Source organism: Equus caballus, chromosome 1 (assembly GCF_041296265.1).
Source record: "Equus caballus isolate H_3958 breed thoroughbred chromosome 1, TB-T2T, whole genome shotgun sequence".
Taxonomy (NCBI): domain Eukaryota; kingdom Metazoa; phylum Chordata; class Mammalia; order Perissodactyla; family Equidae; genus Equus; species Equus caballus.
The window spans coordinates 114,597,401-114,741,579 of record NC_091684.1 but is presented as its reverse complement, the minus strand read 5'-3'; positions in this window follow the sequence as shown (position 1 = coordinate 114,741,579).

Genomic DNA, 144,179 nt, shown 5'->3' with positions numbered 1-144,179 from the left:
ACTCAAGTCATACTAAGAAGCCTAAACTGATGTGTTGATGGAATCTAAACTCTGAAGGCCAGAGGTATTAAAGGTATAACTACAGTAGGAAACGCATGTCCTTTGCAGTTCTTTTTTCTTTCTGTATTTTCTTTCCAATGATGCAAATTAGCAGATAAGGGAAATAGCTCTCTGTGCTGCTATGTGGGCATTTAGAAATAGAGCAGGTATTGTTATTAGCTAGTGAGTTTTTGAGCAAATAATTAAGACGTAAAGCAGACAGACCCAAGCAAAAGCCACTCAAAGCAGAGAGCCATTGCAACTGGAGGTGACGGGGTGAGGGGGCTGAAGTCTTGATTCCTAAACATGTCCTCTTTTCATCATAACACAATCACAACTAAAAACTGTCAGTAGTTTTTATTCATTAGTCACAACTAAAAACTATCAAATCATAACCAAAGTTACCCCTACAGGAAAATGGAAAATAGGAGAAGAGCCACAAATGGAAATTACTGTCCAGCTTTGTAGGAAGTAGTGAGCGCAGCTCAAAGGAAGTGAAAGCTAGGATAAGGGGAATGGAAGATAAGTACTGCAAGAGGAATGCTGAATTTGAATTTTATATCCAGTAAGAAAAACTCAGGTCTGAATATCTACCCTTTGATCTTACCATGGTTGAACTTTCGGCAAGGCAGCCCACTCACTTATCCACCCTTCCCTCATCTTCTTTAGCCACCTCATTCCTCCCACACTCCTTCTGCTGGAGGACACCCAGTGAAAGGCCTCTCTTACACAAGCAGCAGTTACTCACCCATTAAAGTAAGGAATGCCAACATTGTATTATCTATTGAGTGAATTATTAAGCAAGGCTGGAAGGGAAATTAATGAAGCAATGGAAAACTTGAAACTTAGAGCAATAATTTCCTTCCTCCATGACAAGGGGGAACAGGATGTTAGGAGGTTGGCAAATCAAGTGTGTCCACACTTTGATCCTTTATCTTGTAGGTTCCTTTACATTTTGAGTCCTAGAATAGTGGCACATGGTAGTTTCTACAAGGAGAAATTTACCGCCAATGACATTAAATGTTGGGTATAATATCTAACAGCTAGAATTTCAGAATTAATCATTTCTTCTCATATATATAAAACAAATGGTGCCAAATATTTATCTATTATTAGTAACTTTTTAACCTTTTAATGTTTAAACTAAATGCCCATTTAAATGAGTTAATGAAAGCTTCAAAAATTTCTTACTCTTTCTTTATTGTCTGCTTATGTTTGAAAGTTATTCATTACCAAAATAAGCATGAAATACCATAGGCATCCTATTTTTTGAAACAATTACAGTGATGACATTTCTGATTATTCTTTCATAAGAAGAAAACTCAAGGCTGTGCTAGTGTAAAAGATGTGACCTTTTTTTTTCTAAGAAGGATTAAAAATGATGCGAGTTTCCTTGTGGAAGAAGATTCTCTTTGCCACCAGGCTGGTATTAATTTCCTGTTCAAAAGGGGCTATATTGTCAATGTGACACTTTAATCAGCCACCAATGTGACTGGGAAACGCCGACTACACAATCAATGTCAATGTGTTTCATGTAGTCTCAATACTGCTTAGTCATTTTGCTTCAGAAGTGTGTGAGGAGGGTCAATACATTTCATTAGTTTGTTTCATCTAAAGGCGAGTACAACATGAGAACTTTGATTATATTATAAGAATCGCCTTAATGTGACACCGGTTCCTTGATTGTGCAATACAGACATTCAAGTGCTGGAGGGCAACCAAATTATCCTTCACCAAATCATTTATCTAGCCACCACCAGCAAAATGTGCTCCAAATGAAAGAAGAAAAGAGGAATCCAACTCAATTTATGGAGTAGAAATGAGATTATGCTGTCACAAATGCATTATAAAACAGAATCATGCAGATTAACTTTGAAGGATGCTAATGAAAAGTGACAATTCTTTTTCACTGTCTAATAGTGGCAGTAAAAATATTTATGATTCTAAAATTTAATAGTTATTTTAATTGTATTGCCACATAATTAACGGTATTTTTTCCTCAATGGACTTTTTAGCTTCATGATTATCAAATAAATATGAAGTGACTGCATTAGTCGCTTCTAATCCTTTCCTTTAGAAATCTTCAAAGGCACTTTAATCTGACAACTCTTCTTATTTTTTCCTCTGACCTCTTACTAAGATGGAGAAGTTACCACCTGTTTCCTTATGAAATGGATCTTATAGAACATCTATCCATTTTGACTTTTATTATGTGACTTGATACAAAGTTTGTTGTGTTTTGCTTTGTTTCATTTCTTTAAGTACCTGTACCATTTGAGAGAATAGTACAAAGTCAAGGTCTGAGGAACTATAAATAAAGCACATTTTTTTAAGTCAATTTCCAAATACAGATTTCCTTTCTGCTCAGATTCTACGCTGTTAGTGCACACATCTGTCATGCTCATTTCCCATCTACACACCATTCACACACAGATAAAATCATTCACAGTAAATACCAAGACTCCTCCTCTTGTTTCTGACCCGCACTCTTTCCAGTCTTGGTTGAGGCTAGCTACTGTTCCTTGAAGGAATCCAGAAGCCTCTGCACTTTGTTCTGCACTGATTTCTATTGCTCAGGCTTGAATCTTTCTTTCTTCCAAAGATTTCGCTTGAGGTTTGCCTTGTCACCTCTTCCTGCTTTATACCATTATGCTGGACATCACCTAACTAAAACTTCTGGTCCAAACTACAGGTTAGTATCTTTTCTAGGCATGTCTGGTGTCCAGGAGACAGAATTCAGATATACTTTTACTGAAATCATGTTTTTCTTATCACTTTCATTTCCTTTCTTGAGAACAAAAATCTCATATAAAATATATTGTATTCCCTCTTTATATAGATCAAGCGATGTAACTGACCTTTCACCAGTCCTGTTCCTCCAAAATACTGAAATAAAATCCATAGATGAACATTATATTGTACTTACTAATGTATCAACATCACAAAATACAATTTAAAAATTATGTCATTAAGGTCTTTTTAATTTGCTAATCACTTTCATTTGATAAATGAAATCAGCATTTTTTGCCAGAAATGAAGATTATGTAAAAATGAGATTCTACGTAACAATCTTTATTCTCTCTCACAATTTACTTATGAATTTTAAAATCTGTTATTAAAAGTCATTTATCGTATTTCTAACAACTATTATTCACAGTCTAAAAATAGTTTCCTAGTAGTTATAATCCAGAATAACCAAACAAAATGATTTTTAGCACAGATTCTGGCAAAGATGTGGGCTAGTCAACAAAGAATGAACTAGAACATTGATACAAAAAGATACGATCTGTATTATATAGCTAGAAAAGAGGGTATCTACGTATTCTCGTATGCTCAGTGCCTAGCAGGATGTTAGAATCTCTGCCAGGTTGCATGTCTTTAATGGCTAGTGACAAAATATCTAACCAAAAGTCATGTCAGATAAAGGTTGGTTTTTTCCACATAGCAAGAAATCTGGAGATGTGGCCTGGGTGTGGGATTGTGACTCAAATGTAACTTTTTCCCTTTTTTCATATACCCATCCTCATCATGCTGTCCACGGTCTAATCATATTAAGAATTCAAGGTGACTCCAAGCATTTCATCCTCTCATTGCTGTATTCCAAAGAAAGAAGTTCAACATGGGGCTCCATCATGTACATCATGCCTTCTGTAGGGAAAGAAACCCTTCCCAGAACACCCCCAGCAGACATTCATTTACAGGGACTGGCTCACATAACTGACGCTCAATCCAAAGGAAGCTAGAGGGGAGTAGCTAGACTTTTCTGCTTCTATCATGAGACAAAGGCAACAAAGGAGGATGGTCTTTGGGTAGATAATTCATAGTGTAATCAACAGCATGAAAGCTATTATTCAGTAAAACTTGAATCTAAGAATAAAAAACATAATTATTAGCTTATTATGAAATATTGGGGAAAATTCTTTATATATACAAATCGAACATAATAAATATAACCATAATTTAAGAATGGTAGAATTTAAGGCAAATAGATAAACTGGATAAGTAAGAGCAGCTTAAAATAGTGCAATTATCTTATACAGTGGAATGCTATGCCAACTTTTAAAAGAATGGATAAAGCTGTTTATTCTTATAAGGAACTATCTCCAAAATATGTTTTAATGGTTAAATGCACACACATGAATACATACAAAATACATATTACTGAAAATTGTGAAACGTTTGTCAGCATTAAAATGCACACACACACACACACACATACAGATATACCCACATACAAATTTATGCTTGCAAGTGAATTGAAAGTCTCTATAAAGTTACCAAAGAAACTTGCAACAGTGCTTGAATCTAGATGCCTGAGAACAACTGAATGCCTACTGGATAAGAAGAGAAAGAGACATTTTCCAGTAAACATCTTTAGTCTTTTGAATTTTATTCCACGTTGGCTATAATACATATTAAAATAGATTGTTTTCCTCATAATATATAGGTATGTATATATATATGTGTGTCTACATAAAATACACTTTATAAATAATAAAATTATAAATAAATAAAATATTTATCTATTTATCTTAAAAGTGACAGTGAGGAAAAGAGAAGACATTTATGGTACCAATAATGAAGAGATGATGAAGATTTCCTACCGCGCAAGTTCAGAGCAGGGAAAACCCGACACCATGGCTACGTCTAAGCAATGGAAATACAGTGTTGCCCCATATATATAACTTGATAGAGAGTAACAGGTCTAAAGTAGATCAATGAGAAATTTCCTTCTTGATGTCTTCAGGGGGAAGGTGACTCTTATTTCTGTATATCAGTCCAATGTACTCAATATCTGCCTAGGTGGTAGAGAAAACATCAAAAGATCTCTTCCTATGCAGTGTTACCTTATCCATCTCAACAGCTACACGATGATGATGAAGAAAAAAAGTCATTGTTAGTGAAGCAGTATTCCTCAACCTTGGAATTCTGTAATTCCAAGTCCTTGTAAATAAGTCCTTGGCATTAAAGGATAATCATAAATTTAAATTGAGAGAGTAAAAATTTGAGCTATTGAACTATACCACAAGGAAAGGAATATTCTTTATTTGTAATTGATTTTTAACTTTTCAGGGAAGTAAAATATAACTGTGAAATAGCCAATCACATTTATGGTTAAAATTCTGGCTTAGAGTTCTTCTTTCTTGCCCTCTCCCTTCTTTGTTTTTAATGATTAAAGTAGAAAGGAATTTGAAACAAGTTAATCTTGAAATTAATCATGGACAATGATTTTTGGTGACTTCTAGGTCTTTCTATTTCCAAAAGTTAACCTAGTTATAAACATGCCATATTCTGATATTACTGTCATTAGAGACAATAACTCAGCAAACACATCTCAAATTCCTAGCAACCCAGTCATAAGATCACTCCCAACTTTCACCATCAAGAAAACTTCCAAGGCATATTCCATTTGAAGATCCCTGCCAAAAAATCTGAGCTCTTTCAAAGTTGTAGCTGTCCTTTCATCAAAGAATCTTGGAATTTTGACAGTTTAAACAAAAAGTGTTATACATCCTCTTTTCCCATTGGGATACACTTCCAAAACCTCAGAATCTGATATCATAAAATATCTTCCGGGACCTCATTCCATTTTATTTCACACACGTCATATGTTTAAATGTATATGCATGTTTTCCATGTGGCACATGTTTCACTGTAATGAAAATATATTTAATAGTAGCAATAAAATAGAATGAAATGAGAATGTAGAATGGCCACATTATTTTATTTTCTAATTGCTGCTTGAATGTCTGATTTTTCAGTTGCATGCCTCGCTCATCCACATACTCCAACTCTCAACTTGCTATTGTTAATACAATTTATTTTCCATTTAGCTGCTCAATAGTCAACAGTATCTTGAATCTTGAGAAAAAATTCTTACACTTTCTGTGACTTTGCAAAAGTAATTTAATTGACTCAGGACTTGACCTCCAAACTCAAGTAGTGAGGTTAAATGGAAGCAAAGTACAAAACATCTGAAGTACACTTACAAACCCCCACAGAGGCCAGGGTTCCTGGTGCCCATATTCTGCCATGGGCCAAGTTTGGGGTGGGTTTCTTACGGCTTGATGAATGTGAAGGATTGTTGAGTTCACTGAGCAAGTCAATGAACACAATGTGCTTGTTACACTAGGCTCTTCCATCTAAGTCAATGGGTTTGTGTCTCCAACTAAGGAGAGTATGTGAACCTTCTTCTTGGAAAGACTTGAAAGATAAGTTACATTTCCTAAGGAAAAGCAAGTTCATTATTTATTCATAACTTAAGATGAACTAGAGCAATTAATATGCTCCTCTGGTCAGAATTGGGAGCAAAAAGAATTAGTTGAAGGGGTAAAAAAACCACCTTTTTCGCACTTAGTGTCTCAGGGAACAAGGTGATCTTTAATAAATTAAGCATTTTGATCTCTAAATATTATTTTCTAACTCAAGCATTTAAAAGTAACTTTTGCACGACAAGCACCAAGGATGTTCTTGATATTTATACCAGATTGGTGAGAAAATGAGGCTCGTTGTAGGGTTTGTATAATTCCTTTTATAAAAGAGCCTGTACAGCACTTGATATACTTAGAATGCTAGATGAATTAAATGGATTAAGATGAAGGTTGCTGCTGAGCATGAGAGCGAATGGGCTTCAATGCAGATTCCTTAATTAATTTAATTTTAAGAGTCAATAGCAGGCCGAGCACACTCTGAATAGGTGCTTTATACGATAAACTCTCTCAGACCCATCACAGGAAAGTGGAATCATCTTCACGAAGATATTTTGAGCTCTGGAAAGGAAAGGCACTGTGAAAATTCAAGGTCAGGTTTTATTATAGTTGTTATTATTGTAAAAACCCAATCAGCCAGAATAGGTTAGCTTAATTGAATTTTCAATTTCACCAAGAGTCATCCAAAACGCCTTCTTGTTTTAACACCTGTGTTTTAAACCTGCCGTACGTATATTAACCCACTCTCCTGCAACAGACGATGCAGACAAAAAGCAAAGTTTTTAAAATGACTCATCACTTTATAAAAACTTTATTTTTGATTCTCAGTGAAATGGCATTAAGTAGAGGAAAGGAAATAAGAATTGAAGACAAGTGCTTTTCCCACCTCTGTCACTAGCTTGCTCTGTACCTTGAGCATTTTCCATCTTATGACCCAGTTCTCTTCTCTCTGTAACTGAGAGAGTAACACCTATCCTGCCCACGTTCCAGAGCTGTCAAGAGGTGTGCATATGCAAAGGAATGTGCATCCACTTTGGTTAACATATAGCATTATAGAAATATTAAAAATGCAGTGGGTAGAGAAAGCAGACTGAACTAAATATATCTTAACCCTAGATTCTTCCCCAAGGGGTTTTGTGTTGGATTCATTTTCAGTAGTTCTTTGCTACAACATTAAGTTTTTAATAAGTTGCATCTGTTACTTAAAAAATAATTTGAAAATTGTACCTTCCCATAATCAAGAATCTAACTTAGCTTCCGTTTTTTTGAAAGTTTTTCTTGGCTGCCATGGAGTGAGTCCCTTTATGTCCTAGATATCATGCTACACACGTCATCTGTAACCTCACCACCATGGAGGAAATAGTAAGAATCTTGAAAATTATTGAGAATTAATGAAAACATAGTTACTGAGATACAATTGACATATAACGTTGAGTAAATTTAAAGTGTATGATGTGTTGACTTGACACATATATCGCAATATGATAACACAGTAGCTTAACTAATACCTCTATCACTTCACAAAATTATCATTTCTCTTTTGTGCTGAGAACATTTAAGATCTACTCTCTTAGCAAATTGAAAGTATAAAACACAGTATTCTTCATTATAGTCATTATGCTGTGCATCGGACCCCCAGAACTTCTTCTTCTACTTGAAGTTTGTACCCTTTAACAGCATCTTACCGGTTCCCCCACCTCACCTCCTAGCCCATGGTAATCACCATCTACTGTCTGTTTCTATGAGATCAGCTTTTTTAGATTCCACATATAAGTGACATCATGCAGCATTTATCTTTCTCTGTCTGACTTATCTCACATGACATAATGCCTTCAAGGTCCATCCACGTTGTCGCAACTGGCAAAATTCCCTTCTTTCTCATGGCTGAATAATATTCCATGTATGTACATACCACATCTTCCTTATCCATTCATCTGCTGATGAGCACTTAGGTTTTCCATGTTTTAGCTTTTGTAAATAATGCTGCAATAAACATAATTTCCTGGCTCCTATGAATAACAGAACTTTCTCCTGGTTCTTTGCCTATAAAGGGAGAGCAGTGTGAACCTTTTTAAAGGTTTTATGCACATCCCTTTACCCTTCCAACAACTGTCCTATACTTTTAATTTTGTTATTAGAATAAACAATAAGTAAAAATGGAGTTTAATTTAAAAAATAAAAATAAACTGTAATTGAGAGTTCTGCTCATGATCAGATACTATGTCAATTGCTGAAGACGAAAACGGACCTCGTATCACTAGCTGACTTTCTCAATAGGGAGAAATATGACTGAAAAGCTAAACACAATACAATGAAATAACAGCTATGGCAAATTTATGAAAGCTGTACTAGCAGGACATATGTGAGTAAGTGATCAAGTTAGCCTGCAGTAATTGAGAATGTTGTCACAAAGAAGAATATATTTGGAGGATGAAGTAACATTTGGCAGTTGGAGAAAGGAGGAACACAACTATGACCTATTTCAGGCAGATGAAAGTATGAAGATGTGAATGTCTTTTTCATGGGAATGACTGAGTTCTCTGTTATTGGAGTTGTGAGGGTGGGAAGCCATGAATGATGAAAACAAGTTGATGCCATATTGTGAAGGACCTTCTATGCCGTTCTCAGGAGGCTGGCTTAATATGATGAGGGCAATGGGAAAATATCCAAGATTTTAAGTAGGCTAATGATGTCATCTATTTTAGAAATTTACGTAGTACTATGGAATTGATGGTAAAGGTAGAGAGATTGGGAAAAAGAGTCTATTTTGATACAAAGGAAAGGAAGGTCTAAATTAAAGCAGTTTTGAGATCTTTTAGAGTATAATAAATAGTACATGGTGACCCCTTTGCTCTAGGAGATGAGAGACAGGGAGAAATTCAGGTGCCATAGGATAATGGCTTAAGTGAGTGACATAACGACACTAGTGATAATGAAGGCAAATGTGGGGAAGAAAATGTTTCTTTGGGACATAGTGTAATGCCGTAGAACATCAATGTGCAGATGTCCAGGAAGCAACTAGAAAATGGGTCTACAGCTCAGAAGTGATGGATGATGTAGGTTTGTTCATTTCAGCAGAAGAAGCTGATTAAATTAATGAATATATTGAAATAACTTCCAAAACATTTTTCTTTAGCCTATGGAATCAGTGACTTCTCTAACATAATAACACCTACTTTCTTTCTCATTCTCTCATAAAAATTTGTATCATGATACTAGAGACTTTCTTTGCAGATATGAACTATTATTAGTATGACAATAAAAATGCAACGTATAAATCAAGTTAGGGATGTTATTAATAACTATTCTAGGGAAATAGATGTAGACTGGAACTCTCCTGGGCACACTGGAACATATGATCACGTTATTACCCATCAATTCTTTATGACGCTTGATCACTTAGGTGATCACATGCATGCTATCATCTTGCATTGCAGACATTCACTTTTGCCCATCTATATACACTGATTTTTTTACAGAGAAATTTTTCTCTTGTTTCTTTTTCATAGTAAAGATCTCTGGTTTCCATCCCAGAAATCTAAGATTTGGATTAGTGCTTTGTAAGTTGTACCCTACATCTTGCAACTGGTAACTGTTCATTAATCTGAATTTGATTTTTATCAAGAAATTGTTCATTAATTAATATTGAAAGTTAATTTATATATTAAAAACATACATAATATAATATACGAAGTTAATTCAATTTAAGATTATCTTCATATATTAGGATTGTTGAGGACAATTACTACTTTAAAATGAAACTGAATGTTAGAACATGTAGGAAAGGGCTTCTAACTTAAAAACTCATGGCTGGACCTCCACTTTCTAGCTCATGGCATAGAAGGAGCTTAGAAGTTGACGCTCCTTTCAAACAACAAGTAAAAAGCTGAAAAAACTGAAAAATTAACAGTTCATCTTAGGTCCATCAGAGAAGTGAGGTCATAGGACAAACCACTGCCCCACAAATTGTAGAGACAGACAGGCAGATACAGAAAATCATGACTTACCAGAGCAGAAACCCATAAGCAGAACGTCTGTGGCAATGGTGTAAGAAAACCTAAACTGTAATTGATGACTTGTTGGAGGTTCATTGTGGACAAGTCTGAGACTTAAAAACTCCAGGGGGCCCAGCCATAGGGAACCCTCACACTTTTATGAATCTTACCTCCAAGAGTTCTAACAGGTTCTCACAGTGAATATCAGAGAAAATTTCCCTTGTGCTTCCAGCAGAGGGAGGAGAAAAGGAACCACTTTGAAATACACCAGAGAATTCTGTTCTTCTTAATAATGCCTGCCCTCAGAAGAAACTATTTTACCAAAGCCCAACCAATATTTGAAACAAGAATGAATGAAAATTTTCCCAAATTAATGTCAAGCACTAAACCACAGACCAAGGAAACTCATAAAACACTAAGCAGATACAAGCCAAAAAAAATTACACTTAAGCATATTATATTTTACCTACACAAAATCAAAGATAAAGAAAAAAGCTTGAAAGAAGCCAGGGGCTGGGGGCTGAAAAAAACATGTTACATATTAAGGAGCAAAGATAAGAACTGCATCCAAATTCCAAACTATATCCACGCAAACAAGAAAAGAGTGGAGAGAAATATTTAAAGTGTTGAGAAGACAAAACCACCAATCTGGAATTCTGTATTCTTCAATATTACCCTTTAAAAGTGAAGGAGAGATAAAGACATTTTCAGACAAACGAAAATTGAGGGATTTTTTTGACAGTAGAACTGTGTTGCAAGAAGTGTTAAAAGAAGTTCCCCAGAGAGAAGGAAAATTATAAAGGTCAGAAACTTGGATCTATATAAAGAAAGGAAGAGTGTTAGGGAATGAATAAGAGAAGGTAAAATTAAAACTTTCATTTTTCTTATTTTTAAATGATCTAACAGATAACACTTTTTTCAAAAAGGAAATAGCAACAATATATTTGATTACATATGCATGCATATATATATATATACTTACATACAAGTGAAGTGAATGAGAGCAATGACATAAGGGACAGGAGGGAAGAATTAGGAATATTTTGGGGGGCCAGCCCCATGGCTGAGTGGTTAAAGTTCTGCATGCTCTGCTTTGGTTGCCCAGGGTCACAGGTTTGGATCGTAGGCGTGGACCTACTCCACTCATCAGCCAGGCTGTGGAGGAATCCCATGCAAAGTGGAGGAAGACTGAGCACAGATGTTAGCTCAGGGCTAATCTTCCTCAGCAAAAATAATAATAATAATATGTATATATATTTGTGTAAATATGTGTATATATATATATACACATATATAGTCAACAGCTTAAGAAAGGTTGGAAAATTGAATTGTTTAAAATGCTCTATTAAAAATAAAGATAAAGGCAATAAAAAATAAAGGCAAAAAAAGGTGTGAGAAACAAAAACAGGAAAAAGAACAAGAGCCCAAAAAAATTACACTTAAGCATATTATATTTTACCTACACAAAATCAAAGATAAAGAAAAAAGCTTGAAAGAAGCCAGGGGCTGGGGGCTGGAAAAAAACATGTTACATATTAAGGAGCAAAGATAAGAACTGCATCCAAATTCCAAACTATATCCACGCAAACAAGAAAAGAGTGGAGAGAAATATTTAAAGTGTTGAGAAGACAAAACCACCAATCTGGAATTCTGTATTCTTCAATATTACCCTTCAAAAGTGAAGGAGAGATAAAGACATTTTCAGACAAACGAAAATAATAAATTTGGCAGATATTAATCCAACTATATCAATAATCATTTTAAATGGCAATGGTCTAAATACACCAATTAAAAGACATAGATTATCAGAGTGGATCAAAAATCAAAACTCAACTATGTGTTGTCTATAAGAAACCCGCCTTAAATACAGAAATATGTATAGATTAAAAGTACAGAGAAAGAGAAAGATATACCATAGTAACACTAATCAAATAAGGTGGGAGTAGCTATATTAATTTCAGACAGTGTAGAGTTCAGAGCAAATAAAGTTATCAGGGATAAAGAGGTGCATTACAAAATCATAAAGATGTCAATACTTCAAAAAAAACTTAATAACCCTTAATGTGTATGTGCCTAACAACAGAACATATGTGAAAATATGTGAGGCAAAAACTGCAAGGGGAAATAGATGAATTCGCTTTCATGGTTGGGGACTTTAACACCCCTCTATCAGAAATGGACAGATCCACCAGGCAGGAAATCAACAAAGACATAGTTGAATTCAATTGTATCATCAATAAATTGGCTATAATTGACATCAATAGACTATCTCATCCAACAGCAGGAGACTATATATTCTTTTTAAGCTTACATGGAACATTCACCAAGATAGACCACATTCTGGGCCATAAAACACACGTTAACTAGTTCAAAAGAATAGAGATCATAGAATGTCTGCTCTCAACCACAAAGGAATCAAACTAGAAGTCAAAAACAGAAAGATAGTTGGAAAAGTCCAAAATATTTGGAGAGTAAACAACACACCTCTAAATAACACATAGATCAAAAAGAAATCATGAGATAAATTTAAAATATTTTGGACAAAATGAAAATGAAAATACAACTTATTGAAATTTCTGGGATGCTTTGAAAGCAGTGCTTAGAGTGAAATTTATAGCATTGAATACATTCATTAGAAAAGAAGAATGGTGTAAGAGCAATAATCAAAGCTTCCACCTTAGGAAACTGAAAACAAAGAGTAAATTAAATCCAAAGTAAGCAGAAAAAAGAAATAATGATAATTAGAATAGAGATCAAGATAATTGAAAAGATGAAATTAATTGAGAAAACCAACAAAACCAAAATCTGATTCTTTGAAATAGTAACATCAATAGGCCTCTAGCCAGACTAAGAAAAAAAGAGATGTGCCACAAATTACTAATATTAGAAATAAAACAGGAGTCATCAATACAGTTCCATGAACATTAAGAACATAACAGAGGAGTACTATGAACACAAATTTGATAACCTAGATGAAATGGACCAACTCCTTGAAAGGCATAATCTACCAAAACTCACTGAAGGAGAAACAGATAGTCCGAATAGGCTTCTATCTATTAAATAAATTGAATCAATAATTAATAACCTTCCAAAAGAAAAAGCACTAGACCCAGATGTGTTCACTAGTAAATTCTACCAAACATTTAAGGAAGAAGTTATACCAATTGTCTACAATCTCTTCCAGAAGACAAATGCAGAGGGACTTCTCTCTTCACTCGTTCTATAAGGACATTATGATCTTAATACCAAAATCACACAAAGACGTGATAAGAAAAGAAAATGATAGACAATATCCTTCATGAACATAGATGTTAAAATCCTCAACAACATTTTGCAAATCAAATCCAACAATGTATAAAAAGAAGTAAACTCCACAACCAAGTGGGATTTATCCAAGTTATGCAAAATCAGTCCAATATTCAAAAATCAATTAATGTAAACCATCTTATCGACAGGCTAAAGAACAAAAATTACATGAACATAACAATAGACACCAAAAAAAAGGGACAAAATCCAACACCCGTTCATTATAAAAACTCTCAGCAAGCTAAGAATAGACAAAAGCTTCCTTAACTTGGTAAAAAACATGTACAAAAAACCTGTAGTTAATATCACACTTAGTTGTAAGAAACTTGAACCTTTCCTGTTAAGATTAGGAAAAACACAAGGGTGTCCCCTCCCATCACTGCTTTTAAACATCCTACTGGAAGTCCTATCTAATGCAATAAGACAAGAAAAGTAAATAAAATGTATACAGTTTGGAAAGGAAGAAATAAAACTGTCTTTGTTAGCAAATGACATGATTGTGTAGATAAGTTCAAAGAATCAACAAAAAAATGCCTGGAGCTAATAAGTGATTATAACATGGTTGCAGGATTCAAAGTTATTACACAAATTAAATTGCCTTTTTATTTATACGCAATGAACAAGTAGAATTTAAAATGAAAACACAATACCATTTACATTAGCATCCCCCAAAATGAAACACTTAGGTATGGATCAAACAAAATATGTACAAGATCTGTCTAAGAAAAAACACAAAACTTTGATGAACAAAATCAAAGAACTAAACAAATGGAGAGAGAGTCCATGTTTCTGGATAATAAGATTTAATATTGTCAACATCAGTTCTTTCCAATTTGATCTACAGATTCAATATCAATGTGATCCTAATAAAAATCCCAGCAAATATTTTTGTGGATATTGACAAACTGATTCTAAAGTTTATATGGCGAGATGAAAGATCCAGAATAGCCATATCAATATTGAAGGAAAAGAAAAAAGTTGGAGGACTGACTAAGCCCAACTTTAAGACTTACTACAAAACTATGGTGATCAAAACAGTGTGGTATTGGCAAACAAATAGACAAATAGATCAATGGAATAGAATAGAGAGCCTAGAAATAGACCCATGTATAGTCAACAGATCATTGACAAAGGAACAAAGAAATACAACGAAGTATAAATAATTTTTCAATAAATGATGCCAGAACGACTGGATATCCACTTGTAAAAAAGTGACACAGCTCTTACTCTTTCACAAAAATTAACTCAAAATGGATCATAGACCTAAAGATATTTAGAAGATAACATAGGAGAAGATTTAGGTGACTTTGGGTATGGCAATGACATCTTAGATACAACGCCAAAAGCATGAGCTACGAAAGAAAGAATTCGTTAGCTAAAGTTCATTAAAATTAAAAACTTCTCTCCTATAAATGTCTTTCCTATCGTGCTCAACATCGTAGACCTTAAAAATTCTCATCACAAGAAAAAAACCTAAAACTTTGCAACTATGTATGATGACAGATATTAACTAGACTTATCGTGGTGATCATTTTGCAATATACTCAAACATTGAATCATTATGTTGTACACCTTAAACTAGTAATAATGTCATATGTCAATTATACCTAAATAAAAAAGAAAAGAAAAAAATTAATAAAATATTGTACAACGAAATGAGAAAAAAAAAAAGGAAATCTGAGTCTGCCTAAAAATAATTTAACTAATTACATCATGTAAGTACAAGTTTCAAAGGAGTATTCTCTTTTCAAAAAAACACTTCTGCCGTACAAAAGACAATGTCAAGAGAATGAGAAGATGATAGTCAACAAAAAATATTTGCAAAAAACACATCTGATAAAGGACTATTATCCAAAATATTCAAAGAACTTTTAAAAAAAACTCACCCATAAGAAAATGAACAACCAATTAAAGAATAAACAAAAGACCTGAACAGACACCTCACCAAAGAAGATATACAGATGGCATATAAGCATACACAAAAATGTTTAACATCACATGTCGTTAGGAAATTAAAAATTAAAACAACAATGAGCTACTACTACGTACATATTATAATGACCAAAATCCATAATACTGACAACTTCAAGTACTGGCAAGTGTGTGGAGCACAGGAACTCTCATTCATTATTGGTGGGCATGCAAAATAGTCTAGCTACTTTGGAAGACAGTTTGGTAGTTTCTTACAAAACTAAAAATATTCTTACCATGCACATGTGATACCAGCAATCACAATCTTTGGTATGTACCCAAATAAACTGAAAACTTATGTCCACACAAAAACCTGCACTTGGAATTGCATTCGTAATTGCCAAAACTTGGAAGCAACCAGGATGCCCTTCCAGAGGTGAATAGATAAATAATCTGAGGTACACCCAGACAATTGAATGTTATTCAGTACTAAAAAAAATGAGTTGCTGAGTTATGAAAAGACATAGAGGAAACTCAAATGCATATTAGTGAATGAAAGGAGCCAAGCTGAAGAGACTACATACTGTATGATCCCACTATATGACATTCTAGAAAACGTGAAGCTATTGAGACAGTAAAAAGATTACTAGTTGCTAGAGGTTACAGACGGGGGGATGAATAAGCAGGGCACAGAGAGTTTTTAGGGCAGTGAAACTATTCTGTATGATGCTACATGGTGAGTACATTGGTCAAAACCCACAGAATGTATAACACCAAGAGTGAAGCATGATGTAAACTATGGACTTTGGTTGATGTGTCAAAGTAGATTAATCTATTGTAAAAAGTGTACCACTGGATTTTGGGATGTCAATAGTGGGCGACACTGTGCCTGTAGGGGGACAGGGGCTATATGGGAATTCTGTACCTTCCTCTCAGTTTTACTTTGAACATAATAATTCTCTACAAAATAAAGTTTGTTAATTAAAAAAGAACAAAAGAAAAATTTCACAACTGCTGCTTTGTCTATGTTATCATAAGCATCATTTTACTTTAGCAAATGCCAATAACAAAGTCCAAATACAGAGAAAGAACCTTTATGCACAGCTTCTAACATCTTGCCTCTGAGCTAAGACCCTACTAGGAATGACACTAAAAAAACGGATTGATACCTAGGCATTTCCAAATTCTTCAACTTAGCACCTTTCTCCAATTATAGGCCTCCAAGACAATCTTCCCAAAGAAAGAGTATAAATAGTCAACATGAGTTCAACAGACTATAACATGTGTGTCCCAAATTGCTGGATTTAGGTCATTATATTTTTCCAGGCAGCTAATTTTCCTCTTTGAAGTGCTCACAGAAGGTCACAAGCAGTTTAAGCATCAAAGCTTTATGAATTAAACAGTTTCATCCTGAACAGAGGAAGTCAGCTTGCCTGCAGAAAGACTATTGTGAAGACGCCTGGCTAACCTTCAACTAAGACACATTTCACAATAGGGAGATCAATAGCCCACAGCCACCCAGCACAGACTGCAAGACTGAATGCAACTGACCCTCTCCAAACAAAATGCTCACATCTCTAACTCAGTAATTCTGACGATTCTATTTCTTTTCTGCTAACTGATTAATTGGCAGGAAAACATGGTGATGGAGGAAATCAAGATAAATGTGCTTCATAAGCCTTGGGCAATTTTCTCAAATGACTAAACAGATACGCTGTAAAATGTTATCAAATCTGTTACATGTATTCTTTTCCACAGAATTGGTTGACCACAGCACATTCTCTTCCTCCTGGGTAATAAATATGGATCCTCACAGGGCAGAATGCCTCCAATGTGAGCCGTATTTTTGCTTGTTCTTGGGTCTAGAGTATCTTGCAGTCTTCATTAAACACAGGTGGTTATGCCCATACTATGAAAAATACAGACTGAGATCCAATGTTTTCAGTATTTTAATTGGTTAAATGTCTATATCTTCTGCCAACTAGAGATATTTAATGAAGGAGGAAAATTAAAACTATTTAAAGTGGATTAAGTATCCTTACATGAATATTAATCTCCTTGTGTTCTACACTTACCTTGGCGTCCACCATAAAGCCATTTCCTAGTGTCTTGCTGGTCCTAGCATCTGAGGATCTCCTCCAGCTCTTCAGACTGTCACTCTGTCATTTATTTTTCCATAAAATTCTTTCTTCTTGAATCAACATTTCTTCTTAGTCATGTCTTGGAGACTTATCCCAGAAGACATGCTAGTGGATGAAAACGCCATGGGTTTTGGATGGAGATGGAAATGGTTTCTGTCTTGGCTGCGTACTTTCTTGGTAATCAGTCTCAGGTAAGTCTCTGGCACTCAAGAATCTCAGTTTTCTTGTCTAATTGTGGTATTGTGGGCATTAAATTATGTGAAGAACATGAAATTGCTCAATAAATGTTCTTTATCATTGTCTGCTTTAACCCTTGTCAGATGCTTTAATCCACTTCTCAAAATCTCTAGCAAATGTTCCTGCAATTACAACTCGATTACCTCCACTTCTGAGTCAGTCCTAAAGACAAGTTATTAAAAATGATCTTCTTTTACAGAACTAAAATGTGCCTCTTTTCAGCTTCTGCCACTTATTTCCACATTTTCTCTTTGAAGGTACACAAGGGAAAAAAATCTAAGAAATATTTTTTCCATTTAGTGGCATTTCATAAGTTTTTAAAAAATACTTCAGTATTTTTTAAAATTTTATAATGGTTTTAAATTTATAGAAAAGTTGCAGTGATTCCATATACCCCACACTCAGTTTCTCCTATTGCAGACATCTATTGCTGACATCTTATATTACTATGTTACATTTGTCACAACTAATGAAATAGTATTGATACATTATTATTAACTAACGCCCATACTTTATTCAGATTATGTTAGATTTTTCCTAATGATCTTTTTCTATTCCAGTATCCCATCCAGAATACTATATTACATTTAGACGTCCTGACTTCTGAGCCTCTGGGTTGTGACAGTTTCTAAAACATTCCTTGTTTTGGATGACTTTAATAGTTTTGAGGAGTACTGATCAAATATTTTGCAGAAACCTCCCCAACTGGGGTTTGTCTGATGATTTTCTCATGGTTAGAGTCGGGGTAGGCGTTTTGGGGAGGACTACAGAGGCAGAGACATTTTCATCACACCATATCAAGAGCACCTGTTATCACCATGACTTTGACTGTTAATGTTCACCTTGGTCACCCGTCTGAGTTTTGCCAGGTTTCTCACTGTAAGCTTACTTTATTCTCTCTTTCCATACTTTGTTCTTTGGAAGGAAGTCAGTATGCACAGCCCACAGTTAAGGGATGGGGAGTTATACCCAACTTCCTTGAGGAGAGAAAAATCTACATAAATTATTTGCAATTTTTGCATGGGACGTTTGTCTCTTCTCCTCCATTTACGTATTTATTTGATCATATAAATGGCCGTGTCTCCCCTTGTTTTGATTCTGACCTCAATATATTTGGCAGCTATTTCTCTTACTCTGTGACTCCTGGGAACTCTTTCCTAGTTTCATTGACCATGAATAATTCTATGTTTTTGTTCTTTTTAGTTGGGTTCAGAGAAGAATGTGAAATATAAACACTTTTACTTCAACATTCTTAATCATATACCCCTTCAAATAATTATATTTTAATTCATTGTATGGACATCTCTTAATTTAGAAAATCTCTTATTGATGAGCTCTTTAGTTAGATTCCAGGATTTTTCTACTATAAACCTGAAAAGAATGTCTTTGTGATCTCCTTTTATGAAGATAAATTCCTAGATGTGGACGAGTATACATATTTTAAAATTTGGTTGTTCAGAATAGAATCGTACTAATTTATCTACCCATCAGTGAGGGAAAATGTCAATTACTTCACACTTCACCCACTACAGTGTGAAAGTATTACAGGAATTATTATAGACTATATTATATGATACTCTTTTCATTAGCATTTGTATTATTATTGTTAATAATAATGTTGGGCATTCTTTTTGCATGTCTATTGGCTGTTTGTATTTTTTCTCATGTGATCTATCTGTTCAGGTCCTTTGCTCATTTTGCTGTTGGATTATTTGTCCTTCTGTATACATTTACAGGAGATATTTATAGATTATTACCTATCGTAATAAATATTCCAAAATTTTGGTCTATGTGATAGCACTTTGTGATTTTTCATTACAAAAGCATTTTTATTTTTTATGGTCAAACTTTACAACAGAACTTGTGAGTTTCACCATAGTTAGGAAGTCTTTCCTCATGTTAGGATAGAACAATATTTTACAAATTTCTTTCATAAATGTAAGTATTTACCTTATCTGGGATTTATTTTGGTACAATCTATGGTGATTTTTCTATTTATTCTTCTTTCACTTCCCACTAGTAATGGCCTCATTTCTTTAGTATTTTCTAGTATAAATTCCAAGCTGAGAGATTTGTCCGAAAATTTCTTTTTGTCATCGATCACTAAGCAACCTTGCCTTTCACAGAATGGAACCACATTTATAAATCAAGACATGCAAGAGAACTTTAGAATAACAGAAAATACAATTCACACTGAAAATAGGTCATGAATTTTTTTGCATTAAAATATTATATCACCATATTTTTATCATAAAAACAATAGCAAAATAAATATTAAGAATCTTAGAAGAGACTTATCTTTAAGCAAATCAGTAAAAGAAAAATCATTGTCTACCTTTATGAAATGTGGTTCCTTAGTCAAGCAACATAAACTAGTGTTAGTTATTTCAGGCAGATAAAGCAAGGAAAAATTTTGAAAGGAAATTGAACAGTCACAGAATTAAAGGCAAACGAATATGGTTTAGGAAGAACAGAATAGAAAGCAGCAAGAGTGGTCTCTAACAGGAGTCGACGAAGGCTGCCAGGGGTTGGCTCTGCCTCAGCCACATCCTGGACATGGCACATTTCACATTTTGGCAAGATACTTCAGTTGATCCAGCGTGGGTCACATGCCCACTCCTACACAAATCTCTACCAGGAAAGATACTTTTCTGTGATTGATCCAGTCTATCTAGATTAAGTGCCCACTGCTCTGATTAGAATGCTTACTTGAGTACCTGATCATCATCTCCAGGCCCACTTTGGAAAGGAAGAGTCTAAGGTTTGAAAAGAAAAGTGGTTCTGTCACCAGAAGGGGAAAGGATATCAGACAAAGGAGAGTGATATATGCTTTTTAAATTCCACTTCCTTTTGTGCCTAGCACATGCACATGCATGCACATATACACATACTTTGTATCATTCAGAATGGGTTTAAATTGTGTCACAATAGTAAATAAATTGAAAATTGTAATGGCCTAAAATAACAATGAGTTATTTCTCACTCATACCATCAGTACATCACATGTTTACATGTTGGTTGGGGCATTACTTCACGTTATCCTCATCAGGAAATTGCTTGATGTAGCAACCACCATTCGGAGCATAGCCAATAGCCATGATGGAAGGAGAGAGCACAAAATTACTCACCAGCTATTTAAATTTTATCCAGAAGTGACACATCTCACTTTTGCTAACATTTCTATGGCCAAAGTAAGTCACATGACCATAGCAAGTTTCAAGAGGGTTGGAAGTACAATCCTATAAGTCATGCAGGAGCACAGAGGATTTTTATGACATTGAAACTATTCTGTATGATACTCTCTTGGTGGATACAAGTAATCATACATTTGTCAAAACTCACAGAATGCACAACACCAAGAGTGACTCCTAAAATAAACAATGGACTTTGAGTGATAATGACGTGTCCATGTAAGCTCATTGAATACAACAAATATACCACCCTGGTTGGTGGGAGATGCTGATAGCAGAGGAGGTTGTGGAGTGGAGGAGGGGGCATAGGACGTTTATGGGAACTCTTTGTAATTTCTGCTCAATTTTTCTGTGAGCCTAAAACTGCTCTGAAAAATAAAGTCTGTTGAAAAGGACAAACCAATGTAAGAATACAGCCTCAGGATCAGTCAGGCAATAAAAATGATCTAAAATCAGTGTCAAAAATCCCAGAAGGAGAGGGGAAGGAGTACAGAGCTAAAAAATATTAGAGGGAGTAACAACTTCTAAAAGTTGATGAAAGACAAAAATGTACCAACTCAAGAAACCAAGTGAAACCCAAGCAGAATAAATCTGAAGAAATATATGCCAATACAGATTCTAATTAAATTTCTGAAACTTAAAAATAAATATACACCTAAAAGAAGTATACTTAAAAACAAGCAAAGAAATATCCTTAAAAGTAAATGGAGAAAAATAAACGTTATCTATAAGAGAACAAAGATTCAAATGACAGCAGATTTCTCATCCGAAGATGGAGAGACAAGAATAACGTAGCACAACATTTTTTAAGTTTAAAATGAACAGGATTAGCAATTCAAAATTCCATATCTAGAAATAATGCTTTTCAGGAACAAAGCCGAGATAAAGACATTCGCAGATTGAAGATGAAGGAAAATGAAGCAAATTTGTCACCAGCAGATTTGTTCTGAAAGAATAATTTTTATGGCAGAAACAAAATGATAGCAGAGGGAACATCAGAAATTAAGAAAGATCAATGCAAAGATCACTATATATAAAAGGAAAGACTAAGGATATATACATATCCTTTCCATTGATCTTTCTTAATATATGTATTCTTCATACATAAAGGATACAATCTAAAAGTTATAAATTATTCATCTTCTCTTGAATATCTTTAATTTTGTTTGAGGGTTGAAACAAAAGCATTAACATTGTCTACTGTGTTTTTAAAATATATGTAGAAGTAAAATTTAAGATGCTTAGATAGTGAAGGAATCGAAAGTTTTCTATATTCCCTCTGAAGTGTTGAAATGCTCTTAGAAGTCAACTGTGATAAGTTAAGTAGTATATTGTAATCCCTAGAGTACATATATAAATATAAAATAATAAGTAATAAGTAATACATATATTATAAAGTACAGAGAAATCAAAATGGAACACTAAAATATGTTCAAGAAACACACAGGAAGTGTAAGAAGGAAGAATAGAGAAAGGAAAACAGAGGTAAATAAATAGAAAACAAATAATAAAATGACAGATTTAAATCCTAACATAATAATGACTATGTTAAATGTAAATAATCTTTTTATATCAATTGAAAGACAGAAATAGAACTCTTCAAAAAATCGTCCAAATATATGGAGTCTACAATGAATTCACTTCCAATATAAATAAAAAGTAAGTTAAAAGTAAAAAAACGGAGGACAGCTGCCCCATGGCATAGTTGTTAAGTCCAGTGTACTCCGCTCTGGCGGCGAAGGTTTGTGGGTTCGGATCTTCGGCGTGGACCTATATCACTTGTCAAGCCATGCTGTGGTGGCAACCCACATACAAAATAGAGCAAGGCTAGAAACAGATGTTAGCTCAGAACAAATATTTCTCACCAGAGAAAAAAAGGGAAAAAGATGGACAAAGATATACCATACAAACTCTAATTTAGAAAGGCCAGGAATAGCAATATTAATATCAGATAAAGTACACTTTATATCAAAGAAAACCACAAGGAAAAGAGGATTATTACATAATGATAAAAGGGTCAATTTACCAAGAAGAAGCAATAATTCTAAATATGTAATTATCAAAAGCAGTGCTTCCACATACATGAAGCAACCAGTGACAGAACTAAAGGAATAATAGACAAACTTACTAGACAGAAAAACAGCAAGGATCTAGAGGAACTGAATAACATCATATATCAAAAAATCTAATTGATACTTTTAGTATACTACTCTCAACAACAGCTGAATACATGTTATTTTCATGTCTACATGAAATATTCATCAAGATAGACCATATCTGGCCCATAAAAAAACCTTATTATATTAAAAAGAACTAAAACCATACAAAGTGTGTTTTCTAACTATAATGGAATTAAACTAAAAATTAAGTAAAGAAAACGAAAATCAGAAAATCTCCAAACTTATGGTAATTAACACACTTCTAAGTAATCCATGGGCTAAAGAGAAAGTCTTGAGGATAATTATGGAAAAAGAAATTAAACATTAAACATACATGGGAGCAAATTGCATAGAAATACACACACACTTACACAAATGAGTGTCTGTAAATACTCTGAAAATAGAATACGGTCTGTAGTCTAGTCAACAACATTGTACTGACATAAATTTCCCACGTTGATACTGTGCCAGGAATACATGTTGCAGAAGATATCACCAATGAAGGAAGATGGAGACAGTGTTCAGGGGTCTCTATGCATTATTTTTGCAACTTACTGTGAGCCTATAATTATTTCATATAAAAAGTTAAAAGTATACGCATACACACACAGAGGATGTAAATGAAATACTGCATACCAAAATCCATGGGATGCAGTGAAAACTGTGCTCTGAGGGAAATTTTTAGTAGAAACTGCTTGTGTTATAACAAAAGAAATTCTCATGCCAAAAATTTAAGCTTCCACCTCAAGCAGCTAAAAAATGATAAAAATAAATCTGAAGCAAGTAGAAAGAAAGAAAGAAACTTGTTGCAGAAATCAATGGAATTGAAAATAGGAAAACAATAGAGAAAATAAATCAAATCAAAAGCTGAAACTTTATAAATATCAATAAAATATCTATATTGTTGTACCAATAATGACCAAGGAGAAATAGAGAGAATACATGAATCACAAATATCAGGAATGATAGATGGGTTATCATTACAAACCTGACATTAGCAGGCTAATAAGAGAATATAACAAACACTTTTATGCACATAAATGCATATACACAATAACTTGCATAAAATGGCAGATTCCTGGAAAACTACAAATTATTAAATTCACTCAAAATGAGAGAGAGAAGCTAAATACTCCTACGACTAATAAAGAAATTGAATTTGCTATTAGGAACCTTCCAAGTGAGAAATTTTCTGGTCTAGATGATTTCACTAGGCAAATATTTAAAGAAATTAACAGGAATTCTACACAACGTCTTCCAGAAAGAAGAGACAATTCATTTTATGGGACCAGCATTGCCTTGCTATGTAATCCAGACAAAGACAGTACTAAATAAATGAATAAACAAACACACAAACTAATATCCCATGTGACTATAGATACAAAATCCAAAAGAAAATCTAGACAAATTGAATCTAACAATATATAAAAACAATAATATATGGCAACCAAGAAGTCTTTGTTTCAGGAGCACAAGGCTGTTCAGCATTTGAAAATCAATCAATGTGTTTGACCATATTAACAATTTAAAGAAGACCAATCATACAATCATCTTAATTGATGACAGAAAGCATTGGATAAAAATCAACCACCATACCTGATAAAAAGACTCACATATTATGAATAGAGGGGAAACGTCCTCAACTTCACAAAGAGATCTAAAAAATCTACAGTTCATATTGTACTTGGTGAAAAATTGATTGCTCTCCCCCAAAGATCAAAAACAAGGCAAGGATGTCCACTCTCACTATTCCCATTCAACATGGTACTGGGAATCCTAGCAAGTGCAATAAGGCAAGAAAGGAATAAAAAGGAACAAAATCAGAGACATGCAGATGAGAATGGAAGAAATGCAACTGGTCTTTTCTTACAGATGAAATGATTTTCCTGTAGAAAGTCACAAGGAATCTTCCAAAAAAACCCATCTAGAATCAATAAGTAAGTTCAGCAAGGTTATAGGATACAAGATCAAACACAATAATCAATTTTATTTCTATATGCTAACAATGAATATGTAGACACAAAAATAGAAAAACAGCATACCATTTACAATAGTTCCAAAAATAATGGAATCCTTGATATAAATCCAACAAAACATAAATAGCATCTATAGGCTGAAAGCTACAAATGCTGACGACAGAAATAGAGGGAAATCTAAATAAATTGAGAGACATATTGTATTCACAGTTTTGAAGATTCAATATAATATAATATCAATTCTCCTCAAATCGGTTTATTGCAATTCCTATCTAAATTACAGCATGAATTTTTTTGTAGATAGTATGAAGCTGATTCTAAAATATATATGAAAGACAATGGAATTAGATAAAAGAACTCTGAAATAAAAGGGATACCTATGTTTAAGGCTTTCTATATAGTGACAGTAATCAAGAAAGCGTATTAGTGGAAGGAGAGACACATAGATCAATGAATGGAAAATAATAGAGAGCTAGAAATAGGTCCTCATAAAGACAGCCTTCTGGTTTTTTTTTAAAGTTGCCAAAACAATTCAGTGTGGAAAAGATAGTGTTTTCAACATATGGTGTTGGAGAAAATGGACATCTATTGGCAAAAAAATTAACCTTGACCTATACTTCACATCATATACAACAGCATATTCAAAATGTATCATAGATCTAAATTTAAAACTATAAAACTTTTAGAAGAAAACATAAAAGAAAATCTTTGTGACTTAGGGGCAGGTGACAGATTCTTAGGCATGATGTCAAAAACAGAATCCTTAAAAGTATGAAATTCTTAGATGGGACTGCACTGAAATTAAAAAATTTTCTTGTACAAAAGACATTCTTAAGGGAATGAGAAGATAAGCCATATACTGGGAGACAATATTTGCAATACCTGACAAACCACTTGTTTCCAGAATAAATAACTCTCTGAGCTCAGTAGCGAGAAATCAATTCAATTATAAAATGAGTAAAAAGGCTTAAACAGATACTTCACGACCCAGATGTAAGGATAACAAATAAGCACATGATGTCAATATTAATAGTTATTAGGGAAATGCAAATTAAAGCCATGATAAGGTGCCACAACACATATATTGGAATGGTTAAAATAACATACCGACAATACTATGTGCTGACAAGGATGCAGAGCAAACAGATCTCTCATGCATTGCTAGTGGGAAGTTAGAATTGTACAGCCACTGTGGAAAACTGTTTGATAGTTTCTTATAAAGTTAAACATACACTTACCACATGACCCAGCAATTGCCTGGGTATTTACTCTGAAGAACTGAAAACATATTCACACAAAAATATGCACATGAGTATTCCTAACAGCTTTATTTGTAATAGCTCCCAACTGGAAATGACTCAGATGTCCTTCACTGGGAATAGTAGACTGAATAATGAGCACTAAAGATATCAGGTACTAATCTTTGGAACTTGTAAATGTTATTTTATTTGGAAAACTGGGTCTCATGTGTAAGTGATTAAGGATCTTAACATGGGAAATTTTACTGGATTATCCAGGTGGGTCCTAAATGCATTCACATGTACCCTTATAAGAAGGAGCTAGAGGCAGGTTTGACACACAGATGGAAGAAGAAAGGGTGATATGAAGACAAAGGAGAAGACTGAAGACACAAGTCAACAATGCCAGCAGCCACCAGAAGCTGGAAGGGGCAAAAACCAGAGATCCCCTTGGAGTACAAGAGGAAGTGTGGCCCTGTCACACTCTGCCCAGTGATACTGATTTTGCACTTCCAGACTCTTGAACTATAAGATAATAAATTTCTGTTTCTTAAGCCTCCAAGTTTGTGGTAATCTGTTATAGGAGGAAACCAATACACTGAGTGAATTAACAAACAGAGTGCTGCATCTATTCAGTGGAATATTACTTGGCAATAAAAAGGAACAAGCAGTTGAATTGTGCAGTAAATTGGATAGACCTTGAGGGCGTTATGCTAGTGAAAGACATTAATCTCAGAAGGCTACACACTGTATGATTCCATTTCTTTGACTTTGTGTAAATGATAAAATCATAGCGATAGAAAAGACAACAGTTGTTGCCAGGGCTATAAGGTTGTGTGAAGTGTGTCAATACGAAGTTTTAGCATGAGGGATTTTTTTGGCAGGTTATGTAACAGTTCTTTACCCTGATTTTAGTGGTGGTTACACAAACCTATACATATGACAGAATTTCCTAGGGATATACATTAAGAAAAATACATTAAAAACTGATGAAAAGAAATAACTGATAAGCTAGACTTCATTAAAATTGAAAACTTCTGCTCTGGGAAAGACAATGTCAAGAGAATGAGAAGACAAGTCATAGACTGGGAGAAAAGTTTACAAAAGATGCAGCTGATAAAAGACTCTTCTCCAAAATATACAAAGAACTCTTAAAACTCAATAATAAGACAACAAACAATTGTATTAAAAACAATTGGCCAAACGCCTTAACAGATAACTCATCAAAGCAGATACATAGATGGGAAACATGTATATGAAAAGACGCTCCACATCATATGTCATTAGGGAAATGAGAATTAAAATGAGATACCACTAGACTCTTATTAGAATGGTCAAAATCTTTAACACTGACACCAAATGCTAGTGAAGACATGAAGCAACAGGCACTCTCATTCGCTTTTGATGGAAATGCAAAATAGTACAGCCACTCTGGAAGACAGTTTGGAGGTTCCTTACAAAACTAAACATAGTCGTACGTTATGATCCAGCCATAGTACTCCTTGGTGTTTACCCAAAGGAGTTGGAAACGTGTCCACACAAAAACTTGCACACAGATGTTTATAGCAGCTTTATTTATAATTGCCAAAACTTGGAAACAACCAAGATGTTCTTCAGTAGATTAATGGATAAATAAATTGTGTGTCTGGCCGCACGCCCAGTTGTGTGAGCAGTGCATGATAGGTTGCAGAGAGGCCGAAGAAAACACCCGGAGACAATGTACGAGACATAAAAGTTTACTGGGTCTTACTTACAGGGAATGTCCAGGAGTGGCTGGCAGGATGGAGGTGTGCGCCTGCGCCTGCTACCATGAACAGGGAGGGGGTTGCTTATAAATGCAGGGAACAGAGGCTATATGCTTGCCAAGAGGGACTGTCCTTGCATGGCCAGCATTGCAAGGATCAGTAGCTCACGTGGAAGGGCTCCATGTTCCCTCAGAAATGTGATGTTATTTTAAAGAAACAGTTACAATACCAGATGGTTGGTGTCCTGCCAGAAAGGGCCAGGAGGACACATGGTTAAGATAGGGCACGTAGGCTAGTGTCCCTACATTTGGTATCTCCAGACAATGGAATAGTATTCAGTGCTAAAAAGAAACGAACTACCAAGCCATGAAAAGACATGGGGGAACCTTAAACGCATATTACTAAGTGAAAGAAGCCACTCTGAAAGGGCCACATACTATATGATTCCAACTATATAACATTCTGGAAAAGCCAGAACTATGGAGACAGTAAAAAGATGAGGTTGTCAGGAGTTAAGACAGGGGAAAGATGAATAGGATGGGCACAGGATTTTTAGGGCTGTGTAAATACTCTGTATGATACTATTAAGATGGAGACGTGTCACAAACCCATAGAATATACACCACCAAGAGTGAACCCTAATATAAGCTATGGACTTTGCGTGATTGTGATGTTTCAATGGACGTTTAACAATTGTAAAGAATGTACTACTCTGGTGGGGATGTTGATAGTAGGGGAGGCTACGCACGTGTGCAGGCATAGAGTATGTGGGAAATCTCTGTACCTTCCCCACAATTTTGCTGTGAATCTAAACTGCTCTAAAAAAATAAAGTCTTAATTACAAAAAAACCTGATGAAATCCAAATAAGTTATTTAGTTAATTTCTGCTTTTGATAATTGTGCTATTGTGTAGGATGCTATCTCTGAGGGAAGCTGAGTGATGGATACATGGGAATCCTCTGTACTATTTTTGCATCTGCAATGTGAGACTAAAATTATCTAAAAATAAAAAGTTAAAAAACAAACCAACAATTATAGTTCATCTTTATGAGGGTTTTCTATATGCAGACATTATGCTAAGTCTATTAGCTCACTTAATCTTTACAACCTAAAGAGATAAAACTATTGTCTTTCCCATTCCGAGTCGATTGAGGCACAGCGGTTAAGTAACATTCTCATATTTACAGATTTGGAGGTGGTAGAAGCTGGTCTGAAACTCAGGCAGTCTGCTTCAGAGCCCAAGCTCATACTCACCACTCCATAACGCCCCTTGGCTAGGACAGTCATTGTGGCCACATCTGCAATGGCAAAAGCAACAGCAGCCACTAGAAACAATCTGTGTGTCCATCAATCAGAGACAAATAAATTAGCAAACACGTGAAATAAAATACTACCTAGTTAAAAAACAAACAAGACCATAAGATATGGAAGGTATTCTAAGAAATATTATGAAGTGAAATAAAGCAAGAGGTACAACTGTCTTTATAATATGCAGTGATTTGCGTGGAGGAAAAGACAAAAAAGAGAACGAAACAACAGAAAACATCCATATATATGGATGGATGGGGTGTGTGTGTGTGCATGTGCATGGCACGCTTGCACGTAGAAGTGTTTTGTATATAAGAAATTGTTGATGCTGGTTAAAAATGGTAATTTCTGAGGAATAGAACAGAGCATGTGGAGTGAGAAGGACTTAGAACAGACTTTGCTAATTAGGACATGGTATCCATTTCCCTTCATTCCTTTTACTTAGAAAACCCTAGATTCTATCCGGGCACATAGTTACTCACCTAAAGCACCATTTGAAGCTAGAAGTGGCCATATGAAAAGGTCAGGGCAATGAGAGGTGAGTGGAAGTGATTTTTGAGGCTCTGGGTCATTTTCTTGAAGATGCACTGTTTCGCAGGACTTCTCCATTTCCCATAGGCTGGAGAGTGGATGTGGCAGGCCCGCAAGCTTTGACCTTGACCACCAGGACAGCCCTGGAGAGGAGATGCAGAGAAATAAGACAGATCTTTTGAACTAGAGCAGCTACCCCTTCACCCATGCACTGCTGACCCAGAGACTATCTGGAGAGAGAAAAATAAACTTCTATCTCATTTAAGCCAGTCTATAGTTGGATCTTTTTGAGTAATGGCTTGGCCTGCACCACAATTAGTATAGAGATCAATTTTTTTTAATTCTCTGTGTTTACTCATTCACCATATGTATTAACAGAGTTTAGATTTCAGTAACAAAGACATTAAATAAAATAAATATAAAATTGCAACTTTGTTGAGAGCTCTGAAAAGATGAACAGGGTACAAGGAGAGTCAATAATAGTTTTAACCAGTCTTAGCAGTCAGGGAAGGTTGCACAGAGAAAGCGTTGGTTAATCTGATATTTGAGGAATAGGAAGGAACTTCCTGGACAAAAGAAAGAAGGAGCAGTATTCCAGGCAGTACAGCATGTACAAAGGTCCTGGGGCCAAGAAAGCCAGTGTAAATGGGGGAACTAGTTGATACTGGAGAAGGAGAAAGGTAAATAGAGGAAGACCATGCAGGGTCTTAGAAATCATGTTAAGAAATTTTACTTTTATCCAAGAGAGGCTCTTGAAGGGTTTTAAATGATCAGATTTGCATTTTAAAAATATCTTGTTTGCATTGTGGAAAATGGATTGGCAGCAGCAAAAGTAAGTGCAGAGAGAGAAAAGAGAGATATTTGCATGACTAGCCAAGTATAAATGGGCCACAGTCTCTGGTGAAGATGGAAAAAACAGTGTGGATTTGGAGTGGCCTCAGCGATCCACCAGAAGTGGGAAATCAGGGAAACAATATTATCGATCATGGCTCCTAATTGTGTGGCTTGGGCAACCCATTGGGGGACACAAGAGAGAAGTAGTTTCAGCAGGGACTTGATGGCGAAGATCAGAAATTTAGTTTTCAACATATTAATTTTAAGTTCCTTTGAGCCTTGTTTAGTACTGATTGGACTTTGTGATAGTTCTTATGTTATATTCATATAATGAAGACTCGAGTCACAATAACTGTCTTGTCCTCTTAACGTTGCACAGTGCAAACCTGCTCTCCTATTCTGCATTGAAATGCCTCGAAGGCATAAATATTCCAGAATTCTTTAAGTATTTTCAAATTATTTAATTGACAAAATGATACCTAAACCTGAAAAGATACTGTAAACATATTTGGTATTTGATTAAACAAGAATTTAAATAAATAATTTGGTATTTGAATAATGTTATTGGATAGAAGGAGTAGGAGAGAGTACCACAGATAAGAGTTTGAGTCTGTTTTCCAGCCTCCAAAAGAGTTTAAACATGAGGAAATGAGGAGGGGTAAATAAATACTTAAATAATACAAGAAAATCAACAAGAAGCTGGCTAGCGGAGTCAGGCGGAGCAGCCCGAAGGCGTGGGATCGAAATGGATAGGCTCAGAAATCGGGGCACTGGTGCTAGGGGCAGTGCTGGTTCAAAACCCTGTCCAAGATGGACCAACTCAAGATAGGAACATTCACACCAACGCTCAGATCCAAGTTCGTCGTAGAAGACTGTCTAATTAATCAATTTATCTGCAAAGCACAGAGGGCTAGGAATGTTTTGCACATAACTGGCAACACATAAATGTATGTAAAATTAATTAATTAGTATTTTCCTAGTTAAGAATACATAAACATGTATGTATGCACTGTGGACATGTTGATATTGTCAAGAGCAGCATCTTCAAAAGCAAATTATGTGTATTTGAAATAGTCACCAAAATAATATGCTGTAAATTTGTCTATCAATCCATCTATCTTTTACTTCTTGTTCTTTAATTTATTTAGTTATATATGAAACATCAATTTGTTTTATTCTCCAATTTTGTGGCACAGGAATTAATGTAAAGAAACCCCAACATATTCTTTAAAACACATAAAAAACACAGCCAAGCACACACTGCTGCACCTAGCTTTTTATCTGATGTGAGTAATAGCTTTAGAGGGTTGCAGCCCTCACTCTGTGCCTCCCTGAATTTGTAGCCTTGCTGGCTAAACAATGCTTTGAACTCCCTTTATACTGACCTTCGGGATGAGGGTTCCTTCTGGAAGGTGACGATCAGAAATCCTACTGTGATAATGTCACTCCTCAGGTTGTTGAAAATCACCATAAAATGTGCTTGTAGTAAGACATCGTAACAGCAAGACACATGCCCTGGAGTGGCCCACAAGCCTAAATGGTAGATTCTGGAAAGCATCCCACGTGGAGTGTGTGAGGAGCAGAATGTTTGCACTTACATACAGCGACGCACGGCTTCCTATGCGATGAGGAGTTTCTGTTCTTTCAAATACTATAGCACTGAATGTGTTATTCCCTAAGTATTCTCACACTTGTATGCACAGAAAGTGCTGGAAAGGTTAAAAAAAGCAAAACAAAGGAAGTCATACATTATTGTTGAACATCTCTGTAACACAGAGTGAAACAAGAGTATTTTTTTCAAGTAAATCCTATGAACTAAAGCACAAATTTATGAAATAGAATCAATGAGGGATCAAGGGAGGCAGATAAGCATTCTAAATATTTTCATGGATAAAAGGCTACAATTGACCCCAAATAGAAAAATAAGAGTCAGTTAAGTGATATAAGTAAAAGACTCTATGGATCTATCTTATTTGGGTATTTGTTTTGTAGTAGAGAAAGACGCAAATATCACACCATTTCAATCACCTTCTTATGCTGATGTAGGGAATATAAAACTCTATTCATTAGTACCATAAATGCTAAAACATGGCGTGTGTGTGTACACATCTCTGACTCTTCTTTGTTGTTTTCACCTTATCCTCTTGCATTATTTATATATATATATATATATATGTATATATTCCCAAAGTGGTAAATGCCATAAGGGATGCCTAGCCATGTGAACTCGAGGAGTTATAAATTATTGTTGACAGGGAAGGAGTCAAGGAAGACATTTGACCTGAGCCGTGACAGACAGGTGGAATTTGCTCACATGGAGACCAAGGAAAGGGCACATCAGCCATGAGCACAAGGGGGAAGCCCAGGATGTTCACAGGAAACAGAGGAATGCAATTTGGCTGGAGCACAGGACCTGGAAGGAGCAGCGAGCTGGGGCTGGAAGTTCACATCATGATTACTGCATTCACTACCAAAAAGGTTTTGAAATTTCAGAAGCCTCAGAATGGCCCAGTCAGAGCAGTTTTCCAGGACAATGACTCTATTAGTATATTAAAGGGATTAAAGAGAGCAGAGAGCCCAGACAAACGATAAGAATATTATTAGAACCGTCATGGTGAATGGAAAAGAGATTTTTGAATTTAGTGGTTGCTGTGTGAAGGAGTTTCTCACCCTCCGTAATCCATGAAGGAGAAGTTTAGAGCGGCACGTAACTCAAATGGCTACAAAGTCAGGGAAGTTGGTCATGACGAAATGTATGTAAACTTTATAGAGTCTTATTGGCAAGTATTTTGTTCACTTGACTTTCACAACCATAGGCTTAAGTTACATTGCAATTAAATAGAAGCTTCATGAGGGAGGTATTTGATTGGCTTTCCTCTTCTCTGTGTTTCTAGCAAGGTGAATAGCACTGAATCATAGAGTGAATATTTCTTTTGCTTGACACGGGATTGCTGTATCGGAAAGTTTAATATTTGGAACCTGAAATCAATAAGTGGTTCTTGACAATGTCAAAACAATGACCCACGAAAAGTTACTGAAACAGTCTGTGTATTCTGTAGCCAATGGGAACTTAATTGCTCACATGTGCCTTATTCCTGCTGCTTATAACTGTGAATGATTTTATTTTATGTTTAAGGAATTAATAAGCCAAAGTAAAATAAGATGAAAATGAGTACTTATACCAAAATGTCTGTTATTTAAATGATTCTATCTGCTCCTGATCAATTCAATATTTCAATAATTTCTAATACCCCCTCAGGTTTAATGTGCTATAAACATATAAAATGAATAGCAACACCAACACAAATGACTACTGTGTATTAAGTACTACCATAACAATAATAATTACGGTTTATTAAACACTTGGAAAGTGACAGACCCTTCTCTGAGTACCGAATAAATATCATGTCTTTTAATCCTCACGATAACCCTATGGCATACATATGGAGATATTTATAATTTAGGAATGAGAAAATTGACATTTGAAGGGGATAAAGAAGTTTCTCAAAGAAATGGTCAATGCTGGAACTGGGATTCTGTCACAAAATCCATGCCGGAGAAGAATCTGCCATTGACGCAGTTTAGCTGACCAGAAAAGGACGTAATCCATGTTGCCTGTTAGCTTTTAAGGAGACTTGAAGCTGCTGTGATCTGGCGTACTAGTTTGCCATGACCAGGCAACCTCAAAGTTCTGAGTCACGCAATGCATCCTGGGAGATTTCTAGACGTTACCAAATCTTGTTACCAAGACCTTGCTGCCCTTTTTCATGCTGATGCCTAGGCCCCTAGATGATCGTAAGGAAGCCCAGTGATTCTGGAGGACTCTGGGGATTGCAGAAGCAGATTAAGTAGCCACACTTGCTCCCACTATTCCTTTGTAAGCCATGGAGCACACACGCCTCCAGCCTCTTGGTTAACCTCCATCTCTCCACCTGGCTTCTGAGAGGTCCCTTCTTTCTCTCCCAGGCATCTCTTCTCTGTTTTGAATTTTCAGTTCTCTCCCCTCCCTGCTGGAGATTGCCCTGATAGAGGTATTTCACCCATGTTCTCATGGAAGCTGCAGTCTTGTCAATGTTTGGAGGTACTAGAAAAAGTTGGTAAAATCTAATTCCCTTTGCTGAAGGATAGGAAGGACTTTGGGTGAAATAAAATTGGAAATTTTAATTCCCCCTCAAAGATTTATACATGAGTAAGATACAAATTGTGAGAAATCTTCCAATAAAGTGATCTGTTTAATTTTGTTTCAGAGTCCTCTGACCAGGGAATGCCTTGTCCAAGAAACACTTAGGAATCTCCTACTAAGGACACACCTTGGAAATGCTGGAGAACTGATGTCTACTGTGCATTCTGCATCTGGGGGACCCTGGATCTACTGAAAACAACAGCAATGTGCCTTCACCATTTGCTCATGCAGGTTGACAGTCATTAGTTGAGAGGAATTGATGAAATTTTATCTTTTTCCAGGACTAGTGGGAAAGCGACATTAGAAAATACAGATAAATGATTTATATTGATGCCAAATTAAAATTTTGGAAGAATTAACAGAAGACATCTGAAAGGCAGCAAAAGGGTAGGTTAATAGTATCAATTCAACCCTGCCTAATTCATGTATTTTGTGGGAGGTCCCAGCTTACTGAACTTGCTGTAGGTGTATCAGTAATATATGTTTCTACCTCCTAAATTTCCATTTATCAACATTTATCAAAGAATGTGAATAAAAGATTTACTCCTCTGATTTCTCTTAAGCCACATCTCTGCCTCTTGATGCTTTCTCCATTGTTTTTAATATAAGGTAAATTTTTTTTAGGTTTTCCAATTTTTAAATTAGTACATGTGCACTATATAGTACAAGGAAAGTTTTTAAATTGAAGAAGTAAAACAACCAATCAAAACCTATACCCAGAAATAAAGTCTTTTGATATTTTGGTATATTTCCTAATAACGTTCTACAATTTTCTTTAATTGAACAATAACTTATTTCCAGGTACATCTTATCTTAAGTATTTGAATTGATGATAATATAAATTTTCTAATGCCATCAAAAATTCTTTATAAACTTTTTGATTGATGATGTCAATATAAATTTTCTAATGCCATCAAAAATTCTTTATAAACTTTTTAAGAACTACATAATATTCAATTTTATGTTTTGTGTATGGTATGCATAATTAACCTTCTAAAGGTAGAGATATAACTGTTGCTACTTTTTCCCATCATAAATAATGCTTTAATACACATGTTTATGCCAGAAAGTTGTTCTCATTTTAGATTGTTCATCTTTTTTTTTTTTGTCAGGCTCCTAGACTTGCCAAAATATGACAGACTATGTCAAACTATATTAAGCATTTTAGTGAACTGTAGGATATTTACTCATTAAAAGTTACATGGCAAGATTGATATACACATAAAATGTAGTACTTTTTAAATAATTGAACTTTCTTAATAAACCTAGATCCAATGAGAAGAGTCAAAAAATAACAAATTTTAGTTCAAGCCAGCAAATGGAAGCCAATGTAAATATTTAAATAATCTGTTCATGTGTGCAGCTATTTAAGTAAAATGTCTAGTTTCTTAGATTTTTTCATTTCACCTTCAGTTTTCAAATTGTGTTTAGGAGACTCGGGCTTATGTAGGGAGAGTGAAGGTCAGACTGAGCCCTCTGGATTCTCACTGGGCCTCTGCATGGATAGTCTGGCCCACAGCTCAGGCTGGCCACCATGAGGACATTCATCCCACTTGCACTGCCACATGCTGATGTCTACAACCTCAGCCATTTGGCTTTTGTTGCAAAGTCCCATATGCTGTGAACTCTTTCCTCAAATCCAAGGCCTCTTCTGGGACACCTGCAAGCTTGGCCCTTTCTCATGCTCTTGATGGGTCATGAAGTCATCTCTGGGTGCTATGAGCCCCAAGAACAGGCCGTGACGGGATGGGAGCATTCCCCTAACCTCAGCTGTCTACCTGCTTTCTCTCATCACCTCCTGCGAGCATCTCTGCATCACGTAGGAAGTGCCTGCACATGAGGAGTCTCCTAAGAAAGAAGAGTGCAGCCTTGGGGCTGGCCCCGTGGCCGAGTGGTTAAGTTCGCACACTCTGCTGCAGGCGGTCCAGTGTTTCGTCAGTTCGTAATCCTGGGCGAGGACACGGCACTGCTCATCAAACCACGCTGAGGCGGCGTCCCACATGCCACAACTAGAAGGATCCACAACTAATAATATACAACTATGTACCGGGGGACTTTGGGGAGAAAAAGGAAAAAAATAAATTCTTTAAGAGTGCAGCCTTCCTTTATAGGGCTCCTATACACACGTGCCTCATATGTACATTTTGAATTCACAGTACCATCCTTCCTCTCTCTAGGCAATAAGATTTAGGAGGGAAATAAGAGCCAGGATTCTCATTTCCTTACTTTCCATTTTTCCCCTCTTTTGCCCACAGTCCTCTGGCTCAAACTGGGTTAAGGACTTTCCTTTCCTCTGACATTTCCTTTAATTCTTTTACTCTGAACACCCTGTAGAACTCCAAGACCAAGTGTCAGGCTGCCCTTTGCTCAACGTGGAGAAAATTGAACATCATTTTTTCCCCGTTGGACAAAGTCAGGATTTCAAGTACATTGTCCTGTTATGGAGACAACAATCCCCTTTTGGGTGTCAAAGAATAAATATGAACTCTTTTCCTTCTCATTCCCGCTCTAACAATTCTAATTCTCTTTCGCTACCATGCTGGCAGATAGATTAAACTGATTAGGGAAAAGGTAAGGTACACAAAACTATATGAGAGAAAATCCCATTATCATGTTGAAAAATATTACCATCATTATAGTCAACCCCTCAAATGCTCTCTAACAATGCTCATGGCTCCCTAAGCTTCCTGGCTGACCTTGCCATTCCATGTTCCAGAAGCCATGCCTCTTGTGCAGACAGATGATGCTTCCTGCCTCTGAGTGTTGGCTCACACCAGTCTGCCTTCCTCCTGTCTTCAGCAGCACCTCTTCCTGTCCACTTGGTGTTTCTCCCAAGAGTTCTTTTCAGGAGTCAGTAGTTGCACTGGCCATTTATGCTGCTTGCTTAGCCTCACTTAGTACTACAATGCAGTACTTAATTGCATTTATTTTTGATGAATGGTTCTTCTTATAAAAATCCTTTCATATTAGAGGCCATCTCGTATTCATCTGTGTATCCCCAGTGACACAGGACCCTGCACTTAAGTGTTCACTAAATATTTGTTAAATGAATGAATAAAACAAGTACAGATTGTGGCGGAAGAGGAATCCTAAATGGTCGATGTTTGTAGCATCTTTCTGTGTTGTAAGCAGCCCCCAAATGATAACAACAATAGAAAAAAAGGCAACAAAGGGTGTGCATGCTGCCAAATACCCACATGCAAACAATCCCTCAGGCCAACCATGCTCATGGCTGGGGTGCGTGAACTTGCCTGAACCGTTTCAGCCCATCTCTAATGGAAATCTAATGGAAATCATAAATTACCGAAACAGGTCCACAGGTGCTGAAATTTACTACTGTGTTGACTGCTGGCAAGGTCTGAAACTGAAGAACAATGCACGATGTGCTACAAAAATGAAATATTTATTACATTCATATTCTCCCTCAAGCTTTTTTTTTTTAAGCTTTTTTCTTGGTGGCAAAATAACAAAGCACCAGAATTTCAAGACAAACCAATTTGCACTGGCATTTTTAGAAATTTTGTTAAATAATTCTCTTTAATGGTTCAAAGCTTTTTAGTAAAGACACAACTTCATGAATTCTAAATAAACTGTAAAGCCAAAGGGAAAAGGTGGAAGTGCTCTATCTCACGAATTAATCTGCACTTTACTCATCACCAGCTACTGTGTACAACTGCTTCAGCCTCACCAGTTCCTAACCTCTCGGAGCCAAATTAGCCACCAAGGAATTGAGTATACTTGGTTATAGGGTCACCTTAAAGAACATATGAGGAGCCAGCATCTTGAACTTGTTCATAAGGAAAGGAATATCATTTGATTTGGAACAAGGTCATGGAGAGGGCTCTAAATAAAAACAGTGAAAGAAAAGAAGACATTGGAATCTGTGATTGGAGAGTATAGGGTGGGGAGGAAGTTCATGGCACAGAAGCTTCATTTCTAGAAGCCTCTCTTCCCTCCAGGACTCCCGGCGTTGACGCCAGCTGAAGCCAGTATTGCCTTCTGGGGCTGAAATTGAATTAACATAGTGTTTTACAAAATGTAGGAAGCAGATACTGCAGCTACAGAAAGGGATTAGAAATGGTACTTCAACACAATCTTAAATAAATGACAAATCACTAGGTAAAAAGCAATTCTCCTTTCGAAGATGTTTGCGTCTTTCTGGCCATCTCAAGAAGGAAGTGTTTGTTTGATGTTCATCTTTTAAACACTTGATTATTTCTTTCCTTTTTTAACAAATGGAGAGCTCAGGCTCAGAGCTCTGGTCTGCCAAAATTTATACAGCCCAAATGTAGAAACTTTGCTTTGATTTCATTGTATTTTTTTATGGCTACCTACTTTCCAGTTAAGATAATAGTAGTTGTTTTCCATTTCATTAGTCACACCAAATTGTATTTAATACATTTAAATATTTTAAAAAGTGACTCAATATCACACATGCAAACTGTGAAGTAAATAAGAATGTAGATGGTACTTGTTATGGCAAAATCATGATCAAACTTTGGGGAAAACTGGTTTAATGGATACATCTGTGTCTACTCCCATGTAAAGGATAGCAAGCTGGGTGAGAAAGAGCCAGGTAACAGCCTCCAACCTACAAACTGGGAAACACAGCTGGTCAGGTTCTAATTTCCTGAACTGGGCCAGGACTGGAGACGTAATCAGATCCAAGACTTACACCTTAGACCCAAACGCTTGGTTGAGGGTCAGGCTCTTCTAAAGAGCTCAGTTAGCCCTACTGTGAACTGGACCTCAGTGAAATTTTTCACAAGCAACAGATGGAAAACACATGGGAAGAGAAAGAATAATAAAATCGGGTGTAGGGATGCTGATGGCCCTTTCTACCCCATTAGCTCATCTATACCCCTTTGTTAGGATTTTCGTAAATATTCTTACACTATTATTATTATTAATTTCATTTACTTTGTCTTCAACACTGGTGCATATATATTGGTGAGACAAAGCGATTAAACCAAGAAAAAACGTCTAGGTAACAGTTTTTTCCTGATAGGACATAAAAGGAAGATAAGAATGATTCTGTCTAATAGGAAACACTAGTGAGAACTTTAAAAAAAAAAGTGGCATGCAGGAAATAAAGTCATGTAACCAAGTATTTAAAATATAAACGTTAAAGCAATTCAATCGCTTAATACCTAAAAGAGGGGCAGGGAATAAAAGTAATATTGCCCATCTTCTGGAAGGTTCTTCTAACTTTAGAAAATCAGCATACCTCTCACACCTTGATGAACCTCCAATTTGTGGAGGAGGAAGCCCTGGTGGAAGGTTGGGTATTTGCCCATTTGAAAACTAGTATTTGAGGGAAAACTCAAAAGTATAGAATGGAATTTTATATTTTTTCTACATGGTATCTCACAACTGAACATGGCTGTGGAAGTGCTTTTTGAGAGCAACAATCAGATTAAAAATTACATTGACCTCTGGAAAAAAATCAAGATTCAAATGAAAATGAGGATCATGCCAACACTTTGAAATTATACATTGTCTAAGCATTAGCTATTACATGATAGAAGAAGAGAGATCTTCAGAGAAAACTAATAGTCTGACCATTTGAAATAAATAAAATCCTTCCTTGATACACATACATATGTAAATAGACCTTATAAAGATAATCTCCAATGGGATGATAAAGTCTCCTATGTACAGAAGACAATTTAAATGACTCGCTGTAGCAAAAACGAACAGATGAAACTTCCAGTAATATTTTCATTCTGTTTCAATTTGCCCATGGTATTGACTTGTGGGTATCAGTGAAGGAAACTTGAGAGGATTGGGACAACTTTCTAGATTTCAAGGATGAGGTTGTGATCGTACACTAGAGAAATCAACAAGCCACTCTAGGCACCTTTGTTATATTGCAATAATGACACCCCTCTGATTTCCCATCTTCTTTGATGACACCACAGAGGGGAACTCTGAAAGCCTTTCCATTAAATGCAACCTCCTCAACAATGCCTCTCTGTCTCACTTCCTTTTGTAGTGCCTTCCTGCACTGCCTCTGCACTTGGCTATGTGCTGTGCTAATGGGACAGTGGCAAACTTCACGTGAACAGCAGCTTCAAGAATACTTCTGCATCTCTACTCCTTCTCTTGATCTTCTGCAGTGCTGTCTTGAGGACATGATCAGACTACCTGGGTGAAAGAATGGGAGAGACAAGTGGAGAACATTGGAATTATTGCTCTTGAGGCCAATGCAGACTAGCTAGCCCCACCTGACTCCAGCTGATCATGGACACATGAGTAAGCCAAACTGTGATCAAACGAGCCCAACTCACATGAGCAGAACTACCCAGCTGACCTGCAGACTCATGAGCAGTAATAAATGGTTGTTTTTTTAAGCCACTAAGTTTTTGGGTAGTTTGTTATACAATATGATTGTGGCAATAAACAGCAAATACAAATACAGCATTATTTTCCTCATGATGATCTTGAATACACTTTTGTAAATTATAGAGATACTAGTGTCGACAAAAATAATCCATAACCAATCTATAAATGAAAATTTGGGAGAGTTTATTCTGAGCTAAAATCTGAGGACCATGGCCTGGGGCCTTTCTTCCCGAAGGAAGAAAGGGCATCTAAGAAGTGAGGTATATAGAGTGGTTATATACCTCCAACAGGATATTTCACATATGGTTGAAGTGTCCCTCCCACAATAGTCACAAGATTGCTCTGTCAGCACAGCACTTGATGGACACAGCAGGTAGTGGGTCTGCTATCTCGGCGGGCGTAGCAGGAAGCAAGTCTATTGTCTCAAGCTTGGTGGTCACAGGTGAGGGCAGCAATCAGTTCCTCACCTAAGGAAAGATGCTTAATCCTTAAGGAAATGCCAATGTCGGGAGGGGAGGGAAGTTGCACCTTTATCTCAAGGGCCTTTGTTCTTGCCATAGGGAATGTCTAAAGCAGACATACAATGCATGCTCAACGGCCTCGGTCAGGCCCTTTTGGCAAAACAAGGTCAGGCCAAATTAGGTTTACACTAAATGGCTTCCTCATATACTCCAATATATCCTATTGCTTGCCATTTTTATTTGTCACTAGAACAATGAAAACTTGCAACACAGGTTTTTGCAACATATGATCTCAATATTAAAGTGATTTCTTTACCATGTCCAACCACACAAACCATGATTCCATTTTTATGGATAGCATTATCCTTTTCCTAGTCATCAGACTTTGAAAAAGAACTGTTCCTGAGAACTTCAAAGTCGTCGAGTCCTATTGATTTTCATTTCAGTGTCTTTGGTTGTTCAGTTACTTTGCACAAACCATTTTTAAAAGCTAAATATTTCATCTCTGGACTTCTTAAAGAATCTGGAAACTGTAATTAACTTTTGTTCCCTTGAAACCCATCCTACATTTACAGAATAGTTTTGCTAAAACAACGGTATGATCATGGTAATTCTCCACCCAGAAACCCTTGAAACCCATCCTACATTTACAGAATAGTTTTGCTAAAACAACGGTATGATCATGGTAATTCTCCACCCAGAAATCATTCATGATTCCCCATTTTCTACAGGATAAAGACCATCACACATGTTGTAACAACCTGCATTTCCAGCATTCTTTTATCAAAAGCTACACCAGAATCCAGAATTTTGATGTAATTAAGTCCCCACCAAATAAAGCAAAATTATATAAAAGCCGTGATCATTTAGTTTCATCTATCTGTCTGTACTCTCCATCCAAACGATCTTTGACCTACATGTTACCCGCAAGCTGCCATACCTCCTCCACCCTTGTGTTCTCATTAGCATTCATCTCAGCCATTCAGGACCCTAGTGGATCCAACAGTTATAATCCCCCTCCAAATTCCATCTAAAATATTTAGAGCTTCAGAGCCGTGATGCGTACCAACGCAAAGGGCATCATTCACAGTACAGTCTACGGAAATAGTGTGCCCTGAGGTGGGGCAAAGACAGTGGTGCTGAAATTTCCATTATCATAAAGAAGTTGGCTTGCGTTCTTCTTCACAGAACTGTCTCTCATGTACACATTGTAGCCTATTTTTCTTCATATTGATGACATCACTTCTTCACATAGCCTCTCTGACAGTCATTTCTTGGCATTCCTCTGGTACCTCATTGTTTCATTCAGGCCACGACTCTTCCACCACCCTTGCTCAAAGCACTTTCAAATTATTGAAAATGCAATCGTATATTATAGTATTATAGTACCTATTTCCAAGAAGAGAAAACTGAGGCTGCAAAGAGTAAGTGACTTGGAAAATTTTTTATTCATTTCTATTTCTTTAATGTATTTATTTATTGAGACATTGTTTTAAAAATAACTGTAGTATTTTTAAACGAGATTCGTCCTCAGAGAATATTTAGTGTGACCTAAAGTGCTCCTCAAGAAGTGGGGTTTTGGTTGTCTTCCTAAATTTGAAGCATAAACATACGCATATTCTCTGTATTTACAGGGCTTACTTGGTTTATATTCAAACTACGTTCACCAAAACAGAATATAATACGAATTTCTGTAAATAAAAAAATGTATAGTCGTTTTTAAAGTTTCTATTTACGGAGTCTAGTTATAAGTCCACTTATAAAGTGAATTTTTTTCTAAAAACATTTAAAAATATTTGTATATAAATTTTAGCTTAAACAACCATTTTCTAGTTTAGCTTAAAGAAAAAAAAGGAAGAGCATGTATTTATAAATATATTTCTGTGTGTGTGTGTGCACATGTGTGTGTGTCTAGAGAGAGGGAGAGTTTGGGTAAAATAAGGTATGTACCCATATCTTGTCAGATATGGGGAACTTGTTCGCAAAAAGAAAAAAAGGAAGGAAGGAATGAAGGGAAGCGGGAAGGAAGGAAGGAAAATAAATTAAGGCCACACATGTAAATGTTAGTTCCACGACCCTTCTCCTCCATCAGTCTTGTGGAATTGCAAGGGCATTCTCGCACACCAAAAATGAGTTCCTTTACAGTTAACTTGAGTGTATAAAAGGAGTTTTGGTTTTTTCAAATGAAACTAAATTTAATGCTTTGAAAAGCTTGGAGGATATAGTTTAGGTTAAAAATGCTCATGAATTAAATAGAGGTAATACAAATTAAAAAAAAAATTGAGTAAAACAACATATAAAAATCTAGAGGGGGTTCGCTGGTTCAGATCCGGGGTGCCGACATGGCACAGCACGGCAAAAAGCCATGCTCTGGTAGGCATCCCACGTATAAAGTAGAGGAAAATAGGCATGGATGTTAGTTCAGGGCCAGGCTTCCTCAGCAAAAAGAGGAGGATTGGCAGTAGTTAGCTCAGGGCTAATCTTCCTCAAAAAAATAATCTAGAAAAAGTCATTCCTTTGTTTTGTTTGCAAGTGGCTAAGTTCTTCCATTTTAAAATACCGAAACTAGAAATTATAGACAAAGCAATACAGGTGTAGTTTATGGAAGAAATATAGTGAGGAATTTGTTAAAAGCCCTACTGAAGGCTCACTTATCATTAATGAATATGTTTTAGAAAAGAATGGAGAGGGCTGCTTCAACTGGGGGATCAGCTCATTGGAGGATGTGTACGTACAACCGGCATGAACAGGTTTGGGAACATACACAACTGACTTGCCGAGCAAAAAATTCAAGTAGGAAATGCAAACCAGACAATCTAACTAAAAAAAACAGAAGATGAGTGATCGTCAAAAATGAGTGAGAAAATCAACATTTATGCACTTTCAGATAAAACAGATGTTCTAAAGCATATGTACATTTTTATGCTTCTCCACACTATCCAGTCATATCCAGTCCTGATCACAGAAGAAGGCTTCCACACCATCATCTCAACTAGGTATCATGGCTACTGAGAAAGTCTCAAATCTGATTTTCTTCCTCAGAAGCATTATTCCCTTTAAGCTTTCCCTTCCCATGTCTCATTTTTTGTGTTACTTTCTGACTTACCCTCATAGAACATCTGCAGCCCACTCAGCCCCAGAGCGAAGAAGTACCATCCAGCCCCTGAATCTAACATGCCATCTTTCCAGACGTGTTGAATATGCTAGATTAGCCCTCAGTATTCGTTACCAACTCTTTCTACTGTGTCTTCCTGAACTACAAGGGCTAGAACACTAAACCCTGCATGTCTTACCTTCCCAGATACTTATTTCCCAGATACAAATCAGGCCCAACCAAGCTGAAGTTATCAGGTTATCAGATGGAGGCCAATTCCGGATGCTTTTTGGCTCTTTCTGCCAAAGCAAGGCTGTGGGGACGTGAGGGTCGTTGATGTTTTTCCTGCCACCACAGTCCAGCCTTCGGTGTTCAGCTTCTGCATTGTCCAGTGGCAGTGATAGCAGTGGTAGTTGCCATAGCAGGGGTGGCCTCTTTGCGATTCCTAGGTCACTGTGTGTTACCGGCCACATCCAATATTCCAGCGGCAACACGCAGAATTCCCATCTGACTCCTACGGGGATCGGTAGCTGCCCTGGCACATCAAGCTTGCAGGGTGCTTGGAATCATCCTCAAGGCCCAGTCGAGAGCTTCTTCCTTAAAAGTACCTAATCCGCTATCTTAAATCTCTTTCTGCTTAAAACTCTGAAAAGTCTCTTTTTCCTGCCTGGAAATCTCATACACTGATATTCTTTTTAACACCAAATGGACACTGTCATTTGAAAATTTGTACAGTGTAATATTCTCATTGAGTTAGTATATACATCTTTGTGTAGATAACAGATTACAACTGTTGTCAAGTGTATGTATAGGTTGAACATAATTGTCTTTTCTGAGATGATATTTTATAATATCAGTCAAACCTAAGCACACATTGTATTTACCTCCTTTACTCTCAAACATTTACAACGAATTATGATCATCATCTAACAATTGCATAGATGTTTCCAAATATTGTTCTAAGGCACAGGAATTTTATACTTGTTATATAAATATGTTTTATATTAGGACTATTAATAGACATTTCATATTAAAAATCTTCCAGAGACAAGTTTCAAAATGCAGCATCTACAGCCCCTTTTACAGAATCTCCAGGATCACTAACAAAAGACTCGGAGAAGTTCTGCAGTAAAGGAAGGTCTTTACTGGTATTCAACAGCTTTCCAAACATAGCTAAAAGTAAAAAGTTGGCGGAGAAGAAAAATCCATTTATATTTCACTTAATGATAGTGTTTTATTGGGAAATAACGACTTGTGGCTGTATCCTCACTAGGTAGGAAAATCAGAATCTGAGAATCACATATCAATATTTCCAGTGATTGGAGAAAATGTTGTCAAGGACAAAAAGAGCATCAGAGAACTCATTATAAATTGTTTAAATATGTAATTCAAAAAAGAAACTACACATCGTACTTACTTATAAGCCATTCCTTTTTGTAGCTGAGTTCATACAAAATATTTAATTGATTTCTTCAAAGAAAGATGACAACCTAAGAAATCATTTGGGTGTAAGAATCTTTCATTTTGATTGTGGTGTTTCCAAGTCTCAATTTTTAAAGTAGTCGACTAATATATTATTATGTATAACCCACCATTCTTGCACATCTATTTTCTTCCAATTGCCTTGATCAATACCGGAAAAAATGCTATAAATAGGGCAGCTGAGCCTCATTAGTGTTTGACTTTCAGGAAAAACACTTATATATGATTTTTGTTTGGAACTTTTTTTGAAAGAAGAAAATGACAAAGAGCAATTTTAAAGGTCATAATGAGTTTTTTGGATACATAGTATATACGCCAGCCTATGTAAGGTAAATACAGCTCACAAAAGCATGGGATGTAAGAGTAATAAATATTTTTCCACATTTTCTTTTAATTGGAGGAAAACATAAAAAGACCAAATACAAGATCTGATCTATGATTTTCATCTGCAGTTTACTTAACATAGCAAATGTCCAGAGGATACAGTGAAATAGAATAAGTGGTTACGACAGCCTGAGTCAGACCCCAGTTGATATTGTAGACCTGCCTCTTACTGACCTTGTGAGCTTGGACAGAGAAGTTGTCCCTCTGTGCTCAGTTTTCCTACATATCTAAAGCATTTAATAAGTCTGCCTGTCCTATAGAATAGTTGCAAGAATTAAATGAGATAAACAATGTAAATGGTTTACTACAGTGCCTGGTGTATAGTTAAATCTGTTAGCTATTATTATTGTTATATTACTGAATGGGAAGGGACGGGAAACCACATCCTTAGTCAGAATGTGGCTGAGCAGAGGACTAGTTAAAGGCAAGGGATCTGGTCAGACTGCCTGAGTTCAACAGGCGTTAACACAATCCAATCCCAACTGAGCCCAACTCTAACCCTAACTGATCTGTTTGTAAGATCTCTGCAAGCTACTTACCCTCTCTCTGATGGAGTTTTCTAATTAGTGCAACAAGGACAATGATAGCATTTGTTCTGAGGTTGTTACGAGACTTAAAGGTGCAACTGCTTCCATCGAGAAGTTTTACTATGGTTCAGCGTTTGACACCATCATTAGGATAAAAACCTGCGCTGTATTTCTAACACTCACGGCAGCTTTTAGAATTCTGCATGAAAATGGGCAATGTTTAGAAAATTATCTTCTGGGGAGAAGTCTGGACCCTTCAGAACTGTAAGTATTAAATAAGGGCAGCGAATGTCTGCGCGTCGCTCAGGGCAGCCCTGGTTTTCTGTTGGGCTCACCTTTTCTGCTTCCTTCTTCTCCAGAGATGCCATATGTGCTCAAAAACCTTTGAGAGGCTTTGCTTTGTGATCTCCACCAGCTTCTTTTCTTTGCTTTGCTATCCTTAATACTCTGCAAGATTAAAATATCAACTGAGTACGCCATAAAACCTGTAACGCGAGTGTTATTTCCAACCACAGCATTTGGACTAATTCCAGCAGATCAGCACCACAAAAGCACATGCTTGCTTACCATGTAAACCAAGAAGGAAGCGTAGAGTATTTGTTTTGACAAGTTTGGCCCCACGGTGTTTGAGAATATGCTACTCTTGCTGTCTCAGCCTTGGAGATTGGAACGATCACTAACATAATCGTAGAATCAGTTTCCCATGCAAAGACCCTCGGTAGCTTTTCATTGCCTACAGGATAAAGTCTGTCTTAACCAAGTCTTTCAGAATTCCTGTCCGTTAGCTCAAATTACCCTCCTCCCTGCAGCAACATTTTCCACAAAATGTCTATAACCTTTTCCTGACAGAGGGACTACAAAAAAAATAAACATTTGAGGACAGATTAGTTTCAGAAATACATATTCTAAGTGTCTCTGTTATTTATATTGCACGTTAAGGTGTTAAAGGCCCTGAAAAGTCCTGCATTAAAGAAACCTGCCTGATTTTATTTAGCTCAAACTTTCCAGAACTTTCAAATCACAACCAATTGGAGGGACACTGTCTTAAAAGAAAAATGTATTCGATGAGGCTGGTTTATACTCTGTCCCTCCTTTGTATCTGTGTATACATGTGTGTGCTTGTGTGTATGTGTGTTTTCTGAAGTGACCACCTCCCCTCCAGGAATGCTCTTCTCTAGCATCTTGACCCAACAAAAATCATGCCTTTCCATCTCCTCGCAGAGACTCCCCTGTCATGTCTAAGCTGACAATGACTCTCTCTCTGGTCAAGATGTCTTCAGCCTCTGCTTATACACATCACCTGCCATTTATGTGTGACACCATATTGTTTATCATCTTTTATGAATCCAAATTGAGAGCCTAAGTTTCTTGAAATCAGCAATTACTGTTCAGTGAAATAAAATGTACTTATCGACTTTATCATCACACAGATGGACGAGGCCTCACAGGCCAGTTCTGTCCTTCTTAGTGGCAGAGTTTTGGACAAGCCTTTCCCCCCAGAGCCTCGGTGTCACCCTCAGAACACTGCCCGTGGATTCAATACCAGGACAAAGTGAGGTACTTTCTGGGCAGTATCTGGCATAGACAGAACACTCAACAAACATCAGTAGTATTGTTGTTCTCCCCCTCCCATGATGCCCAGCATTGGGTCTTTTATAGTCACAGAACAATTTTAGTCATTGGTTTAATTAATGTAATGATACTGTTTGCTCGCTGAAAAGTTCTTCAGCTTCTGTCGCCCCATCTGTAATGCATCAAGCAACAGGCATAGGCAATGGAGTGGGGATCAGAATGCGCAAAGCCCGTTGCAGGACAAGACAGGAGCGGTGTGGGGATAGGGCCTGGGGGGGGGGGGGGCGGGTCAGCCTGCACAGGGCTGTGCACGCCAGTGCCTCACTCCACAGGGCACTCGCTGCTCCCCTACCCAAGTGTCATGAAGATGGGCTGCAAACACCCTCTCGTCTTTCACAATGTTTCCTCTTCTTGATCTGAAATGCCTGAAGAACATGCCGATTCGACATTACACCCATCAGCCAAGGGAATGATGATGTTCCTAACAGGAATAGCATGCCTTATCATTTTAATAGCGCAAATACCTCTTTCTCCCAATGCAGAATTTTCGTGAGAAAACAGTGGCCCTCGTTAATGCCTTGCATACAGACTCCTTATTGTTTTTAATTTTGCTGTTTCTTTGCACTTGGATATAGAAGCAATAAATTTCCAGGGAAATGAAACTCACTTATCAGATTTCCCAGCATCAAGTTTCATATTAGAAATGAAAAAATCAGTCTAACTGGACTCAACATAGCTGTAAACCAATATACGTAAGCCGTATCAGAGATTAAGCCTTTGTCGTCGTGTTTACAAGCTTCCCATTTCGGTCTGGAAGGAATAACAATTTTTCTAGCTGTTATTTAATGATACAAAATATTCCTTAAAGTAATAAATTGGATCAATTCAGGAAACATTCAAAAGATCAAATATTCTCTCTGAAAGAAAAGCATGAACCAAACGAGCACATTTTCCCTTGAAAAATACCCGTTAATTTCCTGAGTTTTAAAGACAATGATTTTTTATTCTCTTGGTGATGCTATCAGAATTACTAAAAACCAGCTTGTGAGGCAATTTAAAGTTTCTCATTTAGCAAAAAAGTTCTTACTCCAATGTCTTTTTTTAAAATTTGAGAACAAGTCCTAACAATTATAATTTTCACATTACTTCAATTTACTATAGAGTACTTCCACTTTTTCAACAAAATATTCAGAGTTTCCCATTAATTTTGAAAATGTAACTAAAGAGTTATTCTTAAAAGCAGCAGCAGTAACCACAAATAATGAATTTATATTTAACATTGCTGTGCTGGTTTGGAGAATGGAACATGAGTGAGATACAGGTAATTATCCGTATCCTACTTTATGTTGGGTTTTTATAAACATGCGCATAGAAACACAAACGCACACAATAAATGTATGTACAAGTTATTGCATATACTATGTATGCTTAAAATTCTAATTAAAGCAGTTAGCTGTGACTCTCATTTACCAGCACGTAAAATGAGTAATTATGCTTGTTGAAAGAAGCTAGCAAACAACTGTGAAAGAGCAACGCAGGCATCTGCAGCCTTCCAACCAAGGGGAAGCTGATGGCGAGAGAAACCAGAAAGTGAAAACCGAATCCGGCTCCTTACGGTTCTCCCTCTCCAAGTGGGCTGGGAGGTATTGTTTGTAAGCAACGCTTTTAATTTTTAGCGCCAGAGGTCCAACCTCCTTCCTGTGAAATGCACATGCCTGCAGACTTATTTTAACCAAAATTTTTTTAGATGCAAAATCTGATAGCCATTATGAACATCTTCAGTCCAAAGCATCTGTACAGTGTCTAACTTGAACATTTGGACAAACTTCAATTTTAAACTCCTGTGTAAGGGAGAACTTTGTTTAAGAAACGCTCAAGAACTGCATAATTGCACAGAAAGATACTGTTTATATGCATTCATGCACTCGTAGCTTAGAGGAATATTTTTAACCCATATAAAAATAAAAGGAGCTTGTAAAATGCAAAAAAAGAAAGGAAAAAATAAAATGGGGGGGGGGGGCAAAAATAACCCCCTTACTGTGGCATAGGAGAAAATAGCGCAGTGAAGGAGAAAGAGCTAATTCACTGAGGCCTTGCAGCTCACCTTTGTTGAACAATTTGCTTCAAGAACTTCAGTCAGTTACATTTTACGTGACAAGTTCGTTTTTTCGGAAGCCTCCATTTTAGACGGTGAGACAAGGCTTAAATAGTGCGTGGACTTATATTTCAATGAAAACACACTTCACCAAATCACAACTTTTCCTCAATCTGTAAGTGCTTTTTAAGTTTTCTTTTCTCTTTAAAAATTGTCAACGCAGCTCCAAAGCTGCCCAGATCTCCAGATTAACCTGAAAAGCGCATGAAAGTCTGCAATTTCCATTACGGCCCTTGCTGATCTCCGCCACTAGGAGGCACTGCAGCCTGCTTTATGAGGGGGATGAAAACGGGCGAAGGGAATATTCCACACAAGTATGGCTCTGGTGTCATTCCCTATTTAATGGCTGTCAGTGAGGGGGAAAGACAACGTGGCGGGTAATTAAAACCAAATTGCAGGCAGGAGATGACTGCACAAGAATGATATTGTCATTAATACTGATTTAACATGCACCTGGGTAAGGTGAGGGAGAGCAGCAAGGGAATTCACACAGACGCCAGGGTTGCCTGATTTAAAGATGTAGTGTTTCCAGCTGAAGCATGTTTAAAAACTGAATAAAACCATCATATTATGACAGCAGAAATAAAACGGAAACAAATGTTCTACATATGTCTGCGAAAAAAAAAAAAAAAAGAAAGGAAAAGAAAGAAAAAAAAATTTCCCATTTCTTCCAGCTCCGTGGACGGAGCATGTGTCTCCTCTGAAGTTCAAAAGTATTTTTGCAGAAGCCTTTTTCCCCCTGTTGTTGGCTTCTCCTGTATGAGTTTGTAATCTGTTCATGTAGTTTTCTGTTTTCACAAGGCTGTGGAGATGGAACATTTGATTGAAGCAAACACCGTTGGTTTACAAAAATCACATGCCATAGGGGAAAGATTTCAATTCCAGAAACATTTTAGGAGACGTATTTACCTCTTGGGATTCAGGGATTTTCCATTCATGAGGAACACCTTCCCAAACAATGGAAATCTCTGACTGGGAGTGGAAGCCATGGACAATAACGCCTGTGGTATACGAGGCCATCGGCTCCCTGGGGCGAACCCCAAATGAAGACGAGGATCTCTCATTTTAGTGCCCCTAAAATTATGGAGCTCTTTCATTTTGAATGATAAGTGGCAAAACCCAGAAAAGAGACACTAATCAGAGTTCAGATTAAGTAGTCTATTTTGTTTAAGATATGTGAAATAATCTGATGGTTTTTTCGACCTTAAATATTTCCATATTACGACTAAGATTAAAACTTACATCTGTTTCTCAGTGGAAGAAAAGTACAGTGGTTTAGATTATGTACAAATTAAAAATAATCTCTTATTTAAAGGATTATGGGTCGTTTAAGGCAGAAAGTGCACCAAAATTAAATGCGTTTATGGAGAGGGGAAAATGGTTACAGTGACAGAGTTCAGCCTGTGCCCACAAACCCTGTGCTGATTGATAAATCTCCTTCTGGTTTCACCTTAAATGAAATGTGTGCATTATAGAAATGGTTATCCTTCTGCCCAGTGCCAAAAGAGATGAATCATTAGGGATGTCATGAAGATTTATAATCACACCATAAAGAAAGTAAATTCAAAGAGCATTCCTTGGGCAATAAAGAACATATTATAGAGAAAGAGCTCACTAAACAAGGTCAGGTAGGAAAAAATGATCAAATGTCATGGTTGCTGGATCCAGACAATGGGAGTTGTTTTAACACTCAAATCGTGAATTACAGGACGGAGATCAGACCTTCTGAAGTTTTTCCACAGTGCTTTACTATTGACATTTTTAATGAGTTTTACATTTACAGATCTTTTCTGTATTTTGTTTGTTGCTTTGTGCCTTCACCGTTAGGGATGGTAACTGGATTCCAGAACAGGCAGACACACAAAAGGTGCAAGTAAGTCTAATGACGTTGAAATAATGGATAAAAGTTGGGACTTTTGCCTACACAAATCCTGTTGTACCTTGGACCGACTATTGGCCGCCTAGATTTTAGAGGATAGCGTGGGAGATGCAACAGAAAAGAACTTTATTTCACTTGCCCTTTATAAAATGCCAAAGACATTCTTCTCTGAGAAGGACCCTTTCTGAGACCATGACACTTATTGGATGACTAACCTGCCCAGTTCAGGCCGGGTGTTCCACGATCACATCGACCCCTGGATACACCCCGACTTCAGGGAGGAAAAGCTGTCCTCTGGATGCCGGGCAGAATCACGATTTCGCATTCTCTTCTCACATTTGAGCTGAGAAAGTCAGTGAAGCTCATCCCCACTCAAGTCTGAGGATTATCTGGGATCAGTGGCTTTTATGAGGGGAGAAAAAAGATCCCCGTGGTCTCAAAGGAGAAATAACTTTTAAGACGATGAGTATCCTCACATTTCAGGCCAAATGAAAAGAGCAGAGCATCTGAAAGCCCAATTGTTAAGGAAACTTGCTGACATGAGTGAAAGGGACAATTATTTCGAAGGATGGGGCTTGGTTATAATTAATATTGACTTAGGAACAGCTACGTGTGGCAGGGCTTCTTGTTCTGACTGGTCTGTAGCAGGGCACATGTGTTGGGGACACACACGGCCACTGAAGGATCAGCATGCAAGCTCTCTTTCTGATTGTCACCCCATTTAGTTTGGGATGGAACCTGGCACTCATAATCTCTTGAACTGTTCCCCCAGGTTGCTGGTGTAACAAATATAATTTTTCAGCAAGATGGCTGCTGCCAGAAGCAGGCTCAGAAATGTCCGTTTTAATTAAACATTTTACTTTCAATTACATTTCACAGTTTGCACATGGTGACACGTGCTTTCATCGCAGGGACTTTCAGATTGCTATGTTAGGACTGTTTTCCTATGCAGGGAAATTTGTGTTGGTGAAAATGACTCATATGAAAAACTTAGTTTTTTGTTGACTTGATCGATGGGAAATTATTTTCGAAAGAAAATAGTAGCAGCGTTTCTGGACTTCAGGCTAGATTTCAAGATGTCCAATAGCAGGGAGGCCCCAGTTTGATAAAAGAGCAATCATATGATGACCTTTATGGCAGAAGTAGCCTGTATTTTGTCATATATGCGCGTTATTGGGGTAAGAGAAAAATATGTCTGTACAACTTTACTGATGTTTCTCTGCCAAGATAAGCTTTAGAAAATTATGATATTCACAAAAAGCTGCCCCAAATGTATAATGTACCTTAAAAAGCAAATTAAACCGACTTGATTTCTATCCTCCAGCAGCTTATAAGACATACATTCGCACAGATACTCATTTTGTTTCAAAATGGTACATAAACACATATTTCAAGAGCCTTTTTAGATGTCTCCAGATTAGGAAAGTATCTTTACTGCAACCAGATAGGAAACTCATTTGTGGCCCTCTCTGGAGCGTGCCACTCGAATTATTTATCATTCCAAAAAGGCAGGGAAGAACTATTTGTCGTTGTGCAGATGCACAGTGTTTCATTTTAAGCAAATAAAATTGGAGAATAATGCTAGTCAGGCATTATCTTTTTGAATACGCATCTGAGAGGGGATTTCTGAAGGAGAAACAGTTTGCAGGAGACCATATCATGTCGTCGAAAGAGAAACATCTGCGGGTTATCATCCCCCTCAACTCGGACTTCAGACGAGAAATTAAGCAGGAGCTGAAATTCCCCTGGACCAAGTTGTCTCTCCGTCGATTCCTCCGCGAGAAGCCTCTGTGGCAATTGCTCGGGTTAAGTCAGTCTGACAGGAACTATGTAAAGATAGGGAGAGGATTCATCTGGTTCGTTCAGTTTCACTTTTTAACAGTGCTTTTTCTTTTTTTTTTTATCCTTATCATATAATTATCAAATCTACTCTCTTTGCCTTTCATCCTTCCTTCTTTTCCTTGCTTCCTTTCTTCTTTGCTGCTTTTCTAAGAGAATAGGCTCATGTAATACATTTTGATATTGTCTAGTTATTTGTTCCTTCCTGTTCATATGAAATTTAGGAGAATCTTCTAAGAATTGAGAGGCCAGATTTCATATCACATGAGATGAGAGATGTCACATGTTTGTCACACAGGGACACACAGGCATGTATTTCATTCTTAAAGGAACACATTGAGAAAATACCTTCACAGAATTTAGGTTCAATCATTCTAAAGGCAGGACAGTATTTTAAAAAGTGCCAGTGTAACCGTGAATGACACTGGGGCTAAGATTCAAGATTAGCACTCTGTGTGGAACAGACAGTTTTACCAAGTTTACAATCACTTTAAAAAAAAATAATTGCTTGTGTGAGCTAAAACTCATGACAGCCACATGAGACAGGAGATTATTGCTTCTCAAATGAAGAAACTGAAGCACTTAGGCGAAGTCACACGTTTGGACAGCCGGTGTAGAGATAATGTTTTACCTGACAGGCTGATCCGGTGAACCCCACGCCTCCCACAGAGTTGTGTGTGGAATGAAGAGCCAAGCAATGCATCCCATTTAAGGAAATGAAGTGTGCTCCTGAGCTAAGCTCCGGAAAGACAAAGCCTTAAAAGATCAGCTGGACAAAAACTCCCTAAAAAAGAGCCTGTGGGCCACCCACAGGAAAGCAGGCAGGATGGGGCTTGCATACAGGACATTTCAGAAAATTGATTCCCCATGGAACCCATGAAAAGTATCTGTGTACACCCATGAGCATTTAAGCACAGATACATACATATGTGTATATGCACGCACTCCACGTGTGTCTATGCCTAAGGAATGGGAAAAAGTCTTTGAAAATGTTATCCAATTTTGAAATTAATCCATCCATCAAAACAGGAAATCTTGGCAAATTTCTACTAACTAGCTCTTCTCATTATTATTATTAATGCTATTATTGCTGTTGCTATTATTTCACCATTCTGCTAGTTTAATAGCAAGCCCAGACTTCATCTTGCGTATGTGCGGAACATGGTCATGGATGGGCAGGGTGAACATTTGCCACAGTTAGCATGAGATAGTCCTGTGCAATCCTGTTCTTGCTCCATAATTATAACAACATCCCCTTTCACTTTCAAAAGTGTCCCAGTTTGAACAATAAATTATATGGACACCATGGATGAAAGACATGGAAAATCACACACCCATCCAAATTGGGACATATTGTTACCTGTGCCTAAGCCATCAGATGGTTTCACTTGGAGCGAGCCCTGAAGAGTATTTTATCGATCATTTAGCAGCTATGCCGTCTTGCTCAGGGCTTGGGCCAGAGTGGGGATGTGGTGGGCCTGTGGGTGAACAGCTAGTGTGAGGCAGAGTCAGAACAGAAGCTTCAGGATCGTTCCCTTTGTACTCTCATGACTTTGGCCTTGTACCACAGCGGCGTTCGTGGAGATGAGTCCACTGATAGAAATAAACAGAGAAAAATATTTCTTCTTGGTGTGCCTCCATTTTCATATCAGCAAAAGCGTAACAATACCATGTGGCTCTAAGGAGTAATTTAATACGAACGTCTACACAGCTTGATGAGGAGAGTACAGATCTTTATCTGCTACTTCAAAAAGATCTTATGTATTATCTATTCTTTGATAATTAGAAAGTAGATGCTTAAATCATTGCATTAATGAGATATTTTAGGGATATTGTTGACAAATTATAAAAATGTCTGGTTTTAAAGAATTAGTTTGAAAGCTAAAAGCTTTAAGATGTCCAAATATCTTGCTTCAGAATAGTATTAGCCAATAGTTGTGCATAGTTTTAAAGCAAAAAGAACTGAAGGACGAAAAAAGTGAAAGAAGAGAAGAAAGGAAGGAGGAAGAAAGAAAGAAGGAAAGAAAGAAGTAGGGGGCTGGGGGAGGAAGAATAAAATAAAGGAGGAAGGAAAGAAATAGAAAAGGGATTTTTTTCCCTCAAATTTCCATAAATCTGGCTATTTGTAGTCTTTTCAGGGTCAATCATTCTTCAAATTTAAGGAAATCACACATAACTGGGCTATTTTTTAGTTGCTGAATTTCTACCCGGTGAAAATGATTATCAAAAACACTTAAATTTGGCTAATCCCTTTCTTCAACACCATTTTTTAACCTATTTGTAAATTCTCAAGAATATGTTAGTGCGCAGTGTATGTTCATACACTAGTTTAAATTGCTACAATTATTTTTGCTTTCAGAGAGAAATACTGATCATTGGACTCGTAGCTCTGAAAATACATTCAAATTACTACAGTCACTGAATGCATTATGGAATGTTTACCTTTTGATACTGAAAATACAAGAGCCCACTAATAAAAGCTCTTGTAGCACTCTGTAACAGAAATATGAGATAAGCCCACGAATGTACGCCGTAAATGTAATTTTAAATTTTGTAGTAGGAAAAAAGTAGAAACAGGTGAAAGCAATCAATTTTAATAATATATTCATTTAATCAGATATATCCTATATACATAATTTTAAGCAGTAACCTATATAAAATGTTATCATTGAGATATTCTAAATTTCATTTTTTATTCTAAGTCTTCAAAATCTTAAGTAGTTTACATTTGTAGCACATCTCAATTTGTACTAGCTGCATTTCAAGTACTCAGTAGTCACATTTGACTCAGGGCTTCTATATTGGAGACACCCAGGTCTAGTTTATAAAGTAGTAAAGCAAATGCATGAACTGAGTAACTGATATCCCAGTAGAGGTACATTCTAATGGCCGGCGGGTAATGGCAATATACCGCCACTATCCGAGCTCTTCCTCCATCATTTATCCTGGAGTGACACTGGGCAGCTAACTTGCTTCTCTATAGGCCTCTTTTTATCTCCTTTGCAACATGCCAATAATAATAACAGCTAGCTTATCTAGGCTTACAAGAATTAAGTGAATGAACGTATATAAAATACTCAACCCAGGTCACACAACAAATGGTTAACACTCCGTAAAATTTACCTAATTCTTCTTATGATGCCTAAGCAGATACAGCATTTCATGTGCTAAGGCTATGCAGACATTATAGGCCAGGTTATTTATGAGTTTATTAAACCAGTCCTAAGTAGCGAATACTGAGCTTGGCACCTGCAAAGTGCTCAACAAATGATTTTGAATTAATTAAATATTTTCCTTGATCCTGTTATAAAATGCTAACCTTACTATCCAGTCTAAGGATTGCAATCAATATGCATTCCCCAAACACGCCTCTTCTTTTCATCTCACTCTATCTTTTAAAAAGTCTTGTAGAATGTCTTCTCAATTTATTGACTGTTTTGATTATGCTGCTATAAATATTTGCATGTGCACCATCGTGTGGATATATTCGCTCATTTCTCTTGGGTAGAGATCTATGAGCTGAATTTTTGGGTTATATGGTTAGTTTATGTTTAACTTTGTAAGAAACCACCAAACTGTTTTCGAAAGTGGCTATGCCATGTTCCCATCAGCAACGTATAAGGGTTTCAGTTTCTCCACATTCTCACCGTCGTTTGTCATTGTCTGACTTTTTTTGATTATAATATTTCTAGTGGGCATGTAGTGGTATCTTTTTGTGGTTTAAACTTGTATTTCCCCAATTACTAATGATATTGAGTATCTATTCATAGGTTTACTAGGCCTCCAGTGAAACTTTTATTGAAACTTTGCTCATTTTTAAAATTAGAGCTTATCTTATTATTCAGTTGTAAAAGTTCTTTACATATTTTGGATCCAAGTTTTCTTTTGTTAGATGTATTATCTAAAAATGTTTCTTTCTTGGGCCAGCCCAGTGGCGCAGTGGTTACATTCACAGGTTCCTCTTTGATGGCCTGGGGTTCGCCAGTTTGGATCCCGGGTGCGGACATGGCAACACACTTGTCAAGCCATGCTGTGGTAAGGCATCCCACATATAAAGTAGAGGAATATGGGCACAGATGTCAGCTGAGGGCCAGTCTTCCTCAGCAAAAAGAGAAGGATTGGCAGAAGATGTTAGCTCGGGGCTAATCTTCCTAAAAAAAAAAATTTCTTTCCAGGCTATGACTTCTCTTTTTCATTATCTCAACAGTATCTATTGAAGCAGAACTTTGAATTTTGATGAAGTTTAATTTATCTTGTTATTCTTCTATGTCTCGGGGTTTTGGAGTGATATCTAAGAACTTTTCATGTAATTGATGATAGAGAGTATACTTTCAAGTAAGTTTTAATTTTAGAAGTTTTATTATTTAACTCTTACGTTTAAACCTATGATTCATTTTAAGTTAGTTCTCATGTACCGTGTAAAGTACAAGTCAAGTGCTTTCTTTGCATGCAGTATCTACTTGTCCTAGCACCGTTTCTTGAAAAGATTATCCCTTTCTGCTTGAAATACCTTGGCACCTCTGTCAAAAAAATAACTTACCATAGATGTAAAGGTTTATTTATGGAATTTCAAATCTTTTGCACTAATCTAAATGTTTAGGATTGCATAATCAGAGCACTGTCTCAATTATTCTGCTCTGATAATAACCTTTCTGTAAGGTAACGTGGTAGACAGAATCCTCAAATGGCCTCCAAGATTTCTTGCCCTAATCCCTGAGACTGTGAATATGATAAAATATCACACCTTGATTTTGTTATATTGCATGACAAAGGTGACTCTGCATGTGTAATTAAGGTTAGTAATCAGTTAACATTGAGTTAATAGAAAGGAAGCTCACCTGGCTGAGCCTAATCTAATCACTTAGTGTTTAAGAACACAGAATTTCCTCTAACAAATAGCAGAAGAGAACCTCTGAGAGAGATTTCACATATGGGAATGACGTGGCACACTATCGCTTCCTAACTATGGAGGAGGCTGGGAGATAGGAAATGCAGGTGGGTTCTAGAAGCACCAATTGGCTCCTGACTGACTGCCAAAACAGTGACAGGCACTTCAGTTCTATAGTGAGGAGAAGGTGAATTTTTCCAAGAACAGCAGTGAGCTTTGAAGAAGAGATCCAGTTGAGCAGAGCTGGAAGAACTCTGAGATCCACTTGCAAACAAAGCTGCCCAAAACCTCCATTTCCGCCCTGAGAACCCAGCCATGCTGAAGTTCTGATGCATAAAGCTGTGAGATACTAAATGCCTTTTGTTTTAAGCAGCTACGTTTTTGATAATTTGTTATATGGCAAAAGAACACTAATGAAGAGACTGTAACTCCAACTTTGTTCACCTTTTTCAAAATTGTTTTGGATGTTCTAAGTACCTTTCATTTCCATATAAATTTTAGAATTGACTTGTCCATGTATTTTGAGGCTCTTTTATAATTGGTTTGTTTTCCTGATGCATTGAACTTTTATCAAAATAAAATATCCTCTTTTGTCTGTAGTAATGTTTCCTATGTCAATGTCATTTTTTTTTCTGAGGAAGTTTTGCACTGAGCTAATATCTGTGCCGATCTTCCTCTATTTTATATGTGGTCACTGACACAGCATGGCCACCAATGAGTGGTTTGGGCCTGCACCCAGGAAGTCAACCTGGACACCGGAGCGGAGTGCATGGAATTTAACCATAGGCCATGGCGCTGGCCCTCAATGTCATTTTCTTTAACTTTACTGTGGTCACTCCAGTTCTCTTATGGTTACTGTTACTTTCGTTCATTTACTTATTTATTTGTTTAGTAACTTTCTTCGGCTAAACATGTGAAATCTCTCTCCTGTATAGTGTGCAGTTTCTGATATTTCTGCTCATTTTTACTCTTGTTATACCTAGCTGTTGCCCCTTTGTTGGCATAGCTTAGTGATCAGCCATTGCCAATGAATTTACGTGTGGTAAAGGGGCATATTCAAACTTTAAACCACTTTCATGTCTGGCTCCCCTTATATTTTATGCTCTCTTTCAGTTCTTCTTTGTGCCTGTGCACAACCCAAGAAGTGATTAAAATTGTGTGGATTGTAGACACTCTCATCTCCATGACTGATGCATGTAGTGTCAGCCTATGATGTACTTACACAGCCACAATCTTGAACTGGTAAAACCATTGGTCCCTCCTGCTCACCCACCACTGAGATTGTTGCTGCCTCTGACGGTGGTCCTGAGTGTGCTTCGAGTGGTTAAAATGGAGTGAGCCGATTTCAACTAGGACAGAAGACCTGCCAGTGCTCACAGTCTGTCCTACTCTGGCAGAACCTTTGCACCAAATTGATTGGGATGGGAATAGCTCCAGATAGGAAGCCCAGGGACTCACACTGTTCTTAACTAAAGTTCAGCAGTTTTGCAAGCATAGATGCTTCTTAGATTGTTGCATACTGTCAGTTGATTTTGAAGTGCTGAAATGATTGGTGGTTTGTTTGTTTGTTTTGTCAACTTTGTCCACCATTATATTTGATGTTTTGGGAGAGGATTGGATGACTTTCTTATTTGGCCATAGCCAGAAGTCTTTCTAGTAAATAAGAATTTATAGGAGCTTTTATAACTATACTTAATGAAGTCATGAAAAATATGCATAAATGAATTAAAAAATATGAAATATCAAAAGAGAATTAAGAAATATTAAAAAAAATGAAAATTACAGAACTAAAAAGCACGGTAATTGAAGCAAGAATATCCTGTGATACACTTAACAGCACCTTAGAAATACTGGAGGAGTCAGTGGATTTGAAAATACATCACTAGAAATAAATCAATCTTAAAGTCAGAGAGATTGCCCTGAAGAAACCTCCTCTCAAAAAAGATGTATAGCTAATAAGTCAATAGAGAAGATAAAATGGAATAACAAAAAATCTCAATTAACCCAAAAGAAGGGATGGAAAGAAGAAAAAAGCAAGAAAGAATAAATGGTACAAACAAATAGCAAGAACAGAGGCTTAAGCCCACATAAATTAAAAATTACGTTAAATGTAAATTGTCTGAACACTCCAATTAAAATGCAGAGAATGTCAGATTATAGAGAAGCAGAAGAATCTATGTGCTGCCTGTAAAAAATGCAACGTAGATACATATAGGTAGTTTAAAAGTAAATCTTTTTTCCCAGAACACTAGAAAGATAAGCTGAAAGTACAGTAAGAAAACAGTTAAAGAATTTAAAAGATTATTGAAATCAAAATAAAATATTATTTCTGCAAAGAAAAGTTCTGATAAGCTGTTCAAAACAAAACCAAATAAACAAACAAAAAGAAATCATGCTTTTTACACAACTCACACAGGAGAGAAAATTAAAACAAGAAATGAAAAGCATGGCAGAGATTTTATAGGGAAATTCAAACAAAAAATAAGGAGAGCCATATGATTATCACAAATAAGTCAAAAATTGTGAATTTTTGATTGATTTTGTATGGGCAATTTTCTTGGACCCTTCTTTGATTGCCACTCCTCCCCCAAACCAGTATATTCAAGATAATCATTTTATGCTAAGTTTGTCTCTGATTACTTTTAAGCTTCACAATGATGTTCTTCAATTTATGGTTTTCTAAATACAAAAGTTAAAAATATGTTCTTCTGCAAGGCCAGCCCAGTGGCATAGTGATTAAGTTCGATATGCTCCTCTTCAATGGCTGGGGTTTGTGGGTTCAGATCCCAGGCACCAACCTACACTACTCATCAAGCCATGCTGTGGTGGCAACCCACATACAAAATAGAGGAAAGATTGGCATGGATGCTAGGACAGGGCCAATCATCCTCACTAATATATATATATAGAGAGAGAGAGAGAGAGAGAGAGAGAGAACATATATATATATATATGTTCTAATGAAAGTGAGAAGTTTGATACACAGTTTTCAACCCCACCAATACTCTACCTTCTTTTATTTTTTCTTCAAAATTTGCCTTTAGATCCATTTTGTGTTACTCAATTACTTTATATCTCATATGCTTTTGAAAAGTATAATCTCTGATGTTAGAATTCAATATTACAATCAATTTTACATTGCTTCAAGAATTAATTATATTTCTACAAATTCAGTCTTGTTTTATTGTGAATTTTAAAAATAGACCAAAAAAAGACATAGATGTATAGAAAACATTAGAAATATAATAAAGTTCATTTAATATATATATTTATTGTTCTTGCTACCCTATAAAAATAAAGGCTAAGATTGTCTGAAGACTTACTCAATCAGTGTTCAGATGGGTTATCCAAAGTGGTGCTCATAACTATTTGAGAGTGTTACTTCCATATGTTTGAGAAATGGAAAAGAAACAAAAACAAAAATTGAACCTGGAGAATTCAGTTATTTTCCCCAGGTAAGGTAACTAACAATTGCTATAGTGATATTCAAACTAAGGTCTATTCCAGAAGTTAGCCTTAACCAAATGATTTCAGGCACAAATTATACAAGAAAATTTGTATGAACACATTACAAAAAAAGAAAACTAGAAACTGATAACTCATTTCTAAACCAATATAACCTTTCAGAATTTCCTAAATGTCTAACTACTGAAGAACATATTAACCTAGATCTGCAGACTTAAAATGAGAAAAAGCAGGACTAAAATGATCAAAAGTACATTGGAACCAAAACTATACACAAAGTGTAAATCTATAATATTGGATATATTAATTAAAAAGAAATATTTTGCAAGGATGAATTAAATATTTAGTAAAAGAACTAAGAAAATAACTGCAAGAGAAACATAAGAATAACAGATAGATTTCAATTAAGGAAATAAAGGAAAAAGAAATAACTTTAAATTACTCTGTAAAATAGAACGTGTTCATAAAAAAGGCAAGCCTTTACAAACCTTATCATTTCAATAAAATTGCAATTAAAATCTTGGTTGAAAATTTGGTAACATTGACAAAATAAATGTAAAGGTCTTTCTGATGCATACATAGTAGGAAATATGCAGCAATATGTTGAAAAAGAATCATAAGCATGATAAACTAGCCCTAATAGATTTTAAATCACACTAAGATGTCATCAAATCATCATACCTCAGTATTAGTTTGGGAGTAGACATTTTGCTCAGCAAAATGAGACAAGGCTGAAGTAAAACAACCTTTTATGGCAATCTAATGCATAAGAAAAGTGGCATATAAAATGTCTGAAGAAATTTGGATTAGTTAATAAATGATTTTTTATACTCTAAGGTAATTTTGTTTACAACATTTTTACTTGTTCAAGTAATTGGTATTAAAATTTAAGAAAAACAAAGTTTGAAAATAAAGTTTATATATGATAGCATTAGAGCCATCCATTCTAATTTATAAATTTTATTGATCAGTCAATAAATAACAAACTTTCCCACAAGAGAAAAAAATACGAGTAAAGGACATAAGCACAACATAAGAAATAAAATAGAGAAATGACTAATTGATTTAAAAAAGAATTTTAATGTTACTAGTATTTTTTTTTTGGATGAGAAAATATTGGCTAATATCTGTTGCCAATCTTCCTCTTTTTGCTTGAGGACGATTGCCCTAAGCTAACATCTATGCCAATCTTCTTCTATTTTGCATGTGGGATGCTGTCTCAGCAAGGCTTGATGAGCAGTGTGTAGGTCCACACCCAGGATCTGAATCTGTGAATCCCAGGCCACTGAAGCAGAGCACATGAACTTAACCACTATGCCACTGGGTCAGCCCCATTAGTAATTTTTAAATGCAAATTAAAATATTAACACCTTATGCTTCAGTTAAGGGCTAGAAAGACTGTCACCATGCAAGTGGAAATGTGCATTCTAATGACCACTGTAAGAGGGTAAATTGCTACAGTGAGTATGGAGATCCATTTGTAATATTTATCCCAATTAAAACTATGCACTCTTTTGATGCAGCAATTGCAATTATACAAATTTATTCTAAGAAAGAAATAATACTAGTCTTTCACAAAATCTTCCAAAGAGTAGAAATGAGAAAATGTTCTCTAACTTATCTAATGAGACTACAATAACCTTGATTCCAAACGTGACAAAGACATTCAAAACGGGAAAATTCCTAGCGTCATCGTAAAAATAGATTGACAGAGCCAAGACAAAATATTGGGACCCAGCAATACACAGAGGTAAATATGCAAGACCAACTTGAGTTTATTTCTGGAATGCAAGGTTGGTTTAACCTTATAAAACTGTTCAGTATAGTTGACCCAAACAGGAAGATAAAAGAAATAAATTTTACCATCTGGCCACCCCCCAAAATGCAGTAAAAACCTTTGAAAAAGTTAGGATCCATTCATTATAAAAATCATTTGCAATCTAGGAATAGAAAGGCATTTTCTAAACCTGATTAATGTTATCTGCAAAACCTATGACAAATATACTAAATGATAAAATGTTAATAACTTCCCTCTGGAATCAGAGGAAAGAATAAGGATGCCTATGATCTCTATATCTTCTGAACACCATCCTGGAAGTTCTACCGGGTGCTGAGTTAAACTATAGAAGAGAAAAAAAAATTACTATTTGCAGTTGACACAATTATGGATATAGATAATCCAAAATTAGATATATTATTATATAATATACATATATTCCAAGATAATTTAAAATATGGATATTTTACTAGTCATACTAATAAGCACATTAGCAAGTTTTCTGTAAATAAGCTCAATATGCAAACATAAAATGTGAGTTCATATTCCACTATGTTACAAAATGAAATTTTTTAAAGATACCATTTACAATAGCATCAAAACATTAAATTGCTAGAATGATTCTAATAAGTCAAATGCAAGTCATCTACAAAGAAAACCGTAAAATATACATAAAAGATGGGACTTGAATGTGTAATGTAACATATTCATGTATTGGAAGTCTCATTATTGTAAATATGTCACTGTTACCAAATTCTTCTATACATTCAATTAAATCATATCAAATGTGTGTGTGTACAGGACTTTGTCCATAAATGGATTCAAATATTTATATTGAAAAGATAAAAGATCAAAAGAGACATGATAAGAAGGAACAAATACATTAAAGTGTTCTACCACAAAGCAAAAAATTATAAACCTATAGTAATAAGATAGTATAGTATCAGAAATAAATAAATATTGAGTGAAACAAGTCAGACAGGAAAGAATACTTGCTATGATTCCATTTATATCAATTTCAGAAAATAGGCAAAACTCAAGTATTGTTTATATTTATAAAATAGTTTTCTACTAAAACAAAATCTCTTATAAAGTTAGGGGACAATATCTAGCTTCTAGTTTTTCATGTTTCCCAAATGTTGGCTATTCTAGTAATATGCACAATTGTCACACCTTCCTGCCAAAGATAGGCTTAAGGAAACGATATAAACTCTGCAACTCACACACAATACTGGGTATAAGAAAGGTGAGCGCCTCCAACACTCCAAGTCTAGGCTACTAAAAAAGCTGTCTCATTCAGAGATGAGGTGGATAACAGAATTTGTTAAAGCTGATAGATCAGATGTAGGGAAAATAGATGTCTTTTTCTTTGCACATCATCCCTCTTCATAAACGTCTTCTCGAGATGTGAAGGCTAAAGGAAGGCATAACCACAACAATAATTTCACTACTTTTAATTATATGTGCCCATAACTGTGCTAGGTGCTATAAATGCTTGATTGGCTACTCATGACAACAAATGTGATAGCCACTATCTTATCCCCAGTTGAGGGAACATGACAGGGAATGGTGTCATCCCAGTTTTGCCCACTTCTCCAACAGCCATTACGTTGATTGGTGTAGCTGAGCGAAAGCTCCTCATCCAGGCTGAAACCGATTATTCCACTTCCCTTTGAGGAGCTGTTAGATCTACTAGGTGGGGAGTGGGAACTTTCCCAATACGTTATTCCTACTCTGATTATAGGATTTAACTATGAATTAGATTACTCACCCAAAACAAACTTTAAATTCCTTTCTATGCATGAAAAAAAACCACTAATATTTGAAATAAAAATAACTCAATGTGAAATTTTTCTCTTTAACTATAGTCTCTTAAAAGTTCTCTTTGGGCCCTAAGAAATGAGGGTTTCAGTACGAAAAGGGAAAGTACACACATTTTTGGAGCCCCTTGATGAAAAGGAGATATTGAAACTGTCTCTATGTTTGCTATAGTGTGGGTTGCATCAAGGCTCCCACTGCCTTATTTGTAGGTATGATTGTGAGGGATATCATCAGCTTAATTATAATGAAGAGGTTGCTCACATCAAAATGAGTAATCCATCAGGAGCTTTCATAAAAATAAAAGATAGTTCAACTTTATAAGACTATTTCAATCTTACAACAAATCTTCTCTTTCCAAAGATTTTATCTTTGTGCATGTAAACTCAAATTTGGCCATAGTCTATTATTTACATTTTTCTCTTGTTCTCTAATTTTTGCCATCAGCTACTCAAGCGTTATAAAATTAAACAGCTTGACATTAGCATTCAAGCTTTTAGTCAGAAAAGCTTTATTCTCAAATACCATATTATAGTTTAGCTATTTATCCATAATCAAATTTATAGTAATTAGATAAAATGCATAAGGGTTTTAAATCCATCTTTTAAGTAATCTAATTTATATTTATAACTTCATAATTATATTATATGCCGATGATTATTAGAATTTTACATATTGAGAGTGAATAATAGATTACAGACAGACTTTTATCTTTTCCTTGGTTATTCAGTCCCACTATTTATCCATTTAATAATGATCAATAATAAGTTAATGTACATAATTATTTTATTAAATCTAAATCATAGTTAAACGCTTATTTAATAATCTAAGTTACTGTGGCACTTTAATATCTCTCAGTAAATTAGATTCCATTCACCCATCTAAAATTTTAAGAGTTTTGAATTCTCTCTTGTTCTGCTCTCTGCCTCTTTGTCTTGAATTTAGAGGAAAACAATGTATTTATTCCACCAAAACAAAATCATGAAGAATCAAATTTTAGACTTCAAATGATTGAGTCTATTTGGTTTCTTTGAGTACTGGAGTGTCTTAGAAAGAAGATTAATGCTTTTTTACGTGCAGTCGTATAGTAGTAATTTGAAGAACAGCAGACAAATTTAGCCAGGCCCTATTCAAGCTCTTGATATCACCATCTCATTTAATCTTCAAACAACCCTGAAAGGTAGGTCCTATTATTATTCCCTTTAAGAAAAGAGGAAACTGAGGCACAGAGAAGTTAGTTAAATTTTCTCAAGGTCAAACAGATAGTGATTGCGAGAACCAGGCATCTGGACCCTCAAGCTTACACTCTTCACCACTATTCTTTTCCCATGACAGTCTCTGTCCTCAGCTTCAACTTAGGAGCTTAAAGTCTGAGAGATGCAGACATAACTACATAAGTTATTTATGTCCTCCATGCAATATTTTCCTATTGAAAAACTACAATTGTATTTCTTGTTAATAACAAATGTTTCTAGGTTAAGACGTGTTGGGGGGGAATTTCCCATTTATTAAACAGTATGCGATTCTTAAATTCTATTTACACTTTTCACTATAAGCTCATCAGATTTATGTTTCTTCTCATTTCAAACCAATTGAGAAGACCATTCTAAATGATCGAAGCAGATATCTAAAGTAAGAATGAATAAGGGCAAAAATAAACCCAAGAAAGTGGATCAACAAAAGTGAGGAAGATTTTAAATGTTTGGATATGTGTGTGCACCCACACTTTGGAAGAAAAATGGAAAGTGCTCCTTTAAGCTTTGAAAGTAACACATGTACACACAATTTTTATAGTCATTGAGTAAAATACATTAATAATAAAAATAATTTTACAAAGCTGGAGAAGGAAGCCAAAATTGTTGGGTGCTTCTTATTGCCGAATACTATACAAAGCACTTTGCATGGGTTCTTAACCAATTTTCCTAAAGGGAAGGAAGTATTATACCATTTTAAAGATGAGGGATCTGAGACTTAGAAAGTTTCGAAGAAGAGAATACAAAAGTAGCATGCCCTTAATGGAAACTTGATTTTAACTAATGCCAAAATCTGTCTTTTTCTACTTTCTCTTTTAGGAATCTAATAGCCTCAAAGTAATTTAAATATTAGAATGTTCACAGAGTGTCACCTCCCTGTGCTTGACTGTCCTTATACTAAATATGACATATTTAGATACTGAATAACACATCCAAGTGACTATACATTTACTGTACAACATCTGCTCATTCAAAGAGAATAGTTACAAATCTGCTAACATAATCTCATATTTGAACACTACTGATTACTAAAACCAAACTTTCATGTGTGAGCTAAAATAGTGGTCTCTAAAACTGGTCTTGTCTTAAATAATTTTTGCAACGATGTCCTAATTTTTAATTAAATATCTAATGTTTTATAATATGGGCATACAAAATCTGAATGTTATAAACAGTTTTCATCAGATTTTACCTTTTTGAATTGGCCTCAGAGTCAAGCTCGTTGATTATAGTTTAGTTAAGCCCACGAAATAAACTTTCACCCTCAAATATCATGCATTTTAAAATTTTTTAAATTGTAATTAATTACACTTCCTAAAAGCACAAAAACTGTAAACAACATTTGCATCATTTCATAGAAGTGGCCACATTTGACAGAATTGTTCACATTCACTACAGGGGAAAGTATTTTTACGCTCAACAAGCTTGGATTTATGATATCAGCTCCCTTCAAGGCAATGCCTTCCAGAAGGTCTCCAGCCTTGACAGAAGATGAATTCTGTTCACTGCATCAGGCCAGGTGACCTGGTCCCCAATGAAATACATTGACTCATTTTGCTTCCTTGCTTAATATCTTCTCTAGGTGGCAGACTGGAGAGATGGTATCTGGAAGGTGATTTGGTGAAAATGGTGGTAATTTAGCAGCAATCTTTGTGGCTACTATACCCCAGTGGGAGTCATTTTGTTCCCTAGTAAGTAAGAGTTTTGATCAAATGTTCAAATAGGGAGACTTATGCGCTCAACATGGAGTTAAGTTGAAGAAATGGGTAAACACACAGAGCTTATTCCAACCTGGCAGGCAGCGCTCTACACAAGATGTGATGTGGGTGTACACTAAGATGTGGAACTGCAGTGAGGGTTTAGATTAAATCACATCTGCTGCTGCCATCAGTATTCTTTCTCTTTGCTGTTTCCCTATTTGGGCGAGAGCTTATAAACAGACATGAGTACAGAATGATGAGTGAAACAAGTGATACACAAAGACAGGGAAAATGAAACCAAGCTCTCTCTTGCCTTTTCTCATTGTTCTTAGTCAAAAAGCAGAAACACGTTGACATCCAGAGCCTTATGGTTGGATATTCACATTTTCATTTGTGATTCTAATAACCTTTTAAAAATTATTTCAGAGAGTAAATGGGAAAAACATTTTTCTTACCCTATCTTAAGAGCATATAGAGAAAAAATAGAAAACTTACTGAATGTAAAAATCATAATAAACAGAGTTTGATTGTATGAAAACTACATAATGTACCATCATTCACTTATTAATTAATTTCATTATTTAATAAACAGAATTTAACGAACATATACTGCGTGCTGTCTTAGTTTCCCTAATTAGATTGAAAATTCATTGGCAAAAAGATAAAACAAGCAGAGGTGGATTTATTGTGGAGCTAAAGAAAAATTTCAGAGTAAATTGTTGGTGTGGTCATTTCTTTTAGTAAAATTTGCGAAAGAAATTTAAATTATAACTGGCTATCACTTTCTAGTGCATCCTCCCTCTACTACATTTCCCCATAGCTCTTGAAACACTGCAGTGACCCTGGGCATTTTGGAGATCTGATAAAAGGAAAGTTGACTCATGGGTTCATTTAAACTGGGTCTAATGGGATATATACTCCTCTTCGTCTAGGCATTGATGTCCAGTTGTCTAGGCGTAAGTGTCCTCTTATAGAAATGGTTTTCAAGGATACTTCTATATCCCATTTCGTCAACTCATCCAGCTTTGTGATGCAAAGGTCAGTCCAGAGAACCTATGTTGGTATGAACATGTCTTATGGCATCTAAAATATGTGGCTAGGGCAAGGGCACAAGGTTTGAAGTCTACAAAGCTAGAAATTAGTCTCTGGCAATTTTTTCCAATTACTAAACATTAAAAATGTAAGCAAAGGGTTTTTTTCTTATCAATGTATAATCAGAACAAAACTGCTATTCTGTCCATTATATAATCCAGAAAACAATGTATATATTTGTAAATCCGATGAAGATTTTTTCTTTTTTTAATGAGAGTTTCAAAAAATGAAATGTACCAGAATCCCTGTGTTTGCAGGACATAGATCTGTAGTAGTACTATATGGGCACATCTGTGACAACACTTACATGAAATGAACTTGGTAGAGTTTCTCCCATTTTGACAACAATCCTAAAAATTATATACATAATCAAGAACAGTATGTAAATCTGAAAGGAATTCTCTAAGCCGTGAAAAAAATTGTTGATCAAACATGCCAAAGCAAAGTATGAATGCTCTATTTTCTTTGCAGAAAATAATATTACAAAATTGTTTGCCATATGAAGAAACTATTAAAGAAAATGCAACCAAAAATGGAGGAAAAGCATATTATATTGGTATGTCAGAAGATCAGTTAATAAAAATGCTCTGTTATTGGCTTCATTTTTTCTCTGTGGTATTTCTCACCTTTCTCAAATTCATAGTGTGTTATGGGTTTTTTTAATGTGAAATAAATATTAATTTTTGCACCTATTTTTCCATTCATAATTTTAGATTTTTTTCTTAAAGAGTTTTCCAAATCTTATAAGCCTAAGGCTACATAAAACCTGGGTAAACTCCTGGAAGTAAAAATTATATCATTCCCAATCCTGTATCACTGATACTCCCAAAGGAATATGCCCAAATTCACCACTTCTACAAGGCACGCGCTCTTAAAGGCTCATTCTTTCATATTGCAAATTCTATTATCAGGGTCTCTAATAATAACCAGTGCTCACATCCTACTAGTCCCCAGATTTCTCTAAGGCCTTTCTTGGTCAGATTTCTTGAACCCATAAAGATTAAGTCATAACTCAATGCCCAGCCAAGATAACAGACAGGAAGACCAAAATGGTAATTGACATGTTTCAAATAATGTATATTTCTGAGAAAAAATTACATTTTAAAGATTGTACTATTTTTACTCATAATTACTTGGGTGAAATTTAATAAATATATAAGTATCTATTTGGAAAATCTCAACACTGTTCCTGTGTTAAGCCAGGAGAATTAAAAACAAACAAATGTATAAATAAGGACAAAACTCTCCCTTCACAGGAGGGCAGGAAATCATGCAAAAGATTCCTCACTGCAATATGATGAGTGTTTTAATGGTCAAAAGCAGGTGAAAATATGAAATAGAAGTATTTCAGATCATGTATATGATAGGATCATCTGGAGAAGTAAATTGGGGTAACAACATGACGAATACTGCCTACCAATGCAATTAATTAAGATTGTATTCTTTACATAGCAGAGAAGCATTGCAGATACTTACAAAAGGGCAAGATATTATATGGTCTGTGTTTTGAAATAGTTATTTTAGTGACAATGAGGAAGGCTGCAGTGGGATAAGGAGTGAATATGTTCTAAAGAGTTAAGTGGCCGTCCTGGATCAGTGGCCCCCAACTCTCTGCAGAAAGCATCAACAGCAAAGCAGCTCCAAAAGTTTCAGAAAAGCACATTTCAGGATTCTTTTTTTCAACTATGAGATGCTAAATTGCACAATTTTTACTAATTTTTTAAAAGTCTATCTGACTAGCTCTACTGTTTAGTGTAACAGAATTCAAAGTCTTCCATAACTTATGGAAATTACATAGCCTATAATATTAAGAGGGTTTTTTAAACTGAAGAAATGTCATGGATGTGGGAAGACTTTTCTATTTTCAATGTAAGCTACCTTTTTCCCCTCCAGTTCTCACATCAGATGGATAGTTCTCCCTTCTCTGTGTATCACATGAACAGAGGTATGCAATTAGAGTTGAGACAAACAGGGCATAGAAAATGTGAAATATAATGATATACACTATTGTAGAATAATTTGGGGTGCCAATGGGCACAGATTATACTCTCCAGTTCATTAATTTATTTAATAATAAATTTATTAAATAATTCACTTATTTATCCATTGTTTCAGTTATTCCTCAATTCATCAAACATTTATTGCCTGTATCTGTACCAAAAATACAAACTTTAAGGAGATACAGATATTTGTGCTGCTGATATGGTTGAGTGTCCCCAACAGATAACAATAAGTTCTGGTGAAAATATAACAAACAACTACATGTAGGCACTAATGAGTGAATAGAAGAAGGCAGAAATGTGAAGAGAGTTGATACTTGGAAAAAAGGAACAAAAGAGTATGATATTCTTATTTTTATGACTTTTCATCCAAGAGAAGTCTGCTGTCTACACTGCATGAGGCAGCCAAAACTCCATTGGGAAATTCCCAGTCCTACTAGTTTGACAAACCGTAGGACAGAGACTGGGGTAATGGCAAACACTGGGAATGAATGGCAATGATAAATATTAGAGAATCTTGGATAAGCACCAAATTTTCTCTATAAACTCTGTTCAAATCTTTTGCTGACCTGTGGATGAATCGTACTTGTACAGGGTACAATGCAAGCACTCCACCTAAGTCTAAAAAGCCTAATCGGAGATTTGACTTCCAATTTCCTCAGGAAAAACAGAGATTATAGCTTGAGCTTAGTAAAATCAACTGATTGCTTACACTAAAAAGAAATGTTGTCCTCTTCAAAAGAATATAAGAGAATACAGAGCTTCTACAAAATATTCTTCACAATATCCAGTTTGGGCTATAAACCTATAGGATACAAGAAACAGAAAAATTAAAAAAAATTAACTTATTCCAAAGAGAAAAGACAATCAGTAGAGACAAACCCTGAGACTAACCAGATATTTGAATTAGCAGAAAGGATTTTAAAGCAGCTGTTATGATGATATTCAATGAAGTAAAACAAAATACACTCATAGTAAAGGAAAAGATAAGACATTTCAACAGAAAAATATAATCTTGAGAAACAACTAAATGGAAATTCTAGAATTGTAAATTAATATATCTCTATATTTATATATCTACATATTTCTAAGTATTTATCCATCTATACACTGGATGATCTTAACAGCAGAATGGAGATGTCAAGACAAAGTAAAAAAAAATCAATGAACTTGCCATTAGAGCAATAGAAATTATTCAAATGAAAGAATAGAGAAGAAAAGGAGATAGAAAAATATTTAATAAAGTAATAGCGACCTATGGGACAACATTGAAAGGTCAAACATATTGAAGTATCACAGCAGAAAAAACGGTAAATGGAAACTTCTAGAAATCAAAGAACTGTTAACGAAAAATTTCCAAATTTTGATTAAAGACAAAATTACAGATTCAAGGAACACAGTAAAGCCAACCATGTTAAATGCAAAGAAAAACATGCTAAGCATATTATCATCAAACTACTTCAAAAGGCAACAGCCAGAGAAACAGCAAAATGCATGTAAGAGAACAATGATTCTCTTTACCATGGCCTTCTATCAGAAACAACAGAACACAGGTCAAAGTAGAACACAGAAAAAAAGGAAAAAAATACCCATCCAATCCAAAATCACATATCCAGCAAAAATATCCTTCAAGAATGAAGAGAAAATTGCTATTTTGTGTTAAATCAAACTATGAGAAGTCATTGCTAGCAGGATGTTCTTCAGAATGAAGGAAATTAGGACCAATTGGAAACTCAGATCTTCTGTACAATGAAGGAATTTTTGAAATGGTAAATTATTGGGTAAAGATAAAAAACAGTATTTCCTCTGAATTTCTTTAGAAGCATGTGGCTGTTCAAAGCAAATATTCTCATAGTGTCTTCTGGAACTTATAACGTATGTAAGTCAAAACTATAGCATAAAGGATAGAAAGAGTGGTAAATGGAACTATGTCATTGCAAGGATACCACACTTTCCATGATGTGACATAACGTCAAATCTTAAAGTTAAGGATGTAGCAGTTAATCCATAGAAAATTCACTAAAAATTAATGCCAAGATGTATACCTAGGAATCCAAGACATATATTAAAATGGTATTTTTAGAAATATGGAATCAATCTAAAATAAAGCAGGGAAAGAAGAATAGAAGAATAATAATTTTTTAAAAAATGTAAAACAAATGGAAAAATATCAAATATTTCATAAAAAGATAAAGGATTAAACAATCTAATTAAAATGGATAGAAAATGATTGTAGATGTTTTCTACAATAATATATTATAAATATAAACACATAGATAGATTGAAAGTTAGTGATGGGAAAACATCTAATCTGAACAACAAGCATAAGGATGTTAGAATGACTACATATAATATCGTATAAAGTAGATTTCAAGACAAAGTGGGTCATCAGAGATAGAGTGGTACCTTTCATACTGAGACAATAGTCAATTTATCAGAAAGTTATCATCATCAAAAATGTATACGCTCTTAGCAAGAAAGTTTCAAAATACTGAACTAAAAATTAACAGAATTAATGGCAGAAGCAGAAAATTCCACAATCTTTGTTAGATTTAACAATTTCTTTTCAGTAGAACAAATAGACTACAATATAGTAAATAAAAGATCTGAAAAATACTATCGTCTACCTTGGTATATTTAGTATTTAAGACTACCACAGTCAAAACTGTAAAATACATGCATACATATATATTTAAAATACGCCAGAAATATTCATCAAGATAGACTATATTCTAGGCCACAAGACAAGTCTTAGAACATTTAAGCAAATTCAATTCATAGAAAATGTGCTCTGTAACAGTAATGGTATTAAATTAGACATCAATTAGCTATCTAGGAAAATGCTTAGTATTGACAACTAAAAAAAGAAACAAAAGAACAAAATAAAACATCTAAAACCCATAAGTAAAAAAAAAATTTACAAAGGAAATTGTAAAATATTTTGAACTTAATTTTAATAAAAATATACAAGTCAAAATTTGTGGGATGCAACAAAAGCAGTGCTTAGAGAGAAACTTATAGACATAAATAGTTATATTAGAAAAGAAGACAAACCTAAAATCAAGGACCTCAGGTTCCACCTTAAAAGGGTAAGTAAAGTGAAACCAAAGTAAAAAATGGAAATAATGAAGAATAGAACAGAAATCAATGAAAGAGAAAATGGACTTTAAGTAATAGAAAATAAACAATGGAAACAATAGAACATATTTAAAAAACTTAGAAAATATTTAAAAATGAATTTTTTTTTGTTTAAAAATATGAATAAAATTGAAAAATCCCTAGCTAGATTGATCACAGAAAAATATGAAAGGTACAAATAATCAGTGGATGAAGGGTTATCACTACAGATCCCACAGACATTAAAAATAATCTAGTAGCATAAGACATAACAGTATAGTGGTAAAATGATATAACATTTTACCATAAAATTCAACAAATGTACAAATTTCTTGAACAATGTAAATTTCATACTGACAAAAGATTACATAAAAATATAAACAGCCCTAAATGTATTTAAAAATTAATTTGTTATCAAAATCCTTTCCAAAAACCACAACATGAAGAAATACCCAGGCTCAGATTGTTTCATTGGTGAAGTCTATGTCATATTTAAGAAAGAAAAAACATCAGTCTTATGGAAACTCTTACAGAAAATAGACAAGGAAAGAATACTTCCTTACTTGTTTTATGAAGCCTACATAACTGTAATTCCAAAACTATACAAAGATATTCCAAAAAAAATACAGCCAACATATCTCATATATATTGATGTAAAAATTAACAGTATTAGCAAATCAAATTCAGCAGCATGAAAAGATAATGCATTATGACCACTTGATTGAGTAGAGTTATACAAAGAGGAGAAGTTTAGTTTAAGGTTGAGTAATCAATCCACAAAATTTAACAGATTAATATAATAAATGTGAAATAACAAATTACAATTTCAATGAAATATTTTCAATGGAAGGAGAAACACATTTAACAAAATTCAGCATCCCTTTAAGATAAAAACTCTCATCAAATTAAGAATAGAGAAAATGTTCTCAGTATTACAAAAGACTCAATCTACAAAAACGCCCTATAGCTAACATCATTTATAATGATGTAATATTAGATGCTTTCCCCCTAATTCTGGAATGAGGCAAGAATACCCACTTATGTTTCTATCTAGTTATTTTTTTCTATGAAGTTTATTGAGATAATTTACATATGATAAAATTCACTCTTTTTTGTTATGGAATTCAGAGTATTTTGTATATTCACAGAGTTGTGCAACCATCACCTCGACCCAATTTTAGAACATTCTTATCATTCCATAAAGAGACTTCATATTAGTTTACTAGGTCTTCCAGAACAAAATAGGACAGACTAGTTGGCTTAACAACAGAAATTTATTTTCCAATAGTTCTGGGAGCTAGAAGTCTGAGAGCAAGGTGTCAGCAGGTTTGACTTCTTCTGATGCTTCTCTCCTTGGTTTACAGGTAGCTGCCTTCTCACTGTGTCTTCACATGGTCTTTTCTCTGTGTGCAAGCACCCCTCATTCCTCTCTGTATGCACAGACTCCCTCTTATAAGAACACAGGCAGATTGGATTAGGGCCCTCCTAACAGCCTTGTTTTAACTTCATCAACTCTTAAAGACCCTGTCTCCAAAAACAGTCATATTCTGAGGTCCGGGAGGTTGGGATATCAACATATGAATTTTGAGGGGAAATAATTCAGCCCATAACAAACCCTCATGACTAATTGGTAGTCATTCCTGATTCTAACCTTTCCCCAGGCCCTGGCAACTACAAATTTATATTCTATCTCTATATATTTGTCAAATCTGGACATTTCATATAAGTTAAATCACGGAACGTATAGTTTTTTGTGTGTAGTTTCTTTCACTTAGCATAGCGTTTTCAAGGCTCAGCCCTGGAGTAGCACATATCAGTATTTTATTCCTTTTTATGCCTCAACAACCCTTTATATGGATATACTACCATCTATTAATCCATTCATCAGTTGGTGAATATTTGAGTTGTTTCTATCTTTTGGCTATTATGAATAATGTTCCCATGAACATTCACATTTTTTGTATGGACGTACTTTTTTTATTCTCTTCATATGTCAGTTTTTAGGAGTGAAATTGCTGGGCCGTATGTTAACTCTATGTTTAATATTTTGAGGATATGCCAAAGTGTATTCCAAAGCAATTGTACAACTTACATTCTCACCAGAAATTCAGGAGAGTTCCAATTACTCCATATCTTTACCAATACTTGCTGTTGTCTGTCTTTTTTGTCTACAGCCATCCTATTGGGTGTGAGGTAGTATCTCCTTGTGGTTTTGATTTGCGCTTCCCTAATGACTAATGATGTTGGACATCTTTTCATGAATTATTGGCAATTTATTTATCTTCTTCAGGGGAAATGTCTTTCAAATATTTTGCCCATTTTAAAGTTGGGATAACTTCTTATGCTTGAGTTGTAGGAGTTCTTCCAGTCTGGATGGAAGTCCCTTATGAGATATATAGTTTCCAAATATTTTCTCCCATTCTACTGGGTTGTCTTTTCACTTTCTGTATAACATCGTTTAAGGCAGAAAAGCTTGCAGTTTTGATGAAGTCCAATTTGTTTATTTTTTCTTTTGTCACTTGTGCTAAGAAACCAGTGCTTAACCAAAGGCCACAAAGATTTACTCTTTTGTTTTCTTCTATGAATTTCATAAGTCTTGCTCTTACATTTAAGTCTATGATCTATTTTGAGTTGTTTTTTTAATATGATGTGAGATAGATGTTTGTCTTCAGTCTTTTTCATGTGGATATCCAGTTGTCCTAGCATCACTTGTTGAAAAGACTTCTCTTCAATTGTGTTGTCACTCATTGAAAAAAATCAATGTAAGGGTTTATTTGAGACCCTAGTTTCACTCTATTGATCTGTATGTGTCTCCTATGTCAGTATCATATTGCCCTGATTACCACAGCTTTCTTGTAAGCTTTGAATACAGGAAGTGTGATTACTCCAGCTTTTTTATTTTTCAAAATTATTTAGGATATTTCTTGGTGCTTTTCATTTCCATATGAATTTTAGGAACAACTTGTCAGTTTATGCAAAAAGTATAGCTAGAGTAATAGTGACCTCGTATAATGAGTTTGGAAGTGATTCATCATCTTCTATTTTTCGGAAGAGTTTCTGAAGGATTTGCATTACAGGCATACCTCAGAGATATCGTGGGTTCAGTTCCAGACCACCGCAATAAAGCAAATATTGCAACAAAGTGAGTCACATAAATTTTTTGGTTTCCCAGTGCATATAGAAGTTATGTTTACACTACACTGTAGTCTATTGTGTTCAATAGCATTATGCATAAAAAACAATGTACATACCTTAATTAAAAAATCCTTATTGCAAACAAATGCTAACCATCATCCGAGCCTTCAGCAAATGGAAGAGTCTTTTTGCTGGTGGAGGGTCTTATAAAAAGCACAATATCTGTGAAGTGCAATAAAGTGAAGCACAATAAAACAAGGCATGCTCATAACTCTTCCTTAAATGTTAGGTAAAATCCACCAGTGAAGCCATTTGTGCCTGGGATTTTCTTCATCGGAAGTTTTTTGACTACTAATTCTATATATTTACTTTTTAAAGGTCAACTCACATTTTCTAGTCCTTAATCAGACAATTTTGGTAGTTGTGTCTTTCTAGGAACTTGTCCATTTCATCTAGCTATCTAATTTGTTGACACACAATTGTTCACAGTATTCCCTTATAATTACATTTATTTCTATAAGGTTGGTAGTGATGTCCCACTTTTATATCTGATTTAGCAATTTAAGATGGCTTTATATTTTCTTGATAAATTTAGTTAGTTTTGTCAATTCTGCTGATCTTTTCAAAAAACTACCTTTTGATTTGATTTTCCTCTCTTGTTTTTCTATTCTTTCTTATTCATTTCCATTTCAATCTTTATTATTTCCTTCCTTCTGCTTGCTTTGCATTTAGTTTGCTCTTATTTTTCTAATTTTTTAAGGTGGAAAGTTAAGTTAATGATTTGAGATCTTCCTTCTTTTTAAATTTAGTCATTTACAGGTATAAATTCACTTCTAAACACCACTTTAGCTGAATCCCATAAATTTTGGTATGCTGTGTTTTTCTTTTCATTCATCGCAAAATGTTTTCTAATTTCTCTTATGGTTTCTTCTTTGACCCATGTGTTACTGGGGATACTGTTGTTTAATTTCCACATATTTAAGAATTTTTCAAATTTCCTTGTCATTGCTTCCTAATTTTATTCCACTGTAATCAAAGAACAAACTTTGTATGATTTCAATCTTTTTAAATTTATTGAGATGTTTTATGGCCTAACATATGGCCTACTCTGCAGAATCTTTCTTGTGTACCTGAGAATAGTCATTTTTTGATGTGTGGAATGTGCTGTAGATGTCTGCTGGATCTAGTTGATTTATAGTATTGCTTAAGTCTTCTATTTTATGTTTCATCTGTTGCATAATTGTTCTATACATCATTAAAAGTGCGGTATTTTAGTCTCCAACTACTACTGTTGAATTGTCTGTCTCTCCCTTCAATTCTGTTGGTTTTGCTTCATATATTTTGGGTCTCTTTTGTTAGGTACATATAGGTTTGTAATTGCTATATCTTTCTGATAAAATGACACTTTTATCATTATAAAATGTCATCTTCTTCTATTAACAATTTTTATCTTAAAGTTCCTTCTGATTGTTAGTATAGACAATCCAGACTATCTCTGTAACTTGGGAGCAGGTAAATTTTCTTAGACAGAACACGGAAAGTAACAGATAGGAAAGAAAAAATAATTTTGATTTCACCATAGCTAAAAAGTTCTGCTCCTCAAAAGACATCATTAAGAAAATGAATCAGAAGTAAAAACTTGAAGAAAATATTTACGAAACATATATCTGATCAATAAAACCTCTTTGGGATATATATTTTTGTTATAAGTCAACAACAAGAAAGCAAACATTCAAATAAAAATAGGCAAAAATATTAAGAGATAACTCAACAAAGGAAGATACATGAGTTAAGTAGCAAGAAAACAAAAGGGTACTCAACATCACTAGTCATCGGGAAATTTAAAATTAAAACTATAAAAAGATTCCAGTACACACCCACCACATTGCCAAAATTTAAAAACCAGTCACAACACCAGATTATGTTGTTGAACAACCAGAACTCTCACATATTATTGTTAGGAGTAAAAGGATAGAACCACTTTCAAAAACTTCTAGCAGTTTCTTCTAAAGCTAAACCTTCATCTGCCCTATGCCGAGCAATCCCATGTCTAGTTATTTATCCAAGAGAAAAAATATATAACGATGAAAACAATTTTTTAAGAAGAATCAAATCAACTTTATGGGCAATAACCAAAACCAGTTGAGGTGTCTATCAACACGATAATGCAAAAAGAAGTGGTACATACATACAATGTTTTATTACTCAACCTTCCTCCCAAAAAGGAAAAATCTTTTTGCAACGTGCAACAACGTGAATATATCTCAAAAACAGGGAATGAAAAAAGAGAGACACTGAAGAGTTCATGTCAGGTTAAGTCCTGGAACTGAACAAAAAAAACTATTAGGGGAGGAGAAAAAAGCAAAACAGTGGGTTCTCTCTAAAGATGGTGGGAAGTAGTATGAGGAAATTTCTCTGGGGATAATATTTTGTATCAGACCTGTTTGGTTTGCACAGGTGAATGTATTAGTCAAAACTCATCAAATGGTATACTTAAGATTTGCAGTTTTTAATATATGCAATTTTTACCTCAAAGAACCTTAGACACATATTGAACTCTATTTTCACGCGTGGTGAATTGTACAAGATGAAGTCTGCTTATCTGAAAGTTACTTTGAAATGCATAAAAATAATCAGGTAGATTGCTGGACAGAAGGAAGGATGAATAGACGCATATGTAAGTGGCAAAAAAGTACAATAAAATGTTAAATAGAGAATCACATTAGCGTAGACAGGTATTTACTGTAAAATTCTTAAACTTTTCTGTATGTTTAAATTTTTCATAATAACATTTTGGGGGATAAAAAAATACAGACCAGGATTCAAGATGCTCACAGTCTAGAAGATAAACTTCCAAAGAAATACCTATAGTAGAGTGATAAGTGCAGAAATAAAAGTGTGTTCACTGCACAGTGGTGGCACACAGGGGAAAGTTACTATGGTAATAAGACTCCAGGTCTGGTTAGAGACAAGTTGAGGTCAGAGAGGTTGCTAAAGAATTCAGTCTCTCCTCTGGTAAGGCAGAGCGATCAAAGGGCAAGAAAGCATTCTCAGAATTCTCTCTTCTACCTGAATCAGGCTTATCTGGAGGGACTGGGATGTGACTGTGATGGCAGGCTTACTTCTATGGGCATTGGTATATCTGTCTTGAAATAGGCTTTGCTCACTGGATTATTTGGGGTGTCTGGAAAGGACAAGGTAACTGCCCCAAGGCACAAGCTAGGACATGATTCCCCCGAGAGAGGCTGGACCAGCACTGCAAGGGCATCCTGTTGCCTTTCAGCTGGACACTGAGCTAGTCTCCCCTGTCGCACATGGAGGAGGGCAGTGGACATCACTTCAGCATTGTGATTTTCTTTGATTTCCTAAAAATTTTTACCGTTTCCTAAAAAAATTTCCAGGATGGCTTACTAGTTACTTTTTGAAAAGTGTAGGGCAAATGACATTGAAGGAGTGCTAACGTTTTCAAATAGAGCACTCAAATTCTTGCAATAAAGCCAAACGCCACAATGAATTATCTAAGATCATTTTACATCCACCTGGATGAAGGACTGAATTAGGAACACATATCAAGGTATGGCTTTACACTGTGAGTCCATTTAAAAGGAAACAATTTTTTTTTACCATGTTACTAAAAGTACAATAAGTACAAATATATTTCATAAGAACAATGCGTGGCTAATCATATATCATTAGTTGAAATGTGAGTTATTCAGATTCTAATGATATGTAAACATCCAAATGTGAATTAGAGCTAGAGTTAAGTACTTCCTCCAATTTTTCAAAAGTTAAGGAAAAGTTAAAGAAACAATGGTGTTTGGCGTTCCTACCCTTTAAGGAACAATAATGGAGGCATAGAAAAGTATGTAATGTGACAGTGATACCGAGAATTAATTCTGAGGTGACAAAATAAAATGACCCAGTAACATATCCCAGGAAGCACCTTGCTATGAAATACAACTTTTAGGCAATTCCAGACAACATACCCATATTACAATGGAACAATTTAAACTATCTATGATCCAAAGCCTTCAGCACTATTTGCAATCAATTTGGAAACTCTCTCATATACCTAATGTATTCACCAGAGTAACTGTGAATCTAACCTGGATTTTCAGTGTCCTTTCTCATTTCCAAATAGATTCATTACAATAACAAATATAAAACAAACAAATATAAAATACAAATTATCATTCTATTGTTTAGTAAATTTATCTAGCTCTGAAACAGATACGTGTGTTTCTTTAAAATATATGGAACTTGACTATTTCAACAACAGCGTAGGAGGAACTGAAGTGACCACAGCCCTTGCATATCTGAGTATGCACTTGACCGATGGGAACATTGTAAACCATATGAGCCATCTCCTTGGAAATGCATCTTCCCTTAGGGGCTGATTCCTACATCCATGCGGAGGAGTTAATCATTTGCCATTGGCAAGAAACAAATGCAGCATTTTCACACTGACATATAGTGTCTATGGCTCTATAGATTTTTTCAAAGGAATAGATTCACGCTCTATCAGACAGAAAGCTTAGAAAATAATAATCACAGATTCTTCTCTTTAAAGCCATTTGTCCTCTTGCTCCTGATTTTCATCAATTCTCTGTAATTTTCACCCACTCTGTCATGGGATCATGAGTTATCATTGGTTGCCACTGGAACACTCCAGAGCAATTTGTCTTATTGAAACATGGGTTGGCCTCATGGCTGTAAATAATCATTCATTCTCTAATATATCATATATTCTCTAAAATTCTCTCCCTTCCTAAGGACAACAGAATGTTATCCTGGAGCTGATGAGGCCAGAATTAAATAGTTTTTGGTGGTTTGAAAAGTGCTCTAATCATTTTAACATGTTCATTTCTAAAATTTGCACCAGATTAAAGGCATTTCCTGAAAACTAAATAAACAATGTTCTGTGTGTGAATAAGAATCACTCTGGTGCAGAGAGGAGCCAAGCACAGATCTAGAAGGAGCACTGGAGTAGGCAAAGCTCCGCAAGGGGGCATGCCTATTTTTGCTCTTTTTTTTTTTTTTTTTTTTTTGGCTAGATTTAGTTTTGCTGAGAAAGAGTTGATTTGAAGGACTGTAGCTTTGTTGATTTTATAAAGGTACAGTGTGCTTTCCATTCTGCTAACAATTTAACACTTAGACAATGATATACCAGAGGTTTTAGTATGCTTTAAATGACATTCCTTTATTTCAATACATGGCAGCGATGCCAACTGCAATAGTAATAACACTGATTGATAATGGGGGGAGATACTGGCCAAGTCTGCGGTTCATTGTGGAGTTTAGATCGTGCAAAACGCATCTACAACATACAGTGTTTTCTTCTGATTCATTGACTTTTCTTGAAAGATAGCATTTTAAAAGGCAAAACACTTGTAAAATTATTTTTAAAAGCCTTTTGGACATCAATATAATTTCTTTAAGGCAACAGTTTGGTGAGCTAAATGCACACACGTCAGAAACATATGGATTGAATATTTCTTAAAGTACACATGGGCTCAAGAATTAAGAGAGCTAGTGTTTGGCAAAACCAGCCTTCGGTTTTGCCAAACACAAAATATTTCAAAAGTAGTTTGATATATTTTCAGCAACGTTAATTACTAGGCAACAATGGCAATGCCCATTTTGACTATGAAACATACTACCAAACTGACAGTAGGGAAATTCCTTTCCACCACGCAGTCTTCATGGGCATTATATTTATTAGAATTGATTGCTGAACTCATATACATAAATCTCCTGGCCACTAATAAGAACCACCAATAGGACTGTAGGCCCACAGTAATCATTGTAATCTGCATTGGGAGGAGGCAGCTAACAATTCCTATGACTTGCAGATCCCCATAGGAAGCCCCCTTCACACTGAGGGCTATCGAGGAGCCAGGAGCCGTGCACAACCGCAGTGACTACTTTCTGATGGAGTAAACGAGCAGGAAGATGGACATAAGTGCTTCTATAAAGAGCATATACAATGTCATATAGGAGTGTCTTATTTAAATGTTGATCTATAACTTTTTACCGTCACTGTGAAATATGTAAAACCAGATTTGTTTCTGGAACAAAGTCAGGACCTGCATCCTCTGCTTTCCAGCCCTGTGCCCCTGTGCAAGTTACTTAACTTCTATGAGCTCCAGTGTTTTTCTACCAAATAAGGTAAATAATCCATATAGACCACCGTTTTGCAAGATTTAGCAATGACATGGGCTGTGCCTAGCACAGTGCCAGGGCACATCAAAAGGTACTCAGGCAATTGCTGCTCATGTCATTAGATGAGTTAAGTTTCTAGATGTTTAAAGTGAGTAAAGGCATTTTAACTCATTTAAATTTGATAAGTTATTTAAATTATCAATAATTAATAATTACTTAATTTAATAGTGATTATCAATAAAATATTAGCAATGATTATTTATATTGTGAATATTAAAATATCGTTAGACTATTTAAATTATTAAAATTGCATAAAAAAATTGCTGCAATGATTGTCCAATGAGAACTTTTTTGGGATTTACCACTTTAATAGTGTTCTATTTTTCAGCCCCATAAATGAAAATGGGTAAATATGCCAAATCAGGTATTTATCACTAGGGCTGAAAAAGAGGCACGAGTTTATAATGTTTGCAAATATTAATTTGGATATCATTATAGATTTTCCCTGGATCCTTCACATTGTTTGTATATTGAATAAAGTTATATGTTATATATCTCAGCTTGTAGGCAAACATGAATTCTAATAAGCCCTCAGTCTCTAGTCTCTACAGTGCAATATAGGCACAATACATACTTTCTCTCTCTCTCTCTCTCACTCTTACACACACACACACAGAACTTCATTTCCTCTGTTTAGTTTTCATTCACAACCAATTAACAGTTGTTACAGTGATTTAAAATATAAATGAAATGAGCTAAAGAAAATACTTATTCTTCCAACCAACATTCACATGACTGCTGTATTACCAATCTTTGTTCCTGAGAAATAGCTGAAAAATTATCTGCAGAGAATGTTTCACACTCAGAGAGTTTTATGTGTGAATTATACTGGGGTTGTAATTTACTTATTGTAGTACTCTTTTCCCATCTGAAATCTCGGATTTCTAAATCTCTGATTGATCCATGGTGGCTAATTTATAGTTTTTAAAAGAGTGGAAAATAAGAGGGTGAAAATGGCAGCTTAGAATTTTTTGCATTCACTCAATTGGGTACCAGTTGATTGAGATGCAACTGAACTGAATACACAAATGAACTAAGCCTAACATGGCTTATAGGAGTGCATTTAAAGAAATGTGTCTCAGGGTATTGAAAACCTTTTAGTGCAAGGTAGGGGGTTCTCAGCCTTTTCAAACCATGACCCTACATTCAGGCACACACAAGCAGCCCTCTTTAGATGTGCCGAAGAATCTTTTATTCTCCCTGCTCTTGGAAAGACCTGCTCACAGAATCATACAGGGAGACACAGAAGATGTCATGGGAATTAGCACAAAGGTTATGGGGTGCTCCTGGCTCATGAAGAGGTGCTCGCTGCAAGTGACAGAACAAGTCCACTTCAAAAGAAGGGAGATCAGTGCCAGGCAATGGGCTTCAGCCCAGTGACTCCCCCTATCTGATAAATTGGAGCCCAAGGACCCTGAGATTGAGAATCTCCATGTCAGTGGCACAAATTCTCTGGCTCTGGCCCTTGTGATGGTCCCACAGCATGTGCTTAATTGCTGTTCAAGAAACACTCTGCAGCTGGCAACTCGTAGAGACTCGAATGATCCCCCATTCTCGAGTGTTAACGGTCTTCCAGTTCTGAGCAGAAGTGGGCTTGGACCACCTGTAAGTAAGGCCCCTACATGTAAATTTCCATCAGATAGGGGCAGCCCGAGCCTGAGCATGTGTTTTGACTTCCTGCCTTCTTTCATTTATTTATTCATATTCATTTTCTTTTCTAAATAAGATTTCTCCTGCGAGTTAAGTCTGGCATCTGCAGCAACTCAGTGTTTCAACACAATGCATGGGAGTGATCAAGGCTCAGGCTGTGGGAGTGAGAGGTCAACTCCGAATGGTTCTCCTGGAGATTTGACCGCACGTAAGGTCATCCCAGGTTGCATCTCCACGGCCCTTCTCTCTAACCCAATCATTTGCTTTCCCTGATATTGGCAGTATTTATCAAGGTGTTAAAAGCATGTCTTCATGTAAGCCAGGACTGGTAAGACAGAAAGCCAGTCTAGGATTCTTTTTGTTTATATACTAAAAAGCAAGCCATTACTTAGTGGCTAAAACAATTTCATTTCCTGTATGTTTATTATTACACTCATGGTTTCCATTTCACCTTTTTTTCTTATACTAGAAGTGTATCTTTTATCTCCTCTAAGAGATGGGGCTTAAAATTCCTTATAGTTGGGATGTGGCTGGAAAGAAACTTTTTTAAAAACTCGAAAATTTTGCATTAATATTGTGACATCATAGAGCAGTCTGAGAAAGGAGGCCAGGAGCACAGGAAGAACATTCTTGCTCCTCATTTAGGAAGGCATGAAAAAAGCTTTAAAAATCCATGTCATGCACATTTACATACTAATACCCAGACTGCTCTTATCTTCTGATTCTTGGCTATTTCCTAGCAAAGTTGGATGTTGGTGTTTCTCTGTAGTCAGGAATCTCCTTTCTGCATCTTTCTCTAAATTTAACGGGTAATTCAGAATTCAAATTTAGTATATTATTGTACAACCACATAGACAAGAAAGATTTCACCAAAACTGGTAATGAAATTATACATCGATGTATTTATACAGTTGTTATTAGGCCTAAAAATTTCAGTCTAAGGTCACCAAGTGAATCGCCAGTTCTCATGACAGCTACTATTCTCCACTAAGTAGTTCCACAAATATTTTTATTAGTAATAAGGATTTTCCAACAATTTATCTTAAAAAGAAGTCTTAAAATATAAAACCAGGGGCCAGCCTGGTGGCACAGCAGTTAAGTGCGCACATTCCACTTTAGCGGCCCGGGTTCGCCGGTTTGGATCCCAGGTGCGGACATTGCACCACGTGGCAAGCCATGCTGTGGTAGTCATCTCATATATAAAGTAGAGGAAGATGAGCATGGATGTTAGCTCAGGGCCAGTCTTCCTCAGCAAAAAGAGGAGGATTGACAGTAGATGTTAGCATAGGGCTAATCTTCCTCAAAAAATAAATATATATGTATAAAACCACAGAAACGTAGCCATTAGTAACTAAGCCATTTGCTCAAAGCTACTGTTTTGAAGAGTCACCCCTTGTCTCTCTTTCTGCTTTCCTGGATACCCTGATAGACAATGTGGGTCTTGTTCAGGAGCCCCCATAGTTTTATAAATTTGACTACATTCTGAAATCTTAGATACATATTATCTCTTTCTTCCTGGTAATAAATACGTTAAGAATGGCAATATTAAATGTGCTCTTCATGACACAGATGGTCTGAGCAAAGTTCTCTCCTCGAAGCATGACACTGGGGGAGAGGAGAAATCCCCAGGAATTGCTTGTCATGTGAATATCCACTCTGTTATCAGTAGAAGTAAAATAGTCTGTGGACCACCTGGAGACATGCTTACCTAGACAAGACAGAGGAATGCTCCAGTGAGGGACAGTGTGATTAAGAGATTACGGTTGTGCAGCCAACATTCTGAATCCGGAAGCAAACAAAGAATTGCTTGAGGACAGTTTCATGTTTTGCAGTTTGCCTTTTGTCTTGACATTGTGACTGCACTCATATCTTAGAAAACCAAAAACATTTTTGTAGTCCTCTTTTATTTTAACAAATAATAAACATTGAAAATAAATGTAGCTTATATTCAGTTATTCAGCCACTGGATTTAATGAAGACTTAGCTTAGAGTCTGTGCACATTGGCCCTACAGCAGTGGGGACGGGAGGGGAGTCTCTTTAAGGTCTCTGTTTGCTAATAGGTACATATAGAAAGTAATAGTCTTCACGCACATTGAGGCTCCCGTATTTATGGTGTATGTTTAAATCATTCTACATTCTTTTCATAAAATCTAGTATCCAAATTCAAGCCCTTGGGATTTTAACTGAGAAGTGGGCCTTTGCGAAAATGTGAAATGAATCATATCAAGTTGTGAAGAGGTATACAAATAGCATCATTATCATCACCACTATCACTGCTATTATTTATTTATCCTCAATTATAAAGACCTTTCCTATTAACATTTTTTCCCTTAGTAATTATTTACTTGATAAAATGATTGTGGCACCAGTGTTTACAGTTAAGACAGAGAAGTCAAACCAGACTGATCCTCTCACCGTGAATAACCAAAAATAAATAAATACAAATTGCTTGAAAAAATGGTTTTCAAGACACTGGACACCAGACAACAAAGGATATTTATCCCTGAGAATTGATAAACAAAGGAGGTGACGCCTATGATTGCCCAAGATTACTGACTGGAGAGTTTCCAGGCCATGGAACAGAGAGGTGGATTCCCTGAGTGAAGGAGAAGAACCTGAGAGTTAAGGGAGGCCAATATGGCTAGAATTTTCAGGACAAAGTCCTAGAAAAAGTTCCCTTGAATATCCTGCAGAGTGCTGATCTGCCCATGAAACCAGCAGAAGACTCATCCAAAGCAAGTCAGAGGAACAGTGCCTGGTGCCCACACAGGGCTGGGAATAGTGCCTCTGTCCATCAGTCAGCCTGAGCATTGGGTAGAGTATTCAGAAAGGTCTTTACTCACCAATGGGAAACAATTAGGCAAAAACTAACAAAACTTCAATCCCATGTAACCAATGCTAAAAGAAAGATCAAAAGGATCAGCTTGTTTCCAAATTATTTAAACGCATCTCAGAGCAAAGCTGAAGAGTTTTACGGGAAGACAAAATTATCAGGCACCAAAGAAGGTAAAGTTTGCAATGCCTGGCATTCAAACAAGGTTTACCAGTCATACAAAGAAGCAGGAAAATATGACTACAATAAAGAGAAAAATCAATCATCTGAAACCAACCAAGAATTGATACAGATGTTAGAATTAGCATACAAGATCATAAAACAGCTATTAAAGCTCTATCCCATATGCTCAGAAGGTTAAGTAGAAACATGAAAATATAAAAAGACTCAAATCAAAGTTCTAGAGGTAAAACCTAGAAATGAGATTAAAAATATGCTGGATGGTACTAACAATAGATAAGACATTGCAGAAGAAAAGAATAATGAATTTGAAAACATAGTAATAGAACTATCCAAAAGGAAATACAGAGAGAAATATAATGAACTTCAAGAAGCATAATATACATGTAATTTGAGACTCCTAAGGGAGGACCCAAAGGGATATCCAAAGAAACAACAGCAGAACTTTTTCTAAATATGATGAAAACTATAAACCTGTAGATTCAAGAAGCTCAGTGAACAGCAAGCACAGGAAACCTGAAGAAATTTACACAAACTCATATCACATTCAAATTGCTGAAAATCAGTGAAGAAAGAAAATCTGAAAGTATCCAGAGGAAAAATCACTTTAACTTCATAAGAATATAGAAAAGAATTACACCAGCCATAACCAGAAGGACCCAAAACTAAGATATACAACTATGTATGGGGGGATTTGGGGAGATAAAGCAGAAAAAAAAAAAAATTGGCAACAGTTGTTAGCTGAGGTGCCAATATTTAAGAACAAAAGAACTACACCAGATTTCTCCCCAGAAACAATGCAAGCACATATACAGTGAAGAATCAAAGTACTGAAAGAGAAAACAAATGCAAAATAGAGATCATTTCAAATGCTTTCAGAGGTATAGACAATACACCAATAGAGAAGATAAAATTGAATCATAAAAATATACAATTTATACATAAGAAAGCAATAAAAGAAGAGAAAGGAACAGAGGAGACCGATAGAAAAGAAACATTGAGACAATAGACTTAATCCAAACATATCAATAATCATATAAGTGTAAACGGTCTACAAACTCCATTAAAAGGAAGAGAGTGAGTGAATGGATCAAAAAGAAAGACAACTATATGCTGAGTATAAATATATGCTTTAAATACAAAGACAAAAATAGCTTAAAATTAAAAGAATGAAAAAAGACATACTATGCCAATGCTAATAAAAAGAAACTTAGGGGGCTGGCCCCGTGGCTGAGTGGTTAAGTTCACGCGCTCCGCTGCAGGCAGCCCAGTGTTTCGTTGGTTCGAATCCTGGGTGCGGACATGGCACTGCTCATCTAACCACGCTGAGGCAGCGGCCCACATGCCACAACTAGAAAGACCCACAACGAAGAATATACAACTATGTACCGGGGGGCTTTGGGGAGAAAAAGGAAAAAAATAAAATCTTAAAAAGAAACTTTGATCATATTAATATTAGCTTAAATAGATTTCAGAGCAAAGAATATAACCAGGGAAAAAGAAAGTCTTTCCATAATGATACAGTGGTCAATTTTTCAGGAAAACACTACAATCTTAAATGTCTGTGAACCCAACAAGAACATTTCAAAATAAGCAAAGCAAAAACTTACAAAACTTAAAGGAGAAATAGAAAAATCCAGCATAATAGCTGGAGACCTCAATACTCCTTTCTCAATCACTAATAGAACAAGCAGAGAGAAACCAGTAAGGATAGAAACAAAATAAAACTATCTACTCACTTGTAGTAACTGATATTTTAATAAGAGAAAACACATTATTTTCAAAGACATGTGGAACATTTATCAAGATAGACTATATTTTGAGCCTTCCAAAAATATAAATAAATTTAAAATAATTCAAGGCTAACAAAAATATTTGACTGCCATGGAATTAAATTAGAAATAAATAACAGAAACATCTCTGGAAAATTCCCCAAATTTTGGAAACTAAATAACATCCTTCTAAACAACTCATGGTTAAAAAGAAATCAAAGGGAAAACTAGAAAGTATTTTCAATTAAATGAAAACAAAAACATAACATAACAATTTTTGTAGATTGTGCTAAATCAGTACTTATGGGGAAATTTGTATCACTAAACATCTAGTGTGGAAAAGAAGAAAGGCCTCACATCAGTGACTGTGGCTTTCACCTCATGAAACTAGGAAAAGAGGAAATTAAATCCAAAGGAAGCAAAAGAAATGAGAAACAATGAAATAGAAAACAGAAAAACACTAGAGTAAAGCAATGAAACTAAAAGCTGATTATGTGGAAATAATAAAATTGTTAAACCTTTAACCATACTAATCAGGAGAGACCAATTATTCACATCAAGAATGAGAATATTACATCACTATATATTCTATAGATAGTACAAGATTATTAAGAGAATATTATGAGCGGTTTTTCTGCGAATAACTTTGGCAAGAAATGAAATAGAAAAATTCCTTGAAAGACACAAACTGCCAAAACTCATTCAGGAAGAAATAGATAACGCGAATAGTCCCACATCTATGAAGAAGTTTTAGTGAATGAAATCCAACAATTGATATAAAGGATAATACATCATGACCAAAGGAGATTTATTTCAGGGATGCAGTATTGGTTTAGCACTTAAAAAACAATCAATAGGGGCCAGCCTGGTGGCGTAGTGGTCAAGTTCAGCTTGCTCTGCTTTGGTGGCCTGGGTTTGGTTCCTGGGTGTAGATCTGTTTGTCAGTGGCCATGCTGTGGTGGAAGTTAACATACAAAAAGAGGAAGAACTGGCAGTGGGTGTTAGCTCAGCCTGAAGCTTCCTCAGCAAAAAAATAAAATAAAATAAATATCTCCTCCACAAGACTTAAAAAAAAAAAAGGAAAACTAGCAGCAAATAAGAAATAGATGGGAATTTCTTAAACCCGATAAAGGGCATCTATGAAAATCCTAAAACTAATATTTTACTTAACAGTGAAAGACTAAATGCTTTCTGCTAAGACTGGGAACAAATAAAAATTTTCATTCTTACCACTTCTACTCAACATTGTACTAGAGGTTCTTGCCAGTTCAGTATCGTAAGAAAAGTAAATAAAAGACATCCAGATTGAAAAGGAAGAAATAAAACTGACTTTATGAAGAGACTAGATGATCAACTCTGTAGAAAATTTGATGGTATCTACAAAATAAGCTACTAAAACTAATAACTATTTAGCAAAGTTGCAAGATACAAAATCTATATATAAAGATCCATTTTATTTCTACATGCTATTTATTTTTAAAGCTGAATTTTTTAAAAAAATACCATTTACTATAGTGTCACTGAATGTGAAATACTTAGAGATAAAATGTGACAGATGTGCAAGACCTGTAGCCTGAAAACTACAAAACTTTGCTGAGAAATTAAAAAATAAATGGAGAATCAAGTTATACACCTCAAACATATATTAAAAAAAATAAAAGGAGAGACATAAACTTGTTCATGGGTCTGAGGACTCAATATTATTAAGATGTCAATTCTCCCCAAATTGATCTTTAAGTTGAAAACCATCTCAATAAAAATTCCAGCAGCCTTTTTTTGTAGACATTGGCAAAGTGGTTCCAAAATTTATATGGAAATTTAGAAGAACCAGAACATCCAAAATAACTTGGAAAGAGAAAAAAGAACTAAGTTGGAGGGTTAACACTATCTAGTTAAGACTTATTATCATGCAACAGTAGTCACAACAGTGTGGTACTGGTGTAAAGATAAACAAATACACCAATGGAATAGAACGCACTCCAGAGATAGACCACACATACATATGGAGAACTGATTTTAACAAAGATGCGAAGGTAATTCAGTGGAGAAAAGATATCCTTTTAAAAAATAATTCTGGAGCAACTGGATATCCATGTGCAAAAAACAAGCAACTTTGATCTATATTTTGCACCAGATACAAAAATAAATTCAGTAAGGTTCATAGATGATGTGAAACTTAAAATACAATACTTCTGAACAAAAGCATAGGATGAAGGATGTAGTGGGGAGAGTTGTGAGATGGGAATTACAAGGGGCATGAGGAAATTATGAAGTAATGGATAAATTCACTTTCTTAATCATGACGGTTCCATGTGAGTGTGTCAAAGTAACAAATTGCAATGTTTAATTTTGGGCAGTTGATTGTATGTCAATTATACCTCAATAAAGCTGTTAAAACATATTTTGTTTTCAACCGAACATGGCAGGAGTCACAGAGAACAGGGAGGAAGTAACAATTATTAAGCACCATTGGATGCTGTCAACTGATACAGCTCTTTCATTACCATCTTATTTACCTACAAATAACACTGTGAGACTTTTAAATTGACGGCTCTTTGATGAATTCAACTTTTACCCTAATGAGCTGGGGTAAAAAAAGCATCATGGTCATGACTTAGAAAGCCCCAGGTTCTAATCTGAGTTCTCCACTTGCCTGCTTTGTAAACTTGATCAATTACTCAGAAACTGAGATTCCTTTGCTTGACTAAAAATGAAAACAGTGGTATCCATTTCATACAATTTCTCTGAGAATTATATTAAATAAGGTGCACAGAATTACAATAATGTAGAGAGTTGCCTTAGCAAAACACCACAGATTGAGTGGTTTAAACAACAGAAATTTACTTCTCACTGTTCAGAAGGCTGGAAGTCCAAGATCAACGCAGCAGCAGGTGTGGTTTCTCCTGAGGCCTCTTGCCTTAACCTGCAGGTGGCTGCCTTCTCGCTGTGTCTTAACATGACCTTGTCTCTGTGAGTACGTACCCCCGGTGTCTCTTCCTCTTATAATAAAGGCACCAGTCATGTTGGATTGGGTCTCACCCTTATGATCTCATTTAACCTTAATTGCCTCTTTAAGGCTCTATCTTCAAACACTGCCACATTGATGTTTAGGGCTTCAGTGAGTGAATTTTGAGGAGACAAAAGCAATATGCGAGGCTGGAAATTGGTACAGAGTACCTCCTGTCTTTCTACTTTCCTTTTTCCCAGAAGACCATTATTTACTCCTACTTCTATTCTCACATCCCCTATGGGCCAATTCGAATTGTTATTAAAGCTGTTACCATCTGCAGCCAACTTAGAGAGTGGATTCTGAACTCTTGCAGACTAAAGTCAATTCTAGCTTACCAAGGCGGTGGGCAGAACAAGTGAAACAGTGTAGATTTGCAACTACTTAATTTATTGGTATTAGTTCCAGAAAACAGAAAGAAAGGAACTGATGAAACGTACTCAGAGTCCCCCTCAGGTTTCAGCCAGATGGAGCCTGTGTTTCACTATCCAAATTACTATTTCTTCATTTGCAGCAATGTATTTTTTCTTGTCCGTTTTCCCATCTTTTCTTTGAGTTTTATCATTTTATCATGTGGAGGCCATGTTGAGCAAGGAAAATTCGGGCAGCTCAAAATGTCTTGGTCAAACTCAACTTGATTTGGGTTCACCTGGTTTTGTGCTTACAAAAATGAACACCGTTTTGGAATTCTGCATTCTACAGTTCTGATATATCCATTTTTCCAAGGTCTTGTCTCTTGGGCACTGTTTCCAAAGATTTCAACATTAACATATCTTACTTCTAAATAAAGCTGATGCCTATCTCTTCTCTATTACAATATGTTCCTCTTTCTTATCCCTGTAGTTCCTTCAAATTACCATAGTGGATATTGGTGGCAAGAAGCTGTCATCTGTAAGAACTGAATATTCTGATTTACTCTCCAGTTCCTGGATGTTTGAACTGTTGAGTTCATAGTAACAGGAAAGGGTTCAAAGTACTTGTGAGAGGAACATTTCAGATATAAGCTCTCAACCTGTATAGAATATGTGTGCAAAACCCCATGGACTGTAAGTCACTGCAGAACTACTTGTTACCAGCATTTCCCAGTGAGATGTCTCATACAAAGACAGATATTTTCAGCCTTTTTGGAAACCAATTGGAGAATTGAGTCAAAGCGTTAATAAGCACACTATTGTCTATTATTTATAATTTTAAACTTTTCAACCCAGACCTAATTGGTGACTCCTTAACTGACTTAAATGCATGTGGCTGTTATTGAGTGTGGGTAGATTCAGAACGTCACAATTTCTCCTACGTTTACAATGTCAGGATTCGAAAATCAATGTTAATATGGCACATGGTGCTCATACTTCATTTAGATTTTTAAAAGCGTTTCTTTATGATTAGTTTCTAATTTTACTTAGTTTTAGTCAGTATAGATTTATGCAATTACAAGCGAGAGATTACAGTATGTTGATCCTTCCAAATATATTGACACAGTCTTGGTAGTAAAAATTCCAGGAAAAGCAAAGTGTGTTAGAATCTTTTATGACTTTCTTTGTATAGCAGTGAAGTTTGTTGTTATTTAAACCTTTCTTTTTCTTTTTTCTTTCTTTCTTGCAATTCAGTATTGAATATGTTTCTGTAAAAATGGTTCTCCGTGTTAGAGGTAGAAAATTTCTATGATATACTGGAAAACCAGCAAGTTTGGTGTTCCCTATCGTTCAGGACTAACGTGGAATTAAAACAACGAGAACAAACCTTGCATAAGCCATCCTTCCTTCTCTCTATCTATGTGTGTATCAAACTAAAACACCCAGTTTGGGATTTGAGGAGCTCTGGACCAATCCTAAGGATTCTCCAAGCTGCTTACTCTAGGGAGACCTGAAATGTCAAAATCTTGTGTCATCTCAATTGTCACAGCACGTCTTGCTACAAACCACAAAACCTATGAGAACTACTCCTATGAAAACCCATAAATGCTCCTTCTCTATGAATAGCATCTCTCCAATTAAAGTCATCTTTACTAAGCCTGATCATTTTCAGACAGAAATATCAATTAATTCGCCTATAGTCAGTGCATAGAAACGTCTCTAATGAGAATTATAACGACCTCTGAACTCTGCTCTTTAACCTGTAATATTCTCTCTCAATTTTTGGTTAAGTGGCCCAGAGGCATATCACCAGAGAAAGAAAGACACTCTAGCTCTTTATTGTTGACATGGGAATGCACAGAAGACGTGCTCAAAGCCTCGTTTTAATAGGGATGGATGTGGGAGTGGTGAGTAAAAAGGTCACTTCTACAGAAGGCTTTCTGCTTGTTTGACAGGGTCCTGCTAATCGACTGAGCGTTATTGGGGGACACTTGTCCATCAAATAGTACAGTCACTGAGGAGAAATACTATTAAGAAACCACAGACTGAACTTTCAGACTGTTATTTAAGCTTCATAATTCTGTATGACAATGATATGTTATTTACCGTATCCCCCAAAATAACTTGTAGTTGCCAGATATCTCTAGATTACTGTTCAGAAACTAGATGCCATGCCGTTAAATTAGCAGTGAATTCACACACTAGACAATTAAGTTAGTATATCACTCCACTGCATCTTTCTCTCATTTCACCTATTTCAAATTTTATCACCATTTGATCCATAAGACTTTGCTGACACAGGTTGCTATGATGCCAGTTCACCAAAGAGATTAAAAAATTTGTTTAGAGAGTGTATACACTTCTTCAAAGATAAATGCACACCAGAGAAAATCCTAACAGCTTTTAATTTCCATGCTTTTCAGTTTTATTGTTGTAAATGCAACTGTTTATAGGACTAATGACACAGGCTGGCTCTGTTGAGTCAATTACACCAGTAGGCAGTTGGATCAGATTCTTTACTCGTGTTCCATTTACACTATGTGGATGTCTGATATTTGACTAAATTGAATTGCACCAGAGCGCTTTGGTGCTTTCCATACTCTGCATCTCTGAGTACTTTATAGAACAACGAAATAAACAATAATATGCTAAATGCAGGGCGGTGACTGTGCACAAGCATGTGTGGCCAGAGCTGCATAGTGAGTAATAGTCAATCAACAGCTAGATTTGTTATATTAGAAGCCTCAAATATGGCAGTGTTCCATGGGAGGAAACTTATCAGATGTGTGTTTGTGTGTATGCTTTGGTTTTGAGTTTATTGTTGCTTTATTTATTTTTATAGGATTAGGGGAAGTGGGGGCAGTAAACAGGGAAAAAGGGGAGATCTGTGATGTCAAGTGTTCGTGTTAGTGATCGTAAAACAGGAGCATCTGGACTCTGGTAATGTGCAGGCAGATGCTGAGCAGGCTCCCGACACACTCCTAAATGCCAGCGCACTTCTCTGCTGACCCACAACTAAGCATGCAATTCTGGTAATGGGCCGCCCAGTGTGCAGAGATCTTGATGGTCCCAACTTATGCCACATGGTGGGAAGATGCATGATGCGGAGAGGGGTTTTCTAGGAGCCTGCCTGTGGTTTGCTCAGTTACTTCCTTCATGACATTTACCGGGATCTTATCACCATCAACTGAGTTCTGAATGTGAATCAGACATATTACATGTATTATCTCATATGATCCCAACAGCAAACCCCAGGCAAGCAGTAATATTGACCAAAATACGTAAAGAGCTGGAGATTCAGGGATGTTCATTTATTTGTTGTAGGGCACCTGGCATTAGAATTTGAACCTAGATCTGTCTAAATCAAATCATATTCTTTTACCACTCTGTCACACAGCTTTTCCAACAAGCATAACATTATTTAAAACTTGGTTGATTTTTAGGGCCTGGGCCCTTATAAAACTTGCAACATCATTTTTGAGCAAATATTCATTACATTCATAATATTAATTTTTAAAGATTACAGCACCTTTGCCCCAAAGTTTAAAAATAACCTGTTAAACCATGGTAAAATGTATCCTAGCTATTCACATATTTTGAAAAGAATTAAGTTACCTCGCATCACTGGGGAAGATCCCATTTGAGAATTGAATTTCAGTGATAAATTTGGAATTAATACAAATGATTAGAAGAAATCACTCATTAAGTTTGCAAGTTTATAATCCTAAGTAGGTAACTAGGTCTTCAGGGTCAATGGACAAATGATAGAGATGCTAATTCTGTGTCTCTTCATCAATTAATCTTGGGGTATAATTTATCTGTTAATTTGAACTAAACTCAGAACAACACAATTATTTTAACAACAATAAAGAGGAGAAAACCAAAACTATTTTTTCGCTCTATCTCATAAAGAAACAAGAGGTGTGACCCTGCTCCTTTTCCATTTCCATTTCCACTCGCGGCTCTGCTCACTTTCTTTCTCAGGTACATTTTCATCATCCATGTGGATCCATATTTTGGGACAAGAGTACCGGAGATGAAGCGCCAAAAAGAGAAAGCAGTTGGATGAGAACTACAAGGCCCAGGATGACCTCTTGTCAGCTGACACTTTTAGTAGAGCCTCTCTCATCACCTGAAAAATAAGCTGAGTCTGGGGGACCTAAGATCTCACTTCACACAGAACACATTTCCTCTTTGTTAACCTGTCAGTTGAAGCTTTGCATGAACACAATTTGATGGGGAGGGGTTGCTGTGCTAACAGCTGCACGTCTCTGGTGGGCCCTCACAAGGAACAACATGTTGGTAATCATTTCAAACAACTCATGAGGAAGTTTAGCTAAGAGCTATAATTTCTGCACCAGTCAAGAGCTTGGTGGAAAGCGTGCTATAAATAAACACGAGAGTTATCACGGTTAAATTCCCAAAGGCATGGAATGATGTAATTTGACATGGGTTGGTATATTTTAATAACTACCTTCGCTAGTTTCTGGTTAAATTGAGTAATAGACAAAAACATATAAAATATGTCTGAATTTTAATCTTCTGCAGTAACCTACTGGATGAATTTGTGTTCGCAGCTTTATCTGTTTGCTTTAATGCATCTGTCTCCTAGACTTACAGTTCTTGGAAGTTTCATGATAAGAAAAAAAAAAAACCTCTAGGAAGAATGCCAGGAAAATTTTTAAATAGTAAAGCAATGTCTCAAATATATTGTGTTTTATACTCAAAACTTGATGCTTCTTTATAATTTCCTTGGAAATTAAAACAAATGGGAAAAAATCAAAAATGCTTTTATAAAGGCATTGTGATGGTGGTGAACATCAAGAATTTTAACCATATTTTTTTGAGTTCACAAAACAAAGAAAAGAAACTAACATGACACCTGAATGAAGCTGAGCAAATTGTCCTGAATCCGTGGAAGCCAAAGCATTCAATAGCAACAACAAAATCAATGACAAAAGAGTCACCATTAATATATTGAGAACTGGCTTGAAGCTGAGCACCACGTGGCAGAAACTGGGTTTAGAGAGGCAGGGCACCTTCCCCAAGGTCACTGACTAGTAAGTTTAGGAGACAGAGTTTGCCTTGCTCATTCCATATCATCTTTTCATTAATCCTATCCTCAAAACATGCATCCTCTCTACCTAAAAACTAATCAGATAATATTTCTTTGAAAAAGCACATAAATAAAACTTATGATCCAGACATCGCCTCTAGTTAATCTTACTGATGTCTCCCCAGTTCCTGAGAGTAAGAGCACAGTGTGTCACTGCTTTTACCAATATATTGAGGGGACAGGGCTGACTAATGTTTAGGCATGTAGACCCCGGGTTCAGATTGCTTGAATTCAAGTGTTGGTTCTTTCACTTACTAGCTGTGTCATGTTGGGCAACTTACTTAACCTCTCTGTGTTTGGTTTGCCATATCTGTATGGTAATGGGGCTCAGAATAGTTATTACCCTATAGGATTATTATGCGGATTGGATGAGTTGAACTCATACAAACACAGTAAGTACTCAATACATGTCAGTTAGAATTATCAAGAATAATAAAAGTTGAACAAACAGGGATAGAAATGCCAGCAAGGGGGCTGGCCCAGCAGCATAGAAGTTAAGTTAGCATGCTTTGCTTTGGTGGCCCAGGTTCGTGGGTTCAGATCCAGGACTCAGACCTGTGCACCACTCATCAAGCCATGCTGTGGTGGCATCCCACATACAAAATAGAGGAAGATTGGCACAGATGCTAGCACAGGACCAGGCCAGGAAGTTCTCATCTCAATGTTTTCACCTTATTCTCTACTTTCCAAGTACTCAGGCTTTCTACAAATATACCTCCTTTGAATTTTTTCTTTCTTGATGCATCATCCTGGTGATTTTTCCAAATCAGTGGAAACAGTTTATTGGAACAGTTTTGACTATTATCAACAGGCCACGTGAGACAGGGAGAGCCAATTGCCCTTTGAAGGCACCTAGGTATTGTCTGACGGATCGTCCAAACCAGGGCACTTGACAGCACCTCAGGGCCCCAGTACAGTCATTGCTATCACCAGGTGAGCTGATTATTGGAGGGAATTTCACCCACCTGATCTCCCACTAGCACTGCTTCACAAAACAGAGCATGTGTTATTTCTAGTGAAATCACGACCCTGCTCCAGAATGCAGGCACATTAAGGACGCCTAATTATGTGTGATGGTCTTGTTCAGTTGATAAGGGAGCGAGACATGATAGGAATTTGTGAAGTTAAATTACTAAATAGCAGGATACTTTTTTTTGTCCAGGTAACTCGTGATTTAAGTCTAAGTGGCAATGAAAATTTAAACAATCATTGAAGAAATCGTTTTATGAAGGAACTAGGATTTCACACACATTTGGCACATTCTCAGCTAAATTGACCTAAAACATTTCCAGGAACATGTCAATTAAAAATGTGCCCTTTGGAGGAGAGGGAGGGAGTATAGATTCCAAGATAATAAATACTGGAGGAGAATCAGAATATTGGTTTCCAGCTGGCACGGCAGAGGAGGTTATAATTGAGAAAAATAAAAAGTGGGATTAGGCAGCCATTCAGTATAATCAAGCTGCTACTGGGATAGCCCAGGACCAGTATGCCTCAAAGTTCAACTTTCATCAGTTTGTAACAACTGCAGCCCCAAACTGCTATAAAAAATCCTTGCTTCCATCTCTGTATTTTCTTTATGGATGTTAGTTGCCTTTCTGGACTTCGGTAAACATCACTCCTTTTTGTCTAGAATTTTGAAAGTTATTTTATGTGCCTCTTTACTAAAAATCTGAGTTTATCCAGACCACAAAGTGGAAGAGGCAAGAAGCAAAAACTGGTCCAATTGCATTCATGCTCAGTGCTTGCTACGTTGTGCACACTCCTCGATTCTACGACAATCTGAGCAAAGGAGACAGGACTTGAAGTAGGTAATGATCAAGGAAAATCTTTCAAACACAGACATCGTTTTGGTTTTCAGACTGAGACTGACCTTTTTGGGGACAAGTGCTCTGCGTGTGGGCATCCCTGTTTAACCTTACTGTCTGTCCGCAGGGTGTTAAGGAGAGTATTTGGGATCTTTATTTGTCTACTTACACGTTAATGCCTTTACATTTCTTTTAGGGACAAGAATAAAAGTTAAATTTTATCTTAGCCTGTACTACTTGGAAATCAAACATCTGGCTGGCTGCAAAAGGCTCCAGTACTGTTTTGTTTTATAACTTAGAAGGTGCTGAACTCCATTAAGAAGGAATTAAATTCTCATGGTGTATTTTGCTGGTGCTGTCTTTCTTGAAAACCATCAGCCTTAGCACCCTGCCTCATTTTCCACCAGAATCGCTCTTCACCAAATGCAGTCAGGGGAACTCAAAAAGCAATGTGACGGAAACAAAGACTCCAGGCTGAGGAGGGGACCATAATCTCACAGTGTCAGTCAGAACCTCTGAATTGGATCAGCTTGCATTTTCCTCTATAGTTTGTCAGCACATCTGCAGCTCTGTTTGTCTCAACGTACTTGGACCATTCAAACACGGTGTGTCCTGTTGTTCCTTAATCTCTTCCTCTTTTCTCTTCCTGTCTTTCTTTCCCTGTTTTATTTCTTTTTCTTTTCTTTCTTGTGTCTTTCCACCTACTGGCAGCTGTTTCCCCTGACTTCTTACATCTAAAATAGCTGGGGTGTATGGTTTCAGCATACCTCATGGAGCTCCTGTAGACAGTGTCTTGTTTACCATCTCAAAGAAACACTGGTTTGTCAATAGATCACACATAATGATGGTGATGATGCTAGAAGCTTCCATATACTGACTATCTTGATTTCAAGGATGGAATGCACCTGAGAAGGCAGTTTGTCCCCTATAATGACAAATTATATAATTTCTATTCACATCTCAACCACTTGCACTTTACTTCCAGAAACATCATGCTCCATTTTGAAACTTGGTTCATTAATGTGTTGGGGATAGAGTCAGCTTTTGTAAAGGAAACTGTTTGCGTTTATGGGTCCTGCTGAAAGTTTTGATAGTCTCCTTGTTGCTGTCTCCTTTTAAAATTGGAGGCTTTGGGGGCTGGTCTGGTGGTGTAGTGATCAAGATCACATGCTCCACTTTGGTGGCCTGTGGTTTGTGGGTTCAGATCCCAGGCACGGACCTACACACTGCTCATCAAGCCATGCTGAGGCGGCATCCCACATACAAAGTAGAGGAAGATTGGCACCGATGTCAGCTCAGGGACAGTCTTCCTCAAGCAAAATGAGGAAGATTGGCAACAGATGTTAGCTCAGGGTCTATCTTCCTCACCAAAAAAATTAAAAAATAGAAAATTGGAGGCTTTTGAAAGCAATAGAATTCCCCAGAACTCTATGTTTTTAAGACACGGTTTTCTCACCTTCCAGGGCTGAACAGAGTGACCCTCAAACTGCCTGACAGGGCTGAGCTGTGGCTGCTTCTCCAGAGGAGACAGGACACTATTTTCACTGTAACAAGATAAGGCAGCCAAGCTGTATCTCCTAAAACACGCTTTATTTTTGTTGCTGCTGCCCTCTTCTCTCCCCTAGCCTCCCCCAGGTCTGCCCTGCACGCCCTCCTGGGAAGCATGAGCGCTTTGTGGCTGCAGTCCCTTTGTGAATTGGAGCTGCCCCAATGCCTCAGCCACAGGACAGCCAGTGACGGCCATCAGAGCAGCAAGGCCATTTCCTGCACCAGTTAGTCTGCTAGGCGACCTGATGGGAGAGGCATTTGATTACATTCCAACCAATGTCATCATCCAGAAAGGGAGACATTCTGTTAATTTTACTGAAGGCAAATATTGATTTTCTTAATATAGCCCTGATTTTTTTTGATACTGTAATTTTATTTTACCATGAAAGCCCTAACTGAAACCATTCGCTGAAGCCGCAATATTAAACATAATACAGCAGATGTATATTTGTATGTACACTTGATTTTTAACTGATTCCTAAGTGCAGACCTTCATCAGTCTTCATCCTCAACTAGCATCAATTTAGTCTTTTAAAAATTGAGAAAGCTTCCTTAGTCACTACTTTTTATGGTTAAGCAAGGTAAGCAGGATAAGAATTTTTCAAGCAGACATAGAATCTATTAAAATATTGTATTTGCATTAAAATATAATCAGGGTTGGAGGTGAGAAACCATAAGTTACTGTTTTCTACATTCTCCTCTGTTTCTTTAACAGAGGAGGGAAGGAGCAAAGAATTTTCAACTCCTTTTTTTCCTTTTCCAGAATTCACATTTCTCTTGATTATTTTTTTAATGCAGCAGCTTGCTCATTCATCACGAGAATAGATCAGTTACTATCTAGTTTTAATATCAGATATCCAAAATTGTGTAGCAAGCTAAGCCGTTTGTTTGCAATTCCGCCAGGAGAGGATGCAATTCTTTTAGGTGGTTGTGGACGAGAATAAGCCACATCCAAACAAACACCCGATCCTAAATCTTGGCATTCCCCAGCTCTGCCGTAAAACTCTATTACCACTTCCTCAAAGGGTTAATGCGCCACTATCCAGGGGACAATTCATTCTCCTGCTAAACGCGATGACAAATAACCATTATTCTTTCCAAATGCACTGATAATCGGGACAGCTTAAACATTTTCGCCAGTATAAGTGAAACCATTAATCCTCTTGGATTTCATGATAAGTGGTGACTGTGAAATAATGACCGTGTCATTGAAGGCAAGAAAAAATGTTAACAATTAAAACAAGTTAGCCATTATCGTACTGGGTACTGAATCGCTTTCACATTTCATTAGCAATATTGTAAATGATATGTACCTTATTAAAAAGCTCTTATTATCCAAGAAACCTAATTAGTCAAAAATTCTCAGTCACCGCTATGATTTTATAACGATATAAATGCTACAGTGGGTATTGCGATGTGGGGAATGTTTCTGTTTATCCATAAAAGATCCACAATACGTAATCGTTTCCCCAGAAATATCATAGGGCAGAGGTATAACTCAGTTTTCTTTTCAGATGAAATGATGTTTTAAGTGATCCACCTGGCTGTTATTGAACAAAATGCAAAATCTCTCCTTAGCTAGCAGTGTATTTAAGCCAAACATTAAGCTTTCTGCCAAAAGATCATAAAAATCCAAGAAAATAACAATCACAATTTTATAGTGTGCTTTGGAGATTATTTTTTCTCTCCTCTCTGATACATGAAATTGATAGACTGACCCCTGAGAATTGGTACACCTACATACTTGAAAGGCGGGATCCCACATTTCCCAAAAGACATGTCCACGATCAAGTTCAGATCCAACAGCTTTGTTCTCTAGACCTATAAAATGATGAAAATAATACCAGCAGTTCTGTGGGAAAGAGAATGACTACAGATATGAGTATCTGAATATTATCTACATGTTTATTACAATGAATTAAGCTTCTCCGTCAAGACAATTCTACAAGACAATTCTACATTCAAACATGACTATAAATGTTCTCTTTGAAAGTCAAATTAGAAAGAGGGGAAAGAGGGGAAAGCGTGCAATACATGGATTCATGATGGTATTTGCACAACACACTAACAGATCTGATACTAATTGAAATGATTCATGTCAAGCACTTAGTAGAATTCCTGACATTTATAAGTGTTCAATAAATGGTAGCTGTTTTATAATCATCAATATATCAGATTACTCCAGTAATATCTAAAAGAACACGTGTGCATATATACGGACACATAACAAACATAAATGGACTCTCCAACATAATATGTGTCGTAATAGAAATGACAGAAGTCAGAGGCCTTCTTTCTGGAGTCAAATTCTGTGATTGTGAGTATTAGCTATCACTTTACAGAATTTTTAAATCTTGCCTTACTTCCTCTCTCAGTTGAAACTGCTTACTTACTTAGTCCCTACTTTACACCCAGCTCTGTGGTTGGCACAAGAGGGAGGAGAGAACAAAATGGAGCCTCATACACAACCCTCAGCCTCAATAAATCTTTCATCTATCTGATGGAGTTTCCCCTGCGCATCTTGCTTTGTAAACGTTTATAAAATTTGCTGCAAATATTTAAAAAATTATATAGTTTTTGTATATTTATATATATTTCTTTTTACCTGCATAAAACAGATAGAAACATTTAAAGAAACAGTGGAAAGACTGGAGAAGCTGAATGGAGAATGAATGTAGGTGGAAAGGGGAGGAAAGAAGGGCAAGAAAGAGGGAGGGAGGAAGGGAAGGAGGGAGGGAGGGAGAGAAAGAAGGAAAGCATTTGAACACTAGGCTTTGCACTGGGTGTTTGTGCGTATACTGTCTAGTTTGGTCCTTAAAATCTGAAGACAGTACTATTACCCCCATTTTACAGATGAAAGTAAATGCCTGCATTGTTTGGTAGATAGTCGAGATGTGTTAAAATGAGTCAATAACTTGACCTTATTACATCAGTTCCCATTGAAGCAATGCTAAGGCAATGTCAAGGATCAGGTCCAAATTCATCAGAGGGCCTCCAATGACCCTACAGAAGCCTGTTGAGTATGTGATGCTTCTGAAGCCCAGGGGTTGACAAGTGGAATGCCCCGAGGCAGCTGCTCTCCTCTGTCTCCAAAGAAGCAGCTGACCATTTGGTGAGTTCCAATGTGTTCTGTCTTTTGGTCTTAACAATAAATGTAATGGAGGAAAGTCTCTGCTGTCCTGCCTCCCCTTCTTTTCTCTCCTGTTTCATTTAGATCATGCTGGTGATGGGTCTTGCAGGAGTTAAAAGGCCATTGTAACTAAAGTAAACATCATACATGTTTCAGAAAACAAAGTGGTCTCACGACCCTGGACATTTTGCCATAGGAATAGGGTGGGAAAGGAGGACTGTACGGATTGAATTGTGCCTCCCACAACTCATATGTTAAAGCTCTAATCCCCAATATGACTTGGTATTTGGAGACAGGGCCTTTAAAAAGGTAATTAAAGTTAAAGGAAGTGATAAGAGTGAGAATCTAATCCAATATGACTCAGTTCATGGATGAAGTTCACCTGATGAAGAAGAGAGCATGAGAACCAGCATCTGGAAGGAAGAGACACCAGGGACGCAGAAGCACAGAGGAAAGACCATATGAGGACACAGGGAGAAGGAGACCATCTACAAGCCAAAGAGAGAAGGTCCAAGGAGAAACCATCCCTGACGGCAACTTGATCTTGGACTTCCAGCAACCAGAACTGTGAGGAAATAAATTTCTGTTATTTAAGCCACCCAGTCTGTGGCATTTTGTTACAGCAGCCTTAGCAACTAATACAAGACCTCTTGGATAAAAAGCAAAAAGAAGCTGTAGCGGTGGTGGATGCTGGAAAAAAGCAGTGATGGCATGAGTCAGTGTTTCCTAAAGTATGTTCCTCAGACTCTCTTTCCCCAGGATGTTAACAAGTATATAGAAAAAGTGGCATCAAAGGAGTTTGAGAAACAGTTTGAGAAACAGCTTCACATAATTCACCAGACTTCCTTGCTAAAGTAATTTTCTAAAATTTTAAACACACTAACATGTATTGGAGTTCCAAGTAGGAGGAGACTATGTTCAGGGTTTTCCAAATTGTAAATGAAATCCAGTTTGGGGAGCCATCTTAGGGCACTAGCTTGTCTTGTAATACAATTTGGCAATGTTAGTGTGCCATGTGAAAGCAAGATTTGAGAAAGCAAGAGCAATTGGTGGGGACAGTCACTTTGTCTTCACCATTGTGGACACCTGATCTGGAGATGTCTCTAAGAAAAGTGAGACAAAGGAAACAAAAAGGAAGTGGGTTAGGTTCCAGGTAATTATGCAGGGAGAGAACTGAAGGAAGGGGTTGAGAACCTGGCTTGAGGATCAGCCATAGATTTGACTGACTGCACTTTTTTTCTGTGTAATCATTCAATTCTGTGTAATTGAGCAAGTGATCGAACCTTGATTTCTCATTTATAAAATGTGAATGACAATGCCTTGCTCATATTAAGTGCTCAACAAATGGGGGAGATCATTAAGAAGAAGGGGAGAGCAGACAAGGAAAAATGGGCATGTGGGGATGACAGGGCAGCCCAACTGGGCCAGCTATTCCTGGTGATCATTCTCCACACATACCTTAGCCATTTTAAAGTCATGGGCTACTACAGTTTGTGCGTTCTTAAATCAGGAATTTAAGTCAGTTCTTGTAAAAGAATGTGTATCCCCATTGGTGTCAGCATTTCTGGTGAACTGACCAGCGGGCATACACACAAGGTGTTTGTTACACACTTTCTCCTGCCTCTATAACCTTCCACTTGCTGTTTTCTCTTCCTGATACTGCCTTCTCCATGTGCCTTCCACATCTGACAACTGCCTACTTTGTCTACTCCACACATCTCCTTCACTCAAGCACTGTCTCTTCTCTGAGGCATTGCCCAGCAAAGCCAGGTAAGGTCTGAAGCTGGTTCTCTTGCTCCCTGCTTCCTCAGGTGCCCTCCATGAGCACATCATCTGAATGTAGCTACTTGCCCTCGTGTCTCCCCAGCCCTAGATGTACACAGGGTGGACACAAGAAGAATGTCACCTGCTGCGTGTTCTCAAGGTTCTCAGGGCATTCAATAGATATTTGATGAATGGACAGAACAAAGTGATCATTATTTTCACACCTCGAACTGGACCACCTGATTTATTTATAAACCCATTTATCTGTATAAAATCTCCTCCAAAGTGATGCATATTAAACAAGTTCTAGTTACGTATTTAATGAAAGTCCTTCGTTGAAAAGAATGAATTGCACAAAATCAGACCTGTCTTGGCTTCAGGTAGCCATTGGTACAATACGTGCCTACATCACTCTGTCATATATAAGACAATCTAGTTCTGATCTTGCCAGGCTTACACCACACCCTCCTGCTGTCTGGAAGCCCTCGATGGAGTGCTGCCACGGATGAAAGCAGACCACGTCAAGGGCTCTAAAGGAAACAGGCTTGCCCGTGTTAGTAGCTATGGACTATTTCCCTGATATTCACAATCACCATGAAACCTTTTTTCCTTAGATATACGTTATAATTTAAGGGGTCTGAGATCATGCGGGAGCCCAGACATAAATCCTACTAATGGCTTCATCCCTGGAGAATCCCTCCAGTGTTCCACTGAGAATGCCTCCTCTTTTCTTCTCACAAGAAGCCTGGAAGTTACTCCTTACTGGAGCCATAACTTTCAGGCTCACCTGGCCACTGCAGGGCCTGCCAGTTATCTCCTCTAGTTCCAACAGCCTTGGCTGCCCTGGGAACAAAGAGTAAGTCCCATTAGACCACATGGTGGCTGTAGTTCCCACTAACATTAATTACATGTGCATGTTGCCCTGTACTTGCCACAGTGGCATTTCCTCACACACTGGTGGCTGGTCACCCTGTCTGTCGCACTGAGCAGAACCACGTCTGAGAAGTGTCTTATATTTCAAATCATCACAGTTCTCTCTTGATCTTTTTTAATTCATTTTTAAAAGAAATGTCTACTGTTTTGCCCTCTTAAGTTTTGATAACATAACACTTTCAGGAAATTTATAATTTCTTATGTCAGTACATTGATTTAGAAATAACGAAGTGTTCCCATATACCAGGCCTCATGTAACAGTCATGACGGAACGTGAGGAAGAAGTCCATTGATGAGGCACTGAAGCTTCAGACAGTAGGGGGTGAAACTTTAATTCAAACTCAGCATCTTTGATTCCAATTCTGGTGTTATTATTACTGAACCCTTTTTTCTACTTTTCAGAAGGCATTCAAGGGCAAAACTACAAAAGAACACTTGAAGGAGACTCTTATTGGAGGATGTTTCCACCGAATCATTTGTTTTGGAAATACCTGCCATGATTTTTTAATAAGTCTGTGAAATGAAGATTACAATTGGTTTTTTTTGCTTATGTGATGACTCGCTTACTGGAACTATCAATTAGTCTAGGCGGCCAAAATCTTCAGACACTGGCACATAAGTAGGCATCAACTATAATATTTTCCTGCCAAGTCTGTGTCAGATGCTGAGCCCGAATGAGAAGCTATGGCATACTCACAAATGTATACAGCATTGCTGTTCAACTAGTAATATGCATGGGGAGAAGTCAACTGACAGACAAGTGTATAGAAAGGGCTTCACTCTAGACACCTTAACCTCCAACCATCTGGGAAATGCAGTGGGAAATTCTGCAATATTTGTGCAGAAATGCCCAAAGGAACGATTTGCTGGGTTTTTCCTACCTGCCCCCTGCCAGGCCTGAATTATGTTCAACTGAATTTGCTTTGGCCTTTCCTAAGAGCAAGAAATACATACACATAATTTTTTCTTTGAGTGTGGACTCCTCAAAGAACAAGCAGCAATTCATATAAAAGCGACCCCAATGAAAGCAAATCCTTCAGGAAAGAAGACGTACCTACCGGCCCAGTGCTAGGAATTGTAAACCAACGTGCTGCTTCCGGATGGGTCAAATGGAGTAGAGTCAGATGCTGGCTTTGCCTTTGAGTCACAAGTTTATCAGAGCCTGCCTGAGGTCATTACTCCTGAGGTGACCGTCTTGTAACTAAGGAGATGCTACAGGCAAGCGGGGCCTGTCGTGTTCCATCTACTCTCCAGGCCTCAGCCTGCGTCTGCAGGTGTTTCTCTGTATTGAATCTCCCTGGGGAATCCTTTGCTTCACAGCAAAAGCCGGCTGAAGTGAAAGTGATTTGATTTGGATCCTATTACAGGCACTTTACCTCTTCTATTTCCGTGATAATAGCAGATTGGAGTCGATTATTGTACTGGGAGGGGAGTTAATGTGATGTCGAGAAACATTGGGGAGACTGGCACAGGGAGAGAGGGCTAGATAAAAAGTTTAGCACAGATTGAGATCTGCCACCCACACCAGTGCAGCCACCAGTTAAATGTCCACCTCGAATCAGCATGGTGTTTTGCAAAGGGTTGGGGTCATGTCCCTTGTTGGCATTGGTTAAGGGATGGTGAGCGCTTTGGCTACTCAGCTAAATTGAACCAACGTCTCATGCCCCCCTAATCTTTTGCCCCTTCCTCTGCTGCTCTTCCCTGGTCACACTACCTGTCTGTAGGTCCAGAGGCTGCAGGAACCCAGCCCTGGGGGACTCCTGTCCTTTTACCTGTAGGGCAGTGTTGGCCTTGGCCTTAAGCAACTCACCTCTGACACTCACACAAGCCAAAAAGAGATCTCTGGGCTTATTTTAAAAGAAGTGCTTTATATTCATTCACAAAAGAGAGGGAAGACATTGGAAAAAAAACTCTAAGCACTCCTGCTAGGTAACCAGGCAGCATCCACAGGGATGCCCGTCAGCCCTCCTGCCCGGTGGTCCCCAAACTATGTGTCCAGTGTTAGAAGGAAGCAATCTTGGGTTAGAAAAACCTGATGCAGCAGATAAGACACCCTTAGTTAGAATAGAAGAACAACACTGGGCCAGCTGAAATCTGAATTTGTCAAAAAGTAAGTAAATTTCACAGTATAATTTATCCCTTGCAATATAATGATCTACCACTATCATGATAATGATCTTTTTAACACTATCAAATGTGTTGCCTTTGACTTGCTTTTTCACTTCTAAAAAGTGCCCACCTGTAAGCCTGCTTTCTGAATATACGATGCTAATAAGATGCATTACGTTTTTGAAACCAGGCCCTGGTTTCTCTGCGGTTATGTAAAACGGAGAAGCAGAATGCTGTTTCAAAGGGTGATAGAGCAAGGTGAGCAAAGAGAACCTTTTTCACTTCAGCTTTTTTCTTGTTTAACTTTGAAAGTGTGCTATGCATATAGAAGAGCACATGTTTCACATGTGTATAAACTTAACATAGTCAGATCAAGGAACAGAAGTATACAAGCATTCCGGAAGCCACCTTCCTGCTCCCTGCCTCCACCACCAAAGTCAGTCTCTATCTTGACGTCAAACAGCACAGGTTAGTTAGGTCTGATTTTGAACATCAGTGAAATCATACATTACGTGTCCTTTTATGTCTGGCTTCCTGCACACATCGTTATGGGTATGAGATTAATACATACAGTCACATGTTGCCTTAATGATGGAGGATGTATTCTGAGAACGGTGCCATTCAGCAATTTCTTTGTTGTGTGAACATTATAGAGTGCACTTATACAAAGCTAGATGGTGTAGCCTATTACACACCTAGGTTATATGGTACTAGTCTTATGGGACCACTGTTGTATGTGCAATCCATCATTGACCGAAACATCGCTTTATGGCACATGACTGCCTTGTTGCGTATATCTTTGGGTGGTTTGCTCTCCTTGCTTACAGTGTCCACTGTGTGAATATGCCACAATTTATTTATCTATTGTAATGTTTTGGGCATTTGTGTAGTATCCAATTTCTGGCTACTACAAATAGTACTGTCTTTGGGCAAACATACGTTAGCATTCTTATCGAGTATTTTCTTAGAAGTATAATTGCTCTATCACACTGGGCAGGTGTACGTCCACCTTTAATAGCTACTGCTAAACAGTTTTCTAAAGTAGTTGTACTAGTTTCAAGTCCCACCAGCAATGTATAGTAGACAGCCTTGGTTGTTCCACATCCTCACCAACATTTGATATTTTCTGTCTTTATAAGTTTTGCCTTTTAGATTTGGTGTGTAGCGTGTCTCGTGTGGAATTAATTTCCATTTCCTTGAGGACTAAAAGTTTGTGTAATTTTTTTACATATTTATTAGCCATTTGGGTGTCCTCCTTTGTTAAATATATGTTCAACTAATTTGCCAATCTTTCATATTAAGTTCTCTGTCTTATCGATTTGTAGGAGTTCTGAATATATTCTGGTATGAGTTTTTTGTGGAATACATAGATTGCAAATATATTCTTCTGCTCTGTGGGGTTCATTTTATTCACTCAGTGTGGCCTTTGATAGATATTCCTGATTTTAATATAATCCAGTTTATCATGCTTTTCCTTTATGGTTACACTTTGTGTTTGGTTTAAGAAAGTTTTGCCTCTTCCAGAGATCACATCTAAACAAACAATCTTGTAGCAATGAATAGGGTGAACTTTTATTGATTCTGTCCTATTTTTGGCTGTTAACTACAGTGCAAATCAGTTTCATCAGACAAGCATGAAATTTCATAGATTTACTGCACAGTAACGTGTACTCATTTTACTCATCTTGAAAGGGACTATATCATAGAACAGCAACAATTTTTACTAGACTGAAAAAAGACAGAAGTGAAAAGAGGGGCTATTGTATTGAATCCCACACCAGCTTCGCTCCAAATGACATATTTAAGTTTGCAGGCATATATGACACTCAATAAACTTCAACATTCTCACCTCTAAAACAGGAATAATAATAGCAAATACCCCATTGAGCCATTGTAGGAATTAAATGAGAAAATACATAACACTTTGCACAGCATCTGGTTTAAGTAAACTCAATAACGTTCTGGACTAATAATAATATATGTTAACTAATGCCTTATAATTTGCAAAGTAAAAACTAATTTAATTGGAAACTCAGAACAATCCTACAAGTAGTGGACAGTTATTTTGCTTTGTTTAGCCTCTCTGGCATTACATGGGATATATTAAACCAGTTGAAATTCTACAACATGTCAGGCACTGTTCTAAGCATTGAGAATACAGCAGACAAAAGACAGATAAAAGTCTCTGTTCAAGTGGAATTTTTCTTCTCGTGGCAAAAGACAGAATTAATAAAATAAATAAGAAAAGTGTTGCATGTTACAAGTGTTTATTTAGAAGAAAAATAAAGCAGAGGATGAAGATACAGAATGATAGAGGGGTTGCAATGTTAAAACAGACAAGGCTACCTCAATGTGACTTAAGGAGGAGCAGGAACAAGTGAGGGTGAAGGAATGGCAAAGAATGAAGAAGACAGAAGAAAGGAAGAAAGAGATAAGGTCCAAGAGGTCAAAAGGGAGCAGATTAGGTATGCATGGGAGGCCACCGTATGGGCTTTTGGCTTTTACTTTGAGGAGCGTTTTGGAAAGGAGAAATGTTTTGGAAGGATAATTCTGACTGATATGTTGAGAAATGACTGTAGAGTCAAGTGTCTACCCTAAGAGACCAATTATGAGTCCATTGCAATAGTCTAGGTGAGAGTTAATGAGGGTAGCATTGGAGGTGGTGAGACACGGTCAGATACTAGATATACTTTGAAGGTACTAACAACAGGATTTACTAAGGCATTGCATGTGAGATGTGAGAGAGGAAGAGTTACTCAGAGATAACTGAAGAATTTGTGCCTGAGTTACCAGAAGGTTGGAATTTCCACTAACTGAGATGCAGAAGATGGTAGAAGAATGGGTTTAGGAGGAAAGGCCAAGAGTCCAGCCTTCTGATATTGCTACTACTCTAATCTCCCTGAAGTTGTTTTGAGTCTTTACTTCCCTAGTATCAGTCTCTACAAGTTTTCTTCTGCCCTCTGTCGGGTGTTTTTGGTCTCCAAATCCAAAACCAGCATTGTCTCTTGTATGCAAAAACCACACCCCAAACACAAGGTGACTATTTCTCTTGAGGTTGCCAGAATTGAAAAGATCCTTTGTTATTCATCTGTAAACGTGAGATAAGGCAAATACAATCTGATATATAGGAAGAATGGCAGATTAGAGAGGTGAGATTTTATGAAAACATCGCTAATACTTGTAAAATAGACTATTAAGTAACATGCCTCAAAATGACAAACTCCAAGTTGATTATAATGCTTTTTAACTGTAACAGCTTTCCCTCTATCTACTTATAGAGGCAAAATGTAAAAGGAAAGATGTTCCATTTATTTAAAATACTATGAATCAGTTTTTGTAGAGCTATACGGCTTTGTCTCCTTCTGTGAATGCATAGTTGATGTCATATTTCCTAATTCAATAATTTCTACGAAATGTGTCAAGGTGGTATAAAGATGTTTCTCTGGTGTGATCAGCTTTCAAATCTTTTCTATAACTAGAGTCGAATAAAGAATGATGTATTACCATACAATGTGTGCATATGTATGTATTTTTGACTGTAGTATTACTCTAAATCGCTTTCTTTGCTGGGTTGGAGATACTTGAAGGTATAAAATGTGACAGAGGCTATCTAGATGCTCACTAATCCTCATTCCTCCTCTCATTCTCCTAGGGTATATGGAAGACTACATTTTCCATCCTCCCTTGCGGTTACGTTGGGTCATATGGCGGGGTTCAGGCCAGCGGAATTGGAAAGAAGTGACGAAGTTATGTGCACCACTTCTTCCTTCCAGTCAAGTCACTATTATAATATAGATTTAACCATTATTTTTAAGCCAGACCCTATTAATAGATAGGTAGATATACTAGTCCCCATCCTTGAAGAGCTTCAACTCCCATGCAGACAGACACAACTCATAACTATTGACAGAACGCATTGTTCAGGGCTATAATGATCATGTGTATCAAGACCTACAGGATTCTGAGAGAAAAACGATTTCTTGTCCTTTCTAATCTAAGAACTTGAGAAGTAAAGAAAATTTACAGAAATAAAGTCACTTCTTAGGAAGAATTCAGCAGGTGGAAAATAATTCAGGAGAGGAAGGACTTTTCAGGTAGAGAAATGGATGTGTGAAAAATTTAAAGTAATGGTGTGTAGTTTGAGGTGAAGAAAACCTATGGAGCTTGGAGTGCTAACGAATAAGCTATTTTCTCTTAGTCAAATTCACCTCCCTATATTCTACTCTTTGATGATGAAGCAGACAGTTGATTTCTCCTTTGGTAACCAACTTCCTGTTAGGTTTTGATAATGGGACACTAGAGGGAGACTAGGAAGCAGGAAAAGCAGAGAAGGAATTTCCTCCTTCCAGTTCTTGTCTTCTTGTCAGGGTTGCCCCAACAATGACCCTTCACCAGGACAGCACCATTTGATTCAAGCTACTTTCTGCCCACCCAGAACCAGCCATTCTTCAGGGACATCAGCAACAAAGAGGAGGGCCCTTTTCTCAGAAGTCTGAGTTCCAGTTCTGTGGTGTCTCCTTTGTCGCTAGGTTATGACAGTTCAATCTTTTTCCCTTTCTTCCCCAGCTCCATGGATGGTAGCAGTTAGTATCTCTATGTTATCTCATGCTTTCTTTATGCTGTTTCAGTCCCCCAACACCTATATAACCAGTATTAAATTCTGTCTGTTGAAATATCTAGTGTGGTTTTTGTTTACCTGACTGGATCTTGAGTGACAGAGTGATGTGCCTGAAAAGTGTCTGAAATGCCAGCCATGTTATGAAGGAGAGGCAAAGGCTGAGGGGAGAGAAATCTTGAGGTAAGAATGGAAGGGGGTATGGTCAAGCCAAGGACATGATTGGGAAAGAAAATAGTGGGACTAGAGGTTCTATTTTGGGTTTATGATTTCGGAGCAAAATCAGCTGGATTCAGTTCCACAAGTATAGCTACAAACATAAAATGAAGGAAAGAAAAGCAGAGTGTGGTGTAGACCAACTTGATACAGTTGGAACTGTGCGCAGAAGGAATGTCTGGTTTTAGGTGGTGGAGGTAATCATTAAGTCTGTCTTTGTTTCTGCTGTGATGCTGTAGCTTCCAATAAGGTCCCTAGAGTAGGGAACAATGGCCAACAGGAGAAAAGGGAGTCAGTGAAGGGACAGGGAGAGAGCACAGAATCACTCAAGGCCAATTCATCATTAGGAGACGATTAAAAGGACAAGTTGGCAAATGCCTATATAGGGCTCTGCTACAAGCCTAGGATAATAAATGGCTGAGGATGACTCCAAGGGACTTCTTAAAATTAATTCAGCTGTCAGGGAAGAGGCAGGATGATGTAAGCTGTAGGAGTGAGGTAATTTATGAGATTTTGGAGTGTTTTTAGCTTGATTTTTCAGTAATATCTGTAAGAAGGTCAAGGACAAAAACTCTATACATGTAATTTTTAAAATGAAATGGTTTCTTAAAAAGGCAGTTGGGTATGGTTGTTATAAATCAGCTGAATAACATATTGGCAGGATAAGGGGCATTGTTCAAGACATATAAATAAATTTATTGAAATCCATGCTTCAATTCTGACTGGATTCTATAGCATGTGAATGTATTATAGTTAAAACACTGTTCAGCAAGAAGCCTTTTTAAGCTTCTATCTTTGACTTTTTGTCCCATTTTACAGAGTGGCTGCACACCTTTAATTCATAAGATATTATGATTACTTTATGGACATCTATTAGGAACAGAAGGAAATGATTGGCCAAGTTGATGTACTTTTAAGCATTAAGAAGAGTAAATGTTATAAACAGCAAAGTCAAAAGGCATAAGACAGACCTAGGAAAATAGTTTCAATATGAGAAATTGTTAACAGTGGTTAATTCTTGGAATCAGGGAGTGAGTTGAAGGGAGAAAAAGAGACGTCTATTCTACAGTTCATCGCTCTGTATTGCTTACATTTTCAATATGAACCTCTTTTACTTTTCTAATTTAAAAATATTAATAAGAAGTTTGAAAGAAATTGTAAAAAAGAAATGTATGTGAAAGAACAAACCGTGTGATTTCCAAGGTGGACTTATTGTTTTTTGCTTTGAGAACCAGGAGTACTTTGATAGAATAGACAGGATTTAATCTGTGTTTTGCAAAATGGATAAAGTTAGATAGTCAAGTCTATGGCAAATAAAAGTCTGCAGAAAGTGGGAACATTGGGATCAGCGATACTCATGAGACAGATAGGTGCACGGCATTTAGAAGAAATGGGTTGTGAGTGGTATAAGTAGCTTAGCTGGGACTAGAAGAGCTGATTATAGAATCCAGACTGTGTAGGTCATGACTTCCAGAGGACACCAGGTAGAAGACAATTGTAGTGGTCCATGAGAGAGCTGATGATGGTGTGGACAGGGGTGTAACAGTAGATACGTTTCAAAGAATTCAGGGTGTATATTTGCTCATAGGCTGGACATGGGCTGTGGAGGAAGAAAGGAGACAAGAATGACTCTAAATTATTTTGTTTGAAAAAATTGGATAAAGGTTGATGCTATTTATTGAGAAGAGGATTGCTGAGGCTATAGCATATTACCTGAGTGAAATCAAAGGGCCAATACTCAAAATGTGAAGTTTGTAATGACTATTATATAATCGAGTGAAGGTGTTGTATAGACGTTTGGATTCAGGCTTGAATTCAAACAAGTTCAGGACTGGAGAAAGAAGTGAAAAATCAGTAGCTCATACATGTTATTGAAGACTTGTGAATGGACAGATTCATCTAGGGAGAGAGAATTGGTGGTTGGTGAGGCTCTGTGGCCACATGAAGAACTGGAAATGATGGCCCCTTATTGACATATAGGTGACCTCACAAAAAATCAGTTTGGGGAAGAATATTTTTAAAAAGGCAAAAACATCACAAGCCAATAACAATGAAAATAACCTAGTAGTGTATATGGCACTGATGCGGAAGGGGAGTACGTAAAGGATTAAATAACTTGACTTACAACCAGGCTTCAAAGCCAAATCTTTCTGACTCCAAATCTTAAACATTTTTCACTATAGGCAGTAGACTGATGGAAACTTTCCTGCAGACATAAGAAGACATCAGGGGACCAGCCTGGTGGTTCAGCAATTAAGTTCGCACATTCCACTTGGGTGGCCCAGGGTTTGCCAGTTCAGATCACAGGTGTGGACCCATGCACCATTTGTCAAGTAATGCTGTAGCCGGCCTCTCACATATAAAGTAGAGGAAGATGGCCATAGATGTTAGCTTAGGGCCCGTCTTTCTCAGCAAAATAGGAAGATTGGCAGCAGATGTTAGCTTAGGGCTAATATTCCTCAAAAATAAATAAATAAATAAATAAATAAATAAAGCAATCAGACAAGGATGGGATCTAAGAAAAGATGAATATAAAAGCAAGACTAGGATAGAAATTTAACCGAAACTCAGGACTCCAATGGCCTAAAGCAAAAGAGTCATTAATAAATCCCTTAGTGAAATGGGGCGGGGGATTAAAGGGGAGGATACTTGAAACACCATGTACATGTCTAATGGACCTTATTTAGAAAGCCACTTTTCATATTGCTTCAAATTGTAATGAGTAGTATTCATGAATTCTTTGTTTTCAAAATCTCAAGACTCTCCTTTGGTGCACCATACTAAAAGTGAAACTACTCAATTGCCAAGGGAAAGAGGCAATTTCAAACTCCTTTTCTTTCCTTATGACACATATGAGAATAGATATGAGATAACAAGAGTATAAATAAAAATAAGTGATCTGAAATTAGTTGCACATGCAAGAATTGGCCCCAGATGAATTAAACATTTAAATGCCCCAAACAGAGAGTTCTAACTTCAGCTAGGATAGGTAGAGAGCTAAAAAACAGAAACTGTTATCCTTGCAACAAGAAAACCCCTATAGGGAGCAAATTAACAACTTTTCAAGAATCCTCCTGATAAGTGAGGGCACCTCAATGGTCAACAAATGGCCATTCCAAAACCTGGAAAGATGAAGACACCTACAAGGAGACACAGGTGCCAAGCAGAGCAAGAGTGGCTCTTTAAATGAAACACAGAGAAAAAAAAGACTGAAATAATCTAAGGGGGGATTTTGATAAAGAGTGAGATTATTGAATATTGTTTAAAACTCTCCTCCCAAATCACTTTATAATAGCAAAGGAAAAAAACTATTCAATGCAGAAGTCAGATAACACCTGGACTGGATGATGGATATTATCTGTATCTACATGTGATGTGCTTGAGAACACAGCATCTCCTCTGTAATATTCTCAATCGAAATGCATAACCTGAATCTGGCCATGAGGAAACAGCATAGAAACCCCAAATGGAAATGTTCTGGTCTCCAACAATGCCCATGTCATATTAGACTAAGAAGAATTAAAACATAAACCTTCTGATAGCCCGGTGACACAGCGTTTAAGTTCGTATGTTCTGTATTGGCGGCCTGGCGTTCGCCAGTTCAGATCCCAGGTGCGGACCTATGCACCGCTTGGCAAGGCATGCTGTGGCAGGTGTCCCACATATAAAGTAGAGGAAAATGGGCACAGATGTTAGCTCAGGGCCAGTCTTCCTCAGCAAAAAGAGGAGGATTGGCAGTATATGTTAGCTCAGGGCTAACCTTCCTCAAAAAAAAAAAAAGAAAAGAAAAGAAAAGAAACAAGAAAAAAAAACCTTCTAATTGTATTAAGTATAATTTTGCCCTCCTGTACAGATAGGATAAAGTTAAATTTAATTCAATCACTGCTCGCATTAGGGGAAAGAATATAGATTTATAAAGTCCAAATTCTTAAATTTTTATTATATGAAAAATTTCATGATATTATGTTGTAGCATAGCAAACCAAACCAACTTAAACATGCTAAAGGAAAAAAAATTAAATCAAGACCTTCCTATTTAGTAGAACCCCTTTAGCTCCATCTTGTGTGTTGGTCAGTTAACAATAGCATTCCGCCCCCCCCCCCCCCACGACCATTATATTGTTTATTTTTTCAAATCCAGGATGGGTGCACTTGGGAAACCAGGGGTTAAAAATCACATGGTAAATTCTCATTTCAACTAGCAGAAGAAAAGAAGATGGATATGGCACAAATCACTATGTACAATTTATGGAAGAGGTAAAGGTAATTTAATATTATTATGAAAAATACCTGTATAATGGAATCATTTGGGCTATTACAGCAGGTCTAGAAATATAAAATAATGGGAAGAGAAAGTGATCTATTGTTGCAAACTTACATTACAGAGAGATTACTGTGACCCAGCCAATCGCTTTTGGTCTAGCTATATTTTAATAATGAGTTACAGACAATATATTCATTAATCACAATAGATTGTGACAAAGTTATTTAATTTTAGATTGTAACAAAAATTATTTAAAAAATAAAGAGCAGCTACAAAGTGGATTTATTAAAAACGAGATATTTCTATGCATTTCCATGTAATTCAATGGCTTCCTGTCTGAATTTCTAACTTTATTCTGAATATGTTCGCTTTAGGGTCCATACAGTCGCGTTATGTGTCTAAGATACAGTTATAAAGAAGCTAATTTCCCTAAATTCTATTGCTATTTATTTTTTTCCTAAACCAATATTCTTTAAAAACTTTAGAGAGAGAATCTTTTATAAGGAACGTACATATATTTAACTATGTATGCAAATACTTTCATGCACATATATTTATACAATATATTTGAAATGTACATAGTAGTTATCAGCATCAGTGTTTAAAAATGCCATGAGATAAACATCTATTTTTCAGACTATGAGACTATTTTACAATAGTTCCTTCTTTTAGTCATTAGTTGGTGGGTTTAAAAACATAGCCTTGCCATTTGAGATGCTGCATAACTGACAGCAACCTTGGAGAAGAGTAGATTTGCCCGTGGTGTCCGGAGATTGGCCACTTCCAGATACAAGTGTATGTCAACAAGGGAGCCTGGGTAAGATTGCTGAAATTCTCCTCCCTACCTTCAAAGCAAAGAAGATTCCAGAGCTCTGCAGGAGGTCCTGTAGAGGTCTGGCTTCCCATGTTGTTATGGGAACTGTTTCTCACAAAGGAAACCCAGAAGCGACAGCTGTTGAATTCAAAGAAAAGAAGATATGCTGTTTGCCAGCCAGGTATAGAAATTTGCTTACTGCCTTACTTGCAATTGGAAGATGTTTGCAAAGGTGAGAAGTACTCATTTCCTTTGAAGAAAAGTGGGAGTTGGAAGAGTGGCAGTTGAAAGTCAAATGGTGCCATTTCTTTTCTACCTACACAGAAGTGTAAATGAATTATTTATTGCCATGGCATAGGGGTAAGTAATGTACCATGTATTGCTAAAAGGGTATAATGGACTTGGAGAAATTCAATAGAAAATCACCAGTTTCTCACCCACTCTAGCCTTTCAGGTTGACTTTCTTGAGTCTCTTGAATACCTTTGCTGACTGACTCCCTTCTCTACTTTTTCCCAGGCTTCTCTTCACCTGTAGAAAATCTTGCACAACTCATTCATTTTGTTGACTTCCTTTCTTTCTTCACTCTTGTCCTCAAAACCCAACTCTTTTCTTTCCAGTTTTATTGAGATATAATTGACATACAGCACTGTGTAGTTTAAGGTGTACAACATAACGATTTGATGTACATATATCATGAAATGATTACCACAATAAGCTTAGTTAATATCCACAATCTCACATAGATTAAAAAAAAAAGAAAAAGAAAAAACTATTTTTTTCCTGTGATGAGAACTCTTAAGATTTACTCTTTTAACAGCTTTCATATATACCATACAGCAGTGATAACTATAGTCATTATATTGTACATTGCATCCCTATTAATCTTATAACCAGAAGTCTGTACCTTTTGCCCACTTTCATCCAATTTCCCCTCCCTATACCCTCCACCTCTGGTAACTACAAACCTGATATCTTTCTCTATGACTTTGAAAACTCAACTCTTTCACAGAGCTTTTGACAGCAAAAAGCAAGTAAGCCTTTTTCTTTTTCTTTTTTTACTGTATACCGGCTCAAATGATGACCTGCTCCTCTGTGACTCTCTCCTAATCAACTTCTTTATCTTATTTGGATGAAAATTTTCCTGACATGACTAATTTTGCTTTCTGCAGAGCACCTAATGATTTTGTTTCTATCCAAACCTATTAAATAATAACGTTTATAGTTTTGAAAAGGATGGATTTGCTTTGTCAGGTCAGACAATAACGTTTAGTTCAGGGAATGTATGGAGAGAGATAGAATTCATTAATAAGCAAAGACTACCTCTGAAACAATAGAAATTTACAATAGACTTCAAATAGTAGTAGCAAATCAGCAGGCTGTTTATATTTATCTGATGCTGTCCACTCATACTTTTTCTACAACAAAAGTGAAAATTAGAATTCATACCATAAAACACCCAAATCTGACATTTTTCATCTGAGTCCAAATGAAGAAATATTTTTCATCTACCACACTTTCTGTGTCTACCACCTCACTTCTTATCTGCTGCCAAAAACCTATGACCCTTCTTTATAGTTAGAATTATTGAAGGGTTCCAAAGGCAGGCCTAGGCCCATCTTATTTCCAGTGCTAATATTAACTCCCATATTTATTTATTCAAAACTTGTTTAATGAGCCCCTACTATATGCCAGACACTGTATAAGGCACTCAAAATATAGCAGTCAACATCTGTCTCTCATGGAGCTTGCCTTCTGAAGGAAGAGACATCAAATAAACAAGGAAAAAAAATGTTTATATAAACGTTCCCAGAAGTGACCAGCGCATGTGCTGTGAAGGAAATAAAACAGGCAATGTGAGAGACAAGGAGAGTGGGGGTCGCTACTTTAGATGTGGAAGTTAGGAAAAGACTCTATAGATCGCTTTGGTTTCCATGTGGGAAACTGTAAATGAGAACGGCCAGAAGCAGGACTAGCAGGGCTACTGTAATATTCCAAACAAGAGATCTTGGAGGCATGATCAGGGTAGCAGAGGGGCAAGGAGAAGTAGTCAGGAACTGGACATACATCTATTGAAGAATGAAGAGGATTTTCTGACTGGTTAGATGTGGAAGCGAAAGAAGTCAAAGAAAATTTCAAGATTTTTTTCTGCCAAAGAAACTTTGGTAGAATAGGATGAAGAAGACGACGAGAGGAGGACATTGGGAGGTTGGTGATATAAGCCAAAAGTTCCTATCTGGACATGCAAATTTGATGTGCCCATTAGAGAAGTGGATAAATTTGAGATATACATATAAGAGTTGGTAATTATGAAATGCGTGGACTGAGAATGAGGGGGAAGTGAAGACAATACCCAGGTTTCTGCCTTAGTGAGCTGAATGAAGAAAAGCGCCATTCACTGAACCAAAGACCACAGCTGGAAGAGGAGGTTTGGGCCAAGGGCAAATAGGACAAGCTCCACTTGGAATATGATGGGGTTGAAATATGTGTGATTTTCAGAAGAAGTTCAAAGGTCATATAGGTGTGAATCTGAAACCCTGGAGGATGTCAAGGCTGAAAATAACACATTTGGGTACCAGTAACATGTAGATGTTATCTATAATCAAGAGAGTGAATGAGAGCCACCAGTCCACTATCTTATATTCCTTCTTGCATTTATTGCCAAATTCCCTGAAAATGTTGTACACACTCATAGTTTCCGTTTCCTCACCTTCCACTTTCTCCTTTATCCACCATATGAATGGGGGCATGAATAATATCCCTTCACTTGGCAAATCAGATCTTCAGCACAAACACCACAGTGTTGCTAAATACAGTGGAAGATTTTCAGTCCCCATGTTGACTTCCCAGAGCATTGTATACTCAATCATTACCCCCTTTTCCTTTGATTTTCATGACACATTGTTCTTCTGATTCTCCTACTTCTCTTGCTTCACCTTCACAATCTCTTTTGCAGGCTCACCCACTTCTACCCAGTCTTTAATGTTTGGAGTCTCTCATCTTGTGCTTATTTTCATCTCACTCTATTCTTTGTCCCTAAAGGATCTTATCTAAGTCCACGGCTTCAATTATTAGGGCTTCAAATGCAAATGACTCACAGTATTATATGTGCATCTAGAGATCTCCTCATATCTTTAAATCCAAATATCCAACTCTCCTCTCTTCATGCCTACTTGAATGACTCTATGTCATTCAAACTTGACATATTCAAATTTCAACTTTTTTCAGTATTACCTAGCTCAATGAGTAACACCACCACGCATCCAGTTATACAAGTGTAGGATTTCTCCTGAATTCTCCTCCCCTTACCTCCAGAACAGCCAATCCACTGCCCAATCCTTTCACTTTCACCTGCAAAGTATTTCTTGAGCCCGTTTATTTTTTCCTTATCTCTACTACCTTTTCCAAGCTGCCATGTTCTCTTTCCTACAACCCTTGTCTCCCACAGTGCTTTATTCCTACAGCAGCATAAATATCTTTTTCAAAGGATAAATATAATTCTGTTACCTCCCTGCTTAACACTATTGAAAAGTTTCCCACCACTCTTAGGGAAAGACCAAAATCTTCAAGGTAACACTGTACGGTCTGGTTGCTGTTTATCTTTCCAGCTGCATCCCGCACCTTCCTCCTCTTCATTCTCATTCCTCCAGCGCCAGACTCTCTTTCTGGACCTCTAATAAGCTACCCTGCTTCCTTCCATCAGGATTTTATGCATACTCATCCTTCTTTCTCTAATCTTCCCTCTCATCCCATCTAGTTTTCTCCTGCCTACCCTTTAGATCTTAAGCAGCTCAAGCTACATGTGTTTCCGAATGTCATCTTAGAATTCCCCCTACCTCCAATTTAGCTTATATTTCTTCATCATCTGTTCCCGTCGAGCCATTTTCCTATCTGTTTTGGTACTTATTTCATTTTGTCTCTCGATTTCTTTAGATGTTCATTACCATGTTTGTTTGATAAACACTGTCTGCCCCTCTGGAGTGTAGGCTCTACTAGAACAAAGTTCTAGTATGCTCACTAATGAATCCCAAGTATCTATCCCAATGCTTAGTACATAGGATGTACTTGTTAAATATCTGCTGAATAAGTGAAGGATCTCTGAAATAAATGTTTTGAAAAATAAAGTGGAATTTTTTTTTCAACATGAGTAGGTGTTTTCTGGACTTCTGTATTATTCTGCAAAAGAGTCAATATGAGAGGAAATTAAGTTTTGAGAATGAGACGTTAATACTCATTGTCAAATGTCATATGGCACCTTCTAGCTTCCCTAGTATGCAAACTGGCACACGTTCCATGAGATCCGTAAAAGCCAGCTGAAACAGCAGCAAAGCATTCAGCCGAATCGGACCCAACAATTTCTTTCCTGATATATGTCATATCCACTTGGCCTAATTGTCTTTCTAATCCTTCATGTAGGATCTTCTCATAATATTTTGGCTACCACCTTTTAGGGCTTAAAAGGCTATATCCTTGGCCTCAGTGTCTCATCCAAGTGACCAAAGGGGCTTCAGGAGTGGGAGGCTAGAAAGATCCTGTTGTTTTATAATATTTGAGGGGAGCTTCTGCATAGGCCTTCTCCTGTCTAACTATGGGAATAAATGTAGCAATGGAGTGTACTAGAATGACAATTATGAAATCTCCTACTTTGGGTCTTGACATTCAAAAGGTGCTCAATGAACGTTTATTGAATCAAGATCTAACGAATCATGGGATGACTATATGGGCAAACAAAGAATGAAGCACTTTATCATATAAAGAACCTGTGTAAACCTCTAAAACAGTGGAATCTGCTATTTATTGACAGCATACTATAGTCTAAGCATTTTTTCTGCATTACTTTTGTCTTCAAGAAATTCCAGGGCAGGCCCCGTGGCTGAGAGGTTAAGTTCATGCACTCCGCTTCCGTGGCCCAGGGTTTCACTGGTTCGGATCCTGGGCGTGGACATGGCACCACTCATCAGGCCACATTGAGGCGGCATCCGACAGGCCACAACTAGAAGGAACTGCAAATAAAATATACAACTATGTGCTGGAGGGATTTGGGGAGGGAAAAAAAAAAGCAGAAAAAAAAGAAAGAAATTCCCATTAGGAAGACATTGTTATCATTTTTACACATGGAAACCGAAGTTTAAAGAGATTATATATCTTACCCAAGTTTACAGAGTTAGGAAGTGGAAGTTGAACTCGATGCTCCTAACCACTGTAATGTAATGTCACTTGAGAGAAAGAAAATGGAGAGAAGGAGCAGGCAGACTCCTTGTAACCATGACTTTATTTCCAGAAAAGGTAGAGTAATATAATTAAATGCCACTGAATTTGGAGTCAGAAAAAAATGGGTTTGGGTCTTCACTCTAACCCTCATTAGCTTTGAATTAATCACTTTGGCTCAGAAGGTGCCTTTCCTCAAATGCAAAGTGGGACTAATACTGTCCTTGTTTCAAGATTGTAGTGTGGATTACCACACAACCTAATAACATCACATAACATCTGTGACATCACCACACCATGCACTTGTTACTTTGTGAATCACAAAAGCATGATTTAAGGAGATAATGCTATTAAATATTATACAAGTCTATGTACCTACATATGTAGATATGTACCAACATACGCATATAACATATACATATATATATATTTAAAGAAGAAAGTGCTACATTAAATTCCTACATTATTATTAGTTATGGCACAGTTCTCTCCTCGCCCAAAGAGAGTAAATTTCCCAGCCATTTGACCATCTGTGAAATTTTAAAGCTTCTGCAGCACACTTCACAAGTCCAATCTTTTTGTCCCCAAAGCCCACTCTCTCTGCCTGAAGTGGGCAGGCAGGCTGCACACACAGCCCTGCAGAACGGAGGGTTCAGTGTGGCCACGGGAAAGCAGGCTGAAAAACACTTGGTGAAAAAGCATTACGTCCAAGCTCAAAAATTAATGTTAACTTTAGATGTTCAGATTTGAGTGGGGAAGGTCCTGGTCTATTTCAGACAGGACCCAGTTATCTCACTTAATAACACAGTTGTAGATCTGAATAAAATTAAAAAGAGATCAAACCCTGTAGACAAATGCTTTGGCTAAATGCCCTCTCTTGTGAGCTGAATACCAACTACTGTGTTGTATAGTCATTTATAAAGGGACTTGGAGGTAGGCAATAGTCGGGGGAAGGGGTCATTAATTTCAGCCCACCCAGAAAGGTGTTAACTATGCCCCATCCTTCTGGCTAGATGATAATTAAGCCACCTCTTTTGTGCCTCCCCAGAGGAGGCATATATACTGTATTACTCTACAACACAGTTAGCGCAGTGCAATTGCAGTGAATCAAATCTTGTTTATCCTAAGGATGGGGCGGGATCGCCCAGCTAGGGGTTTTATTTTTAATTGGGGTTCACAACAAAGTGAACACCCTCTTAGCTGAAAATTCTGGATGGCTCTGGGCACATTTGGTTAACTCTCTCCCTGCCAATGCCACCACCCCTCTCAGGGATTGTGGAATATCATCCATTAAACATGTCCTCTCTCAAAGGTCTAGCACAATTCTCATGTGACAGACATTCTCTCAAGTCTTTCCGAAGAGCCTATAATAGCCACAGGAGACTGATTAGTCTTCAGGTATTACTTTTATACTTTCGGACCATAAATCAGTTATTAGAATCTAATTCCGTGTTAAGTATTTTCACATTCATTTTGCACACTATGATCCTGAAGCCTAGAGGTGTTTCAACGACTTGTCCAGCGAAAGAGACCAGTTAACTTGAGAGCAAATCCCACACACATGGGCTGGGAGAACACGAACTCTGCCCTGGTGACTTACGAGTGGTGGACTTTGGGTGAAAAGGGAAACCGTACCTTGGAATTTATTTAATTTTGACTGAAGCCACAGTCTGGCCTTTTCGTAGTTGCCAGGTGAGTATAGTTTGGAGCTGATGGGTGCTATTTACTTTGATCCTAAGAACAATGAAATGCAGGAGCAAGACCTGAGTGGCACTGTGGTCAGGGAGTCCTCTGCTTTTTAGTAATCTAGGGAGTCACCTGGTACATCAAGGGCCTGGATACTCCTTCGTTGAGTGGCTCATAGGTGGTGCATCGGGGTGGGAAGAGCATAGGCTTTGAAATCAGGTCTGATTCAATTAAACTCTCTGAAACTCAGTTTCATCATAGGATTAAAACGAAAGTAAAATATAAATTTTACCAGCTTGCAATGATGACTCAAATAATAATGAATGGGAAATGCCTGGCGCTTACAAGGCTCTTAATTCATGTCATTATTTTTTTATAGTCTTCTTTTCCATACGTGAACATATACATCTTACCCCTTACTTGTCTGCAAGTATCTTAAAGGCAAGGCTGTGAGAGATTCATGTCTGATGGCCCCCAGTGAGGAATTCACTGAGTGTTTATTGAATTAATGCTAGTATTTTAAGTGATGTCTAACTAACACTTCAATGGGAACAAGAAATGGCCAGAATGCATCATATACTTTGAGTAATAGTCCAAACCCAAGACAGGGGTGGCCATTCATTATCAAAGTAAGGTATAATGAATCTATCAGAGTTTAGAGGGCTAAGCGACCAGTTGAAAGAGGAATGTGGATTATTTATCATGATGGAAACAATAATGGGCTGGGAATCCAAGGATTTGGGTGGGGCCAAAACGGATGAGTGGTTGTCCTCTGGAGGTAAAATGTAGAGAAAAATTTTGGAGGCTAAGGCAAAATAATATGATGCTCACATGAACCATGGAGGAAAATGTGTGTATTACATGTAGTGTCGTGTTGTATATTTCAAGGAGAAGATGAATGTGAGCTGCCCAAAGAAGAGTGAATTGACTGGCAAGAAACTCAATCCATCAACATTTCAAACCAGGTTCAGTGAGAGTGTCCTCATAAATAGCTCAGGCATACCTTACAGGGGCAGGCAGCAAGAACCCTCACTCCCCACACTCCTAGGCCCGTCCCCTTCGATCAGACCAACACTTCTCATCATGCCCCCTTCAAAATTGGCGTTCTATGTCAGTTCTCGTTAGGAAAACAAAATTACAAAAAACAGATCATCAAAATGACTGGAAATGAATAAAGAATTTAAACCTCTGCGGCAAAGACGCTGAGGCTGAAATTCACAGCTTGGCAGTTTTTAAAATGAAATTCTTGAATGTACCTGGCAGATTTCAAAATATGTACATTTGAGCAAAACATCAACAACCACAAAACCTCTTAGGAGAGAGGAGTGAGAAAGCTAATTCAAATCTCTGGGCCGGTGCTTCTTTGGGTAATGTGCTACCTGACACTGGGCATTAATATTTCAAAGGCTGGAGAGGAACTCGCGTGTCACACAGCGAGACAGCAACCCGATGTTTAGGAGCACTGTGCTTGGAGAAAGGGCACGCCAGGAAGAGGGGAGAGGAAGAGCCTGCCCTAAGGCCAGCTCAACATTTAATTGGCACTGAACAAAAGGAAGAATATATGTAGATCAAAGCAGAATTTAGAAGAAATTAAGAGAGAGAAATATAAAGGAAATTTACATATTGTTTTCAGAAATAACATGCAATCAGCATGCCTTTCTGAGAGAAGATACTTCTACATCTCAACAACGTTGCCACTTATTTCCTTTAAAATTTACATGAGAACAACTTCTTCAGTTGTAATAAAGTGAAGCGACAACAAAGCACAAAGACAGTGAAAACTCAGAGTAAGAATTAGAATAAATTTAAAGACACTGAAATCTCTCTACTTTATTCAGTGTTAACAGTCTCTACAAGTCTAAATACAATGAAATCTGAGTCTAATACTCAACTTGGATATGCAGAAAAAAAGAAAAATGTGTGTTCATCCTCCCTAACCTAGAGAGCGAACGTCGTTTTGCTCAGCTCAGATACAACCTATGTCTGCAGGACAAGCCTGGGCTAAATCTGGACCACAGAGAAAACAATGCCTCTATTTTGTTTAGTTTTTTTGTCTTTTTTCTTAATTATAAAAGTAGGTCTTACATTCAGCTCCATATCTCTGGAACTAGTACAGTGCACAGAATAATGTAGTTTTTCAAATTATTTTTTTAAATAATGATAAAATATACATACTAGAAAACTGACCATTTTAAGTGTACAATTCAGCGGCATTTAGTGCATTTACAATATTGTGCAACCATTATCACCATCCATCTCCAGAACTCTTTTCATCTTGCAAAACCAAATCTCTGTACCCATTAAATACCAACTCCCCATTCCCCCTCCCCTCGGCACCCTGCAACCGCCATTCTACTTTCTGTCTCCATGAATTTGACAACTCTAGGACCTCATATAAGTGGAACCATACAGTATTTGTTCTTTTGTGTCTGGCTTATTTCATTTAGCATAATGTCCTCAAGGTCCAACCATGTTGTAGTACGTGTCCAAATTGCCTTCCTTTTTAAGGTTGAATAATATCTGTTGTGTATATATATATATATATATATATATATCACATTTTGATTATCCATGCACTGGCTGATGGACATTTGGGTTGTCAGACATATTTTGAATGAATGGAGGAGTAAAGGGATGGATGAATGAGTGAAGTGGAAAGAACTTATATTTTGGAGGAAACAGAACCAGGTCAAAGGCCTGGTCTAGAATTACCAATTACCAACTCTGCATGCTCAGTAAAGAACAGCACCTCCCTGACTCTCATTTCCTCATCTGTAAGTAAGGGAGGGGATTCAATTAGAAAGCTAATCAACACACAATTCGCCCTGGGAAAACGTTAGTTGCCCTCCCTCTGCCAGGCACCAGGGCCAGCAGAGGTGGTCATCCTCCCCTCAGCCACTGGCATTGAGATGAAGGCAGAGCTGGGCATGTTGATCTCATTCTCTGCAGCAGAGAACAAAACAACCATAGGTACCAGCGTACATTCTGCCCCTTTTAAACCTCTTTAATCCACCTGAGAAGACAAGTAACCTGTGAGCATTCTGGATAAAAATAAAATTTCACTTATCAAAAACTATGCACACCAGTATTTATTTGTTACTTGACAATGTAGTGTTTGCAGAAGGACCTCAGGTGAATATACCCCAAACTCCTGGACTTATACTTCCGTGACAATCCTTGCAACTGTGCAAACTCCTTTCTTACTCTAAAAAAGTCAAGGAGATCACTCAAAGCATATATAGCGAAGCTACCTTACTCACAAAGTCCTCTAACCCCATTCTCTATGCTGAGGATGAGCGTTTGTCTAGACCTCGAGGATATTATTTGTCAGGGAAGATGTTCTCTGAGAAACCTAAGTCTGTGCCTATTTGAATAACCACACCCAATTGTCTTTCCCTCTTGGCCCCCAAGAGCATGCTAGCAACTGAGAGGAGGCCAAAGTAGGCGCCATTTTCCTGTGAATCAAGATGGCCCCCGTCTCCCAAAAGGGGCAGACAAGTCAAGTGCTTTGGGTTTGGTTTCCAGTCACCCTGGGTGCCTCTGGGAAAGGCAAAAGAGCGAGCTACCTCAGTTTACAAATATGTCAAACAAAGTATTGGCCTTTTGTGCAACAAGTGCCCCACGGTACGTAGATGAAAGATGCTCTGAGAGTGGCCATATTTCTTTTTATGATTACTTCGCATCAACATCACCAAAGCCCTTGAGTGCTTGATGTGGTTGCCTGGAAGCAGCAGTTCTCAGTCCTGCTTGAAAGAGGTCGACAGTATGTAAGTAGTTAACCCTCGCCCTGCTGAGCAGCCCAATGTGATCACCCACATATAAACATTTTCTTCGTGCGGGGGGAGCAAAGAGGAGCAGCTTTTTTTGCTCACGGGTGATGTGCAAGAGGTCAGTGCCCCCTAAAATTCAAAGCCTATCAGGTATTATAGGTGAAAACTCTGTGGAGAAAGTAAAACTGGAGCTACAAAGCTGATCTCGGTCCACAGACGGTTTTAAAAACAGGCCCCATCTTTCAAAAGGCCGGTTAACGATGCTCTTTTGCAAATTACCACTCATTTGCGTAGTGACCAAACGGATCGCGATCATTTTGACCCCGTTACACCAGAGAAGTAAAGGACCTGAAATTCAGCATCATTCATTCTTGCTGCACCCGCTGGAGTCCCAGCGCTTTAATTTTCTTTCGGTTTCACAACGTCCAGCTGTCCCTAAGGGCGAATAGCTCATAGGCTCCTCTCTCTTTTTTTAAATCTAGGTGATGCTCAAAATACAAAAATTACTGACCACCCCCCACACCCCATACTAGATTATTGCATCCAGCTCCCTTCGAATTAGCTAGCATTGACTAAGTTGCCAATAAATTTTATTTTCTCAATCCATTCAAAATTAAATAAATAAGGAGAAACTGAGACGTATATAAGAGATGTGCAAGAATGATCCAACTGGAAAGAGAATTTGCTCTGCTTAAGCCAGATGACAACTTGAGCGTTATAGATTTCAGAGTGGAAGATACTTATACATATATATATATGTGTGTATATATATATATATATATTTTTTTTTTTCTTTTTGGATTTTGCAGCCTAATGTTAAAAAGGAAATATTCAGCTATTTGGGAGTGGATGATTTTCAGCAAAAGAGTTTATAATTTAGTAATTGGGGAAATAAAAGATGCCTTTCCAACATGGCATTAAAACTCTCTAATAAAATAGGGAAAATGAAGGTCTAAGATGACAGTCTTTATCAAAGTGTTTATAGAGACATTATATGTTCCCGTAATTGTTTAGGCCAGTGAATTAATGAATCCTCTCTGTAAGTCTCCATTTGAAATGATTTCGATGGTGTCTGCTGCTCGGCTGCTTTGGAAAAGCCTGTTGTCTGCAGCTCGGGAGAAGGGCCTTGAACCCTGCCATTCAATTCCTTTCAGCCCATCAGCTGAGTCTAATTGCCAGAAAGCACACGAGACCCCTGAGTCTGATTGCTCCCCCACCTCCTTTGAGCTTTGGAGGCATGAAAAGCAAAAAGGAAAAAAAAGCTCCCTTTTGATCTTCTGTTTCTTTCTCTCTCCCTCTCCCTCTCTCTTCCTTTTTTTGTCTGCCCACTCCTACTCTGAGAATGACACATTTCTTTATAAGGCTTCTTCTCCTTCTTATAAGGACAATAATTAATAAGGCCTTTATAAAATGAGGCTTGAATTGGTGTCACCTCGGGGGTGGTCTGGGGCTCTGAAGTGAACCCTCGGTGGGCCCCGGCCTTGTCTGGCCTCTGCACAGGTCAGTTTTAAATACCCTGACCCCAATTTTCAGTCTCTTTCCCTAATGAGGCGATTCGCACAAGGATACAAAATTATACGCGGAGGGAAAGAAGACAAAAGGGCCAAGGTGTAGTTGACACCACACTAGCCACATTTTATTATTATCTTTGTGCCTGTGACATCACAGCTGTGTATGTCCTTCAAGCAAAGAGCTGCTCTCCCTCGGTTCCCATGGTGAGCTCAATGGAATGACTTCACAGACCCCGTGAGCTGCCTGCCGCTTGACAAGCTCCGAAAGGAATGGCCTGCTGGAGCTAGTGACCAGTTGCCCGTGCCTTCTGGGGCTACACGAGTATTATCAGACGGGCTTTCTGAATTTCTGCACCACCGGTTTCTGTCAATTGCTCGGATAAAACTGCATTATTTGTATCCATATAATTTTACAGGCTTATCATGTTGACATCGAGAGCTTAAAACGTTCTCCTGTGCACATTATCTGTCCCAAATCTGGCTAAAAGCAAGCTGGCTTTGAAGGCAGCAGGATGGGGATACAACCTCTTGCCGAAATGTCTAAGAGGCTTTTAAAATAACTGAGTATCCTTAGTAAATTGTGTGCGTACTTTGTCTCAGGGTTGCCGATAATAGGGGAGATGACCCATGTGAACTATGTCTTTTTGGCTCATAACATTTTTTCACTAATAAAATGATGTGATTGAGGTAAAACAAGAGACATAGTAAATTGAGAGTTGTAGTAGGAAGTATCAAGATAAGTCCTTTTCTCCTTATGACTTACTGCATCTGATATATGTCAATTTGGCAACGTTCTCTATCCAGAAAAATAAGTAAATAGAAAGGAACCTACATTAAGAGAATCTGATGGAAAATGTACAGCCAGTTTCCAGATGCTGAAAGGCTGCTGAATCCAGAAAAAAAAGTGTTGCAAAATAAATGCCATAAATCCAGTTATGAAAAATGAAATGAAACGAGATGTTTTCGTTTTAAAATGTTTTCTTTTTTGTTAGAGGTAGATCTCTTTCATTTCTGCTCATAAAGAATGACTTCAGATACTTTCACATGTATTACAGGAAAATAATCACTATCCCAAAAAAATCACTACGCATTGACTTTTTACAAATATGGATAATTAAATAAGACCACTGTCTCCGAATAATGAAGGAAAGAAAATGTATCATAATAGTAGATTTTATGATGACATGGCTGATCTTTAATAGCCTTTTTCTAATAAGAAGTATGGGTTATCATTGTACTCTGGTTACAGTGCTTTCATCTCAGAATTTTGTTCACTGTGCCACAATGGTCTAGGAATTTGTTTTGAGGTTCAGGCAAAAAGAAATGTCACCGAACTTACAGAAAACAATTCTTTGAGTGAAATGAATATAAAATGGTAAAAGAGAGAGGTGAAAAGGAGAGACAGAGATCTCGGCCTCCCAGGCCCAAGGTAGGAGTGAAACTCTTTGTCCCCTTCTGAAGAGGTGACCATGTGACCACGTGAAAAGTTGTGGCCAATGAGCTGTAAGCAAAGTGATGTGTGTAAATTCTGCATCCAGCATTTCACTGCCAGGGCAAGACCCTCCAGAGAGCTTTTCCCTCTGGGGTGATAACGACCATGGTTAGGGTGGTGATGCTCAGTCAGTTTGGGTCTCCGAAAAGGAGAGCATCTGTGTCACGCCGTGGGGACCTCAGACAAGGAATCGACTTTAGCTGTTTCAAGCCATTGAGGTTTAAGGACTGCGTGTTACTGAATCATAACCTGTTATGTCCTGGTTGATATAGGAGAAATCCCACCCAACTGAGCTGAGACAGAGCATACTGTCTCCTCTTGAGGGGGGACAACAAAAGGATGTGAATCATGCAGTATGTAGGGTGGCTTTCCTGCAGTTTGAAATTGTTGATCACCATTAAAAGCTATTTAATTATGTGTCAAGAAACCAAACTAACCAAATTCTCCTTAAGCTACATAAAGGCTACATGATTACATGAGAATCTGGAGAAATACTGAAGAGTAGGAAATGAAAAAATAGAGAATCATAGCATTTTTTGAGGAATCATTCTGTTCTTTTTCTTTGTTTTGTTTTTCTTGTAGGAAATGTTACACGTGAAGTTGTAAAGATGAACATATCTGATAAACAACATACTGCTTTGCTTGGTAAAATATAAATAAGTAGTTATAAATTTAAATGCCTGGTGAGATAAATCAGGTGACATACATTTATTAATTATGAGTCAGGAAAGTATGAAACAAGAAAGGTAATGTCTGCGGCAGCCGGAAAGACCCGCCATGCCTGAAGGTATTCAAAATGAAAATAATAACAATAATAATAATAATGGAGTTAAACAATGGACAGACCAAATCCGTGGTCTAAACTCAGCCCTTCTGACGCCAGTTTTTACCCCTAGGAGATGATGTTTTTGAACTAAATGCGCTTTTAAGACTCTCTCAAGAGCTTCAAATATACATCACAGAATCCTTCATTAAAATAACTTTTTACTATGAAATTCTTTTATAGGAGAAGGATTTTCGCTATTTGAGATTAGTTCTGGCTGATGAGTGAGACCTGAAATGATAATTTCAAACAAATTGTTGTCAAAGAGACCCAGGCTTTGATTTCGGCTCTGCCACTTAGACTGATGTGATTTAAAGCTTAACTAAACCTTTCTCAGTCCCATTTTTCTCCCGTGTAATAGTGGGGAGCTTGGACGCACCAAGACTCGGCAGAGTATTAACATCCACACAGTTGGAGAGTGGATGTAGATAGAATGAGGGTCAGTGGTTCAAGTGTGAGACCAGAGTCCCTGGGTTCACGGTTACAGGTTGCCTGGATAGGATGCACAGATGCAAGTGAGAGAGAAATGCCAAAACACTAGAGTCAGTGTCATCGTCAATGCAACCAGGCTACCAGAGTCTTCTGCAGCTGGGCTGCTGAGGACAGCACTTCCGTGCTGCTCCTGGGCCTTACAGATTGGAGAAGCTTATCTTCTGATTGAAAACCCAAGTCTTCAGGATCACAATAAGTTTGTGTCCCCCTCCTTAGATGGTCTGGAGAAAGAGTAATTTCCAAGGTTCAAGCCTCTTGTTCTGTGCTTTTTCATCATGCACACGGAGCTGCAACTGGAAGGGAGCTGACCTTTGGCCTTATTAGCCAGGCACCAACCCAATGAGCTACCAGCTGCACTCCGAGAGTCCACGGACAATCGTACCACCCATGTGCCTCATCGTTATGCCCAATCATTCATCGATGTTGCAGCATCAGTTGTTATTTTAGGCTACAATAGGGTCATTGAAACAATTAGGAGTATTGTAAATAAATCATGTTTAGAATAACTCTACCCTGAGTGTCTTTGTAAGTCTTATTTACTTTTATAATTTTTTGTCGAAATTTCAATTTAACTGATTGCTTCCTAATTTGAGAAGTGGATTCTTAAGTCTTAAGTCACTACACATATCCTACACTTTGATTTTTTCACCAAGATCTATAGTGGAGAAGACAGATCACTGGATTCTCACTTAATAACTTCTCGCACTATAATGTGCGTATACGAATCACTCGGGGATATCATTAGAATGCAGATTCTGATTCTGCGATTCTGTGATTCTGCATTTCTATCAAGTGCCTGGGTGATGGTGATGTCACTGGTCTCCAGACCATACTTTGAGCAGTAAGGGCTTAGACAAGTTTCTCAATGATTATGAGCTTTATTTACCAAATCTTTATCCATCTTATAAGCTTTGGGGGTATATTAGTCCAAGTGAAAATGTGGCTCATTTACAATGGATATCAAATAGATAAAATATAAAACCAAAGATTATCTGATTTAGGAGTACTTTCGCCATGATAATCTAGGAAAGTACTGTGTAAAAACTTTTTATTTTTGAGGAAGATTAGCCCTGAGCTAACTGCTGCCAATCCTCCTCTTTTTGCTGAGGAAGCCTGGCCCTGAGCTAACATCCATGCCCATCTTCCTCTCCTTTACATGTGGGACGCCTACCACAGCATGGTGTGCCAAATGGTGCCATGTCTGCATCCGGGATCCGAACTGGCAAACCCTGGGCCACTGAGAAGCAGAACGTGCGAACTTAACCACTGTGCCACCGGGACAGCCCCTAAAAACTTTTGAACAATAAAAGAGACTTTGGGGCAGTAGTGCTTACTACCAAAAGACAGGGCTCACTATGTGTCCCTTTAATCTTTCCCTTAACGAAAGAATAATGGGAAGACAGCAAACCATTCTAAGAAAAGGAGGCTGTGTCTTCTGCAAAACCCAAAGTGAAGGACTTGCCCTCCTCCCCAGCCACCATCTCAGAGGCCAGTGAAAGCGGAAATAAGCACCTACCACTGAATGAAGATCTGTGAAGACTGAATTCACAAAGATGACAGAGGGATTGAAAACCTAGAGGTGACTGTCAACATTGGGTCAAAATGTGTTAGTTCAGCATGGATCACTCGAGAAAGATCCGGTTTGGGAAAGAAACTGGAAGGGCAAATAAATGACTAAAGGAATTTCTGATATGCAGGTCCACATCATTTATCTGAAACTCAGAGCCAGACGTGTTTCAGAATTCAGAGTTTTCAGATTTTGGAAAGGTATATTACCTGATAGCCTCTGTGTGGTCTAGCATGGCCCCCTTTTCCCTACCCTTATCTTCTGATGAAATATATGACTAGTCACACTAGGTAGAAGAAATAGAGACTGCGGCAGCCTTATGGTAGTGCACATCAAGGTCTGTCCTCAAATAAATCATGGAGAAACAGAACTTTTGGTTTTGGAGCATTTTAGAGTTGAGAATTACGGATGGAGTATTGTAAATCTCCACTTACTGAGGTGGGCTTGATAGTGGACCAAGCTGTAATCAGACCCAAACTATAAGCAGATCCACACTATAATCAGGTGTGTTCCTTACTCACCGTTGGCCTCTCTCTCTCTCTACCACCCATCCATCTTGGTACACTAACACTTTAGTAACCTGTTCATACATTTCGTAGAGGAGTTTTGTCATTCTTTCCCCAAATCCCTTTGTTAATGTTTAAGCCCTGATTTCCACATCCTTGTATCTTACTAAGATGCGTGTCTTGACCATAACCAGAGAGATGCCATAATAGTAAGGAAATGATTGCCATGGTGAAAGGGCCACACGAGCATTAGCCTGAAAGGATCACCCCCTAAACCATCCCTACTGCCCCTCTGAGAACCTCACATACCCCGTGTAGACTATGGAATGCCCTGTGCCTGGGAGCAGGGCCTGCAAACAGTGGTGCCCTTCTGCCATCTACCACAGAGCGTGTATTCCCCAATCTACTGCTAGGAGAGAGTTTCATTTTTATATATACATAGCTATACCAAGGCATATTTTACACCTCATACAAGGGGGAGTGATAGTTTTTCAAAGATCATTTATCTTCACTACTGCAAACTCCCTCATGTCTTGAACGCATCATTTCAATCTCTTGTGCTTGAATGGGATCCACTAATCTTATCTGAAAATTCCAAAAACTCTTCTGAAGCATTTTATAGCTTTTTCTCATTTGTTGTTTTAAAATAACATCCTTTTGGGACCAGCCTGCTGGCATAGTGGTTAAGTTCATACATTGTGCTTTAGCGGCCCCAGGCTCACTGGTTTGGATCCTGGGTGCAGACCTACACACCACTCATCAAACCGTGCTGTGGCCGCATCCCACATAGAAGAACTAGAAGGCCTTAAAACTAGGATATACAACTGTGTGCTGGGGCTTTGGGGAGCAAAGAAAAGATGAAGATTGGCAAAAGATGTTAGCTCAGGGCCAATCTTCCTCACACACACACAAAAAATAACACCAACATCCTTTTATTTAGTTTATTGGATGGTACATGTTGTTTTCCAATTTTGAGGACATTTTGAGACATATGCCAGTTAAGATTTGGGCTCTCTCCTTTTGGTACATTGCTCTGTGCGTGTGTGTATGTCTGTGTGTGTGTGTCTGTGTGTGTGTAGCATTTCAAATATTTTCTTTTGATGCCAAAAGTCAGGGAAAGGATTGCAAAGAGAATATGTGCAAAAGATCAGAGAGGTGTGAAGAACTAAGATTTTAAACCAACTTCTCTTGGTTCTATGTAAATTAATTCTCTAATGTAAGGTTATAAATTTTATATATTTTTTTAACAAAAAGAAATATCCCTGGTGTCCAAGTACTAACTTTATAATTCTCTTTTCACCCTCGCCAACTCCCAGCAATGGTGTCAAACTTAATTAACTTGTGGCTTAACCACATTTGCAGTGTTCCTGAGCCAGTTTCTATTAAGCCAGTGACTCAAAGCGAAGGTCAAGGCTATTTTTTCCCCCAAGTGAGTCACAAAAAATACTTTGCTATGTAGGTGGACATAAAATCAGTGAAAATATGCAAAGTCACTGACTTTGTAATGGATTCTCTTTTTTAAAAAAGGGTTTTAAAATGAGTTTTCTCTTTTTAATTTCCCAAATGAGAATAGGGGAAATGGCGATACAGTCATAGATTGGAAGAAAGTCCAACATTTTGGTGCTGCTTTTTCTCCTCTGACTGTTACCAACACAACAGAGGTAATGGTGAACTCCAGTTCATGGTTCCAGTCTAGTTTGAAGTGCTTACATGAACAGCGCCCTTTAATGAAAAGCGTTTCATTATTTCATTCAGTATGAAATTTCATAAAAACAACAAATGTTTAATTGTGTAGCATTTACTTTTGGCTAAGAAATTGATATGATGACCCTTAAGGCAAGATTCAGGGCTATTGCAAATGTATATATAGTGGGAGAGATTCAATTTTCACACAAAAAAGAAAATTTCCACCCTTATGGTCCACTTCATAGAAATCAAACTGCTTATGGCAAAGAAAAGTAAGTCAACTTCTCAATTTCCACCATTTAATACAGCATATATTTAACATTTTTATTAAAGTACAGAACAATGCTGTTGGATTTCCCTTCGTGTGACCTAAATTATGGCAGAAGTTATACCTGAAACATCCAGAGCTTAAAGCACACAAGCTTTTACACAAGTGTTTTTAAGAAGTGAAATTGCAGTAACGAACAAAAAAACCCCCTCATTTGATGTTTTCCACAAATGAAATTTTTTCTCGAATGAAATTCACAACTTGAAAAATTCTGTGCTATTGGCACAACAGTTTTACCCAGTGAAGTGGTTAACTGAAAGCCAGAATAAGCTGATTCTCCGGACTGGAAATAAAAATGCCATATATGGGAACACCTTATGATTGTTCTCATGATATGAAAACTGCATGTTGAAAAGATGTTTAGCGGAAATGTGCTCGTGATCTGCGTATGAACAGTGGTTCATTTTGAAAGTGTGTATCTGGAAGCCCGCAGGCTCACCCCTGGAGTAAACACAGGCCTAAGAATCCGGGAAAACGTAATACCATGTCCCTCCTTGTGAGGTCACCCACCGCTAATGAGCACTGTAATGAGCTCAGAGATTCTCACAGATTAGGCATCAGCCTGCTAATGCTCACCCGCTAGGGTCCCCTCGAGGGAAGCTACTTAGACTAGAGCCTAATAAAGACATCTGTGCTTGTCTCCACTCAGATGCAGCTCCTAAAGAAACAGTCATTTATAGGGATTCTTTCTTACATGCCATAATGTTCTTGCACATTAAAAAAAAAAGTCAAAATGTTTGTAGGTTAAAATATTCGGATATTATATTCTCTGGATGAGCCATTATTCCTTTGATGGTACCATTCTTCATTTAATTCTCCCATAGGCTCTCTTTATAAAATATGAAATGCACGCTTCTCCCCACTAAATGGTATTTGAGCAGAGAGTAATGTTCCTAGCCCCTGATTATACCCACAAATAGAAAACAAAATGGAACCTTGGTACCGTTGAAATAGCCAGCCTTCAAAATAATGGCCACAATGTCAAATTCACCTTCGGACACTCAGGAAGCTTTGCTTTAATCGTTGCACAGAATCAAAGACCTAATTTCTCATGCTCTGAGGTCCTGGAAAATTCAAAGAATGCAGTTGTAGTTCTATTTAATAAGAGGACTATCTAGGAGTTTCCTCCTGAAACATATATTTGTAAAATTTTGATATGTGCAAATACTTAAAGACAGAATTTACTCCAGTGGCATTCACATGCTTATTTTATTGGGATTAATATATTCCAGATACTTTTTCTTTCGGCTAAGACCATCCCTTTACAAAATGAAGAAGTCGGTGCACTTCAGTTTAGATTCAACAGTGAGCCATCAAGTTGCATCTGTCATTGTGCTAGATGCAAGGAGCAGGGGAGAGGGAGGGCAAATGTCCTTAAAATTCACCAGTTTTGATCCCTGCTCTGTGGAGAAAGTAGGCATGCAAATAAATAAACAAATAGGAAATTTGAGCGAAACAGGTCCCACTTCCTCCTTAAGACTCTGCTGAGCACTGTGATAGGTACAAAATAAGCATTATGTTTGACTCCAAAAACCTTGATGAAGAATATCGATTTTTACTAAAAGTTTTCCTAAGGGCATAATATTGGAAAAGGGCTCATTCAAATGTACATTGTAACACTTCCTAAAAATTCTCTTTACCCATCCCTCTCTCCAAAGTTACTCTTTGTGACTCTTATTAAGTCTCTCTCTCTCTTCAAAAACCCCATCCACTTCTAGTGCTTGGCCTCCTTGTCTTTCATCTCTCCCCTTTCCTATCCCTTGCTTCCTTTTCATCCTTTTCTCTCTTTCTGCAATGCCTCTCATGCTCCGTGGTGGGAGTGGGGGCAACTTTCCCTGCTGTCTTCTTCAGTTACACATCCCTGCCAATGATGGTGAGGAACTCAATAAAGACCAAAAGCAGAGCACCTGGGAAAATTTGCAAACTATGCTAAAGTCAGGCTCATTGAGGTATAATTTACACACAGGAAGATTCATCCTTTTGAGATGTAGAGTTTGATGAGTTTTGACAGATATGGTGGTGCCACCACTACCATCAATCAGTAAATGTTCGTTATCCAGCTGAGCTCCTTCATGCTTCTGGAAGTAAATTCCCTCATTCCCATCATCCCTGGAAACCATTCATCTGATTTTTGTTCCTGTAGTTTTGTCTTTTCCAGAAGTCATCTGTATTAATTCCCTAGGGCTACTGTAACAAAGTACCACAAACTGGGTGACTTAAACATCAGAAAGGCTCATAGTCCTGGGGGTTCAAAGTCTGAGATCAAAGTATCAGCAGGTTTGGTTCCTTCTGAGGGCCCGAGGGAAGGATCTGGTCCAGGCCTCTCTCCTTGGCTTGTAGATGGCTGTCTTCTACCTGTGTCTTCACATCATCTTCCCTGTGTGCACGCCTGTCTGTCCCCAGATTTCCCCTTTTAATAAGGACACCAGTCATATTGCTTTAGGACCCACCCTAATGACCTCATTTAACTTGATTACCTTTGTAAATACCCTTATCTCCAAATAAGGTCACATTGGGAGATACTGGGAGTTAGGATTTCAACACATGACTTTTTCGGGACACCAACTCATACATCATGTAAGTGAAATAATGCAGTATATAGCCTTTCCTTCTACCTTTTCTCATCTAGCAATTACTTTTGAGATTTACCTATTTTGTTGCATATAGCACAACTTTGTTTCTTCTTATTGCTAAGTACTATTTCATTTTCTGGATATAACACAAGTTTTATATTTGTTCACTAGTTGTTGGATAGTTCAATTATACTTCGTTCTGGGTTATTATTAATAAAGCTGCTATAAACATTTGCATATAGATCTTTGTGTGTACATGTACCTTCATAGGCAATATCTAAGAGTGGAATTTCTGGGTCATAGAAATGAGTGTTTAATTTATAAGAAACTTTCAAACTCTTTTCCAAAGTGTCTGCACTATCTTGCATTCTTATCAGGAATTGAAGGGGTTCCAGCCCCTCCACATCTTCACCAGCACTTTGTAGTGTTCATTTTCCTTAATCTCATCATTTTAGCAGATGTATTGTGATATCTCATTGTGGCTTTAACTTTCCTGAAACCTTTGGATGCACTTACTCTTTTATGCTGTCTTTATTGGATTGTTGTCCCTTTTATTGAGTTGTGAGGGTTCTTTATACAATTACCATACAAGACCTTTATAGATGTAAGCTTTGCAAATACTTACTTTGTCTTTTCATTTTTCTTAATAATGTCTTTCAAGCAATTCGACTTTGATATTTTGCTCTTGTAACAGAAACAACTAGAAGAGAGACTGAAGCTTTGAATGGATGGTCACAAAAAAAAAGTTTACTAACTCTGTATATTGAATGAAAGTGTAATGAGTAAATGGGAATTCTGATGTGACAGCTCCTTCTTCATCCCTGAAATTCCCCTAAGTCCTTGAAAATTTCACCCCCAGCTCATTGTCTGTTGCGTGGTTACTAATATCATATTTCTGGGTGATTTCAGCACCCATGTAGTTGATTACAGATTTGGCATAGTTTGCCTCTCCCTTTTTCTGCGCTCCTCCTAGTCCATGGACTTCACCTTCTCAAAACTCTTCTCAAAATCTTCCTCATCTCCTTGACTCCTAAACTGACAGATCCCCAGGGTCAGCTTTGGCCTCTTTTCTTTCTATTCTACACTCATTTCCCAGGGACAATCAGTCACTCATATGGATGATTCAATACTATCTATAAAAAATAGGACTCCCAAATCTCCTCCTCATTATTTATATAATTTTCAGGCAGCAAAATCTGTTAAACTCTTCAGGTAGAGT